At 44.3% G+C, this 133,027-nt stretch overlaps 2 protein-coding genes across 6 annotated transcripts; one reads left to right on the forward strand and one right to left on the reverse strand.

Annotated features, from left to right (window-relative positions):
• The first annotated feature begins 5,104 nt into the window (after window positions 1-5,104).
• LOC129137581 (envoplakin-like) lies at window positions 5,105-21,513 on the forward strand. The gene is given in 17 exon segments (XM_054670304.1): window positions 5,105-5,416; window positions 8,364-8,463; window positions 8,836-8,990; window positions 9,078-9,153; window positions 9,155-9,205; window positions 9,959-10,084; window positions 10,272-10,310; window positions 10,471-10,636; window positions 10,718-10,820; window positions 10,941-11,039; window positions 11,440-11,441; window positions 12,563-12,687; window positions 13,152-13,298; window positions 13,613-13,767; window positions 13,955-14,052; window positions 14,302-14,474; window positions 19,578-21,513. Coding segments are annotated over 17 exon segments (2,301 nt in total). The 5' UTR covers window positions 5,105-5,237; the 3' UTR covers window positions 20,085-21,513.
• LOC129137583 (ribosomal protein S6 kinase beta-1-like) lies at window positions 11,778-114,763 on the reverse strand. 5 transcript variants are annotated; one of them, XM_063798875.1, is made up of 17 exons: window positions 114,532-114,763; window positions 79,816-79,889; window positions 79,643-79,742; window positions 71,462-71,543; window positions 69,266-69,448; window positions 66,102-66,204; window positions 33,066-33,213; window positions 29,108-29,165; window positions 27,557-27,657; window positions 25,015-25,104; window positions 23,980-24,086; window positions 23,020-23,082; window positions 22,758-22,834; window positions 21,507-21,703; window positions 18,431-18,538; window positions 14,728-14,795; window positions 11,778-13,976 (listed from the first exon to the last, which is right to left on the reverse strand). In XM_063798875.1, the coding sequence occupies exons 6-10, from the start codon at window positions 66,102-66,104 to the stop codon at window positions 25,022-25,024; spliced, it is 393 nt and encodes a 130-aa protein (XP_063654945.1). In that variant the 5' UTR covers window positions 66,105-66,204; window positions 69,266-69,448; window positions 71,462-71,543; window positions 79,643-79,742; window positions 79,816-79,889; window positions 114,532-114,763; the 3' UTR covers window positions 11,778-13,976; window positions 14,728-14,795; window positions 18,431-18,538; window positions 21,507-21,703; window positions 22,758-22,834; window positions 23,020-23,082; window positions 23,980-24,086; window positions 25,015-25,021. The 5 variants fall into 5 exon arrangements, with proteins under 5 accessions (XP_063654945.1, XP_063654942.1, XP_063654943.1 ...); XM_063798872.1 differs by having other exon boundaries at window positions 24,982-25,104; XM_063798873.1 differs by lacking the exon at window positions 79,816-79,889 and having other exon boundaries at window positions 24,982-25,104; window positions 114,532-114,722.
• Between the last annotated feature and the right edge of the window lie 18,264 nt (window positions 114,764-133,027).

Below are 133,027 nucleotides of genomic sequence, written 5' to 3' on the forward strand. Positions count from 1 at the left end.
TACCATCAGCCTCAGCAGGGAGAAGAATGCCTCCCCACAGGAGCCCCGGAGCTGGAGGAGAGAGTGGGCACCAGAGGGCTTAACTGCTGGCACACTTGCCAAGCGGCCACCCTGTGGCTGGGCTGCACATGTGTCCAGCTGCGTCTGGCAGTCTCGGAGCCGAAAGTCTCACTGTGTTTGGTCTGATCAGGCCTCTTGCTTAGGTCCTAGGCCAGGTGAGCTGCCAGCTGCCCACATCAGCGTGGAGCTCCAGGCACAAGGAGTGAGTAAGCTGCCACGCAAAGTCATGGCTGGCAGAGGGTTGAGCAGCCCCAGGGATCATTTCATCTCTAACCTCTCAATCCACCAAGGCACAAGCCAGGGCCAGGCGAGGGAAAGGACTCACCAGGCCCTTCAAAGTGGGCAGAGGCTATCTTTGTATGTATGCCTTTTAAAAACATTTTTTTTTTTTTTGAGCCAGAGTCTCGCTCTGTCACCCAGGCTGGAGCCCAGTGATGAGATCTTGGTTCACTGCAACTTCCACCTCCCGGGTTGAAGCGATTCTCCTGCCTCAGCCTCCTGAGTAGCTGGGATTACAGGTGCGTGCCACCAAGCCCAGCTAATTTTTGTATTTTCAGTAGAGACGAGGTTTCACCATGTTGGTCAGGCTGGTCTTGAACTCTTGACCTCATGATCCACCCACCTTGGCCTCCCAAAGTGCTGGGATTATAAGCATGAGCCACCATGCCTGGTCAAAAAAAAATTTTTTTTTTTTGAGATGGAGTCTCTTCTGTCATCCAGGCTGGAGTGCAGTGACTCAATCTCGGCTCACTGCAACCTCCCTCTACCTCCTGGGTTCAAGCGATCCTCCTGCCTCAGCCTCCCGAGTAGCTGGGACTACAGGCACCCACCACAACGCCTGGCTAATTTTGTTGTTTTTGTATTTTTAGTAGAGACGGGGTTTTGCTTTTTTTTTTTTTTTTTTTTTTTGAGACGAAGTCTCACTCTGTCACCCACATCACCCAGGCTGGAGCGTAGTGGCAGAATTTTGACTCACTGCAACCTCCACCTACTGGGTTCAAGTGATTCTACTGCCTCAGCCTCCCAGGTAGCTGGGATTACAGGCACCCACCACAACGCCTGGCTAATTTTTGTATTTTTAGTAGAAATGGGGTTTCACCATGTTGGCCAGGCTGGTCTCAAACTCCTGACTTCAAGTGATCCGCCCTCCTTGGCCTCCCAAAGTGCTGGGATTACAAGCGTGAGCCACTGTGCCTGGCCAAAAATATATATATATTTTTTTTTAAATTTTTTTGAGATGGAGTTTCGCTCTTGTTGCCCAGGCTGGAGTGCAATGGCGTGATCTCGGCTCACCACAACCTCCACCTCCTGAGTTCAAGTGATTTTCCTGCCTCAGCCTCCCAAGTAGCTGGGATTATAGGCATGCGCCACCACGCCCATGCCTGGTTTTGTTATTTTGTATTTTTAGTAGAGACGGGGTTTCTCCATGTTGGTCAGGCTGGTCTCAAACTCCTGACCTCAGGTGATCTGCCCGCCTTGGCCTCCCAAAGTGCTGGGATTACAGGCGTGAGCCAGCCTATCTGGCCAAAAAAAAATTTTTTTAACTGCAAGCAAAAAGACATGGCAGAAGCCAGGGCTTAGGAGGGTTGAAGGTCGGGGCATCCTATCTAACTTCCAGGCCAGAGCTGTCTGAAGGAATCCTGATAAGCCCCAAATGCAAGCCTCATTTGTCACTTTAGATTTATTGGTAGCCACATTTTAAAGAGTAAAAAGCAACAGGTCAAAATTTAAAATATGCCTGTAGTCCCGGATCATGAGGTCAGGAGTTCAAGACCAGCCTGACCAACATGGTGAAACCTCGTCTCCACTAAAAACACAAAAATTAGCCGGGCGTGGTGGCGCCAGACTGTAGTCCCAGCTACTCGGGAGGCTGAGGTAGGAGAATCACTTGAACCCGGGAGGTGGAGGTTGCAGTGAGCCGAGATTGTGCCACTGCACTCCAGCCTGGGCAACAGAGCAAGACTCTGTCTCAAAAAAAAAAATAAATAAAACTAAAAATACATTTCATTTAATTCAACATATCCAAAATATTTCAATATGTAATCAATAGAAAAAATTAATGAGATGCTTTACATTTTTTTTTTTTTTTTTTTTGAGACCGAGTTTCGCTCTGTCTCCTAGACTGGAGTGCAGTGACACAATCTCAGCTCACTGCAACCTCCGCCTCCCAGATTCAAGTGATTCTTCTGCCTCAGCCTCCCGAGTAGCTGGGACTACAGGCATGTGCCACCATGCCCAGCTAATTTTTTTATTTTTAGTAGAGACGAGGTTTCACCATGTTGGTCAGGCTGGTCTTGAACTCCTGACCTCATGATCCGCCCACCTCAGCCTCCCAAAGTGCTGGGATTACAGGCATGAGCCACCGCAGCCAGCCATTTTACATTCTTTTTCCATAGTACGTCTTTGAAATCTGGTGCGAATTTTGCACGTATAACACATCTCACTTCAGTCCGGGCACCTTCAAATGCACTACAGCCACACACAGCAGGACTTGTGGTTGCAGAAACAGACGCTGAGGGTCTTGATCCAGGCAGTCAGCCCCATCTTGACCTTTTAGATAAAGGGCTCCTTTCTCTCCAAAGTGTGAGGCCAGAGGTGAAGCGCAAAGACAGCCATGCCCCACTCTGTGTCCCTGTCCTTTCCTGTTTTCTTCTGGGGCCAGGGTTGCTGCCATCGGACAGGAGCATCCCACGTGACAGACTGCCTCGGGGCTCAGGGTGTTCCTGCCTGCTGCCTGGCAGCCCTTGTCGGAGGAGCTGGGCCTGATTTGATCTGGCATGAGAAGATCACGCCAGGAAGTCAGCTCTTGTTTTTCTTGCAGTAAATAGTTAGCCCTTAATCTCCCAGGCGTGTGGGGGCCCCCTGCAGTGCTCATTTCCTTCCTGGAGGGCTTCTGCAGAGAGGTCGAAGCTCCAGTGTTCCAGACCTCAGACTCACTGCCCTCCGCCCAGGGCACCTCCCCCTGCACAGCTCAGGGGCCTCGCCTGGCTGCTCTCTGGAGTCTGGACACCTCTCCCCAGGGCCCCACTTCCAATGACTGCCACCTCCAGGGAGGGGCCAAGCTCAAAGGTGAAGCAGCCGGGCTCAGTGGCTGACGCCTGTAATCCCAGCACATTGGGGGGTTGAGGTGGGCGAATCACCTGAGGTCAGGAGTTTGAGACCAGCCTGGCCAACATGGTGAAACCCCATCTATACTAAAAATACAAAAATTAACTGGGTGTGGTGGCGTGCACCTGTAGTCCCAGCTACTCAGGAGGCTGAGACAGGAGAATCGCTTGAACCTGGGAGGCAGGGGTTGCAGTGAGCTGAGATGGTGCCACTGCACTCCAGCCTGGGAGACAGAGTGAGACTCCATCTCAAAAAAAAAAGAAAAGAAAAGAAAAGGTGAGTCAGGGAGGCCAGGGGTGAGGCTGGCGTTGGCTCCCGTAGTCATTCACACAAACAGCTCCTTTCTGAAGACAGTTGATTGCAGGCGTACAATGAGTGGTTAGAAAACAATGTCACCAGGAATAAAGTGGGAGCAGGCTGGGGCAGAGGCTGAGTGGCCAGTCATCTCTGGTGGCATCTCACTCAAGACATGGGCCGGGAGCTGAGGACACTGGAGACCACTTTGTTTCCTCATTGCTGTCAGGGGCCACTGCTGCCCTCCCCACCCACACTGCCCCTGTCAGCTCCTCCACCTCTAGGAATGGGGGTTTCCTGCATCCCCTCTCCAAGGCCAAGCTCAGGGGCTTCCCATGAGATTCAGCCAAAAAGGGCACAGGCCTTTTCTATCCCATGGGGGCCTGAGGCCAGTATCAGGCATCGGTCCCTGGTCTCCCCCGTCTGCTGGGACCTTTCTCTCCTGCCAGGCTGTGTTTTGTCCTCAGTGAGGCCTGCCAGGATGACCAGGTGATGTCACCCAGTCTGCCTGTTCCATCCCCTGGCTCCCCCTCAAGCCCTCCTTCCACTAAAACCACGGGGATTTCAGGAATGACCTGGAAAGCGACGCCACCTCTGCAGGAGGGGCCTGTTACGCTGGGCCAGTGAAATGAGCGCCTGGAAAGGGGGGTGCCATCGCCCCTTTCTTGAAGACACTCAGGGCCACCACAGAAGGAAAAGGCAGCAGCCCTGGTCCCCAGTGTGAGGAAAAGACCAATAAGCTGGCATCACTGTCTGCCGCTCAATCTGACTTCATAAAAGCCACCAGGGGCCATTTCTGGGTGGGGGAAGAGGCAGGTAGGAAAAGCCAAGTGCATCGGGCTCCCGGGCCTCAGCCAGAGCCTAGGCTTAGTGGCACCTGAAGCCAGCCCTGGTGCTGCTGCACTGTGCACACTTTATAAAATGGGGCCGGGTGCGGTGGCTCATGCCTGTGATCCCAGCATTTTGGGAGGCCAAGGCGGGTGGATCACTTGAGGTCAGGAGTTCGAGACCAGCCTGGCCAACAAGATGAAACCCCTTCTCTGCTAAAAATACAAAAATTTTCTGGGTGTGGTGACGGGCACCTGTAATCCCAGCTACTCGGAAGGCTGAGGCAGGAGAATCGCTTGAACCCGGCAGGCAGAGGTTGCAGTGAGCTGAGATCATGCCATTGTACTCCAGTGACTGAGCGAGACTTTGTCTCTTAAAGAAAAAAAAAATGGACCTTGTGCCAGTTGTCTGGAGTGAACGTCCCCTGGCTGCCCCATCATGTCAGTGGAGAACAGAGAGCCAGGCCCTGGGCTGGCAGGACACCCCCTCCTCTCCTGGGGGATTGAGAGCTGTGGGTGGGGGTCTGCCCGGCAGCAGGGCCTCTGAGCTGGCTGGAGGTGTTTATTAATCCTGAGCTCCAGGGCTGGGGCCTCTCCGCTGAGCCTGCGCCTGCATGTGCACGTCTGTCTCCAGCCCTGTCTGTCCTGGCCCAGCTCCTTGCCTATCTGGGTGTGATCACCGCCGCACTCCCCTGGGCATGTGGATGTAACAAGTTCAAACCTTCTGTGGGAGTCGGGCAGGCTCGGCCCCACCCTCAAGTCTGTGCCCTTTCCTCCCAGATTGGTTACGCAAGAGCAGGCATGAGTGTGGTCGTTGTGGGTGCATGCGCGGCAGGCCTGGGGCCTGGCCGCCTGCTGCCTCACCTGCAAGGAGGGGCCTCCCAGAAACTCCCTTCCCCAGTGCCCAGCCGCCCCACCTTGCCAGACTTAGGTGACCAGCCAGCAAGGATGCCCGCTGCCTCCCACCTGCCCTCCTGCCCTCCATCGCCAGCCAAGCCCAACCTGAGCCAGCACCTGCCTTTAACGACCAAGTTCAAGGGGCTGAGCAAAGGCTCCCAGGGGAAGGGGTCCCCCAAGGGTTCCCCAGCCAAGGGGTCCCCCAAAGGCTCCCCCAGCAAGCACAGCCGGTGAGTGGGACTGGGGGATGGGGAGCTGGGGAGCTGGGGTGGGGGTGGTGCCAAGCCCAGGTCCTTGAGCCACCTGGTGGTGGCCCAGAGCCCAGGACCAGCCCCGTGCTGGCATTTGGTGTCCTGAGGCTAAAGGGCCCAGGGGTGGACTCTCTCCTTGCCTTGGGAGCCGCAGGCCCAGGCCGAACTTCAGCCCTGGCAGGAGGCAGGGGATGGCCTGGGGCTCCCTACATCCTCTAAGGGGGCCTGCGGGCCACGGATTGAGGCCGCTCAGCGGGAGAAGTGCTGGACAGGAGCCTGCACCGATGCCCTCCTCTGCCAGAGGCTGGGACACAGGAGAGCCTGGCTGTATGACGGCAGCTCTGCCCCAAGGCTCTCCTTGGCTGGAATGACCCCTGGAGCCTGGGTGCAGGGCATGAGGACTGAGCGGGCGGGGTGGGATCCCTGGGGTAGGGACGCAGGGGCTGTGCTGCCTCCTGCCTAAGCCAGAGCCCTCCCCAGAGTTCTCACCCAGGGCCTTGTGGTATTGAAGAGTTAGGGGTTCATGGCTGGGCGCGGTAGCTCATGCCTATAATCCCTGAACTTCAGGAGGCCAGTGTGGGAGGATTCCTTGGGCCCAGGAGTTTGAGACCAGCCTGGGCAACATAGGGAGATCTCGTTTCTATAAAAAAATAAAAGTAAAAACTAGCCAGGCATGGTGGCTCGTGCCTATTGCTTGAGCCCAGGAGTTTGAGGCTGCAGTGAGCCATGATCACACCACTGCGCTCCCGCCTGGGTGACAGACTGAGACTCTGTCTTTAAAAAAAAAAAAAATCCTGGTGCAATACCTCATGCCTGCAATCCTACCAGTTTGGGAGGCCAAGGCGGGTGGATGACTTGAGCCCACGAGTTGGAGACCAGGCTGGGCAACATGATGAAATCCCGTCTCTACAAAAAATATACAAAAATTATCTGGATGTAGTGGCGCATGCCTGTAGTCAGAGCTACTTGGGAGGCTGAGGTGAGAGGATCACTTGAGCCCGGGAAGTCGAGGCTGCAATGAGCCGTGATCACTCCACTGCACTCTAGCCTGGGTGACAGAGCAAGACCCTGTCTGTTAAAACAGAACAAAATAGAGCTGGGGCTTCCTTTTCCAGTGGGTGTGGTGCAGGGGGCACTGGGCCTCCCTTGGACCACCCGGTTCTCTGGGGCCCAGCCCCAGCTCTCTGTGGATGGATTGGGTGGCGCTCTTCCCACTCACTGGCTTCAGCTCGTCTGCAGAGGAGGCGGCAGCCCGCCTGGGTCCAGGGTGTCGAGATAAGCTCAGGGATGAAAAGCTGGTGTGGGAGTGGGGGTGCCCATTACCCCGATAGGGATCAAGGCACCAACAGACACCGAGGCCGGGCGTCTGGGCGGATGGGAAAGACAGTGGTTAAGACTCTCAGCTAACACTCTCGCTGAGTGACCTGTCCTCCCTGGGGCACCTGAGCCCCACCCAGGATGGAGTGTGCAGCTCCTGGTGGGAGCAGCCATCCCAGGAGGCGGGACCTGAGCAGGAGCGCCCGGGGCCCAGCACCTACAGCTCCCACTGTCCAGGCAGGCTCCCCAGCAGTGCGCTCCTGGCCTGGGGCAGCTCGGTCCTCAGGGCCCTGTTGGCTCCGGATCACCTCACATGTGATCCACTCGTTTGACATGAACTTACTGAGCACTTACTGCATGCCAGGACTGTTCTAGGCACTGCAGATGTCGATGTAGACAGAACCAACAGGCCCCTGCCTTCAAGGCACTAGCCCTCTAGTGGGATAAAAACTAACACGTGCTGGGTGCTGACCCTGCACCAGGCCTGCACTGGATGTTTCAGATGGATAAATTCAGTTAATGCTCACAATAGCCCTAAGGCATAGATATTTTTATTAAAATCCCGCTTTACGAGTGAGGCACCTCAGGCACAGAGAGGTTGAGTAACTTGCCCAAGGTCACACAGCATTAATGATGGAGAAAGATGAAACCAGGCTGTCTTGGCCACAGAGTTCTTCCAGACTGCTGTGCCTTCACCAGCACTGTCCCTTTGCCTGAGGTGTGTGGGGGGGGGCATCCTTTGACCCAGTTCAAGGCTTCCCCTGCCCCAGGATAATGATCCCCTATAAGGCACTGTGCTCATGAGGCTTGGACCAATCTGCCCTCTTTTAGGTCTGCTTGACCTTGTGACCTCCACAGAGTGACTGCATGCACACAGCAGGTGCTCTATGGAGGCTGCAGGGCGAATGCACAGAAAAAGCCCTGGGGTGGAAGCAAGGTTTCCCCTCCGTCCCTGACCATGTGACTCAGAGCAAGTCAGGGCCCAATCTGGGCTTTGAACCCTCAACTCTGGAGAATGTTAGGGTGCCCAGCAGTCTCTTGTGCCTGCCTCCCCTCCCCGGCTCTGACAGTGTGAGGCTCCTCTAGACGGCTACTGAAGCCAGCACTCTGGCAAAGCTCCCCGGGGTGGAGGAGGTATAGGGGAACACAGGGCTGGAGTGGGAGGAGGTGGGGGTGGGGGGCATGCTGCTGCCTCCCTGCCCCAGCCAGCCCAACTGCCCCTCCCAGGGCCCAGCCAGGCTGGCTCAGGTACTAGTGGCTGAGCCGGTGATTCACCGGCTCGTGGAGGGGAAGTGGCAGGCAGCTGGGTGGGGTCGGGAACTCACTGCCAGCACAGCTGGCTGAGGCTGGGACACCAAGGCCGCCTGCCCCCTCAGCACCACACAGACCTGAGACCCTCACCTTTTGACCCCTCATGTGGCGGGGCAGTGCTAACACCCCCAACCAGGACTAGCTCACAGAGCCTCCTTCAGAGAGAGACCCCGAAGTCAGGGCAGTGAGCTAGGCTCTGGGGGCAGTATGGGGTGGAGGGAGGGCAGGGGATGCCACCTGGATGGGGCACAGAGGGGCCTCTTCCACCGAGCTGCCCACTGTCCCCTCCACCCACCAGGGCTGCCACCCAGGAGCTGGCCCTGCTCATCTCCCGCATGCAAGCCAACCCCGACCAGGTGGAGCGGGACATCCTGGAGACGCAGAAGAGGCTGCAGCAGGTGAGGCCCCGGGCATGGCAGCAGTTGGCAGGGCGTGGGCAGGCTGGGTGACATGGGAGGCTCATCATCAGGCCTGGCACTCCCTGAGTGCCCCCTGGTGATGGTGAAGATGGGACAGATGACATTTGTCCTGCACCGCCTGTCCCCTAACACACGGTGGGAGAGAGGGCTCAGCTTCCTTCTTTGCTGGGCTCCCCTGTGTCCTTGTCACCTGCCCCACGGACGCCCTGGGCCTGACCCTGTGCCTGGCGTGGGCCTCGAGGTTGGCCAGCATAGCTGGGGTCCCAAAGGTGGGGCTCAGGCGCACAGTGATGGGCAGCTGGGGTGTGGGGGCTCTGGGCCCTGGCGAGTCTGCCCATCCCCTGCCCACAGGACCGGCTGAACAGTGAGCAGAGCCAGGCCCTGCAGCACCAGCAGGAGACGGGCGGCAGCCTGAAGGAGGCCGAGGTGCTGCTCAAGGACCTCTTCCTGGACGAGGACGAGGCCCGGCGGCTCAAGCACCCGCAGGCTGAGGAGACTGAGAAGGAGTGAGTGGGGCTGCGGCAGGGCTGGGGGTCCCTGGGGAAGACCCAGGCCCAGCCCTGACCTGCCGGCCTGGGTCGGCTTCTTGACAGCATCGAGCAGCTGCACGAGCAGGTGACCCAGGAGTGTGCCGAGTACCGTGCCCTGTACGAGAAGATGGTGCTGCCGCCCAGACGTGGGATCCAGGGTCAACTGGGCACACGTGCTGGAGCAGAAACAGGTCAGGAGCTCAAAGTCACACCCCAGTGTGATCAGAGAGCGATACGGAACTGCATTTAACCCAGGGCCTGACTGTAGGCTTCAACAGTCAGGGTGTAGGGGTGGCTCAGGGGTCTGGGCAGGGAGACAGCAGAGGAGACAGTGCAGTCAGGGAAGACTTCCTGCAGGAGGAGGCACATGAAGAGACCTCAGAGGGGTGAGAGGGCTCGGTTGGATCAGAGTGAAGTAGTGAGGAGAGGACAATTCCAGAAAGAAGGAGCAAAGGCACCTGCCAGGAGGAAGCCTACGGTTCGATGGGACTTGGGGATTTCTGGGCAGGTGGGCAGAGCCAGGTCATGGGGCATTCTGATCCCTGGGTGAGGAGTTGTGCTTTGATGCCACACAGAAGGGGTGTCATCATGACAATAGAGGGACAGTGGGGAAGGGCCCGGGTGGAGCAGGGCGTTCTGAGGGCCCTAGAGCTTGGCTGGAGGTGTCCAGACAGGAAGCACTGAGGCTGGGTCACAGACAAGGCAGGATGGAGCTGGAGACTTCTCAGAGGCTGAGCCCAGCGTCTGGGAACCAGTGGGACTCAGGGGCCACTGCAGAATGGCCTCGCCCCTGGGTGAGCTGCAGGGCGTGCACCCGGGCTGCTCCCAGGCTCGTCCACGCTCTGCCCAAATGACCAAGTCCACTTCTCTGGGTGGGAGACGTGTGGGGTTCTCTGGCTCCCCACCGCGGTCCTGCGGTGACTGAGCCGCCGGCTCTCCTGCAGAAGCAGGTCTGCGCAGGCCAGTACGGGCCGGGCATGGCGGAGCTGGAGGAACAGATCGCGGAGCTCAACATCCTGCAGAACGAGATCGACGACCAAGGAGAGCAGCTGGGGAGCCTCGTGGGGCCGGTGGGTGAGCCGGGAGGATGTCACATCCGGGGCCAGCCCCAGCCCCTGTTTTTCCAGTCAGAGCCGGAGCTAGATCGGCTGGGCCCTGGGGATAGGGGTGGGTGGGGTATGGCTGGTCCAGATCTTAGGGGGCCGTCTCCCCGCGCCCCACCTCTCACGGGTTTGTTTCTCCCCTTGGTCGAAGCAGGATGCAACCACCATCCGGAGCCAATACCGAGACCTACTGGTGAGCAGGAGGGAGGGTCGGGCAGGGTGGCTGCGGGTGGGCCTGGGTGGCCGCCTGGACCCTGCCCGGGGCCAGTGTTCCTGAGCGCGGCCCAATGGCGCCTTTTGCCCCCCACTGTCTCTCTCCCCACCCTGCTGCTGGCGGCGGGTCCTGAGCACAGAAGGCGGCGTCGTGGCGCGGGCAGAGCCTGGTCAGCCTGTACACGCACCTGCAGGGCTGCACGCGGCAGCTGAGCGCCCTGGCGGAGCAGCAGTGCCGCATCCTGCAGCAGGACTGGAGCGACCTCATGGCCGACCCTGCGGGCGTGCGGCGGGAGTACGAGGTCGGCTGGCAGAGGTTGGGGCCAGGTGGGGGCGACCAGGGCCATCCTGGTCCTCACCGCCGCTTCTCACCCGACTCGCCCCCAGACTTCAAGCAGCACGAGCTGCTGAGCCAGGAGCAGAGCGTAAACCAGCTGGAGGACGACGGCGAGCACATGGTGGAGCTGCGGCACCCCGCGATGGGGCCCATCCAGGAGCGCTGGGGGCAGGGCGAGAGTGAGAAGGGACATGGTGGGCGGGGAAGGCGGGGAGGTGGGGTGGACGTGGGTTGGGGGGCGGGGCATGGTCCGAGGGCTGCGTGTTGCGGTACCCAGGCCCACCAGGAGGCCCTGAAGATGGAGTGGCAGAACTTCCTGAACCTGTGTATCTGCCAGGAGACCCAGCTGCAGCACGTGGAGGACTACAGCCGGTGAGCCCTCGGGCAGGCGGCAGGGGCGGCAGGGGCGGGAGGTCCCACAGCACTCCTGCCCACAGGAGAGGCACTGCACCTCTCAACTAGACAGAGCTGGCAGGGCGCAGTGGCTCACACCTGTAATCCCAGCACTTTGGGAGGCCGAGGCTGGCGGATCACTTGAGGTCAGGAGTTCGAGATCAGCCTGGCCAACATGGTGAAACCCTGTCTCTACTAAAAATACCAAAATTAGCCAGACGTGGTGGCGCACGCCTGTAATCCCAGCTGCTCAGGAGGCTGAGGCAGGAGAATCGCTTGAACCCAGGATGTGGAGGTTGCAGTGGGCCGAGATTGGTCCACTGCATTCTAGCCTGGGTGACAAAGAGAGACTCCACCTCAAAAATAAAATAAAATAGAGCTGTGTGGTTGCCACTCGGTCCCAGAGGGAAGGAAAGGCATGGGCACACATTCTCAACAGGGTGAAGCGGTTCCCAGGGGGGTGAAAATTGGTTCTTAATGGCAGAAAAATAACTCTTCTTATGCATGAAGTACAGATCCACATACAGCACCTAAGCTGTATACAGCATATCTGTGGTATAAAACTTTCGTGGGGGCCAGGTGTGGTGGCTCACACCTGTCATTCCAGCACTTTGGGAGGCTGAGCCAGGAGAATTGCTTGACCCCAGTAGTTCCAGACCAGCCTGGGCAACATAGTGAGACCCTGTCTCTATACAAACAGATAAATCTCTATCAAAATAAATAAGTAAATAAAATTTTATGGGGATGAGGTGGGGGGAAAATAAAGAAAAGATTTCTTAAAAGGCTCTTTAGGAGAATAATAATGAAAAAAAACGGTTGAGAAACCCTGATATAATATACAACTGGGATTTGGGGGCAGATAATGTTTCACACATTTTCCTATAGAACCACAAACTATGATCACACACTGACAAAAATTCCGTAAAAACACTTGGAATGCTTCTTTAAAGCATAGCTTCTTCTCCGGGGCTGGGACAAGTGCAGCTCCAATACCCTCTGTCCCAGCAAGAAAGACTTCAGGTGCTGGAGGGAGGCAGGTGACGGTGCCCTTCATTTGTGCAGGAAGGATGAAGACCAAGTGTTTTATGACCCACTTAAAAAAATTAAGTTCAGTGCACAAATAAGACCCCATTTGCAAGAGCACACCGGTGATAAAAGGTCCTGCCGCCTGGGTAGGGAAAAGAAAGACCGACCAGAGTAGGGGAGAGTGACAGTTTAGGTTTAGCTGGTTTAAGTTTAGCTGGCTTAGGTTTATCTTGTTTAGGTTTATCTGGTTTGTGTTTAGCTGGTTTAGGTTTAGCTGGTTTAGGTTTTTCTGGTTTAGGTTTAGCTGTTGTGTGTTTAGCTGGTTTAGGTTTACCTGGTTTAGGTTTTTCTGGTTTAGGTTTAGCTGCTGTGTGTTTAGGTGGTTTAGGTTTAGCTGGCTTAAGTTCAGCTGGTTTGTAGAGTTAGTGGGCAGCAGGTTGCCCCAGGCTCTGCCCTTGACCACCCAGTGAACTTAGTTCCAGAAGAGGCCGACTCAGTCAGCCAGACCCTGGAGAAGCTCAACTCCAACTTGGATGCCAAGTCCAGCCCTGCACCTAGGGGCCCCCCTGGCACCCCCACAGAGCTGCTGCAACAGCTGGAGGTGAGAGAGCCCCACCAGGCCATCTGCACCCCACCTCTGGGAATTAGTCCTGTCCATCTTTCTGGGCCTCAGCCCTTCTGCCTCGGTACCTAGTCCTGTCCCAAGCCCTGGCCTGGGTGCTGGCGGGGGGTCTGCTTTAGCAGGAGGCTGGCCAGGTACCAGCAAGCTCCTCCCACCTCTGGACATCAGTTTTCTCATTTGCAGTGGGACAAGGGCAGCCTGGGAGAGCTCTGAGGCCCGTCTAGCTTCTGCTCGGAGGCCTGGGTGATGCTGTGCCATCCCCCTCCCTGCAACTAGCAGATCCCAGGATCCTAGGCCCCCAGAGAGGGGCTCCTTTTACTTTGCTGATTTAGAGACCCCTGCCTTCTTGAAGGCCAGCCTCTAGTCCTTTTGAAGGATGGGTATGGTGTGGCCAGCCTCCAGTGCAGCCTGGCCTGAGTCCCCTCTGCCTGGGCCCCTGGCAGGCAGAGGAGAAACAGCTGGCCATCACTGAGAGGGCCACTGGGGACCTGCAGCGGCGAAGCCGGGATGTGGTCCCCCTGCCACAGCGAAAAAACCTGCCTTAGCAGCCCCTGCACGTGGACAGCATCTGTGACTGGGACCCAGGAGAAGTGCGAACTCCCCCACCTCACCCCTGCCACCATCCAGCCCCACCTAGCCCATCCCCTGCCCCTGCCCAAGCCCATCCCTGCTCCATCCCCAGCTGTCTCCTGCGCCCACTTTTGCCCTACTCCTTCCCTTGACGCAGACCCTCCTCTCTCCAAGTCCTGTCCTGCCTCTTTTCTACCCCAGCACCTCCCACTCTACTCTTGTCCCTGTTCCAGCTGCTGTCCCCATCTGTCTCTGTCCCCAGCCCCTACTCTGCCCTGGCCTTGGACCCCTGCCCCCTGAGCCCACAGCAGCCGCTCCCTTTCTGTGCTCGCAGGTGCAGCTGCTGCGGGGTGAGCGGTATAAGCTGATAGATAACACTGACCCGCACACCTGGGTCGTGCAGGGCCCTGGTGGGGAGAACAAGTGTGCTTCTGCCGCCTGCTTCTACATCCCAGCACCATACCCTGATGCCGTGGCCAGTGCCTCCCGGTAGGTCTGTGTTGGGATACTCAGGGGCAGGCTGTGGGCAGAGCAGACCGGCCCTGTGCTGTCCAAGCCCATGGCCCGGCAGACCCCTGCTGAAAGGCCGGCCTTCACCTGAAGCTGCGTCTACTGCGGCTGGGGAGGGTGAGAGGCAGAGTAAGGACCTCTTTCTCTGATCACCTCTTCGTTCTAGGCTGGCCTCGGAGCTGCAGGCCCTGAAGCAGAAATGGGCCACAGTCCAGAGCCGCCTGAAGGCCAGCACTGTGGAGTCTGTTCAGCCCAGCCAGCAGGGTACCCAGGGTGGCCCGGGGAGGGGTGGCTGTGGGGCTGGAAGGAGTAGATTCTGACTTCCGACTGGTCTGTGATGGGCAGGGGTTGCCTTGGGTTAGGGACCATCACTCTGGGGATTTCATCTCTGGGGTGGCCCTGCCCATCCCCTCCACCCTACCCCGACAGGACCCTCTGTGGGCACCTGGTGGGGGTACCCATCTGCCAGTCTGGAGATGGGCCCTGGGCCCTCACCAGCACCTCTGCCCCCAGCTGCATCTGGCTTGGCCCTGGCCAACCCACAGGCCCAGAAGCTCCTGACACAGATGACCCGGCTGGATGGAGACCTGGGACAGATAGAGAGGCAGGTGCTGGCCTGGGCACGGGCCCAGCTGAGCCGCACCACGCCCCTGGAGGACCTGGAGGGCCACATCCACAGCCACGAGGTGGGTGAGCGGCGGAAAGAGGCGGCTGCGATGAGAAGCGGCCCGGCCCTGGTGCTCACACTTGAGGGAGGTGAGGCAAGCGCAGGAGCAGTGGCTGGGACGGAGGCGGAGAAGGGTGTGGACAGACCCGGGCTCAGACAAGCTGGTTCCCCTCCTGGCTCCTCTACTGACCAGCTCTGTGATCTTAGACTACATAACTTTCTGGGCCTTGGTTTCCTCATCCCTGAAGCAGATGTAATAATGCCCAGCTCACCTGATCATTCAGGAAGGTTCCAGTAGGGCCCAATGTCAACAACTCCAGGAGGTATTCTGGCGAAGCTCCTGAAATAGCAAGGAAGCCTGGAGAATCTTAGGAAGAAATGTCCCCTGGCTGCAAGGGGGGGCCTTCCTGGGGAGGTTGCAGCATTGTGTAAACTCCTTACCCAAGAACAGCAAGCTCTCTGCCACATGGACTCAACACTCCCAAAAGTGCTCAAAGTGAAACCCACACCGGGCCACAGTCTGGGTTATCCTTCCAAACTAGTTTCTTTTATTTTCTTGAGACAAAGTCTCTCTGCATCACCCAGGCTGGAGTGCAGTGGCGCTATCTCGGCTCACTGCAACTTCTGCCTCCCAGGTTCAAGTAATTCTCCTGCCTCAATCTCCGGAGTAGCTGGGATTACAGGTGCACACCACCATGCCCAACTAATTTTTGTATTTTTAGTAGAGACGGGGTTTCACCATGTTGGCCAGCCTGATGTCGAACTCCTGACCTCAAGTAATCCACCCATCTTGGCCTCCCTGAGTGCTGGGATTACAGGCGTGAGCCACTGCGCCTGGTCTGTTTCTTGAGATGGGGTCTCACTTTGTCACCCAGGCTGGAGTGCAGTGGTGTGCAGTGGTATAATCTCAGCTCACTGCAACCTCCACCTCCCAGGCTTGAGTGATCCTCCCACCTCGGCCTCCCAAGTAGTTGGGACCACAGGTGTAACACTGAGCCCAGCTAATTTTTTTGGTAGAGATGGGGTTTTGCCATGTTGCCCAGCTCATGTGACAGTGAGCTGTAGACGAATGTTTGGAGTCATTGGATGATTACTAGAAAATGAGCCATGAAATGGGATGAGAACATGAGACAGTGTAGAAACTGGGAACATAAATGGCTGCAGGTCTGAGAACGTAACATGACATTACTGGGTAGAGGCAGAACATTCTAGGAGAACACTGAGAATGGGAGTTCAGGGTGTGGGAAATCCAGGGGAGTTCACTCAGGGCTCCAGTAATTGGTTTTGTGTCCTGAAGGGGCAGTCACCCAGCTGAATCAGAGTCAGGCTGACACTGACCCAGATCCCTGTGACCAGGACTCTCAGCAATGACACAGAGGTGACCTGGGGGAGCAGTGGTCTTAGGATGGGAGGAGGAAGAGCCCCCATGTGGGACACGTGGACACAGGAAGAGGTGCAGGTGCTGGCCTGTGAACCTGGTCTTCACCTGAGGGAGGGGCAAGTGGAGGGCAGGTACCCAGATGATGGTGGACAGTGGCCACTCTTGTAACTCCTTGAACTTCTTTTCCTTTCTTTCCCCTCTGGGATGAGAAGGCCATGACAAGGGTATTTTTTCCCTTGTTTCCCAAGACTGCCTGAATTTCAGATTGATGTTTTGTACATGGGAGTGGCTGTGCCTTGACCTGGTTGCTGTTGAAGGAATATTGGAAAGGTTGTGAAGCCAGAACTGTAACTTTCTGTGATAGAAACAGCCTGGCCTGTGTCCCTACCCACGTCCCAGCATCCACAGGACAACACTCATCATGAGCTAAGGGGGCAGGTGTGGGCCACAGTGATACACATACTGGGCCACTTAGGCAAACCTGTTGTTTTCCTCTCCTGTCAGGACCACAAAACACCCAGCCACGTGGTTAGCATATGACTAATGCCAGCTGCAGCTCCAGGGACAGGCCATACATTATCCAACCGATCTGAGTGTCCACTCCCAGTCACTATGATGGTGTCAGGGGAGACGATGTGAGTGATCTGGACAAGTTGTCCTGAAGGCCAGGATTCCTGATCAGTAGGTCAGGGACTCCAGGTCTTAATCATTCTGGAGGGTGTGTATCCAAATGTGATTCCCAGGACGGCAGAGGTATTTTGTTCCCATGGGAATTCAGCCAGGGGACAGGAAAGGACATGGAGAAGGGACATCTCAGATTAAGTCTCAGAGGGAGATTCTGCTTTTGCCTTCTAAAAGGAAAAGTTCCTGTGACACCTTTGAATGATGCTAGGAGGCAGTTTTGGTACAGCAGTTTTCACTCTTATCACCCAGGCTGGAGTGCAGTGGCACGATCTTGGCTCCTGCAACCTCTGCCTCCTGGGTTCAAGTCATTCTCCTGCCTCAGCCTCCCAAGTAGTTGGTACCACAGGTACATGCCACCACACCCGCCTGATTTTTGTATTTTTAGTAGAGAGGGGGTTTCACCATGTTGGCCAGGCTGGTCTCGAACTCCTGACCTCAGGGTTATAGCTGTGAGCCACCATGCCCCATGAGCTTATTATTAGAGCTTATTTCCCATCCCATAAGATACAACACTACTTGTGTTACATAGTGAGCAGTGTGGGGAAGAAAAGCTTGAGAATTAAGTTAGTGACAAATCCAGTGTACTCAAAAAGAGGGAAAAAAACACTCTGAAACAATTGCTTTCCCCATATTCTATTCTCCCTAGAGGTAGTCCAAAAAGGAATGACAAAAGAAAAAAAAGGATACAAAATGAGATACATGTTCATGTGACATATAAGTACAGTAATAAAATAAGCATATATGATATTTAAGCAAAATAATATGCATTGATGGTCATCTGATATAAATCCATCATTTCTGTTGGCCAACATCTAAAACCTTTACTTTTCTGAAGAGACAAGCTATAAATCTATACAGATATTTCTACAATGAGAATTCACTATTACATATGATCCAACATATTTTGATGTCAAATATTCACAATTAATGTTAAAAAATCCCCTACTTAGCCAGGCGCGGTGGCTCATGCCTGTAATCCCAGCACTTTGGGAGGCCAAGGCGGGTGGATCACGAGGTCAAGAAATCGAGACCATCCTGGCCAACATGGTGAAACCCTGTCTCTACTAAAAATACAAAAATTAACTGGGAGTGGTGGTGCGTGCCTGTAGTAGGCTGAGGCAGGACAATCACTTGAACCCAGGAGGCAGAGTTTGCAGTGAGCTGAGATCGCACCACTGCACTCCAGCCTGACGACAGAGCGAGACTCTGACTCAAAAAAAAAAAAACCCTACTTATGTTAAGAGTACCAAAAATAGGGCCAGGAATGATGGCTCAGGCCTATAATTTTGGCATTTTGGGAAGCCAAGGTGGGAAGACAGCTTGAGTCCAGGAGTAAAACAGACTCTGTCTCTACAAAAAAATTAAAAATTAGCTGGATGTGGCACACACCTGTAGTCCAGGTACTCATGAGGCTGAAATGGGTGGATCACTTGAGCCTGGGAGGTCAAAGCTGCAGTGAACTGTGATCGCACCACTGCACCCTACACCCAGCCTGGGCAAGGTGAGACCCTGTCTCAGAAAAAAAAAAAAAAAGGTACCAAAAATCTATAGCTGTTTCAGGAATAAAATACATGTAGTTAGTGAGGTTTTTCTCCCCCACTGCTATGACTTAATTTTTGGTTGAGATGCTAAGCCAAACATCATTTTAACTCTGTGGCCCAACCGAAAAAGGGAATCATACTCTCCAAAGAATTGTACATTCCCACTCTAATTGCTAAAATAAAATGTTGGATTATGAAAATCAATTTTGTACATATCAGTAAGTTATAAGAGCATGGCTTATTAAAAAAAAAAAAAGCGGGCGAGGTTACCTACATGAACTGCAAAGCAAGCAAACTGAATTTTCTTCTCGAAGAGCCCATCCTCATACTTAAAATTTCCCACAACTATATGGAAATTCTTTCACTTACCAGAAAGAGCTGATGGGCACTTTCACTGAGAGTTGAGTCATCTGGGCTGTCGACAGGTGTCTGACGTGTAAACTTGGAATCAAACTGACTTACATCCTCTTCAGATTGCTTTATACAAACAAAATAATTTAGAAAATAATGAATAGTCCATATTACATCAATCAAATGCACTGTAAGCTCTGGGAGCTCTTTTCGCAGGGGTTAACTATAATAAAGTATTAGAATAGTCTTAGCAGGCACAGAATGAAGAAAAAAATGCAGGTGGAAAGTACTGAGTCAAATTACATCTTCAAATCTTAAACATGCATTAAAATAGATTTTAGTATACTGTTATTCCTATTAAAAATGTGAATATATCAACTGGGCATGGTGGCTCATGCCTGTAATCCCAGCACTTTGGGAGGCTGACGCGGGCAGATCATGAGGTCAGGAGTTCGAGACCAGCCTGGTCAATATAGTGAAACCCCGTCTCTACTAAAAATACAAAATATTAGCCGGGAGTGGTGGTGGGCGCCTGTAATCCTAACTACTTGAGAGGCTAAAGCAGGAGAATTGCTTGAACCCGGGAGGAAGAGGTTGCCGCAAACACAGATTGTGCCACTGCACACCAGCCCAGGTGACAGCGCAAGAGTCTGTCTGAATAAAAAAAAACAAAAAAACAAAACAAAACAAAAAAAGTGAATATATTGAGCTCAAAACGAGTTGGAAAAAATGTGAATATCAATTTCCTCTCTCACAAAGCTTCAGTGTGCTTAGTCCACTGGCTAAATCCCTGTTTAGAGATCATTAGTTCAGTTGGCTACTGCAGGTTTGTAATAAACCTGAAAAACTACTGAAGCAGAGTTAAAACATGAATAATACTGGTAAGATGCTCCAGTTAAAGTTTCTTCCCACAGCTTATTTCATTCCTTTAGAAATCTAAAGGAGCAAAAATAATTTTCTATTCTGCATGGGTTATAAGTTATATTCCCTTGTGAAAGTATAGTTATCACTTCAGTTCTAACCATGAGATTGATTTATGTAATTCCTTGTCTCTTTCCCAAAATATCTGGTTAGACTCTTGGGCCAAATCTAGGAAGTAAATAATAATTTAGAATATCTGACTTAATACTAAAAGATGACCACATTGACTTGATAATTCTCTTAGAGCCCAGACTGTGAACTTGCACTCCCTGGAGGAATGGCTGATTCCAAGTGTGGGGAAAATGTAAAAGATAAGCAGAGAACAGCAGTTTCCTTATTTTGCTCTCTCGTCCAACACCAGACAACGTGCTCGTCAAAAGGACTCAGAACCCAATATGAAGACGCACCCAGCATTCAACGAAGGGAAAAAATGAGCATCAATAAAAATAACGGCCAGGTGCGGTGGCTCACGCCTATAATCCCAACACTTTGGGAGGCAGAGGCAGGTGGATTGCTTTTGAGCTCAGGATTTGAAGACCAGCCTGGTGAACATGGCAAAACCCTGTCTCTACCAGAAACACAAAAATTAGCTGGGCGTGGTGGTGTACCTGTGGTCCCAGCTACTCAAGAGGGTGAGGTGGGAGGATTGCTGGAGGCCGGGAAGTCAAGGCTGCAGTGGGCAGAGATTATACCACTGCACTACAGCTTGGGTGACAGAGTAAGACCCTGCCTCAAAACAATAAATGAATAAATAAAAATAAAAATAACTGCAATCAAATGAAACACAAATATGTTAAAACGTGTAAGTTCATAATATACTAAAAAAGAAAAAACACACACACAAAGTTCATTGGTCAATTTTGGAAGATGCTAGGGAACTAATTCATTATTTTGAAAACTAGGAAAGAATCAAACATACATCCTGCCTTTCCTGTATGAACTATACCTTGTGTAACTAACTGTTCAAAGAGTTTCTCTTTATGAAAGAATTCCAGCTAACAAAGAAAGAAGAAATAACAGAATAAAACCATTTCACAAACACCTGATGAAATTATAAAAGTAGGCCAGAGTTTCTCAACCTCAGGGCTACTGACATTTTAGGCCTATTAATACTTTGCTGTAGGGGGCTGTGCTGTGCTGACTCTTACCCCTGAAGGTACCTATAGCATTCCCTCCCCCAAGTTGTGACAATCAGTGTGTCTCCAGACATTGCCAAATTACCCTGGTAGTGAAATGCTGACACAGGCAATGATCAGTGACCACTAACATCACTAAACACACACACACACACAACTACACATTATGCCTCCTGATCAAAGCATATGCAATACCGAGAGTTTAATCTGAATCAAATCAACCACCTAAATTTAACTACCAGTTTTTGGAAATTCAGGGAACAGATGAACATGGGCAATGACACCTATGGGGATAATATCAGCAAAATCAAAATTTGAGAATTCTACAGGACAAATGACCCAGTTTCTTCAATAAATCATTAGGGGAATCTATAAATGAAAAGAGACTTAAGAGACATAGTAATCAAACTATATACAGACCTTGATTAGATCCTTACAAACAGGAGAAAAAAAAAAAGAATGGAACAACAACAACAAAAAAACTAGGGGGGGCAACACAGGGAGACCTCATCTCTAGAAAAATTCAAAAAATTAGCTGGGTGTGGTGATGCACCCCTGTGGTCCCAGCTATATGGGAGGATCCCTTGAGCCTGGGAGGTTGAGGCTGCCATGAGCCACTATCATGCCACTGCACTCCAGCCTGGGCAACACAGAAAGACCCTATCTCAAAAAAAAAAAACTGGGGAAACTCAACTTCTTAGGTGTGATGGTGGGATGGCAGTTATGTTTAAACAAGATGACCTAATCATTTTTAAGCTGTGCAGTAGGTGTATGACAGTCATCCTCCTTACAATTGTTTGTTGTTTTTTAAAGTGGGTCACATTATGCTCCATGACCAAAAAATAATCACTATCATCCTCCTCCTCCTCCTCCACCTACATCCCAAGGAATGGAAAAAGAAACTGTTTTCTCAGATTCTGAAGTGGGAGAAAGACAATAACTAACACACTAACTCATTTACTTATAAACATATTGTTATGGATTGAATCGTGTGCCTTACCCACCCCCCAAAAAATTTCATATGTTGAAACTCTAACCTCTAGTTCCTCAGAATGTGACCTTATTTGGAAAGGGTTATTGCAGATGTAATGAGCGAAGATGAGGTCCTACTGGAGTAGAGAGGAGCCCTAATCCAATATGCCTGGTATCCTTAGAAAAAGGGGAAATTTGGCCACAGATACGCACACAGGTAGAACACCATGTGAACGTGAAGGCAGAGATCCGGGTGATGCACCTACAAGCCAAAGAATGACAACGATTACCAGCAAACCACCAGAAGCCAGGGGAGAGGCATGGAACATACAGTTTCTCACGGTTGTCAAAGAAACCAACTTTTAACAACGTGATCTAGAACTTCTAGTCTCCAAATCTATGAGATAATAAATTTCTGTTGTCTAAGCCACCCGGTTTGTGGTACTTCGTTGCAGCAAGCCTAGCAAACTAATGCACGTATATTCTATATTTTGAAGAAAAAATTCCCAAAGAATCATATTTAAAATGGTTAAATTAAGCAAAATAAAACAAACCAAAAAAAGAAAGGTCCCAACTACCCGAAATATTTAATTGTCTTAGGTAACTGACTTAAAAATAGCTAATACAGTCAATTGCCACTGGCTTTAGTTCTTTAAAAGATAGTACAAAAATAAAAGATGCTTGGCTGGGTGCAGAAGCTCACACCTGTAATCCCAGCACTTTGAGAGGCTGAGGTGGGTGGATCACTTGAGCCCAGGAGTTCGAGACCAGCCTGGGCGACATGGTGAAACCGTTTCTACAAAAAAATACAAAAAAATTAGCCAGGCATGGTGACATGTGTCTGTAGTCGCAGCTGTTCAGGAAGCTGAGGTGGGAGAATCACCTGAGCCTGGGGAGGTCAAGGCTGCATTGAACTGTGATCGTGCTACTGCACTCCATCCTGGGTGACAGAGTGAGAGCCCGTCTCAAAATAAAATAAATAAATAATAAAAACAAAGATGCTGAAGAGAGGATAAACCAGAGATCTTTGAACTGCTAATAAAAATAACGTTTCTGTCTGCTCTGAGATTTTTCTTACTCTAAAAAAATCTCAAGCGATCTTCCTGCCTCAGCCTCGCAAGTAGCTGGGACTTACAGGCACATGCCACCATACCCAGCTGACTTTTAAATGTTTTGTAGAGATGGAGTCTTGTTATGTTGCCCATGCTGGTCTTGAACTCCTGGCTTCAAACAATCCTCCCACCTCAGCCCTTTAAAGTTTTGGGATTACAGGCTTGAGCCACTGCACCCAATTATAAGCTTTCATGTATACTTACAACAGAGGTTTAAATGGGGGCTCCACCTTTCAAGCCAGAAGTTCTTCCCAGTTAATGTGTCTAAAGAATGGATGAGCCTAGGGGAAAAAAAGCAGAAAGAAAAGTTGAGGGGAATAGACTTTGCTGGATTGATAAATTAATCACCTTTTTGAAGTTACAAGTCACAAAATAAGCTAACTTATAAGCAACTACATATAACCCTCAGAAATACATAAAACTAGCATTATCTCCCCCACAAAACACCAAAGATGCCAATACCTACTTGAACATCTCCAGCATCCCCAGGACCAGCTCCCAGATGAGAAGCAGCATTTCTTTTCAGTAGCTTTAAAGAGGATAAAAAAGCCTGGATAAAGAACCTTAGTCAAACTGATTTTTTTCCTTTTTAGACTCTGCTTGTCTACTTTGCCTTTAGAAAATATAGTTTATTGGCCGGGCATGGTGGCTCATGCCTGTAATCCCAGCACTTCGGGAGGCTGAGGCAGGTGGTTCACCTGAGGTTGGGAATTTGAGACCAGCCTGGCCAACATGGTGAAACCCCTTCTCTACTAAAAATACAAAAAGTAGCCTGGCGTGGTGGCGCACGCCTGTAATCCCAGCTACTAGGGAGACTGAGGCAGGAGAATCACTTGAACCTGGGAGGCAGAGGTTGCAGCGAGCCAAGATCATGCCATTGCACTCCAGCCTGGAGGACAAAGCAAGACTCCGTCTCAGAAAAAAGAGAAAAGAAAAAAAGATATAGTTTACTAATTACTACTGAATAATTGTTTAAGGGTCTGTAATCCCAGCACTTTGAGAGGCCAAGGCAGGTGGATCACCTGAGGTCAGGTGTTCCAGACCAGCCTGACCAACATGGTGAAACCCTGTCTCTATTAAAAATACAAAAAATAGCGGGGCATGGTGGCGGGCGCCTGTAATCCCAGTTATTCGAGAGGCTGAAGCAGGAGAATCGCTTGAACCTGGGGGACTGAGGCTGCAGTGAGCCAAGATCGCACCACTGCACTCCAGCCTGGGCGACAGTGCGAGACTCTGTCTCAAAAAAAAAAAGAATTAAAAAAAAAAGAATATGAAAAGAAAGTCGTTAAACAAATCTGTACTTCGCCTTCAAAAATTGAAGACTTTTTTTGTTCACTATATATTATTCAAAATATACATTAAATTCTATCTAGTTAAATCCTAGTCATTGAATTTTATACTGTCAGTGACCATTTAAGAACCTTACCTTTTTAAGCAGATCTCTGGCTTCTTGTGTGAGGTAGGGAGGCAAATTAGTTTACATTTGAGGATGTTGTCAATTGTTTTCTTTCTATTCTCCCCAGTAAATGGAGGCTAAGAGTAGAAGACAAGTGAAAAATATTAGCAGGGAGTGAAAAGTATTAGTATATAAGAAACAAATTTTAAATAACCATATCCATTTCCTGAATTAGTTATGCATGGAGATCAGAAATGTATGCTGTGAAATGGGCTAACTGCTAAAGACCTTTATTTTGTTTTAGAGACAGGGTCTCTTGTCAAGGCTAGATTCTATTAATAATCCTTAGCCCAAATGATCCTCCCACCTCAGCCTCCTGAGTAGCTTGGGCTACAGGCATGCACCACTGTGCCTGGCAGACGTGCAGTTTTTAAGCAACAGGACAGAGGAAGTAGCAGTGTCCTGGAAGGAAGCCTGTGTTTCCACCATTAACTTGCTGTGTGATAATAAGTGAGCTATGTGATTTTATGCTTCAATTTCTCCATTTATAAAAATAAGAGCATTATCTGTTCAACATCTATTTCACAGGCCTGCCATGACACAGATCATTTCAACGAAAATGTTTCTCAAAGTATGGGATCCCATATAATCATACAGCATTATTAGTGTTAAACTGCTAATAACAAATCTTTGGGCTTTGAAAACTCCATTGGTAACATTTTCAGAAAGCACAGGACAGGTCTCTTGCTACAGTGACTCAGCATAGACCATAATACATGCAGCTTTTAACTGTGCACCTACTGCTCCAGTTGGCATGTCATACATTAATGCTCCCAAACTCCACCAATCCACAGCACAATTGTGGCCACTTCTCATCAAGGTTTCAGGGGCCGTACAATGAGGAAAATAATATGCTTAAAAATGCCCCCATTGGCATATCATGTGAATTAGAATTTTAAAAACAATATACAGAGTCAATGAGGGTACAGAAAACAGATACTATTCCTTAAAACAGGTAAAATTAGCTATTACCTCCAAACCAATTATGTTTAACATGCAGCTCACATGTATTCTATTGCTCCACAAAATGTGTGTGTGACTGTTCCGTCATGAATGATTCTTTGCATAGTCCAAAGTCTGTTAGTTTCACATGACCTGCAATGAAAGATTACAGCATGATTATTCTCAGAATTCTAAGTATGTGCAGTGTTTGAACATGTCATATAACACCTTAATCTATCCTTCCATTTAACTTTTCTTGCCTCAAACTTTTCTTGCAGATGTCAAGAACAAGGTACCATCCATAAAATGGGATGCTAACTGTTTAAGGCTAGGGCAAAGTCACATTTGCCAAAGATACAATCTATCTGGTAAAGAGAAAATAAAGATAGAGAAAAAAGTGAAATAACCTGTTTAAGGCTCTAGCTTTAAGTATACACAGAATCCTCTACCATCCTGAAAAAGAAAAATCCTGGAAAAACTGTTTTATGAAGTCTAGTTTAAGTACACGGACCCTAATAAACATATTCTGTACCTTTTAAACAAAGGTGTGAGATAGTACTTCAAACATATAGCTTTTATCACACTGAACTGTGAAGAGTTCTTAAAATGGTCTCAGAAAGTCACTATAACAAGGTAGCTCATTCTGCCCAATGCTACCAATTAGGGGAAAGAAAGAAAATTGCTAGATAGTATGAATCAATCATCGCTGATCCAGAAAGTAAAAAACTTACCACCTTATACAAAGATCATTTCAGTTCAAGTTTAGCTTTCTTTACTGGACTGTCGTAACAAGTGGTTCAACAACCTCAGGGGCTCTAGTATTTGAGGTTCATTTCACAGAAAAGGCACAATGACCTATTGATTCAAATGTAAACATATACTACACTCTGATACAGAAGTATGGCCTTTATTTTCACAGAACCATCTGATACACTCAACCTTATAAATGAAAGGAGAAGTCAACTATTCTATCACTCCCCTATTCTATCCTGTGACTTAGAATTCAGATCAGAACCAGGTTTTGGGGAGTGAGGAGGTGTTGATGAGAGGAAGGAAGAGACGCTGATTCCCATGATCTATTCAGTTAAGTATATCATTTCTCCTTAAAAAAAAAAAACAGGTGGGTGGAGGAGTATAATCTGGAATGTTTATATGAGCCTCAGTTGTTCATACATCATTCTCTAAGAGTTTGAAACAATTAACTACCTCATGGATTATTCTGTAGACATCTAAGGATTAGCAGCTGCTACCACCTTCTAGATACCCTGGGTCATCTGGTTGCTCCTTTGGGGTATGAGTGAATTGCCAAGTCTACCCACAGCCCAGATTAGCATAAATTGAGCTGTCTGTAGCAGCATGCAGTTGTAGTCAAGGCTCATGGTGTTATATCTATAGTTGTATAGATTATCGGTCTCTCTGATGTTTATGTTTGTTGTTGCAAACAAACAGCAAGAATAAACTGATTCTGGCAGTGGGGGAGGTGGGTTATGCCTGTAATCCCAGCAATTTGGGAAGCCGAGGCAGGCAGATCAATTGAGCTCAGGAGTTTGAGACCACCCTGGGCAACATGATGAAACCCCATTTCTACAAAAAATACCAAAAATTAGCCAGGCGTGGTGGTGTGCCACAGTGGCCCCAGCTACTTGAGGGGCTGGGGTGGGAGGATCACTTGAGCCTGGGAGGCGGAGGTTGCAGTGAGCTGTAATCATGCCACTGTATCCCAGCCTGGGTGACAGAGTGAGATCCCCATCTCAAAAAAAAAAAAAAAAAAGAGTAACCTGATGCCTATTAAACATCATATTCCCAAAGTTTTATCAAATACTTTGGTTCAATTTCAATCCTTTTTCCAGCATTAATAAAACCTACTGTAAGAAGCATAGCTTCTAATATTTACATATTTTCTTTTTCTTTTCTCTTTTTTTTGAGATGGAGTCTCGCTCTGTTGCCCAGGCTGGAGTGCAATGTCACGATATTGACTCACTGCAACTTTCGCCTACTGGGTTCAGGCGATTCTCCCACCTCAGCCTCCTGAGTAGCTGGGATTACAGGCATCCACCATCATGCCCGGCAATTTTTTTTTTTTTTTTTTTGTAGAGATGGGGTTTCACCATGTTGGCCAGGTGTCTTGAACTCCTGACCTCAGGTGATCTGCCCGCCTCAGCCTCCCAAAGTGCTGGGATTACAGGTGTGAGCCACGGCACCCAGCCAATAATTACATATTTTCATTACTAAAACTCAACTTATATAATTAAGATTCACTTTTCAATTTAAGTAACAAGCCAAAATTAATGTTTAGACTGGCTTTTATAGTCTAAAACATTATACAACATTTTATGTAAGGATTCCAAAAACATGAAAAACTATAGAGTAAGGATTAAACTAAAAAAGGCAATTGAGCAACTATTATCCTCAACTTCTTTTACTCTCACCAAGTGTAATTACCTAAAGACTTAAAACATCAGCAAGTACTATGATGCCATAAATTCTGAGGGAGGAAATATACAAAATAGAGAGATGACTATGGGGCTTTGAAAATGGCCATGACCTGTGTGGGAGGATTTTAAGATGATTATTTACTATAGAATTGTTTACGGTATGTCTCCACCTTGGTGATTAAGCATGATATTCTCCAGCTTCAAGTCTCTGTAGATGATCCCCTTTTGATGTAAATGCCCCAAAGCCATGGAGATTTCTGCCAAGTAAAAGCTGGAAACAAAAGTGATTTAATAAAATTAAAAAGAGTGTAATCTATCCAAAACAGTTTATGTATGGAACAAAATTCCTTGAAAGAAACAGATATGCACCAAAGACCAAATTAGTGGGGTACAGGGATGTATGGGAAGAAGAGATGGCACAGGATGCTGCCAAAAGGCATGGGGACATTTATGTTTCACTCATTTTAGTGAAACTATAAAGTGCTTTATTTTGCCATTAGAACATACTGCTAAAATTGCAAAGATGTCCAGAATATGCTAAACTGCCATTGGTCATGTTTTGTTCTGTCTGTAGGAATTAAGCTAATAGTCATTCATTTGAAAACAAATTTCTCCCATCCACACTCAACTTTAAAATCCCATAGGAAATAGGAACGTTGTTATTCTACAGATCAAATCTTGATTTCAAAAGGTATCTTATAACCTGACCCTTAGAAGCCCACTCATCCCTTACTTAATACAGCTACATATTTATAGACAGCTAAGGCCCACAGTATCTGCCCTCCCTCCAGCCAGCCAGCCCACAACTATAAACTGTGTGACACCCAAATTTATCTACCTCAAAAGAATAAAGGGCTCAATCAACCCTGTCTGGATGTGAAAAGCACAAGGCACCACAATACTGGCTGCTTAACAATGTTGCAATCCTGCAGATTATTCCAGGATGGAGAGGATGTGTCCTAGAGGAAGGACTGAGGCAGTTTCACAGCCAGCACGACCACAAACACAGCCTCCAACATCGCTCAGTGAGCCTCCTCCACAAAAGGGCACTTCATCCCTAAGGCTCTTAAATGCAGCTTCCGTGTTAGAAAAGGCCTGAAATTAAACAATGGAATGCAGTTTTGGTAATTAAGGTAGAAAAAACATTTAAGTGTTGTTTTCTATTAAATTAATGTGTAGGATAAACTGATTTATTGTGATCCAATATTGTTGCTTCACAAAATGATGTGCATATTTTTAATTTGAAGCAGATGACATGTTTAGAAATAGGAGGGTAAATCCCATCCTGACTATATAATCAGACCACAGATGATATGCCAGGCTTATCAGCTCCCTAAGACTGCACCTTGAGAAATAGAAAGCCTAAAAAAAAAAAGGAGATGATTTCTGATAATTTCCATTGTTCCACACATAAAGGTTCACTGGAAAACCACACTCACCCACAGTCAAGGCAGGCAGCTCACCAATTCAAGGAAAGAAAGCAGCAATGAGAATGGTTCTGTTAGGAACAACTGGTGTGAAGAGCGCTCCACTCAAGCCTAACGGCAAAGAAGTGATGTGACCTCCATAGCCGCCCAGTCCCAAAACTGCTTCTCGCCCGTGAAATCCTGAGTGAGTGACTGGCTCCAGATCAATTTACTGAATCATGTGGCTGCCCATAGTGGGAATGGGGCTTTGCTTGTAATTACCTGAATCTTTGCAACCACAAAAAGTTCACTTACCACACAGTGTCTTCCATAAATATTCCCTCTCTTTCTAACTGCATAAATAGTTCTCCTCCTGTAAAGAAAAAGAAAAAACATTAGAAATAAAACAATATGGCCAGGCGCGGTGGCTCACGCCTGTAATCCCAACACTTTGGGAGGCCGAGGCGGGCGGATCACCAGGTCAGGAGATCAAGACCATCCTGGCTAACACGGTGAAACTCCCGTCTCTACTAAAAAAAAAAAAAGATTAGCCGGGCGTGGTGGCGGGCGCCTGTAGTCCCAGCTACTCGGGAGGCTGAGGCAGGAGAATGGCGTGAACCCGGGAGGCAGAGCTTGCAGTGAGCCGAGATGGCGCCACTGCACTCCAGCCTGGGCGACAGAGCGAGACTCCGTCTCAAAAAAAAAGGAAAAAAAAAAAAAAGAAATAAAACAGTATTTATTCCCAACCCACTTCTAATGAGAGAGTTTGTGCTTTCCTTCTAACCATAATTAAAAGACATCAGCCCCTTAAACATGAAAAACAGATCCTAAAAATTATAGGTTTTAAAACTAAGTCCTCAGGATTCTATTTTTAGTAGCATTCTTATTCTTCTGTGACACACATATGTTTAAAAACTAGAACTGCCTTGGAATTCCAGGTTTTATATCTAGAAACTTTGAAATATTTGTAGATTCCAGACCTGAGGTTAAAAAAAAATCTTGATTAAAAACTCTTTAACATTTTACCCATAAGTAGAAAAATGATAGTCTACAATTAAATCACCCTCACTAATTTTAGTGAATGCTCATATTTCGTATTTTCAGAACCCTTAAATAAACAGTATGAACCTGGCAGTGGCCTAGTAAAAAACATGGCACAATTTGAGTATCAAAATAAATAATGATAATAAAGGGTTATATCACATCGAATGGTATTAGAATCCCTAAGCCCACAATGACATAAATAAATGAATACATAAATTTTTTAAATGGGGAAGAAGAGAAAGTTCTTTATTACGGTAGAATGCCAAGTAATAAATGAAGAAGGCATGACGGAATAAGAAAAATTACTTGGCAAACATCACAATTAATTGTTGCAGGCAAGAATCAATGGATGTCAAAACTGAATGTGGGCTGGGCGCAGTGGCTCACGCCTGTAATCCCAGCACTTTGGGAAGGCAAGGCAGACAGATCACCTGAGGTCAGGGGTTCAAGACCAGCCCGGCCAACATAGCAAAACCCCATCTCTACTAAAACTAAAAAAATCAGCTGGGTGTGGTGGTGCCTGCCTGTAATCCCAGCTACCCGGGAGGCTGAGGCAGGAGAATCACTTGAACCTGGGAGGTGGAGGTTGCAGTGAGCTGAGATCCTGCCACTGCACTCCAGCCTGGGCGACAGAGTGAGACTCCGTCTCAAAAAACAACAACAGCAACAAGAACAAAACTGAACATGAAAGTTTGATGGAAGATATTTAAATAATCTCAAAGTATCTCCTCAAAAGATACTTATTAAATACAAAGGCAAAAATGTCACCAGGGAAAAAACCGGCAGACACCACCTTATACATGTGACTGAAGTTAACATCACAAGTAATGGGACAAAGATATAAATAATCATGTACCTCTTGATCTGATGCATTAAGGAGTACACAATGTCAGTTCAATGGTCCTGCCAACATTGCATAACCTGAATCTAATACTAAGAAAACATCAGCTAAACCCAAAGCATTTCTACCAACTAACTGGCCTGTACTAATCAAAAATGTCAACATCATGAAAGTCAAAGAAAGACTGAGGAAATGTTCCAGATTAAAGGAAACTAAGGAGAGTTATAATTGCATCAAAGTTAATTTCCTATTTCTGATCATTTTAGTATAGTTATGTAAGATACTGTCCTTGATTTTAGAAAATATACACTGAATAGGCTGGGCGCAGTGGCTCACACCTGTAATCCCAGCACTTTGGGAGGCTGAGGCGGGTGGATCACCTAAGGTCAGGAGTTCGAGACCAGCCTGGGCAACATGGTGAAACCCCATCTCTACTAAAAATGCAAAAATTAGCCGGGCGTGGTGGTGGGTGCCTGTAATCCCAACTCGGCAGGCAGAGGTTGTAGTGAGCCTGAGATTGCGCCACTGCACTCCAGTCTGGGCGACAGAGTGATACTCCATCTCAAAAAAAAAAAAAAAAAGAAAAGAAAAGAAAAGAAAGAAAACATACACTGAAATTTTAGGGGTAAAGGGAAATCATGTCTGTAACACTCTCAAACAGTTCAAAAAATTATGCATGCATGCATGTATATATGTATACACATATATACATATACATAGAAGGATAAAACAAAATAAATGTGGTGAAATGCTAACATTTGGGGAACCCAGGTATCCAGGTGAGAGATATATAGGAATTCTTTTTGTGTGTGTGTGTGACTGAGTCTCGCTCTGTTGTCCAGGTTGGAGTGTAGTGGTGCGATCTCAGCTCACCACAACCTCCACCTCCCAGGTTCAAGCGATTCTCCTGCCTCAGCCTCCCAAAGAGCTGGGATTACAGGAGCACACCGCCATGCCCAGCTAACTTTTCTACTTTTAGTAGAGACAGAGTTTCACTATGTTGACCAGAGTGGTCTCAAACTCCTGACCTCATGATCCACCCACCTTGGCCTCCCAAAGTGCTGGGATTACAGGCATGAGCCACTGAGCCTAGCATAGGAATTCGTTATACTACTCTTAAAACTTTTTAAATATGAAATTATGTCAAAATAAAGTTTTTCTGGGTGGGCACGGTGGCTCGCACCTGTAATCCCAGCACTTTGGAAGGCCAAGGCGGGCAGATCACCTGAGGTCAGGAGTTCAAGACCAGCCTGGCCAAAACATGGTGAAAGCCCAGCTCTACTAAAAATACAAAAAAATAGCCTGGTGTGGTGGTGCATGCCTGTAATCCCAGCTAAATGGGAGGCTGAGGCAGGAGAATCACTTGAACCTGGGAGGCAGAGGTTGTGGTGAGCCGAGATCACGCCTCTGCACTCCAGCCTGGGCGAGAAGAGTGAAACTCCATCTTCAAAAAAAAAAAAAAAGGTTTTCCAATGGCAATAGTCACAAAAAAGTTGCTACATTCTGCACCTTTCTGTTCCATGTTACATGTTACTGCAAAATCTTTCTCAGAGAACTGAACTGTGTTTGCTAGAAATAGATACCTGTGGCCGGGTGCAGTGGCTCACACCTGTAATCCCAGCACTTTGGTAGGCCAAGTCAGGTGGATCACTTGAAGTCAGGAGTTCGAGACCAGCCTGACCAACATGGTGAAACCCCATCTTTACTAAAAATACAAAAATTAGCCGGGCATGGTGGCACATGCCTGTAATCCCAGCTACTCGGGAGGCTGAGGCAGGAAAATCGCTTGAACTACAGGAAGCAGAGGTTGCAGTGACCCAAGATCACACCATTGCACTCCAGCCTATGCGACAAGAGCGAAACTCCATCTCAAAAGAAAAAAGAAATAGATACCAGTGATCTAGAAATGATATGGAAGCAACAAGTTCCTATGAGGTGGTAGGCCCTAGCAAATGTGGATGATTTCCATTATAAGCTACACACCCCATCACTAAGGCTACAATAAACTAAAAACTCTTGTTTAAAGACCCAATTCCAAAAATAGTCAGTATGTTAAATAATCCTCCCAATTATTTAAATTACAGTATCTTACCCCAGTACAATTTGATGGCTCTACATCACTTAGGTATTTGTTTTTCTGTTAAGTGACTGATTATAAAGCAATTAACATAAAATTTTACAGATGGGGGAAAAAAATCTTCAGTTTCCTCCATATTTGTCTGCCAAAAGAAACATTTGGTCATATCTGAATTTTGCACTTCAGCGTACTCATCAATTTTAAGCACTATTTGATGATAATGGGAAAAAGTATTTTTCCATTGAAAAATAACATTTTGACCCAGTTTCTGGAGCAAATGCAAATAATTACACCAAACTCTGTGTACTGACCACTGAGATACTCAAGGATGAGGTAGAGTTTTCCACCAGTCTGAAAGGCATAAATTAAATCCACGATGAAGGGATGCTTTACTTCTTCCAGAATATTCCATTCTGCTTTTGTATGAGCTATATCTTTAGCATTTCTTACTATCATTGCCTAAAGGGAAAAGAGATGATCTGTAAGAACAAAATAGTGAACATTTTTATTCTATAGTAACTGGAAAATCTATTTTGTGTTTTTCTTGCCAATATTGAACTATTAACCATAGTTCCCACTAGACACTGAGATGGGGTAATGGAAAACGTTCACTTTATATATGCCTCTGTGCAGTTTGGATTTTTTGCAGTGAACATGTAAATGAATACCTAAAGAGACTTTTTAAAAAAGATATCGGTAATCAGATCACATTTATTCACATATTCACAAACTATTGAGTGTCTACCATGCTCCAGGCTGTGCCAAGAAAGCAGAATTGAAGGAATGCCCTGTCCATAGGAGTCCAAAAGTCCACAGGAGCCCAAAGTCTCAGGGAAAAAAAGACAAGTCAATGTAGGTAAGTGCAGGATGGTAAGGGTAAACAGGGGAACTACATCTGACCTAGCAAAAAGTCTTGCTTGAAGGTTATTAAAATGAAATGTGGCCTGGATGCGGTGGCTCATGTCTGTAATCCCCGCACTTAGGTGGGCAGAGGCAGGAGGATCGCTTGAGCCCAGGAGTTTGAGATCTGCCTGGTAACAAGCGTGACCCCATTCTCCACAAAAATGGTTAAAAAAGAAAGAAAGAAAGAAATGTAGAAGGTAAAAAAAAAAAAAAAAGGCATTCCAGTGCAAAGGAGGCTTGATAGGACAGGATATGTCTGGGGAATCTACAAGTAGTTCAGTATGGTTAGAAGTGGTTAGAGATTAGGCTACAGAAGTAGGTAGAGGCCAGGAAATGGAAGGTCTGGACAAAGGAAGGTCTGGGTGAAATGAACAAACCTTTGGCTTTATGAAAGACACGTCTAGTAGCAGTAGGGAGTATTAGGAGACAAATGAGACTAGTTAGGAGGCTAGTATAATAAACCAACTAAGAAGATCTGTTAAGAAAATGAAGGTAGAAAAAAATGAAAGGCTAAGAATACATAATTTGCATTTGCTGACAAACTAGACATGAGAGGAAATGAAGATATCTTTATTTCTGCATAAGTAATAGGATAGATAATGGTGCCATTCAATACTGGCAAATGAAAGTGAAAAAGTTTTGGGAAAACGATGCCCTGTTTTAGACATGCCAGGTATCAGTTCCAGGAAGTTAACCCAATGGTACATCTCCATAAGTAATATGGAAAGCAAATACACAGGTTACTGGTTGCAACATTATCTGTGAAACTGACACACTGGAAACAGCCTAAATGCTCAGACATAGGATATTGGCCAAAAACCTATGGAATCTACACAACATGTAACAAAGCTATAAAAATAAGAAACATCTCTATAAAAACAAGATACAAAAGAGTATTTAAAAGTACAGCAGCATGGATACTATGCTATCTTTTATACAAGAAAGGGGAAATGAGTATATTATATATTTTATATATATATAATATATTATATATAATATATAAAATATATATATAATATATAAAAAAAATAATATAATATATTATATATATAATATGTATCTGCTTATACCTGCAAAAATGAAGACAACTAAGACAAACTAAAAGCTAATGATAATGGAAGGGAAGGACAAGAACTCAGACTTTTGAGTATACTCTCTGAGTAAAAACTCAATGGGTTTATCATCCATTTTTTCTTTCCTAAATCAAATATTACTGCAATTATAAAATGTAGATTTTTCTTTTTGAACCATATTAATGTTTAATATATTCTAAAAATAAAATAAAATCAACAACGATGAGGGGTGGGAAGTAGAACTGAATACAATAAGAATACATAAATTTAATTGACTATTACACCAATAATTTTACCACAGAAAGAGAAAGAGAAAAAAGATATAAAAGGAAAAGATTTTTCTTTTTTAAGACAGAGTCTGACTCTATCACCCAGGCTGGAGTACAGTGGTGTGGTCTTGGCTCACTGCAACCTCCACCTCCCAGGTTCATTCTCCTGCCTCAGCCTCCGAAGCAGCTGGGACTACAGGTGCCCGCCACCACGCCCAGCTAATTTTTATATTTTTAGTAGAGACGGGGTTTCACCATGTTGGCCAGGTTGGTTTCGAACTCCTGACCTCGTGATCCCCCTGCCTTGGCCTCCCAAAGTGCTGGGATTACAGGCGTGAGCCACTGCTCCTGGCGAGAAAAAGATACTTAAGTAATTTTAAACTGTACAACGTTAGTAGCCTATATGTAAGCACACAAAAAAATTGCAAAGAAATGTTAAATCAAACTTAGTAGGTTTGTAGCTGGAAATACTATTGGTATTATAATTTTCATTATGCATATATTGTACAACTGAACAAATGAATGCATTTATTTATGTTGTTACCAGAGTTCTCACTGTAGAAAAAATGGAGATCCAAATATGACCTGAAAGAAGAATGTGGCCGGGCGCGGTGGCTCACGCCTGTAATCTCAGCACTTTGGGAGGCCGAGGCGGGTAGATCACAAGGTCAGGAGTTCAAGACCAGCCTGGCCAAGATGATGAAACTCCGTGTCTACTAAAAATACAAAAATTAGCCAGGCGTGGGGGCAGGCACCTGTAATCCCAACTACTCAGGAGGCGGAGGCAGAGACTTGCTTGAACCCAGGAGGTGGAGGCTGCAGTGATCCGAGATCACACCACTGCACTCCAGCCTGGGGTACAGATCGAGACTCCGCCTCAAAAATAAAAAAATAAAAATAAAGAAGTAGAACGCTATGGAATTCGACTAGAATTAGGGCTAACAATATGAAGCACTTTGGGAAGCCAAGGCAGATGGGTCACCATGTTGGCCAGGAGTTTGAGACCAGCCTACCCAACATGGTGAAACCTCATCTCTACTAAAAATACAAAAATTAGCCAGGTGTGGTGGCGTGCACCTGTACTCCCAGTTACTTCAGAGGCTGAGGCACGAGAATCATGGAACCTGGGAAGCAGAGGTTGCAGTGAGCTGAGGCAGCCTGGGGTCCAAGGCTGTGGTGAGCCACGATCACGCCACTGCACTCAAGCCTGGGCAACAGAGGAAGACCCTGACTCCAAAAAAAAAAAAAAAAAGGGGGTGGGGGCCAGGTGCAGTGGCTCACACCTGTAATCCCAGCACTTTGGGATGCTGAGGCAGACAGATCATGAGCTCAGGAGTTCAAGACCAGCCTGGCCAACACAGTGAAACCCCATCTCTACTAAAAATACAAAAATCAGCCAGGTGTGGTGGCATGCGCCTGTAATCCCAGCTACTCAGGAAGTTGAGGCAGGAGAATTGCTTGAACCTGGGATGTGGAGGTTGCAGTGAGCTAAGACTACATCATTGCACTCCAGCCTGGGCAACAGAGTGAACCTCTATCTCAAAAAAAAAAAAAAATTTAAAAAGGGAGTATAGGGCCAGGCGCGATGGCTCATGCCTGTAATCCCAGCACTTTGGGAGGCCGAGGTGGCTGGATCACGGGGTCAAGAGATCGAGACCTTCCTGGCCAACATGGTGAGACCCCATCTCTACTAAAAATACAAAAAATTAGTTGGGCGCGGTGGCGCATGCCTGTAGTCCCAGCTACTCTGGAGGCTGAGACAGGAGGATTGCTTGAACCCGGGAGGCAGAAGTTGCAGTGAGCTGAGATCACACCACTGCACTCCAGCCTGGTGACAAAGCGAGACTTCAACTCAAAAAAAAAAAAAAAAAAAAAGGAGCATAAAAAAATCTTTAGAGAAGAATGACAATATAGAAAAAATAGAAAAGTCTCCATTTTATAATCATAGTAATATTTGATTTGGCAAGAAGCAATCCAGATAAAACCATTAAGTAAAGATTATTATGGGACAGAATATTCACACAGTTTCTATCATTCCATAGATCACTTGTTAATTACAAAAGGAAAAGGAGGTTGGGAATGGAGGCTCATGTCTGTAATCCCAACGCTTTAGGAGGCCGAGGAGGGCGGATCACCTTAGGTCAGGAGTTTGAGACCAGCCTGGTCAACATGGCAAAACCCCGTCTCTACTACAATTACAAAAATTAGGCAGGCATCTGTAATCCCAGCTACTTGTGGGCCTGAGGCAGGAGAATTGCTTGAACCCAGCAGATGGAGGTTGCAGTGAGCCAAGATCGCCAGTGCACTTCAGCCCGGGTGACAGAGTGAGACTCCTCCTAAAAAAAAAAAAAAGCCCTTAGGAGATATATAGAAGAAATTAGGGGTGAAGTGCTATGAAATCTGCAGTTAACTCTCAAATTGTACAGCAAGAAAATTTATTAAAGTTAAAAAAGTGAATATTCATAGATATACATATATGTGGGTGCAGGTAGAAAGGGAGGGACACACAGACAAAGAAAATATGGCAAAATGGTATCAACTGGTGATCACCGACCTATCCTTGGAACTCTTTGAAAAGTTTTTAAAAATTGCAAAAGTATATTATTTTTGAACTGCTCAGGAGGTTTAAATTTTTGAATTTTTAAAATAAGCAATCAATTGTGAGGAAGTCTGAGAAGCCACAGACTAAGAGATAAGATGAAAAACAAGGAAAGTAGAATCACAGTAATGAAAGGAATAGAGTTTCAGAATGCTGTGGTCAGTAGCTTCAATGCAAAAGAAAGTTAAATTAAGGATGAACTCAGTAAAGACAACTGGATTCAGCAACTGGGAAGTCAGTGATGACCTAGGGTACAGGAGCTTCATTGAAATAGTACAGTTGGGCCACGGCACGTGGCCCACACCTATAATCCAGCAGTTTGGGAAGCCGAGGTAGGTGGATCTCTTGAGGCCAGGAACTCAAGACCAGCCTAGCCAACGTGGTGAAACCCCATCTCTACTAAAAATACAAAAATTAACCAGATATAGTGGCACGCCCCTGTAATCCCAGCTACTCAGGGAGCTGAGGCATGAGAACTGCTTGAACCTGGAAGGCAGAGGCTGCAGTGAGCCGAGACAGGGCCACTGCACTCCAGCCTGGGTGACAGGGCAAGACTGTCTAAAAACCAAAAAATAGCCCAGGCGTGGTGGCTCATGCCTGTAATCTCAGCACTTTGGGAGGCCGAGGCAGTTGGATCACAACGTCAGGAGATCGAGACCATCCTGGCTAACACGGTGAAACCCCGTCTCTACTAAAAATACAAAAAATTAGCTGGGCATGGTGGCGGGCGCCTGTGGTCCCAGCTCCTCGGGAGGCTGAGGCAGGAGAATGGCATGAACCCGGGAGGTGGAGATTGCAGGGAGCTGAGATCACGCCACTGCACTCCAGCCTGGGCAACAAAGCAAAACCCCCTCTCAAAATAAAAAAAAAAAGGAAGTAAACTGGGTATCTGCCTTTAGAGGTGTTGTACGTTTTCAGCATTATAAATGAATAGAGATGAGTGGCAATAGTTACTTTGGTCCATAGATTTTTGGTATCTTAACTTTTTGGATCTCTTCCACTAAAGGGACTGCCTGTTGAACGTTGTTAGGAATGTAAGTACTGAAGGCAAACTGCCTGGGTTTGAATTTTGTTCTGTCCCTTGCACCCTGCCTGGCTTCAAATCCTAGCTCTGCTTATTAAGTTCTTTTAAGGGGATGATCTTTGAGCAAATGTCTTAGCTTCTGCTTTCCCAAGTAAATGGACACAATAGTTGCTACTTTGTGAAAGATTCATGTAATTGACCAAGTAGCATCAGTGTTCAGTTTCAGTCATTGGTGATTCTGCAGTTGGACTGTGATGGGGTGTTGGGGTGGGGGTGGTGTGTGTGTGTAGCACTTAATTGCACGCAGGAAGGAAAAGATACTTTTGATGACCCAGAGGCAGCTTTTCTCTGCTTTTGTGTCAAAAGGGAGGAAGGGAGTTTGGAGAGGGAAATGAATTCTGTTCAGTACTAAGCTCTCTTCCTCAAAATCAGAGGTACATAGAATGTGTAATAACTTACAGAATTTCTAGACTTCAACAATCTGAATGTTTTAAAATTCATTTTTATTTTTTCAGGTTGAGACTGAGCTAAAGTTAATCTGTGGTGACATTCTGAATGTACTGGACAAACACCTTATTCCAGCAGCTAACACTGGCAAGTCCAAGGTTTTCTATTATGAAATGTAGGTTCTATACTAAAAATTAACAAGTGTACTTCAATAATTTTAAACACGCTCAGGAATAATTGGCTTTGTTTCTTTTTTCTTAGATCTATTTCCTATTATTTTCCTTATTAAATATAACCAAAAATCCCACAGAAATTAACTGAGGAGCCTCTAAATATCAACAAAATTATCACTTGATAGACTAGAATTAAACAAGCAAGTGGTTCCAAGAAATGGCACAAGTGTATTAATCATAAAATAAAATTTCTACATGAAACTTTCAGCCAGCACTGTGAAATGTGTGGCCGTTTAGGGGAGGGGAATGAGATAGGTCCCATGAAAGCAAAAGAATATAAATAAGTAAAGCAAAAGCTAATGCATTTTTATAATAGCCTGACCATCTTTTTATTCCAACATTAACTATCCTTCCAACATTAAACAATTATTTTTTTTAAAAAGTTGGAAACCTACATAGAAGGAAGTCATGATTCTAAAAAGGCCAACTTTTAATTTTGCATTTTCCTTTCTAGTATAGAACCTACATTTCATAATAGAAAACCTTGGACTTGCCAGTGTCAGCTGCTGAATGAGGTGCTTGTCCAGTGCATCCAGCAGGTCGCCACAGATTAACTGTAGCTCAGTCTCAACCTGAAAAAATAAAAATACATTTTAAAAAATCAGATTGTTTCAGTCTAGAAATTCTGTAAATTATTACACATTCTATCTACCTCTGATTTTGAGGAAGAGAGCTTAGTATTACAGAGAATTGGTTTCCCTCTCCAAACTCCCTTCTTCCCTTTTGACACAAAAGGAAGAGAAAAGCTGCCTCTCCGTTATAAAAAGTATTTTTTCCTTTCTGCGTGCAATTAAGTGCTACACACACACCACCCCCCACCCCAGCACCACCTCACAATCCAACTGCAGAATCACCAATGACTGAAACTGAACACTGATGCTACTTGGTAAACACTGGTCAATTACATGAATCTTTCACAAGGTGGCAACTATTGTGTCCATTTACTTGGGAAAACAGAAGCTAAGACATTTGCTCAAAGATCATCCCTTAAAAGAACTTTAATAAGCAGAGCTAGGATTTGAAGCCAGGCAGGGTGCAAGGGACAGAACAAAATTCAAACCCAGGCAGTTTGCCTTCAGTACTTACATTCCTAACAACGTTCAACAGGCAGTCCCTTTAGTGGAAGAGATCCAAAACTAGTTAAGATACCAAAAACCTATGGACCAAAAAAACTATTGCCACTCCTCTCTATTCATTTGTAATGCTGAAAATGTACAGCACCTCTAAACGCACATACCCAGCTTGCTTCCTTTTTTTTTTTCTTTTTTTTTTCTTTTTTTTGAGACTGAGTCTCACTTTTTCCCGCAGGCTGGAGTGCAGTAGTGCGATCTCGGCTCGCTGTAACCTCCGCCTCCCGGATTCAAGCTATTCTGGTGTCTCAGCCTTCCGAGTAGCTGGTATTACAGGCACTTGCCATCACGCCTGGCTAATTTTTGTATTTTTCTTTTTTCTTTTTTTTTTTTTTTTTTTTGAGACGAGTCTAGCTCCTCGCCCAGGCTAGAGTGCAGTGGCACGGTCTCCGCTCACTGCAAGCTCCCCCTCCCGGGTTCACGCCATTCTCCTGCCTCAGCCTCCCGAGTAGCTGGGACTACAGGCGCCTGCAACCATCCCTGGCTAATTTTTTGTATTTTTAGTAGAGACAGAGTTTCACCGTGTTAGCCAGGATGGTCTCGATCTCCTGACCTCGTGATCCGCCCACCTCGGCCTCCCAAAGTGCTGGGGATTACACCCGTGAGCCACCGCGCCCGGCCCCTGATTTTTGTGTTTTTCTTAGTAGAGACAGAGTTTCACCGTGTTGGCCAGGCTGGTTTCAAACTCCTGAACTCAGGTGATCCGGCTGCCTCAGCCTCCCAAAGTGCTGGGATTGCAGGCATAAGCCACCACACCCGACCTTATCACAGTTTTTTGTTTTTGTTTTTTTGTTTTGTTTCTTTTTTTTTAAGAGACGGAGTCTCACTCTGTCTCCCAGGCTGAAGTGCGGTGGTGCGATCCTGGCTTACTGCAACCTCCGCCTCCCGAATTCAAGCAATTCTTTTGCCTCAGCCTCCTGAGTAGCTGGACTACATGTGCATGCCGCCACGCCCAGTTGATGTTTTTTGTATTTTAGTAGAGACGGGGTTTCACTGTGTTGCCCAGGCTGGTCTTGAACTCCTTAGCTCAGGCAATGCGCCCGCCTCAGTCTCCCAAAGTGCTAGGATTATAGGCATGAGCCACTGCGCTTGGCCTAACAACGTTTTAGAAGCGAAAAGTTATGTACATATAAATATTCCTTACATTTGTATCTACATTATTAAAAACCACAAACCAGCTGAGTATAAATGGGGGAACAGTTTAACACACATCAGTAAGACTGAAACTTGTTTATGCTGAGAGAAAATATACGCCGGGCGCGGTGGCTCACGCCTGTAATCCCAGCACTTTGGGAGGCCGAGGCGGGTGGATCACGAGGTCAGGAGATCGAGACCATCCTGGCTAACACGGTGAAACCCCGTCTCTACTAAAGATACAAAAAATTAGCCACGCGCGGTGGCAGGCGCCTGTGGTCCCAGCTACTCGGGAGACTGAGGCAGGAGAACGGCGTGGACCCGGGAGACGGAGCTTGCAGTGAGCAGAGACCACACCACTGCACTCCAGCCTGGGCGACAGACCGAGACCCTATCTCAAAAAAATAAAAAGAGAATGCACATTTCTAGCCCTACTCCCAAGCACACAAATCTTGGAAGATTCTTCTCTTACCAAAGCCTGGGCACCACTATGCTAAATGTTTCTTCCGTACCCCAGTGATTTTTCTGTTTGCTTTAGGGCTCAAAAGAGAGTCATTGCAGTGGTGGGGTCAGCTTTTAACCTCTCTCTTTTCCTGGAAACCAGTTGATGCCTGTAAGAGGGGTTTCCTGAGCTCTCTGAATAACTTCAATTTGTTCTTTTTGGGCCAAGCACTGTGCTGCCTGGTCCTGCTGATGAGAGTTCGGCTAGAGGGAGGGGTGGGAAGGGGCCTGGGCTGGGGGACCAGCTAGGGGGCAGCCTGCAGCCCTGAACCCTAATCCTCGTCACTGTCCCTTCTCTGCCTCATAAAGGTGTTCTTGCTCTTTCTCATTTCTAGCCAAGCCTCCTCCCTCCACACACGTGTTCTCATCCAGATCAGTTTCGATTCCTGCTGGTGGAAAGCAGCCTCAGGCAGGGCCACTGCACAGGAAGAGCCGGCCTGGGTGCAGGCGGGGCTCCGGGAGTCACCCCAAGACGCCTGGCTGCCCTTCATTGTCCTCCGCATGACGCCGGTGCCAGAGCCCACGTGAGCCTTTGCCAAGGAGAGATTCAGAGACGTGAGCAGAAGAGCCTGAAGAGGGACTTCTTCAATAAGGCAGCAGGAGGGTTTGGCTGATGGAAGATGTTTCCCGGAGGCCTGTTCACGCTCCACCCTGAAAGCCCCAGGGCCCTGAGAGTCAGCCAGGCCGCCAAGGCTGTCCCCTCCAGGCTGCAGGATGATGCAGGAACTTGTTCTCCTCAGCACTGTGTAGATTTCAGCTTATGAGTTCTGTCCATGTTTTGTGAGATTTATAGCTAAGTATTTAATTTTTTGAGTGATTATAAACAACATAGCAGTTTTAATTTTAGTGTCTACTTGTTTTTTATTACTATATAGAAATACAATCGGTTTTCATATATTTATGTTGCATGCTGTGCACTTCTAAACTCACTAGTTTCGGAAGCTGTTTTTTGTTTTTAGATTCCTTAAAATTTTATATAGGGGCAATCATGTCATTTAAAATAGGAACAGTTTGATAATAATCAACCTGCATGCCTTTTATTGTAAGAAAATCCCTAAATGCTGGGATTACAGGTGGTGAGCCACTGTGCCCAACCAGAAACTTTTTTTGGTGATTTCAGATGAACTTGACTTTTACTGTAATTATACCTGAAGTGTTTGTAAACAATTGTTTAGAACTTCTATTTGTCATGGACTTATGAGTTTATTCTTTTGATCACATAGTAAGACTTTTTTTGTTTTTAAAGTTATAAATCTCTGTATGTACTTTGCTTTTCTTAATTAAACATAATCCAAAGTAAGCTGTGACTTTATTTATTTATTTATTTATTTATTTATTTATTTGAGACAGGGTCTCACTTTGTCACCCAGGCTGTGGCTCGATCTTGGCTTACTGCAGCCTCAACCTCCCAGGCTCAAGCAATCTTCCCACCCACCTATGCCTCCCGAGTAGCTGGGACTATAGGCATGCACTACCAGGCCTAGCTAATTTTTCTATTTTTTGTAGAGGCACGGTTTCTCCATGTTGCCCAGGCTGGTCTCAAACTCCTGGACTCAATCAGTCCTCCTGCATCGGCCTCTCACAGTGTTGGGATTACAGGTGTGACTTTGCCACCATCCCCGGTTTCTTTTTTTCAACAGGCAGAGTTTAACTGTCGTGGAAGCTTCCTGCCTCAGCCTCCCAAAGTGCTTGGAATACAGGTGGAAGCCACTGCACCCATCCAGCTATGTTTCTTTGGTAGTGTACAACATTGTACACTACCAATGTATCTGATTTTCAATTTTGCTTGAGATGTGATGCAAGTGGTGTCAGCCTGCTGATAAGATAACACTGTCAGGATGAATCTTCCACAGAAATAATTGCTTTTTTCCCCAGTATTTAATACTGAAAGATATTAATGGTAATCTATTGGTGGCTTAATATAAATTAAGCATGTTTTCTAGTTGTGCATGAATGCTGGCTGGCAACTTAGTACGTTTTGACAGTTGTTTAAATACGTAATGTTAAGCTTAGGTTTTAAAAAAGTAAAACTTAAAAAGGAAAATAAAAAGAATCTCAGGATCCCCAAACTCCTTATGCCAAAGAGAAAGTTAAGCCTGGAGCTTGTGCCACACAACACTGCCATGCTTTTGCCAAGTGCAAAGCTGCTACTTCACAACCTTGTGTGAAAGCATGAAGCATTAGCCAGACCTCCACAGGATGCAAAAGGCCTCAGGCAGCTCCAGATGTTTGCCCCACAAATCAGTCACGCTTAAATATTTTGCTGCCTCAGAAACTTTCAAGATGTATATCCGCCCATAAAATGAGGGCATGTTGATTGTAACTTTAGGTCTGCAATCTAAATCTAGCTCCTAAAACCAATGCTGTTCCTTTCTACACAGATAATGTTGATTCCAAGCTTATCTTTCCAGGTGCAGAACAAAGCGAAGATGAGATTAATCATTCTTCCACCTACCCGGAGACACCTGCACAATTAATTCTTCCTTTACTCCCTTTTTTTCCTTCAGAAGTTCACCTCATCTTATGTAAAATGCAGATCTACTGGGCACTAACTAAAGTCTCACAAGAATATAACTATTCCCTGTCTCACTACCTACCTGCCCCTCATCCTACATGCCTTCCCCACCCCCCCTTTTTTTTTTGAGATAGAGTTTCGCTCTTGTTGGCCAGGCTGGAGTGCCATGCCGTGATCTTGCCTTACTGCAACTTCCGCCTCCTGGGTTCAAGCGATTCTCCTGCCTCAGCCTCCCAAGTAGCTGGGATTATAGGTATGCACCACGACGCCCGTCTAATTTTGTATTTTTAGTGGAGACGGGGTTTCTTCATGTTGGTCAGGCTGGTCTCCAACTCCAGACCTCAGGTGATCTGCCTGCCTCGGCCTCCCAAAATGCTGGGATTACAGGCTTGAGCCACCGTGCCTGGCCATGCCTTCCCCTTTTTAAGGATATGTATAAATACTAAATCTCTTTAAAACTTCTTCAGAGAATCCATGCCACAGACTCTTTCTGTGCCTTGTGTATTTCCTGGGCACTTCCTCAAGCTTGGACTCAATAAACTTTGGCTGATGGAGACTTAACTCAGCCTGTCATTTTTTTTGTTTAACAAACCGATAAACTGCTGTTTATTATTTACTTTTAAAAAATAAAATAAATATGAATTGTTTGGCACATTCAAAAAAATTTAAGGACTGCTTTTGAAAGACACTGTTGAAAAAATGAAAAGATAGTCACAGGCTAAGAGAAAATATTTGAAAATCAGATTTCTGATAAAGTGCTTGCATCTGTCAAGTCTTGTTAAATACCAACAACAACAACAAAAAAGTACTCTCATCCAAAATATGTAAATTACTCTCAAAACTACATAATGAGAAAACCATCTAAGTTTATAAATGGGCAACACGTTGAAACAGACAATGCAAAAAAAGAAGAGACACAGGCATAAATAACCAGCTGAATAAATGTTCAACATCATCACTCTTTAAGGAAATGCAAATTAAAACCATTAATGAGACACCACTACACAACTATTAGAATGTCTAAAATGAAAACATTTCACTCAGGCTTGAGAGGCTGATAATGAAGTTCTGCCTAAGTCCTGTCACCCAGAGTTATCCGATATACCTTAGGAATGCACCCTGAGGCTGGGTAATTTACAAAGAAAAGAGATTTACTTTGGTTCACAGTTCTAGAGGCTGGGAAGTCCAAGATTGGGCAGCTCATCTGGTCAGCTTCTGGTGAGGGCCTTTGACCTGTGTCCTAACATGGCAGAGAAGCAGAAGGGCAAGCAAGCGTGTGCCAGAGAGAGAGAACAAAATAGGCTGACCTGCTTTATAACAACCTACTCTCAGGAGAGCTAATCCATTCTCTTGATAACTCACCCAGAGGAAGTCATTCATCCATCCTGATAACCCAGTCACCTCTTAAAGACCCTGCCTCCAAACACCATCATGTTGGCAAGTAAATTTCAACATGAGTTTTGGTTGGCACAAACCACATTCAAATCATAGCACCTGTCAAGCAGAGAGACCAGCCTGTCCTAAACACCCTGAAGGAAGTGCCTCGGGTAAGGCCCTGTGGGGGGACAGGGAACAGAATAAACCTGGCAGTGGTAGATTCTCAGTCTGGTTCATAGAGACCATCATACTTACATTTAAAAAAAAATTTTTTTTTTTTGAGATGAAGTCTCACTCATGTTGCCCAGGCTGGAGTGCAATGGCACGATCTCGGCTCACTGCAACCTTTGCCTCCTGGGTTCAAACGATTCTCTTGCCTCAGTCTCCCAAATAGCTGGGATTACAGGCACCTACTACCACGCCCGGCTAATTTTTGTTCTTTTAGTAGAGACTGGGTTTCACCATGTTGGCCAGGCAGGTCTCGAACTCCTGACCTCAGGTGATCCTCCCACCTTGGCCTCCCAAAGTGCTAGAACTACAGGCATGAGCCACTGTGCCCGGCCACATTTTTAAAAATTTTAATTGCAGGCAGGTGCAGTGGTTCATGCCTGTAAATCCCAGCATTTTGGGATGCCAAGGTGGGCAGATTCACTTGAGCTCAGGAGTTTGAGATGAACCTGGGCAAGAGGGCGAAACCCTGTCTCTACCAAAAGTACAAAAAATTAGCCGAACATGGTGGCATGAGCCTGTGGTCACAGCTACTCAGGAAGCTGAGGTGGAAGGATGGTTTGAGTCCAAGGGTGGTGAGAAGGGGTGGGGGTGGCACGGAGGTTGCAGTGAGATGAGATCACACCACTACACTCCGGCCTGGGTGACAGAGTTAGACCCCATTAAAAAAAAAAATTTAATTGTGGTAAAACACATAATATAAAATGTACCATATTAACCAGTTTTAGGTATACAGTTCAGAGGTATTAAGAACATTCATGCTGTTATACAATTATCACTACCATCCATCCGCAAAACTCTTTTCATCTTGTAAAACCAGAACTCTATACCTATTAAATGACAAGTCTTCATTCCCCCTCCTACCAGCCCCTAACCACCGTTCTACTTTCTTTTGTTGATTCTGGCCACTCTAGGTATCTCAGACAAGTGAAATCATACAGTGCTTTTTCTTTCTTTCTTTTTTTTTTTTTTGAGACAGAGTCTCACTTTGTTGCCCAGGCTGGAGTGCAGTGGTGCGATCTCAGCTCACTGCAACCTCTGCCTCCCAGATTCAAGCGATTCTCCTGCCTCAGCCTCCCGAGTAGCTGGGACTACAGGCACTCATCACCACGCCCGGCTACTTTTTGTATTTTTAACAGAGACGGAGTTTCACCATGTTGGCCAGGCTGGTCTTGAACTCCTGACCTCAGGTGATTTTCCCACCTTTGCCTCCCAAAATGCTGGGATTACAGGTGTGAGCCACCGCACCCAGCCTACAGTGCTTGTTCTTTTATGACTTTTATTTCACTTAATGTTCTTAAGGACCATCCATGTTGTGGCATGTGCCAGAATTTCCTTCCTTTTTAGGGCTGAATGTATGTCTGGCCCACATTTTGTTGACCACTCATCCATTGATGGACACGTGTTGCTTTCACCTCTTGGCTTTTGTGAATGATGCTGCTACAAACATGGGTGTTCACATGTCTCTTTGAGTTCCTGCTTTTGGTTATTTGGGGGATATACCCAGAAGTGGAATTGCTGGATGTACTTGCTGGATGTAATTCTATGATGAGGTTTTTGAGGAACAGCCATGCTGTTTTCACAGGGTTCCAGTTTACTCACATTCTAGCCAACAGTTGTTATTTTCTGAATTTTTTTTTTTTAATCATAGGCATCCTAATGAGCGTGAGGTGGCAGACTCCCTCAGTCAATAGGGCAGAGAACAGAGAGCCTCCGAGAAGGGTCTGTGACTTTGAACACTAGAGCTCTGAGCAGGAACATTCCCGAGGGCTGCTTCTAGTCTCCTGAAGACCAGAGCTAACCACTGGGAATGGATTGTGGTGACTGAAGGGTGCCGAAGTAAGAACTCTCAGTGGCCTGGCACTGTGCCTCGAAGTGCTTCCCTACTGTACTGTGTTGATTAGTCTAAAAACATGTCAGCCTTTGGGTATGACCTTACTGGGGCACCTCCAGACAGGGTGTGGAGCAGAGGGCCCTCCTTTATGGGCTGGACTCACTAGTGAAGCTGCTTAACTGTGACTCACCTCCAAGGCTCAAGGTGATGCTAAGGTGCTAAACTGCTGGAACTCTAAGCTGTGCCTGTGTCTCCTTGGGCTCTGGGAGATATTTTCTTTTAGCAGTATTTTACGGAGATATCGTCTAGGTAGAGTAAAATGTACAGATCCTGGTTTTCTGTTTGAGTTTTGTTTTGTTTTGTTTTGAGACAGGGTCTTGCTCTGTCACTCAACCTGCAGTGCAGTGGTGTGATCATAGCTCACTGTGGCCTCAGCCTCCCAGGCTCAAGCAATCCTCCTGCCTCAGCCTCCCTGTAGCTGGGACTACAGGCATGCACCACCATGCCTCACTAATTTTTTTGATTTTTAGTACACAGAAGGTCTTGCTATGTTGCCCAGGCTGGTCTCAAACTCCTGGACTCAAGCAATCCTCCTGCCTCAGTCTCCCAAAGTGCTGAATTAGAGGTGTCAGCTGCTGCACCCAGCCTCAGCCTGTTGTTAATGGATGTAAACACCTGTGGGACCACCACCCAGAACCAGATCCAGAACATTTCCAGCCTCTCGAAGACTCCTTCGTGCCCCTCCCAGTCAGTGACTCCCCAGGGTAACGCCACTCTGGCCTGTTGTTCAACTTGACTCGAATGGAATTCTCACAGCATGTGTCTGTTTGGATCTGGCTTCTTCCGCTCCGTTGCAAGGCTCATTGACGTTTCCTGTGGCCTAGCTCCTTTTTATTGCTGAGGGCCACCCTGTAGTGTGAAAACAATTCATTTCTCCCTTCTTCTGTTGGTGACCAGTTGCATTGTTACCAGCTTGGGGCTACGATGAGTAAAGCTTTTAAAAACAGACAAATATGTTTTCCTTTCTCTTGGGTAATTTTTTAGAAGTAGAAAAGCCAGAACATAAAAGTAGATATTTGACTGTATTACAACTCACCAAGCAGTTTTTCTTTCTTTTTTTTTTTTTTTAATTTTTTGAGACAGAGTCTTGCTCTATTACCTAGGCTGGAGCTCAGTGGCGTGATGAGGGTTCACTGCAGCCTCGGCCTCCTGGGCTCAAGTGAGCCTCCCACCTCAGCCTCCCACATAGCTGGGACCACAGGTGTGCACCATCACACCTGGCTAATTTGCCTTTTAAATTATATGTAGAGACAGGGTCTTCCTATCTTGGCCAGGCTGGTCTCAACCTCCTGGACTCAAGTGATCCTCCCGCTTCAGCCTCCCAAAGGGTTGGGATTACAGGCATGAGCCACCACGCCCTGCCCATTTTTCTAAGTTGGATTATTTTACACTCAAGTCTGCTATGAATGATAGTTCCAGTTGTTCCATATCCCAATCAATTGGTGATTGCCTACAAATGACGTGACGTGATGAAAATATTCCTGGTGTTCGAGAGGATTGCAAAGAATTTCCCTTCCTTTCTCTCCTTTCTGCTCCCCCTGTACTGTCTACTCCTTAACTTGGTCAGATTCTACTTGATCCAGAACATAATGGGATGGAGAGTGCAGATGACACACACGGCCTCAGTCTATGGGAGCATCTCAAAGGAATTCATCTGCAAATTCTAGTGCATCTAGGCAGAGCACAGGAAGGAAGAGAGGTGCAGACTCACGTATGGCCCTGGGGCACCTGCCATCCCCTCGAGCCTGTATGGTCCTTACCCGCCCATCCCCAGCTTGAGTTCTGGGCCTTCTCGCCAGCACATCGTTGGGACCTGGTCAACTTCAGGTAAGTTTATTTCATGGCTCCCTCTCCCTTCTGCAGCCTATCCTGTTATTCTCTGTTTCAGCCAATTATTTCCCCTAACTAGGTGCTGAAGCCAATTAAAGGCAGTTCATGCCATATGTTCCTTCTCACTCCCATGTCGCTTGAAATGTTCTATTATGTCCAAGACTTCTCTCCCCATCCTAAAGCTCAGAAAATAAGGATGGAGAAGAGAAAAAAAAGAGATTCACTGAGAAGGAGGATCAGAAGCTCCTGGGCACCCCATACTCTAGAATAAAAATCTTCATTATAGTGTTTTTCATGCAAAATATTCCCTTCTACATAATTATGTTTTTACATGAAGAATAGAAATTTAAAGAGGAGAAATACTTTTTGAAGAGTCTGAGAATCTTCATATAGCTCAGGCTGCTGCGAATTAGCTGTGTGACCTGGGGCATCTCCCTTAGACTCTGAGCCTCAGCTTCTCTATATGTAAAATGGGTTGAAGCCGCCCTTCCCCACAAGCACCCTGTGCACAGGCAATGCCCAGCCCCATTATTTTCTGGAACCCGTGGCCAAGCATGCTTAGGACACCCAGCCACATACTTCTGGGCAGTGTCATCTGGCAACTCACTGTCATGTCAGTGTGGTCAAGCATTGTAGACCTCTATAAACCAAATATGCTTCAGGCTCGGGTTGAGCACAGGAGAGGGAGGAGGGAAAGGTCACTGGGGCTGGGAGTGCCTACTTCCCTCTATGAGTGTCACCCCAGTTCACCCAGCACCGTACCTTTCTCTCTCTGGACCCACTTCCTCTTGCTGCCGGCTCCTCCCCATTGAATAACAGCCAAGTTGCTTTGGTTTCTATTTCTTTGTTAAGTCATTCCTTCTGCAAAGGACTGCCTGGCAGGTGTGAAAGGCAGCGGTGGCCACAGAGGCGGTGGAGAGATGGCCTTCAGCGGTTCCCAGGCTCCCTATCTGAGCCCAGTGAGTTCCAGGGCCGTGGGCACAGTGCTGCCTCAGCCAGGGGGACACAGTTATGGGGCTCTGAGGGTGGCAGGAGATAGGGGTGGGAGCATCCCAAAGAGAACACAAGCAGGGAAGAAATGTCAGTAGGGGTCATCCTGGCACACCTGTGCCATGCTGAGCTCACTCATGCCTGGAGGGATGCTCCTCCCATGCGTCATGGGTTTGACAGTGTTGACTGAGCTGTCCTGTCCTGTCCTGTGCGCTCAGGGGAAGAGGTGTAGAGTGGGATGGTTTGTGTAAAGAGGAAGCAAGCATGCTTCTGGGACAGTAAGGATGCTACCTGGCATGGTAGTTAAGGGTGCGTACTGTGGAGTTGGCCTCCCTGGGTCCAGCTATTTACTGGCTGGTGGTCTCTGGGCCTCAGTTTCCATACGCTGGTGTGGATCCCTGAGCGGGCCGCATCTGTCCTTCTCTGTTCACCCTGCTTTCTCGCCACCCTCACCCTTGTAGGCTGCTGTCCGACCCCAACTCCTCCAACTCACAGTGCTCCAGATCTGCTCTGGGTCTTTGGAGTCCCTCTTGCTCCCAGGCACAGCCCTGACTTTTGAGTGCTCTCCTGGCGACAGTGGCCAGTGGTCTTGGCCCTTGCCCAATGCTCTTCCTCCATTCTACCCTAGAAAGCAGCCCTGGCAAGAGCACCTGGGCCCAGGCCCTGCCTCCAACTCTGATTTCTAACCTCAAAACATAGATGGAAACAGTAATATTAGTATTGTAAAATGTATACTTCAAGATTAAAAGGACTAACTAAAATTAAAGGTAAAAGCCACCACCAAGAAGATAGGGCTAGAAACCTTTATGTATGGTTCGACATAATCTCTTAGAAATCAAAGCTTTTTACACAAACCACAGTTAAGAGACTTCAACACATCTGACTCAGAATTCAGCAGATCAAGTGGCCACAAGGCATGAGAGACACTCGATCTACCACTGAGGCACAGGGGTCGATGACGGGCCTCAGACCACTCACACCTTGAGCCCTGAGAACAGGAGGAGGCCTAGCCTTACTTCTGTACAACTAACAGGTCCTTTCAGAAGACTTTCACCAAAACAAGGGTATCAGTCCCAGGGAAAACTTCAGTCTTCACTGTTAGAGAACACAAAAATTGTCTGGAACTTTTAAATGAGAAGTTTCCCAACTTCCAACCAATTTTTTTTTTTTAAAGCTTCAAGTTTTCGTTTGTCAGATTGGAGAGTCAGAGTCTTATACCCAGAGTATAAAACATCTTTGGCTGGGTGTGGTGGATCACGCCTGTAATCCCAGCACCTTGGGAGGCCGAGGCAGGCAGATCACAAGGTCAGGAGATCAAGACCATCCTGGCTAACATGCTGAAACCCTGTCTCTACTAAAAATACAAAAAATTAGCCGGGCATGGTGGCGGGCGCCTGTAGTCCCTGCTACTCGGGAGGCTGAGGCAGGAGAATGGTGTGAACCCAGGAGGCGGAGCTTGCAGTGAGGGGAGATCGTGCCACTGGGCTCCAGCCTGGGCGACAGAGCGAGACTCCGTCTCAAAAAAAAAAAAAAAAAAAAAAAAAAAAAAAAAAAAAAAAAAAACTTTGGCTGAGAATTAATTCTGTCACCAACACTACTAGAGAAGGCAGTAAAATAAATATCTATTACTTTTTCTTTTTTTTTTTTTTTTAAAAAGTCAGGGACTCACTCTGTTGCCCACACTGGAGTGCAGTGGCATGATCACAGCTCACTGCAACCTTGAACTCCTGGGCTCAAGCAATCCTCCCACCGCAGCCTCACAAGTACCTGAGACTACAGGCATGTGCCACTATGCCAAGCTATTTTTCTAAAACGTTTTTGTAAGAGGAGGTCTTGCTATGTTGACCTGATTGGTCTCAAACTCCTGGCCTCAAGCGATTCTCCCACCTTGGCCTCCTAAAGCCCTGAGATTATAGGTGTGAGCTACTGCACTTGGCCCTTATTGCATTTTTGACTACATAAAAAGATGATACAGGGTTTTAGAGCTCACTAACATCATAACTAAAAAAATCAGGCCTTATTAACACAAAACTTTATTTATACTTAAAGCAAGCAACCACAAGCCAAATGTCTCATCAATAAGAGTATAAAAAATAATATGCTTCATATTAAATATTAACCATAATCAAGTAGAGAGTTCCCACAACAGTAATACACCATAACCAAACTGGAATTTTGCCCCCAGATATGTAAGAATTTTTTCCTACTAGAAAATCTATTTATGTTATTAATTACATTAATAAGTTTAAAAAGAAACCATATGAATAGCTCATTAACTGCCAAAAAGGAATTTGCTATAATTCTTATCTATTTCTGGATTTAAAAAAACTCAGTAAATTCAAAACAGATGTAAGCTTCCCTTAATTGATAAACTATTCATCAGAAAACAATACAAAAATCTTAAAGTGAGATATTGTTATTAATGGAAAATAAAACAAGAATGTCCAGCATTAATAAGTATTAGTTGTTTCAGACTGTCATGAATGCAATAAACCCAAAAAAGTACAAGAGGTATAAATATTGGAAAGAAGAAATATAATTATTTGTAGTAATTTATCTGGAACACCAACAAGTATAATGAAATAATGAAAAATGCCAGGGCATAAAAATCATGACGACAATGCACATCACAGCACTGGCTGACACTCACAGGGCCCTGGCTGGGACCCAGGATGTTGTGCCGCACTCAGATCATGCTCTCATTTCTCTGCCCAGCAGCAACCTGTGGCAGAGGACCAGACCCACAGAGCCACAGAAGGGAACAACAAGTCCAGACACCACTCAGTTCCCATTCATACCTAGGCCTATCAGGTAGTTCAAGAGAGATGATGAAATAAGTGATGCTGAAATAAATGGCCATCCAGAACAAAGGAGTATGTGTATTTATATAATGTGTGTGTGTGTGTGTATGTGTGTGTGTGTGTGTGTGTATATATATACACACACACACACACACACATATAAAGGATATCTGGAACCTCTGTGACAGATATGGTTAATATCCTTCAGGAGAAACGAATAAAGCGCTCTGAGGCCTCCAGGCAGATAGCAATGAAACGCATGCACTCACAGTCTCATTCCATTGTGAAGCCCCACCAAACCACAGAAAGGCATTTCTTTTTTTCCCCCAAAAGCATTAACTGACAAGGAAAAAGAAAACAGCAAAGAAAATAAACTTGGCAGCTGAAAAGTTGATGGACAAGAAATAACTAACATAACAGACCTAAGCAAACTAAATCCTAAGCCAGCAGTGGGGAAGGGCAAAGACCTGATTATGGTACAAAATCCCCCAAAGGCTCAGGAAATTTGTGGCAAGAGGTGCTTCAGGTCGGGGGATGAAGGTGGCTAAAAACAGGAGGACTGGGTTAGAGATGTGTTCACAGAGCAGCCAAAGCTCCAGACACTCTCTCTTCCCTGCACACCAGAGTATAAAATGAAGCCTCTGGACCGGGTGGATATTGAGCAGTTGAGGCACAAGTGATACACTGAAAACAAGGGAATTAAACGAATTTACAAGGTGAGGGCTGAGATAGTCATTCTCCACCCCCAGGCCTCTTCTCTGACTGATCCCACAATCCTGGCTGCCAAGTCTAAGCCCTCAAGCAGGAGACTGGAAGGCCCTTCTCTGGGGAATGGATGAGCCCAAGAGGAAGGACCTAAAGACACTGACATCAGGAGTTTGTCATGGACATGCCACGGGAACAGCTCTCTACTATGAAGACCATAGTTGCAGGCTGCATACACAGGCCCAGGCAGGGGTCAGCTTTGCAGAGCCTCCACCTAAACATGAGCAGTCAAACCTCAAGCATAAAGATAGAGAATAAAGATACCAGTGGAACAAAGGGACTGTAGGAAACAACCCAGGTAGGGAGATTTGGTGATAGAATCAACCTACAATCTTCAGCGAAATTCATATGTGACATTACATCTAGGAAACAAGAACAGGATGCTAAAAAAAATTTAGGGAACAAAAAAATCCTAGAAGTTAAATATATGATAGCAAACATATATGATGGAATTTTATTCAGCCTTAAAAAGAAATGAAATTCTGACATGCTATAATGTGGATGAACATTGAGGTCATTATGCTAAGTGAAATAAGCCAGACAAAAAGGACAAATACTATATGATTTCACTTATATGAGGTACCTAGAGTAGTCAAATTCATAGTGATACAAAGTAGAATGGTGGCTGGGGGACAAGGGGAATGGCAGGTCAGTATTTAATGGGTAAGAGTTTCAGTTTTGCAAAATGAAAAAGTTCTGGAGATTGGTTACACAACAATGTGAATATACTCAACAATACTGAACTGTACACTTAAAAATGGTTCAGATGGTAAATTTTATGTTATACATATTTTGCCACAATTAAAGTAAGAAAATTGAAGTGATGCAAAAACAAAAAAAAGATAGCAGAAATGAAGCATTTAATAGAATTTGGAAGATTAAACTTAGGGAAGCCTCAAGTTTAATCCCAGAAAACAAAACTATAAGGCAAAGAGATAGAAAACAGGAGAAAAAAATATGATAATTAGGGGACCAGGGTAAAGGGAGTTCCAGAAAAAAACAGAGTAGAAGAAATTACCAATGAAATAATTCCAGAAAATAAAGACATGAATTACTGTATTGAAAGGGTGCAGTGAGTGACTAACATGACAAAAAAAAAAAAAAAAAAAGAAAGAAAGAAAGAAAAAAAAGACCTTAAGCTATACAGCAAGGCAAACCACACTGAAAGTTTAGAATCCTGGCAAACAGCCTGAACCTCCTATGAGCTTTTGGAGAGAAAAAAGTCACAAAGGACTGGAATTATTTTCTTCTTGCTGCAACACTGGCAAATAGAAGACAATGGAACAATTCCCACAAAATTATAAAGGGAAATAGTTGCTGACCTAAAATGTTATACCCAAGGAAACCATCAAGCATTAGGGTAAAACAAAGATGCAAGGCCATAAAATTTTACTTTCTATGAACCCATTCTCAGGGAGATACTGGAGGAAAAAAAAAGAAAAAGAAAAAGAATAGGATGTAGGACACAGAAGATCAAAAAAGAGAGAGGCAAAGAACTAACAGGTAATCTGTGCACCAGGCACAGAGGGCAGCCATGATGGAGGAGGTCAGAGGCTCCAGAGAGATCTCAAGATGACACTGCTGTGATCCCTGACCCCTGTGATGTGTGGGGATATCTCACAAAGAGTTGGGGTTGGAATTAGTGACATTTACATAGAAAACTAAGTAAACAGGCTGGGTGTGGTGGCTCACGCCTGTAATTCCAGCACTTTGGGAGGCCAAGGCGGGTGGATTACCTGACGTCAGAAGTTCGAGACCATCCTGGCCAACATGGTGAAACTCCGTCTACTAAAAATACAAAAATTAGCTGGGTGTGGTGGCATGTGCCTGTAATCCCAGCTACTTGGGAGGCTGAGGCAGGAGAATCACTTGAACCCAGGAGTAGGAGGATGCAGTGAACCGAGATCGTGCCATAGCACTCCAGCCTGGCTACAGAGTGAGACTCCGTCTCAAAAAAAAGCAAAAGAAAACTAAGTAAACACACAAAAATAATTTTAGGTGGAGGGTGAATAAAAGGTTGTGTAAAAGAAAAAGCAGCAGCAGTGTATACTACTACATGGCTAATCTATGAATGACACTCACAGTATCTTAATGTGAACTCCAGGTACACAAAACCACAATGAGAGAATGCAAAGACAGGAAGCACGGAGGCTGGGGGCTGAAAAGAAATCCTCATCTTTCACAGTAGGAGATCAAAATATAACATCTAAAATGAAAAACTAGAAACAGCAGTGATAAGCATGCTATTTAGCAATGTAGAGGTAAATGCCAAAAAATCAGCAAAGTGACTTGAAAACGCTTGACTCTGGGGAGCAGGAAGCAGAGCTCTCAGGCCAGGCTGACTGCTTTGCTCATCAGGATCTCTGCAGACTTGATTATGGGAACACAGAGCTTTCTTAGAAATAAAAAACAACACAAAACAAAAAACTGTTGCAAATTTTGAGGAAAAAAGAAGAACATGCAAACAGAAAAGCAAGCAAAGCAACTGTACTAGTAATTCACAGAAGAAAGATGTAAATGACTAACAAACTGATAAAAAGTGCTTCACTTTCATCTACAATGAAGAATTAAAAGGAATGCCATTTTCTCCTCTTAGGCTGAACAAGATCAAACATGTATCCAGTATTGGGAATGTGTATAATCTTGCACATTGTGTAGAGAAGTGTAAACTAAATAGCCTTACAGGAGAGCAATTTGAGAATATATATTAAAACGGAAAGTATAACACAACCTTTTGCAAAGCAAATTTACTTCTAGGAACTTATTTCACAAAAATTTAGCAGTATTTCACAACTATTTAGCACAAGCATAAAAAGGCACGATAAGTGATACTCATCATTATGGCCATTTTTTATCCCCAGAGATGGTGTCTCTCTTTGTTGCTCAGACTGGAGTAGGGTAGCACGATCATAGTTCACTGCAGCCTTGAACTCTTGGGCTCAAGTCATTCTCCATCTTTAGCCTCTTAAGTAGCTGGTACTACAGGTTCATGCCACCACACCTGGTTATTATTTATTTATTTTTTTGGTAGACACAGGGTTTCATGATGTTGCCTAGGCTGGTTTCAAACTCCTGGCCTTAAGTAATCCTCCCACCTTGGCCTCCTAATGTGCTGAGATTACAGGAGTGAGCCACTGTGCCCAGCCACGACACTTTTAAAAAATAGGGTAAAATACATCTATTTTAATTTTATTTTATTAAAAAAAATTAATCCCCCTCCCTACCTTTCCCTTATGAGTCTCTAAAGTCTACCATACCACTCTGTATGCCTTTGCATACCCATAGCTTAGCTCCCACTCATGAGTGAGAACGTACGATTTTCGATTTTCCACTCCTGTGTTATTTCATTTAGAATAATGGCCTCCAGCTCCATCCAAGTTGTTGCACAAGACATTATTTCATTCCTTTTTATGGTTAAGTAGTATTCCATGGTGTGTGTGTGTGTGTGTATGTGTGTGTGTATATATATATACATAGTCACATTTTCTTTATCCACTCATTAGTCAATGGGCACTTAGGTTGGTTACACATCTTTGCAACTGTGAATGTGCTGCTATAAACATGCATGTGTGTCTTTTCCATATAATAACTTCTTTTCCTTTGGGTAGACACCCAGTAGTGGGATTGTTGAATTAAATGGTAGATCTATTTCTAGTTCTTTAAGGAATATCCATACTATTTTCCAAAGAGGTTGTATTAATTTACATTACCACCAGTAGTGTATAAGCGTTCCCTTTTCCCTACATCCACGCCAACATTTATTGTTTCTTGACTTTTTAATAATGGCCATTCCTGCAGGAGTAAGGTGGTCTCTCATTGTGGTTTTATTTTGCATTTCCCTAATGATTAGTGATGTTGAGTATTTTTTTCACGTTTCTTGGCCATTTGTATATCTTCTTTTGAGAAATGTCTATTCATGTCCTTTGCCCACTTTCTGATAGGATTACTTGTTTTTTACTTGCTGATTTGTTTGAGTTCCTTGTAGATTCTGGATACTAGTCCTTTGTTGGACTGTAGTTTGCAAATATTTTCTCCCATTCTGTGGGTTGTCTGTTTACTCTGATTATTATTTCTTTTGCTGTAAAGAGCTTTTTAGTTTAATTAGGTCCCATTTACTTATTTTTGTTTTTGTTGCATTTGCTTTTGGGGTCTTAGTCATGGATTCTTCACCTAGGCTGAAGTCCAGAAGAGTTTTCCAAATTGTCTTCTAAAATTTTTATGGTTTCAAGTCTTATATTTAAGTGTTTGATACATCTTGAGTTGATTTTTTGTATAAGGTGATAGATACACAAGTCAATAAATGTGACATCACATAAACAGAATTAAAAACAAAAACCATATGATCATCTCAATAGATGTGGAAATAGCATTCGACAAAGTTCAGCATCTCTTTATGATAAAAGCTCTTAACAACTAGGCATAAAAGAACTTGCCTCAAAATAATATATATGTGGATATATGACAAACCCACAACCAGCGTAATACTAAATGGGGAAAAGTTGAACACATTCCCCATGAGAACAGGAACAAGACAAGGATGCCCACTTTCACCAATCCTATTCAACATAGTTCTCGAACTCCTAGCCAGAGCAATTAGGCAAGAGAAATAAATAAAGGGTATCCGGATTGGTAAAGAGGAAGTCATACTCTCTCTATTTGCAGATGATATGATCATATACCTAGAAAATCCTAAAGACTCTTCCATGAGACTCTTAGATTTCATAAACAAATACAGTCGAGTCTCAGGTTACAAAATCAATGTACACAAAGAAGTACCACTGCTATACACCAACAACGACGAAGCTGAGAATCAATCAAGAACTCAATCCCTTTTACAGCAGCTGCAAAACAAAAACAAAAACAAAAACCTAGGAATATACTTAACCAAGGAGGTGAAAGATCTGTACAAGAAGAACCACAAAACACTGCTGAAATTATAGATGACACAAACAAATGGAAACACATCCCATGCTCATAGAATCAACATTGTGAAAATGATCATACTGACCAAAGCAATCTACAATCTGCTGAATGAAATTCCCATCCAAATACCATCATTTTTCACAGAATTAGAAAAAACAATCCCAAAATTCATATGGAACCAAAAAAGAGCCTGAATAGCCAAAGCGATCCTAACCAAAGAGAACAAATCTGGAGGCATCATATTACTGGACTTCAAATTATACTAGTTACCAAAACGGCATGGTACTGGTATAAAAGACCAATGGAACCAAATTTGTATATTTAAACCAGTTTAAAGTGTATAGTTCAGTGGTCTTTAGTACATTCCCAATGTTGTGCGACCATCACTAGTCCAGAACATTTTCATCACACAATAGAAAACTGTACCCACTAAGCAGCCACCCCACTCTCTATTCCCCTCTCCCCTCAGCCCCTGGCAAACACTCATCTGCTTTCTGTTTCTGTGGATTTGCCTATTCTGGATTTTTCTTATAAATGGACTCGAACAAGATGTAGCCTTTGCACCCAGCTCTTTCACCTGGCATCACGTCTTCAGCGAACATTCATACTGCAGCCTGTGTCAGTGCCTTACTCCTTTTTAAGGCTCAATAAGAAGCCCATGTTCAATGATCAGAGGGAGGACCTACAGGACGCAGCATGAAGTCATGGCCACAGCTATGCACAAATTTATTACAGTGAAAGGACACAAAGCCATATCCGGAAAGGGAAAAGGCGCAGGGCGTTAAGTCCAGAGGCATGGGCTTCCAAGAGTCCTCTCCAGCAGTCACGGGCACGTTTAATTCCCCCAAGGAATTAATTAATTAATTGAGGGAAGCTCATTAGGGACTCTGCATCTAGCGTTTTTATCAGGGGCTGGTCACATGGGCCCCTTCTGCCCAGCATATACCACATTCCAGACTCCTCACAGATAAGCCGCTGTTCAGCACAAACCACGTGTTTGCACAAACAGTTTCAGAACCGTTAGCCCCTCTCATCAGTTCTGGGAATGGTGTGAACCCTCCTGTAATCCTAGTTCTCAGACTCCAGCCAAGGGCCAGCCTTGCAAGCAGCCTTGCTAAGGAGAGCCGTCCCAGGCCTCCTGGGTTAACTATTTTCTGCACAGAGGCAAAAACATGCCTGCCAACAGCATCTGGGCTTTGTATTTTAAGGTGATCTTACTCAGTTTTATTTCCAAAATTCCCAAGGAAGAGGCTGATGGGCCCAGCTTAGACTTGTTGGGGCTACTTCTCTGGTGTTTGTGTACATTAAAGTGGGAGAACGCGTCCCTCCCCATCTGCTGTGCGAACAATCTGACAGGTCTCTACACTGTTTGATATTTTTGTTCAGAAAGCCATTTTTATTCCTCAAAGTTTCATACCTCTGGGAGTGCACACACCAGTAAGAGTGGGAGCAGGTGCCCCAAAGCACACTGGCTCATGACAGAAAACCAACCAGAAACATGGCCATCAGGAGAGGACTGTGTCTCCCACAACACGGGAAAGCCCTTCGTCTTTATTTTCAAACAAACTCCACTGTTAGGTTGTAGCACAATGCCTGTGCCACTTCAGAAGCCACTGTGTCAGAAACGGCACAGAAGCAGGGAGAGCAGGTAGAAAAGGCCTCAATAGAGTGGAAGCCCACAGTGCCACGCATCTGCTATTGGGGCTCTATCTTCACAACGAAGTCAGGGAAAGGACCATTCTGATGGCAATAAATAAGTCAAAGGATTTATGTTTTTTGAATTGTGCATGTAGCCCTCAAGAGACCTCTCTCAAAAAAGACAAGAAACAGAGCCCCAGGTGGGCTGATATTTCAGGGGTTGCTTGCTATTGGCTAAGCAGATTTTAGTGCTTGTCTGTGAGAACTCAGACACAGAAAAACAATTTGCCTGCAACGTGGGTGTTCTTTCCAGATTTAAAACAAGATTCAGTTTGGATAACACTCTGTCATCCAGGATGGAGTGCAGTAGCGCGATCTTGGCTCACTTTGCAACCTCTGCCTCCTGAGCTCAAGCTATCCTCCTGCCTCAGCCTTCCAAGTAGCTGGGACTACAGGTATGCGCCACCACAATCAGCTAACTTTTTTGGTATGCCCAGCCTGGTCTCGAGCTCCTGGGCTCAAGGGATCTGTCTGCCTTGGCCTCCCAAAGTGCTGGGATTACTGGTGTGAGCCACCCTGCCAGGCCCCAAATAGGATTTGAACTACAGGAGATACTTGCATGTATCTTCATCTAAGGAACATGTGTATTAGGTTGGTGCAAAAGTAATTGCAGTTAATGGGAAAAAACGCAATTACTTTACACCAACCTAATATATATCTTCATCTAAGTAAATTTTTTCTATAAAGGGTCAAATTGTAAATAATTTCAGTTTGGTAGGTCATCTAACTGAAAAATTTCTGTTGCAACTACTCAGCTCTGCAGTTGCAGCAAAAAACAGTTCCAGAGAATATGTAAATGAATGTGTGGAGCTGTGTGCTTACGCAACTTATTTACAAAAACATGTGGTGGGCTGGATTTGCCATTCATCTGACTCAGGAGTTAAATCTAGTTTAACAGTATCACTCACATCATTACTATTTCAAATTGCAAAAGCTTTCATGATATAAAATGATCACTTTTATTATCTTTATAAAATAAGAAGGGACCATGTCAAAATGAGAAAATTCTGAGTTATAACACAGTATATGCAATTCAGGCTAAGGGCATTTTTAGGTAAGCCACTTGGAAAAATGCCATTTTTCTGAAAAATGTTTTTATCACTCTTTTATGTGTGTATTTTAATTCAAAAAGTAACAGTTTAGGAAGAAATAACTGACTTGTGAATTGTCACAGGGCTGTGAAGTGGGATAGCAGCACTGTGGATTGTGCCCAGCTCAAGAGGCCCCTCAGGTCCATTCCTGACGCTGTCATCCCAGGAGAGCACCCTCCTCATGGGTTTTATTTCTCCCTTTTAAATCTTTTCTCCGAAAGCATCTGGTTTAATTATTAACCACAATACTTCTTCATGGCCTTTCCTTCAGATTTTCCACCTCCAAATTGTAGGTCATAATATAACCTTTGATACAAAGAATATGCTTGGATTATGAATGATAATAACAAAATAAATACTTGTGAATCCTGCCTCCCAAGTAAAAACTAGATTACTAATAACTTGCATCTATCTCTTCTACTTTATTGTTTTGCTTCAATTATTATTATTATTATTATTATTATTATTATTATGTGAGATGGAGTCTCGTTCTGTCACCCAGGCTACAGTGCAGTGGCGTGATTCTGGCTCACTGCCACCACTGCCTCCTGAGTTTGAGCAATTCTAGTGCCTCAGCCTCCCGAGTAGCTGGGATTACAGTTGTGCGTCACCACGCCTGGCTAATTTTTATATTTTTAGTAGAGACGGGTTTTCACCATGTTGGCCAGGCTGGTCTCGAACTCCTGACCTGAGGGGATCCACCCACCTCGGGCTCCCAAAGTGCTGGGACTGCAGGCATGAGCCACTGTGCCTGGCCTTCAATTATTTTTTAATATACAAAGTAATACATGTAAATTTTTTAAAATATAGTTTGATAATATTTATAATTTAAATGGCAGCTCCTACTCCACCCGATGTACTCCCTCCCAACATCTTCCTCATCCCTCTATTTAAGCCCTTCAAACTATATTTATTATTTTTAAATAAATAACTTATTGGTACATAAATCACACACCACAAAACATACCCTTTAAAAATGTGCTATTTGGTGGGGTTTTTTTGTATTTTTTTTTTGAGATGGAGTCTCACTCTGTTGCCCAGGCTGGAGTGCAGTGGCATGATCTCAGCTCACTGCAACCTCCACCTCCTGGGTTCATGCCATTCTCCTGCCTCAGCCTCCCGAGCAGCTGGGACTACAGGTGCCCGCCACTACGCCCAGCTAATTTCTTTTTTTTTTTTGTATTTTTAGTAGAGACGGGGTTTCACCGTGTTAGCCAGGATGGTCTCGCTCTCCTGACCTTGTTATCCGCCCGCCTTGGCCTCCCAAAGTGCTGGGATTACAGGCGTGAGCCACCACACCAGGCCATGAATAAACAATTTCTCATACAGAATACAAAAAGCACTAACCATTAGAGGAAAGACTGATAAATTAGACTTAATTAAAATTAAGAACTTTGTTCATCAAAAGAAGAAAATTTAAGGCACACTGGAAGAAGGTATTTGCCATATATGTATTTGACAAAGGACTTACATGGAGACTATATAAAGAATTCTTAAAAGCAATAAGGAAGAGAATGACATCTGATTCTTAAAATGGACAAAAGTTCATATGCTGTTTACAGAGCCAATACCCCCGCTCCCCACCACCAAACAAACAAAGTGGGCAAAAAACCTAAGCAGGTGCATCCCAAAAGGGACTATCCACATGGCCAATTTGCATATGAAAAGGTGCTCAATCTCCACTGCCAAAAGAAAAATGCAAATCAAAACCACAATGAGACACTACTACACATTACCCACATGACCTCCAGTAAAAAGACTGATGCTACCAAGTGTTGATGAAAATGCACAGAAATTGACCTCTCATAAATTGCTGAAAAGACATAAATTATACAAATACTTCAGGCATCTGTTTGGTACTATCCTAGAATGTATGCATACCCTAAGGCCCAGGAATTCCATTCTGAAGGATGTAACCAACAGGAACAAGCACATATGTGTTTCAAGAGACATCGACAAGAACATAACAGCGCTATTCACCTTAGCCCCAAACTGGACTTGACTCAACGATCTATCAATAATAGAATGGGTAACTAAATAATGCTATAATCCTACAATGGGTTACTAAATGGTGAAGAAAATGAACAAATTACAGTATAGGTGACAACATGAATAAATCTCACTGATTCAATACTGTGTAAAAAAAGCTCCCCTCCCTCTGTCTCTGTACAGGGGAGCCTCCATTTTCTGCCTTCTCCCATCCTTCTTGCCCATTAAACTTTCCGCTCCCTAAAACCAAAAAAATTAAAAAGACAGATGCAAAATTACATAGTTTTTAAAATTCCATCTATAATAAAATTCAAATGCAAGCAATACTAACATAATATTCAGGGCTGCATACCTTTGTGAAAATCCATAAGGAGAATAATTGAGGACAATGGTTATCTTAGGGAGTAGTGAGAGGTTACGATGGGAAAGTTGTAGGAAAGGTCTGTGGGAGCTGGCGATGCTCTTCTTCTGGATGCGAGTGGTGACTGTGTGACTTTTCACTTCCTCATAGTTCAAGAGACTACCATTTGAGGCCAGGAGTGGTGGCTCATGCCTGTAATCCCAGGACTTTGGGAGGCTGAGGTAGGCGGATTACCTGAGGACAGGAGTTTGAGACCAGCCTGGCCAACACGGTGAAACCCCATCTCTAGTAACAATACAAAAATTAACCAGGTGTGGTGGCTCACGACTGTAATCCCAGCTACTCCGGAGGTTGAGGCAGGAGAATTGCTTGAACCCGGGAGGCAGAGGTTGCAGTGAGCCGAGATCACGCCACTGCATTCCAGCCTGGGCAACAGAATAAGACTCCGTCTCTTAAACAACAACAACAAAAAAAAAACTATAGTTTATATTTTGTGCATTTTTATCTTTGTGTATAGTGTTTCACACGCACAAAAAACTTAAACTTATACCAGGTATTAATTCCTTTTCTGAACAGAAAACAGATACTGTCCTAGTAAACAAAAACTCTTTAAACTAAATGCAAACAACTCTGAAAGCAACAGAAAGAAAATATTTGGAGAAGTTTTGGAGGCTCATTTATGGAGGGCCTTTATATGAATTAGGCAAAGCACTCTTCTTTGGGAGTGTAACTTAGCACAAGCTGTCTCCCTGGGTGGAGGCCCCGCTACAGCATTCTTTCATGCATTCCCACTGATCACAAACCCACACCACTGCCTCACTGACGCCATCCCCACTAACAGTCACGCAAAGAAAACAGCCACTCTATATTGTTCTTCGGTGCTCTCATAATGTTTAACCTTGCCTTTTACTTAAAGGATTACAGGAACTGGCCTTAGGAGATCCAAAATATCCAACCAAGATTGCAAGTATCCCACCTCAGGAAGGAATGCTAAACAACTGATTCATACAGCCTTGCTGCCACTAACCAGAGCACCAGATGGCCCATTACTCAAGACAACCATTGCCAGCAGATAAGCCGACCCATGTCCCCTCCCCCTCACGTTCTCTACCCTGCCCAGCCCGCATTCCCTACCTTGACATCAATTTCCGCACATTGCCTAATAAAAGAAATCCCTATCAGCTCATTTCAGGGAGTCAGCCAGAGAATCCTCCCTCTCCTGTGCTTCCTCCCTTGTGCCTGGGCATATGCTCCAATAAAGCCTTGCTAGGAAAACTCTTTTGGCCTGGTGAGAATTTCTATTGCATCAAGAGCCTAAGAACCCATGATCGGTAACACTTTGAGCAAAGGAAAAGGTCCCCCTTCCCTAGGGAGATGCAGGTCTGCATGCACCCATATGTTTGGTGGGTGGAGTGCAAACTGGCTTCCCGTTGCATATGCCTGTCTAGGGGAACAGAAAGATGATAATTACATGCATATTGGTCCACCAAGCACAGGCACACATAGAACATGTACTGGCACAGGCCCACTACTGCCCAGGGCTGGTGGAAGCTGGCTGACATTGTCCCTTACCATGTAACCTTCTGTCTTCTTCTGGTACCATTTCAGTACAGCATTGCACTTGAAACCGCCATATTCCCGGGCCAAGGCCACCAGAGGGTTTCTTCTTTCCACACTGGTTAGAGAGAAGAGCACATGGTAAGGAGAAGATGCTAATGTTTAGAATCCTCAAATTCACAAGAAATAAATACCTACTTTAGAAAAGCAAATGTCTGGTTTATTCAGCCAGAATCTGAAGAAACAACCACATTAGTTACATTAATAATGTATTTGATGTCTCACAGTGTGAAATAAACATGAAATTGTGCCTCCTGACTGTCATGAGTCTGGGGACAGTTTTGCTACATTTTGTTTTAAAGTCCATCTGTTGCTCATCCATCTAGTCTTTTATTTGTGTAAATATAATTCAGGCTAGAACTTTAACTCAATCTCATTTGAATTAAGGATATCTATACAAAAGCATTCTACAGGTTTCAAGACTACATCAGTATCTAAATAACATTTAAAAGGTAGAGACGGGCACAGCACAGTGGCTCACGCCTGTAATCCCAGCACTTTGGAAAGCTGAGGCAGGAGGATTACCTGAGCCCAGGAGCTTGAAACCAGCCTGGGAAACATAGTGAGACTTCAACTCTGAAATAAATAAATAAATAAATAAATAAATAAATAAATAAATAAGCTGGGCATGGTAGCGCACACCTGTAGTCCCAGCTATTCAGGAGGCTGAGGTGGGAGGACTGCTTGAGGCCAGGAGTTCAAGGATGTAGTGAATTATGATTATACCACTGCACTCCATCCTGGGCAACAGAGCGAGACCCCCATCTCTAAAAAATAAAAAAAAATTTTTCAAGGTATATTGGAAGGGCATATTAAAAATACCAGATATCCTGCCATTGCTTTATCTCAATGAGATAAATGTAAAATTGAAATAAATTGATTTTACTAATTTAACTTTTCACTATGAAAGATAAAATATCAGTAGCATATTAATATACCCATAGCCTTCCTGTATGCATTTCTGGTATAATGAAAAGGAGAATTTTAGAATAGCACTAATTCTGGTTTTTAAAACCTCTTTTGATTATTTAAATCTCGCGCACATAAACAGGACAATATGTAATATCTGGGGCTTTAAATTAAACCTCTAAAATATATGACTTCATCTATTTGGGTGCAAATATAGGCCAAATCCAAAGGTATAACAATAAGTCCTAGCTTATTCATTCAGACTTTCATAAATCCTTTGATAGTACCCTTATTAGTAATGATAATATGTATTAAAAAGCTACTACTAGCTACTTAGGAGGCTGACACAGGAGAACTGCTTGAACCTGAGGCAGAGGTTGCAGTGAGACTCTGTCTCCCAAAAAAAAAAAAAAAAAAGCTATTACTCCAAAAGTAGCCAATTTTGTATACTGATAAGTAAACAATACATTCATATTGTATATGAATGAGCATACTCATTCGTAAGTTTTACTGAGTGAAATGTTATGTGTGTTGCACAATGCAAGGGGCTGGGAGAGATACCAAAGGTAAGCTGAACATTTACTGTCCACTAAATTACAGCATAAATGGAGATTAAGGCATATATTGTGCAGAAGTTATCCACACCACAAAGCAGTACAGAAATTAAACACCTGAAATAGCGTAAGACACCAAAGTCAGAGAAGGGAGATGTTGGCCAGGCATGGAGGCTCACACCTGCAATCCCAGCGTTTTGGGAGGCTGAAGTGGGCAGATCAGGAGTTTGAGACCAGCCTAGCCAAAATGGTGAAATCCTGTCTCTACTAAAAAAAATACAAAAATTAGCTGGGTGTCATGGTGCATGCCTTTATAATCCCAGCTACTCAGGAGGCTGAGGCATGAGAATCACTTGGACCCAGGAGGCAGAGGCTGCAGTGAGCCCAGATGATGCCACTGTACTCCAGCCTTGGTGACAGAGTGAGGATCTGTCTCAAAAAAAAAAAAAAAAACAAAGAAAAGAAAAAGAAAAAGAAAAGGGAGAAGGGAGCTGTCAATGCTGCCAGGTGTTAGCTATAACTTCATGAAAGTTTTGACCTTTAAATAAAGAGAACAGTATTTAGAGTGTGAAAGGACAAAAGGAGGACAATTCAAGTTAGAACCTTATACACAAAGACTTACACTCAAATATGCTTGTGCAATATTGCTAAGGCACGGACTAAAACAGGTTCAGGTGGAGGGAGAGGCTGGGCCACTCTGGCAGGTGGGCAGGGGTGGTGCTAAGTAGTGGAGCATCTAGTAGATCAGGATGAGGAGTGCAGAGGACAGAGTCATGGGAAATTTCTGCAAGGTCTGCAGCAGGATGTGCTCAGTGCTTAGAAGATTAACCAACATGAAGAAGCAGGAAGACATGAGAGAGGAAAGAAACAGTTGACCAAGTTTGCTGTAACCTGGGTGACCAGGGGCACTGAAAAGGGAGGAGGTGACAGAGCTGTGGCAGCAAAGACCAGCTCTTAGTGACCACCCTGTTGGCCTTGCAGTCCTGCCCTCTGCCAAGCCCTCCTTCACATCCCTGCGAAAGTCCTCCTTAAACACTGATTTCAAAATGCCTCTCTAATCCTTACATGCCACTGTTTTCTCATGACTCCTCCTTAAAATATGGGTCCAATCTCACTGTACCATAACTCAAAAACAGGAAGAAAATCCCACAAACTTGGTGGCTCCTCAGTGCTTTATCAAAATAAAGCACAAACCTCTTCCTTAGCAATGAAGATTTGCAATATGGCTCCAACCTGCCTTCCAGCTGGAATGTCCTAGTCACCTATCCATCCACCCAACAAATACTAACAGAGAGCCTACCATGCATATATATGGCAGAGTCCCTGGCCTTAGGAAGCCCAGTCTAGTCCAGACACACATTACCACCCACATTCCCTGAACTTCTACTTCTCTCTACACTTCTTATGCCAACTAACAACTCTCAAGTACTTTGCCTATTTAGTATGGTTTTTTTACAGCTCTTAATTTCATCTTGCACACTACTTACTGTCCAGCATCCTCCTTTTAAACTCACTGAAGACGGGCACTGCATCTTAATTATTTTCATGCAGCAAATATTTGTCGAAGTCAATTGTCCAGGAGGACAAAACAGAAGGAACAATCAAAGCTGATCAGCCCTATGTTTTTCTGATTTCTTACTGTTTGAGACATGATACCTGAAACTGCTTCGTGGTTCCCTCTTTCTTGGGGCCACTTCCACTTTCCCTCTGGTGGAGGTGCTCAAGCAGTCTCATGTCCCCAAAGTCCAGAGAGTGGGGGTCTGCTGAGTGACTCCAGCAAGGAACTCTTGCAGAGGTGGGGGTCTGGCTTCAGTTCCTAGGTCCTTCCCTTTCGAAGATCTGTGGGAACGACCACATAATCACCTATTCCTGAAGAAGAGGCTCTTGATTGCCATCAAACATCATTCTCCAGTACAACACAGTTCTCATTTTATCCTCAAGTATAAACATATATATGCTTCTGATGTAATGAAAATGCAATAGGGACGTGGATTCTCCAGGCAGGACCACCACTTCCTTTATAGGATCTATATGCAAATCAACCCTTGTTCAAAAATTATTGTGAATTTCAAGACGATGTCATCAGAGCATTAAACCCAGCATGCACCTTTCTAAGGGCCTTATGAAATTGCCCTTACCTGGGGAAAGACATTACCTGCCCCCAGGTAATGTTTTAACTGACAGACATCAGAGAGAGAGAGAGAGACAGAGTGGCAGGAAAATGCCTCATGTGATGACCAGGTCACAGGCAGCGGCAGGCAGGAAGGAAACTGGGAACCAAGAAGAACTTTTTTACATGAGAAAGGCCATTCCAGCCACAGGGCCCGGTTCAATAAAAAAGCAGAAATCATTCTGTAGCAGATAAGAGCTGCAGACAAAACCCCTCAGACACTGAATTAAAGAAGGAAGGGGTTTATTCGTCTGGGAGCATCAGCAAGACTCCTGTCTCAAGAGCCGAGCTCCCCGAGTAAGCAATTCATGTCCCTTTTAAGGGCTCACAACTCTAAGGGGGTCCACGTGAGAGGGTCGTGATCGATTGAGCAAGCAGGGGGTACCTGACTGGGGGTTGCATACACCAGTAATTAGAACGGAACAGAACAGGAGAGGGATCTTCACAGTGCTTTTCTTATGCAAATAACCGATTAGGTCAGAGGTCGATCTTTTAACTACCAGGCCCAGAGTGTGGTGCCGGGCTGTCTGTGGATTTCATTTCTGCCTTTTAGTTTTTACTTCTTTCTTTGGAGGCAGAAATTGGGCATAAGACAATATGAGGGGTGGTCTCCTCCCTTAATTCTTTCAAGGCTCTTTCTGCTGTCATATTAGTCACAATCAAAACAGATAATGAAATAGACCGAATCCTCCAGATGGTATTTCTTTTTCTTTTTTAGATATGGAGTTTCGCTATGTTGCCTAGGCTGGATTTGGACTTAACCTCCTGGGCTCAAGTGATCCTCCCACCTCAGCCTTCTGAGTAGCTAGGACTATAGGAGCATGCCATGATACCTGGTCAGATGATATTTCGTAAAGGACCATAAAAATACAGAACAGGATAAACCTTTCAAGATTGTCTAGTTTATAGTTATAGGGGAAACTGGAGCTGAGAGAACTAAGTGCCTTGTTTAGAGCTACATAGCAAGCCAGAGACCAGGCCCACAGTTGCTGCCCACGACCCACAAACAGTCACGGAAGAAAACAATCCTTCTACAGCTTACAGCCACCAATTATGGGTACTAAAGTTGGGAGTGGGGCTAATTAGCTCTAAATTGCAGAGAAAAACAGTATTTACATCACTAAAGAGAACAACAAAAACAGCCCATTAATCCCTGTTTCTGCAGCTTCTGATGATCTCAATGTTGACAAGCAACTTCTGGGGATTGCTGGAAGCAAGCAATTGTCACTGTGATCCTTTATTACAGTAAATAGAATCATCCAAGCAGACAGGTGCCTGGAGGGGGCTAAGTGGGGAGTACTGTCAATGAGGTATTTACTTCAGGGCAATAGTTGTTGTGGTCTCAACTTTAGTATGCATCTTGGCAATTAAAACATTGGTTTTTTTGGCCAAGCATGGTAGTTCACATCTCAGTGCTTTGGGAGGCTTAGGTGAGAGGACTGCTTGAGGCCAGGAGTTCAAGACCAGCCTGGGCAACAAAGCAAGACTCTATGTCTTTAAAAAAATCAGCAACAAAGTTTCTGTCTCCCTAGCACAAGCACACTGAGAAGTGCAGCTGGCAGGAGATAAGACACTTATTCCTTGTGTCAGCTGCACTGCTGGATCTAACGTCCATGATACATCCATTATTCTGGGGTTGAAACTGCAGCAAGTCAAAAGTCTTTTATGTTTATATAATTTACCTGTAAGGGGAAGATCAGGAAGGTCCAAGCATTGAGTCATCCCTTTGCTGGCCGACCGCACACTGCTCTAAGCCAGATGCCTCTGTAAAAACCAGGGGGGCAACAGAATGGTGAGCTTGTAACATCAAGAACAGCACCAACACAGGTGCGTGTGTGTGTATGCGCACGTGTGTGTGCGTCCAACAGTTCTTAAACACAGTGGAATAACTGGGGGAGTTTTTAATTAACTCATTTATTCAAATAGGTAATATATGCAATAGACACAATCCTCAAAAGAAACAAAAAGGGCAAATAGTGAAGAGAAAGTCTCCCTTTCACTCCTGCACCCCAGTTCTCCTTCCCAAGAGTACTCATTACTAATCAGCTTTGTGAATATCTTTCCTGGAATGTTCTCTGTATATTCAAGGACGTGTGTAAAAGCATTCTATTTTGAATGGCCAACAAGTATATGAAAAGATGCTCAACATCACTAATCATCAGGGAAATGCAAATCAAAACCACAGTGACATGCCACCTCACACCTGTTAGGAAGGCCATCATCAAAACCCAGAAAAAAACAAGTGCTGGTGAGGAGGCAGAGAAACCCTTGTGCACTGTTCATGAGAGCGTACAATGGTGTAGCCATTATGGAAAACAGTATGGAGGTTCCTCAAAAACATAACAATAGAACTACCAAATGATCCAGCAATGCCACTTCTAGGTATTTATCCCAAAGAATTGAAAACAGAATCTCAAAGAGATATTTGCACTCTCATGATCATTGCAGTGTTATTCACAAAAGCTGAGGTGGATGCAACCCAAGTGTCCACCACCAGATGAATGGATGAAGAAAAGATGGTACATAATATACAATGGAATATTATTACCCATAAAATGGAAATATTATTCACCCATAAAAAGGAAATCCTGTCTCATGCTACAACATAAATGAGCCTTGAAGACATTATGTTAAGTCAAAGAAGCCGGTCACAGAAGGACAAATGTTGCATGATTCCATGTATGTGAGTGTATTAGTCCACTTCACACTGCTATAAAAACAAGTCAGTTACCTCCAAGATACAATGGGAGTACAGGCATTGAATAAATGCTCCTGTTCCAAATGGGAGAAATTGACCAAAATAAAGAAGCCACAGGCCCCATGCAAGTCCAAAACCCAGTGGGGCAGTCATCAAATCTTACAGCTCTGAAACGATCTCCTTGACTCCATGTCTCACATCAGGTCACACTGATCCAAGGGGTAGGCTCCTATGGTCTTGGGCAGCTCCATCCCTGTGGCTTTGCAGGGTACAACACCCCTTCTAGCTGCTTTCACGGGCTGGTGTTGAGTGCCTGTGGTTTTTCTGGGTGCACGGTACACACTGTCAGTGGATCTACCATTCTGGGGTCTGGAGGACGGTGTCCCTCTTCTCACAGCTCCACTAGGCAGTGCCCCAGGGGGGTTCTGTGTGGGGGGCACCAACCTCACATTTCTCTTTTGCCCTGCCCTAGCAGGGGATCTCCATGAGGGTTCCATCCCTGCAGCAGACTTCTGCCTGGTCATCCAGGCATTTCCATACATCCTCTGAAATCTAGACAGAGGTTCCTAAACCTCAGTTCTTGACCTCTGTGTACCCACAGGCCCAACACCACAAGGAAGCCACCAAGACTTGGGGCTTGCACCCTCTGAAGCAATGGCCCAAGCTGTACATTGGCCCCTTCTAGCCACCACTGGAGCTAGAGCAGCTGGGACACAGGGCACCAAGTCCCAAGGCTGCACAGAGCAGGGCGGCCCTGGGCCCAGGCCACAAAACCATTTTTAACTCCTAGGTCACTGGGCCTGTGATGGGACAGGCTGCCACCAAGATCTCTGACATGTCCTGGGGACATTTTTTCCCACTGTTTTGGTGATTAACATTCGGCTCCTTGTTATGTAAATTTCTGCAGCTGGTCTGAGTATCTCTCCAGAAAGTTGGTTTTTCATTTCTATTCTACTGTCAGGCTGCAAATATTCCTAACTTTTATGCTCTGCTTCCCTTTGAAACATAAGTTCCAATTTCAGATCATTTCTCCCAAGTTCAAAGTTCCACAGATCTCTAAGGCAGGGGCAAAATGCCATCAGTCTCTTTGCTAAAAGACAGCAAGAGTGACCTTTGCTCCAGATCCCAGTAAGTTCCTCATCCCCATCTGAGACCACCTCACCCTGGACTTCATTTTCCACATCGTATCAGCATTTTGGTCAAAACCATTCAACAAATCTCTAGCAAGTTCCAAACTTTCCCACATCTTCCTATCTTGTTCTGAGCCCTCCAAACTGTTCTAACCTCTGCCTGTTACCCAGTTCCAAAGTCACTTCCACATTTTCAGGCTATCTTTATAGCAGTACCTGACTCTACTGCTACAAATTTACACTATTAGTCAGTTTTCAAGCAGCTATAAAGACCTTCCCTGAGACTGGGAATTTATAAAGAGGTTTAATTGACTCACAGTTTCACATGGCTGAGGAGGCTTTAGGAGACTTACAATCATGGTAGAAAGGGAAATAGGCACCTTCTTCACAAGGTGGCAGGAGGAAGGTGGGGGAAGGCGGGGACAGAGAAAGACAGAGTGCATGTGGAGGAGGAACTGTCAAACACTTATAAAACCAGGAACTGTCAAACACTTATAAAACCATCAGATCTCGTGAGCACTCACTATCCCAAGAACAGCATGGGGGAAATGGACCCCATCACATCCCACCAAGTCCCTCCCTAGACACATGGGGATTATGGAGATTACAATTCGAGATGAGATTTGGGTGGGGACACAGAGCGAAACCGTATCAGTGAAGAATCTAAAGTAGTCAAACTCACAGAAGCAGAGAGTAGAGTGATGGCTGCCAGAGGTTGTGGGGAGGGCAAGTGGGGAGTTGTTCAGTGGGTACAGTTTCAGTCAAGCAAGATAAAAAAGTTCTAGAGGACAAAAAGATGGCAGCAATAGACATTGGAGAGTGGTAGAATGGGGAGGGGGGCAAAGGTTGAAAAACTACCTATTGGATACTATGCTCACCACCTGGATGATGGGATCAATTGTACCCCAAACCTCAGCATCCCACAATATACCCATGTAACAAACCTGCACATGTACCCTGAATCTGAAATAAAGTTGAAATTTTAGAAAAAGTTTCTGGAGATCTGCTGTACAACATTGTGCTTATAGTTAACCGTACTTAAAAATTTGTTAAGAGGGTAGTTTTCATGGTGTATTTGTTTTACCACCATTAAAAAAAAGCATTTCAGAATGCAGGTGAGAGTGATATTATTCAAGGAAAACCCTTGAAGAAAAACCCTCTGTTATTCTAAAAACACAAATGTTATCACAGGATTCCATTGCTTTGCATACCGTTTTGCTTCTTTCACTTACTGGTCATTCTCTATCTACCTTTTTGGTGGCTTCTCATGGAAAGTGTTACACAAGAGGCCAAGCACAGGGCTCTGGGGCCACATAGCCACCAACCAGCTGCACAACTCTGGGTTACTTCATCCTCTGTGCTTCATTTTCTTTATCTATAAAATGGCACTGATATAAATAGTACCTACCCCAGAGGATTGTTGGGGGGGATTAAATGAGTTCAATCTGGTCGGGTGTGGTGGCTCATGCCTGTAATCCCAGCACTTTGGGAGGCCGAGGCGGATGGATCACTTGAGGTCAGGAGTTCAAGAGCAGCCTGGCCAACATGGTAAAATCCCATCTCTACTAAAAAAATATAGAATTAGCTGGGTCTGGTGGTGCAGACCTGTAATCCCAGCTACTTGGGAGGCTGAGGCAGGAGAATTGCCTGAACCCAGGAGGTGGAGGTTGCAGTGGGCCAAGATGGTGCCATTGCACTCCAGCCAGGGCAACGAGCAAAACTCCGTCTCAAAAAAAAAAAAAAAAAAAAAAAGAGTTAAATCCAGTTAGAACAATCAAAACATGGCCTGGTACATAGTAGACATTCAGTAGATTTTAGCTGTTTTCATTACCATAATTTATTTGATTGATTCTCTGTTAATACTGGCATTGATATTGATATAAGCATTAGGAAATGAATATCCTGGTACATCTGTCTGTGCACATGAGTGACGAGGGCCATTGTGAGGTTTTCCAAAGCATTCTTTCCCTTAGAGGTCCCACTCCACATCGCATTAAACACAATTCCATGTATCCATGTCTCACATAAATATAATGGTATACAGTTTTCAAAAGTACTTTTATATCTTGCTTTTGAAATGAGCTGAACAAAAGTGACAATATGGGGCATTCCTATCTCATTCATAATCTTGTGGGAAAGCATCCAATATTTCACCATTAAGTATGACGTATGATGTAGATACATAATAGAGACCCTTCATCAGATTAAGGAATTGCCCTTCTATTCCTAGTTTTCTAAGACTTTTCATTAAGAAAGGTATTAATCTTTACTGAACATATTTTCCTATCATCTACTAAGATGACTATACTTTTTATACCTTTGTTAATGTGGTAAATTAACTCTGGTTGGTTTCAGTAGTTAAAACCACCTTGCATTCCTCGAATAAACCCAATTTAACATGATCTTTTAAATGTATCTCTGAGGCCAGGCACAGTGGCTCACACCTGTAATCCCAGCACTTTGGGAGGTCAAGGTGGGCAGATCACCTGAGGTCAGGAGTTCGAGACCAGCCTGACCCACATGGAGAAACCCCCGCCTCCACTAAAAATACAAAATTAGCCAGGCGTGGTGGCGCATGGCTGTAATCCCAGCTACTCGGGAGGCTGAGGCAGGACAATCACTTGAACTTGGGAGGCGGAGGTTGCGGTGAGCCAGGATCGTGCCATTGCACTCCAGCCTGGGCAACAAGAGTGAAACTCCGTCTCAAAAATAAATAAGTAAATAAATAAATAAATGTATCTCTGAATTAGGTTTTCCAAGATTTTGTTCTGGATTTTTGCATGGAGGTTCATGAGAGACACTGACCTTTTAATTTTCCTGTCTTTTAATGTCCTTGCAAGAATTAGGTATCGAAGATACACTGGCCTCTTAAATGATCTAAGAAAGTTTACCTTTTTTTCTAGTCTTTTTCTAGTCTCTGTATGAATATATATAAGATTGGTGTTATTTCTTCCTTAAATGTTTGGGAGATTTCATGATGAAACCATCTGGGCCTCCTGGCATTTCCTTTGAGAAAATTATTTAAATTACAGACTATCAGGATTTCCTACTACTATTTATGTCAGTTTAGTAAGTGATGTTTTTCTAAGATTTTGACCATCTCATCAACATTTTCTAATTTACAGAGTAGTACTATACAGAGCACTAATCTGTAATCTCCTCATCACTGTTTTCATAATTATGGGATCTTTAGTGATACACCCCTTTAAAAATTAATGATATAGCTAATTTATGCCTTTTCTTTATATCAGCCTTGTCAGAGGTTCATCAATTTTAATAATCTTTTAAAAGAACAAACTTCATGTAGAACTTTTTAAGATAATCTTTTCATCACAAGTACACTGGTAAAAAAGAAATCTGTTTTTGTTGTACTGAAAGCATCTTCCTTTTGTGTTCACTTTTGAAGGGTATTTTCACCAAGTACGGTATTCTAGGAAAGCAGGCATTCCTTCTGCATTTTGCAGACGCCACTGCATTGTCTTCTGGCTTCCATCATTTTTGTTGAGAAGGCAGATGTCAGTTTTAGCTCTTGCTCCTTTGATATTAAGGTTTCTTTTTTCCCTTTGAGTGCTTTTACGATGCTTTCTCTTTCATTACTAGCAGTTTTAGCCTAATGTGTCTAGGTGGTTTTCTTTGCGCTTACTTTGCTTTCGGTTCATGTTGTTCTTGAATCTAGGGCTTAACATCTGTTTAGTTTTCAAAATTCTTGGCCATTATCTCTTCCAATACTGCTTCTGCCCTATCTGTCTTGTTTTTCTTGTTTTCCCTTTTGGGGACTCCAATTACACATTAGATCTTTTCACCCCATCCCATATAGCTCTTCACCCCATCCCATATAGCTCTTATGTCCTTTTCTCTATTTCCTATTCTTTGTTTTCTCTGCGCTTCAGTTCAGATATTTCTATCAACTTGTCTTTAGTTCCTTAAGCCTCTCTGAAAATGTTTAATCTACAGGTAAACTTTGTTGAGTCTTAAATTTAGGCATTTTATTTTTAAGTTACAACATTTCTAATGGATTCTTTTTTATAGATTGTGGTTTTCTGCTGAAATTATCCACCTTGTTACTTATTTTCTTTACTGGATTAATCTCAGTTGTTTTAAAGTCCGTGTCTAATATCTGGATCTCCTGTGTCTGTTTCTGTTGCCTAGTTTTCTCTTGTTTTTTTCATCATTTGGTATTATCTATTTGTATACTTAGTATTTTTAAAATTGACTATGACACCATATATTTTTTTAATGTGGCTATAAGTTGAGGTTCTGGATGATGTAATCTTCCTTCAAAAAGTATTTATTTCTGAGTCCAGAAGTCAGTTAAGATAGGGAAAGATCACTTAAATTCAAACCCATGTTTCTATGGGTTTTAAGACTGAACAAATAAAAGACTTCTTTAAGATGTTAAGGAAGAATATTTTCATAATCTAATAGCTAGAAAGGTCTTTTTAAGGCAGGAAACAAAACACTTAAAATCATAAAGGAAAGCACTGAATACAAGATGCAACATTTTTCTTCAGTAAAATATAACTCCAAAGAAAGTTCAAAGATGAAGAAAATAATAGCATTACATATAAAAAAGTTAAAAAGCACAATATATCAAGATTTCTTACAAATAGGAAAAAGACTAATACCTCAAAATAAATACAGGCAAAGTATGTAAGTTTTCATTCACACATATAAAAGATAGATAAACGGTCTGTAAACATATGAAGTGCTCAACCTTACTGAAGGACAAAGTAAATCAAGTTATTATTGTTCATTTACTTAATCTTTAAAATTTATAGAGTGTGAAAATTCTGGGAAAACGGTACCTTGCATGCTATGAGTGGGAGGGTAAACTGAGGGCAACGTGTCTATCAAGTTTTTCAACGTGCCAAGACAGGTCAAATACACTTCCTTTTCTAGGACTCCATTTTCCTTTTCTAGGAATCAATGTGTGGAAGATCTCAGGACAGGCTCACTTGATTCCATCCTCGTCTCTTTGAAGGGTGACTTATTGACTTATATGAGACTGGAAAGCTAAGGGGTGTATTTGCCAAAGTCCTTAAAGCTTGGCTCATTAAGTGGCCTAGTTTCTGTCAAACAGGCCCCTTCTCAGAGGATGTGGAAGGTACAGGGAGTAGAAGGCTGCCCTTCTGCAGCTTCTCCTGGCAAACATGGCTGGGAAGGCATTTGCTGTTCTGTGGCAGGGAAGTGGAGATTCTTAGGTCTGTTCCATCATCTTCTGGGCAGTATGAGGCAGGCACAGAGCATGGTGTGCTGGCATGGACTGCACCTGTGGCTGTGTGGTCCCAAGGCTGATCCTAGATCTTGGCAGCAGTGGTGGACCTGGGCATGTACCTACAGAAAGACTTCCTGATTCTGGCAGGAACAGAAGCTCCTTTACTGGACCAGCATTGAGATGCTCTGGGAACCCTTCCTGGAAGCTCAGTGGACAGAGCCTACTGCCTTCTCCAGCCCTTCCAGTACCAAATGCCCTGGATTAAATCCCTTTCTGCTTAACTACAGTGATCTCTCATATTTGCAAATGAATCTTGATCCACCCTTATGCAGAAATAGCCCCTTTAGTGGTCAAAAAATTGCATAAGGATCTTCACTTTATTGTTTACCCCAAGTAACCTAAAATCTATCAGTAGAAGTATGGCTATATAAATTGATGTGTATTATATAACCTTTACAAAAAGGAATCATTTCTCCAAATGTTGCAATGTAAAGATGTCTCAGACATATTCCTTTATTCATTCAACAAATATTTGTTGAGCTTCTATCATGATGTGACCATGTTTCACTCCCTGTTACCGACAAAAGATGTGTTAGCAAGCAAAATAAACAAAAATCTTGGTCCTCACGGAGCTCACATTCCAATGATAAAGTGAAATGAGTAAGTGTTGGACTAATGTGTAGTATAACCCAATTTACACAACACACACCCTCTCTCTACACACACAGACACAGACACACACACACATATGTATAAAGAAAAACATCTAGAGGGATATACAACAAACCATAAGCAGTGGTTATTCCTGGGGCTCATCTACCTGGCAGGAGAGACAGCAGCTGCTGGGGAGGTCCTCATTGGTATTTCGCTTAGGGGGCTTCTAAGGGCCTTATGGACAGAAGTATTCTGTCCAGTTCCATCTGCCAAGAAAAGAGATGGGAACATTTACATGTTGTTCCAGTTCAAAATAGCAAATAATACTTTTTGATTTACCTCTTTGGTGACTTGAGAAGTATTCCATGGTGTTTAGTGTGATATTTATTATTCTTTTCTCCTCTGGACTAGAGCTGAATTGGAGAAATGAGAGGGGAGGAGGAGTTAGCTGAGTGGAGGCCAGTCCTAGATGTAGGACAACCGAGTAAAACGAGTATGTTTAAATAATGAGGTGCCTAGGGGAGGAAGGAACAGGAAAGTTCTTGCACAAACTGTGACTGTTAATTCATTTCCCATTTTCACTGACTCACTCACTGGGCTTTCATGTCTTTCAATACGTGTAGTTTAATCTTCATTTAATTTAATTGCAAACTATTTTAGCAGAGATAATAACCGGGTACATTCTAGGATTAATTTTTACTACAGCCTTTTTTTTTTTTTTTTTTTTTTTCTGAGACAGAGTGTTGCTCTGTTGCCCAGGCTGGAGTGAAGTGGGGCGATCTCGGCTCACTGCAAGTTCCACCTCCCGGTTCATGCCATCCTCCTGCCTCAGCCTCCTGAGCAGCTGGGACTACAGGCACCCACCGCCATGCCCAGCTAATTTTTTGTATTTTTAGCAGAGACGGGGTTTCACCATGTTAGCCAGGATGGTCTCAATCTCCTGACCTCGTGATCTGCCCGCCTCGGCCTCCCAAAGTGCTGGGATTACAGGCGTGAGCCACCGCGCCCAGCCTACTAGAGTCTTTCAATACAATGGCATGTTCATTGCAGTCCAGGAAGAAAGATACTGTTACAGTGGACAGACGCATATTGTTTCTTCTATTTGCTATCTTTATGTGTACAGTATATGTATGAAGTATAGCTATGCATCTTTCTCATACATGAAGATAAACATGACTAAAGGGGTATTGTGAGTCTATCAGAAAATTCCAGGAATCCTGGGAGCACACCAAGATCAGAAGTGACAGATCAACACAGGTGCTCACATACAAGACCAGGTAGAAAAATGTCTAGCAGGCTGCAAGATGGGGATGGCCAAGGGTGCCTACAAAAGGGTCAGGTGCACAGTTGTGACGCCTGGTTTCCTTGGAGATGAAGCCTCTGGCTGACCGTGCTATTTCTCATGAAATAAGAAAATGGCAAATAGTAGTGACCTGAATTTAATGGCTATGAGAGGCAGAAAAGAAATGAGGCAAGGTAGGAACTGGAGAGGAGGAAGAGGTAGAGAGGAAGAGGCTGCTTTTGTGTTACTCATGAGTCAGGCTCTCCATCAGTGCCTCCCCGGAGCCTGGGCCAGGCTCCTGCCTGCAGCAGCTCCATGTGGTAGTACCTGGAAAGTGCCCTTGTGGTTGTAACAATGTGGGGCCAGGGTACAGTCAAGAAACGTTTGATATGCCGGGCCAAAGTCTGAATGTGGAACTTTGCTTATAGAAAAAAATGATTAAATACCAGGGCATCCCAAGTCAAATGACTTGATGAGTGACTTATGGTGGTCATGGGCTCTGAGGGCGTTGGAGATGTTCTGTTAACACACACACCAGGCCACTGGCCAGCAGCATCGACCTTGGGGGACTCTGGCTCTTCATCCACAGGTCTGCATGGCAAAGGTCAAATCAGACTGAAAAGGTGGAGGACGTCCCCATGGGAGAAAAAGACACAGAGGAAAACAGAGCTGATGTGGAGAAAATAAACAAAGCCGGAAGGGAAATTCTAAATTTAACATCCTATTTTCTCTACCAGCTTTGCATCAGGAAATAATGTAGGCATTGCTCTTGATTTTTTAAAAAGCTGTTTCTTGACAAACGGTCAAAAATGATATTTTTATATGTAGAATGACTTGACATTAGCTCTAATTAAGAAGTCTGTATGCTGCAAATTGTGAAAAAATGCAAATGTTACTGATCATAAACATTTTGCTTATTGTCAATGGTGAATGCAGTGGATTGGCTTGTTGGCAAATGCTCCAAACCCCACGTGGCACACAGAGGCTGGAAAGATGAAATCTCAGAGCTCTCCTGCAGCTGGGATTTTGGGCGTGATTTAAGTTCCATCATCAGAAAGACTTGAGCGAGACCCGGAGTGGCACCTGAGTCAGGGGGAGAGAGGCAGGGCACAGGGCGTTCACTATGTGCACAGAGACTGTAGCAGAGACAAGATGCTTCTGGTGCTGGTAACTGTGGTGGCAGCTTTCCAACTGGGTGGGCAGCTTTCTGAAGTTAAGGCTCCTGTCCTGGTGGAGGGAGCAGGTTCCCTGGTGGTCCAATTCTGTGTGGAGACTTTGGGAGCTGCTCCTGGAAGCTCAGCCCTCCCAACAATTCTGCAAGCCATTTAACGCTTTTCCGTCTAAGCCAACGAGAGTGCAATCCATTATACACAACAGAATCCTGACTCAGACATTCTGTCTTCTAAGCCTAAGAGTCGTAACACAACTCTAAAATAACACTGCAATTCTGCATGAGCTGAAGCTCCTGCTCTCACCCAAATTCCCTGGTGTGTTCTTTGTGAGGTTTCTAAGTGTAAGCACAGACTCATAGAAAGTCTTTTATGATAGATCATTGACCCAATCCTCAATCCTCTCATGTATGGCTCCCTTATCTAGGGGACTTTTGCATGTCATGCGATCTCCCTGTGAATGAGCCAAGACAAGGACTCCCAGCCTTCTGACTGCTAAATCATTGCTCTCTTCATTACATCATATTGTCACAGCTGTTTTGCAAGATGACTAATTTATGAGAATAGTTCAAACAACGTATCTGGAAGTAGATTTTTAAAAAGGTCAGTGGAAGTTTAAAATATTTATTTACTGATTGTTTTGAAGTTAATCTAGCTACTCATAAGCTTCTGTGGTTGAATTTATGGTGTACTTAATTCTCTAAGCTTTCCTCTGTTGCTCTGTAAACATGAATAGAATACATTTCACAGAAACAGAACTTAAAACAGTTAACCCACACTGTCTTACACTCTTGACTTCACAGCCCCTGCTTCTGAGTGGAAAAAAAAATCAGTAAACTGAAAACTTCATTGGAAGAAACCATTAGGAACTTAACAAATTGTAAGGGGTTGGGTTTTTAAATAATTTTTAAAGGTTTACTGACAGGAACTGGTTTTCACATTTTCCCCTTTATGTTACACAGAATAAAATCAGGTTGGCAAATATGCAGAAACAGAATGAAATCAGGTTAGGTCTGAGGAGAAAAAAATCTCTGTCTGTGCCAGCCATTCTCAGGAAGGTCATCAAGACACAAAATGGGCCACCTTCTTATCAGTCCATTTAAATGACTTGGTCCCAAAGGCCTCCAAGGACAATCATTTTAAATAACTCATGTTCATTTTCTTCTTTGATAATTTAATGAGAACAAAATAGAGAAGCCTACATTCTGCTGAGGTATTCCTTTCAGTTATCTAAGTTTCTCTGCAATTCAAAATATTGAATGATAAATAGACTCATTCAGAGTGTATAAGAAAAAAGCAAGGCCACAAGAATTAATTTCCAGTACCCCTGTCTTTGGGCATCCTAAAATGTTATTTCAAATGCTCAGTCTGCTTGGCTAGAACAATACGAGTCAGTATGAGAAAGCCCTGCATCATTTAAGCAGATTAGAGAAATACTCACTAAATACTCACCATGTTATATAATTTTGTGTGTGTGTGTGTGTGTGTGTGTGTGTGTGTGTGTGTATGTGTAGGTGTAGGTGTAGGTGTATGTGTGTAGGAGGCATTCACAAAACAAAGCCTGAACTGAATAACCAAAGAAAATCGTTATTAAGAATGCTATTGGTGGCTGGGCATGGTGGCTCATGTCTGTAATCCCAGCACTTTGGGAGGCCGAGGCGGGTGGATCACTTGAGGTTAGGAGTTCGAGACTAGCCTGACCAACAGAATAAAACCCCGTCTCTACTAAAAATACAAAAATTAGCCTGGTGTGAGTGGTGGCACACATCTGTAATCCCAGCTACCTGGAAAGCTGAAGCAGGAGAATCACGTGAACCCGGAAGGCAGAGGTTGCAGTGAGTGGAGATTACTCCCACTCCAGCCTGGGTGACTGAGCAAGACTCTGTCTCAAAATAAAAAATAAAAATAAAAATAAAAAAAGAATACTATTAGTGTCCAGGCCTGGTGGCTCACACCTGTAATCCCAGCACTTTGGGAGGCCGAGGTGGATCACTCAGGCTGGAGTGTAGTGGCAACACCTCGGCTCACTGCAGCCTCAATCTCCCAGGCTCAAGTGATTCTCCCACTTCAGCCTCCAGAGTAGCTGGGACTAGAGATGTACACCACCACACTTGGCTAATTTTCTTTTTTTTTTTAAGAGATGAGTTTTCACCACGTTGCCCAGGATGTTCTTGAACTCCTGGACTCAAGCGATACGTCTGCCTCAGCTTCCCAAAGTGCTGGGATTACATGCATGAGCCACTGAGTTTGGCTCTTTCTTTAGTTACATCACTGATGAAATAGTTGCTTTGTGTTTAGGGGCTACATTTAACACAACAAAATGAAGCATGTGTTCTGTTTGTCCCCAGCATATAAAACTATGTTAATAACAGAAAATTTCACTGAAACAAATATACATACATAATATGGTTTGGTTCTGTGTCCCCACCCAAATCTCATGTTGAATTGTAATTCCCATTGTTGGAGGTGGGGCCCAGTGAGAGGTGATTGGCTCATGGGGGCAGTTTCTAACGGTTTAGAACCGTCCTCCTAGTGCTGTCTTGCGATAAGAGTTCTCAAGGGATCTGGTTGTTTGAAAGTATGTAGCACCTCCTGCTTCATTCACTCTCTCTCCTGCCAGCCATGTGAATATGTACCTGCATCCCCTTCACCTTCCACCATGATTGTAAGTTTCCTGATGCCTCCCCAGCCATGCTTCCTGTGTGACCTGTAGAACTGTGAGTCAATTAAACCTTTTTTTTTTTTTTTGAGATGGAGTCTTGGCTCTGTTGCCCAGGCTGGGGTGCAATGGAGTGATCTCGGCTCACTGTAAGCTCTGCCTCCCAGGTTCATGCCATTCTCCTGCCTCAGCCTCCTGAGTAGCTGGGACTACAAGCACCCACCACCATGCCCGGCCAATATTTTTGTATTTTTAGCAGAGACGGAGTTTCACCGTGTTAGCCAGGATGATCTCGATCTCTTGACCTTGTGATCTGCCTGCCTCAGCCTCCCAAAGTGCTGGAATTACAAGTGTGAGTCACTGTGCCTGGCAATTAAACCTTTTTTCTTTATAAAATACCCAGTCTCAGGTAATTCAATTTTTTTTTTTTTTTTTTTTTTTTTTTTTGAGACTAAGTCTTGCTCTGTCTCCCAGGCTGGAATACAGTGGGGCAATCTCAGCTCACTGCAACCTCTGCCTCCCAGATTCCAGCGATTCTCCTGCCTCAGCCTCCCAAGTAGCTGGGATTACAGGTGCATGCCATCATGCCTGGCTAATTTTTGTATGTTTAGTAGAGATGGGGTTTTGTCATGTTTGCCAGGCTGGTCTTGAATTCCTGACATCAAGTGATTCTCCTGCCTTGGCCTCCCAAAGTGCTGGAATTACAGGCATGAGCCACTGTGCCCAGCCTCAAAGTAGTTCTTTATAGCAAAGTGAGAACAAACTAATACAGTATAACTCCACTGTATATGACAGGCACAGTACCATGTGTCTTAAAAATGTTATCTAATTTAATTTTCCACAAAACCTCCACACATTATCTCTTATTTTAGAGGAAAATTTGATGATGGTCACATGGTTCATGAATGGTAAATCTGGGATGCAAATCCAGCTCTGGCCAGGCCTTTCTCAAATTTTCTGTTGTGCACAAGTGTTCTATGAGAGGTATACAAGGTTCCAAAAATAATGCTGATGGTATTTCTTCTTAAAATATAATAATATTTAAGAAAAAACATTCCCAATATTTCTTTCAACATTCCTATTTTTGTACAATAATCTGTTCTTACAAGGTGGCAACCCATACCTGTGAATAACATTTGGAGGCCAGACTTTCTGATGGTGTGTCACACACAGCAGGTGACACGCACGCACCCTATAAGCAGGCAGCGTCTCCACAGAGCACAACAAGGTGCACGGCCCTCCTCACCGAATGTTGGTCTGCCTTCTACGTCTTACCTTGTCATTTAAGACCACATACATATATGTCTGTAATTATTTCCCTTTAAAACTTTTATTTAACCTCTCTAATTTGTTGCTTTCTTTGTTATATTAGAGAACAGAGTCTTCAACTGTCAGTGATTGTCTATAGCTTTTACTTCCTCAAGACACCACTTTATGTTGTTTATTCTGATCCAGGCACAGGTGAGCTCCTATACAAGATTTTTTTTTTTAATGTTTAGTAGAAACAGGGTTTTGCCATGTTGGCCAGGCTGGTCTTGAACTCATCACATTAAGTGATTCATCCACCTTGGCCTCCCAAAATGCTGGGATTACAGGCGTGAGCCACCATGCCCAGCCCATGATGATTTTTTAAGTATTCAAGGGTAACTCCATTTGGGAAGCGTTGCATGGCACCACTGCTACCTTCACAACTGGCAGATTAATATTTGTGAAGAGGGCAGGTTGTGCCAACCACATGCTCATGCCTGCTGGGATCTTTCCTGAACACCTGGATGAAGCCCAGCCCCAGGCCTTTCGATTGATCTCCCATGAGTCCCCTCTACCTGTCTAGTTTTTGGACTATACACCCAGCCACCTGAAGTTTTTTTTCTTTTATGTCCTGCCTCTGTGCCTTTGCTCATTCTATGCCCTTGCCTGGAGCGTAATTTTCTCTAAATACTTATTATTGTTTTACACAAAACGAATCTAAGAGAAGTTTGTCCCTCTATTGTGAGACAGAAATTATGAAGTACTCTCTCTCCAGATGTCAAAACAGTATCTTCTGAATTTCACTTTCAAATTTCAATATAAGCATATTCAACAATAAAATCAAACAGGATAAGATGGCAATTTGAACATAAGCATCTTCATCTACAAATCTGAACAAAAAGAATCAAAGAAACAGTAAAAATCTTGTAGTCAGGTATCATCTACAAGCCTACATTTTGAAGAATTTCTGCTAATAGAGAGTATGTGGTGGGGGGGAAATTAAAATAAAATACCAAGAGCTTTCCCCCAAATCCCTTCCAAAGAAAATGGAGATAAGGGAAACCCTCCACTAATGTCCCCCACCCTAGAAGGCCAGGGCTGGTGAGGAGCACAAGAAGCCCAGAGAGATGCAGGGCGTTCTGGCAAAGGATCAGGAACAAGAGGAATTTACATCTGAGGAGGCCAAGGTTGGTTTACCCCAGACACAAAGGACAGTAGTGACAAGGGACAGGGCAGGAAAAGCCATGGTGTGCATCTAAAATGGACGAGGGGCATGCAAATGTAGACCCAGAGAGTTGGCTCTGTATTCCAGGCTCACCAAGCAGAGAACAAACTGGGCACAGGTGAATTTCCCCGTTAGGCACTCACCCTTTTCTACTCTACCTGAGCGTCTGTACCTTTCAATATGTAATATATATGCACCTTCAAGAACCTTCCAACACGTTTCAGTCATAAGAAGATCCTAAGCACTGTCAGGTAAAGGCAGTGGAACTGAGCAGGATCCAGACACTGACCTGGGCCAAACGTCAGGCCCTGCCACACCTGGATCTGCTTCAGCAAGAGAAGGTGATGAACAAAATAATGCCCTGCTTGATGCAAATATTTCTTTTTTAAATTTTTATTATTATTTTGTGTGTGTGTGTGTGTGTGATACAGTCTAACTCTGTCGCCCAGGCTGGAGTGCAGTGGCACAATCTCAGCTCACTGCAACCTCCACCTGGGTTCAAGAGATTCTCCAGCCTCAGCCTCCCAAGTAGCTGGGATTACAGGCACGTGCCACTACGCCCAGGTATTTTTTGTATTTTTTTAAGTAGAGACGGGGTTTCACCATTTTGGCCAGGCTGGTCTTGAACTCCTGACCTCAGGTGATTCACCCACCTAGGCCTCCCAGAGTGCTGGGATTACAGGCATGAGCCATGATGCCCAGCCGATGCCAATATTTCATAATACAAAGTGAAGGGGAAACTGCACTCAAGAGAGGACCAACGTTTGTAAATTCATGACCAGAAACAATTTGACACTGATAGTATCTACCTTAAAATTCAATAAAATAAGAAGACATAAATTAAAGATGACAATTTAAAATGAAAGGTGAGTTAAAAATAATATAAGCAATCTAATAACTCATTAATATTTTAAAGCAGATCTAACTCAAAAGAAAAAGAAATGGGGGCATACTTAGGGCAGTTCTCTCCGAATGCAGACGAAATGAATCATGTAAAGGTGAGATTTCAATTCAGTGGACAAAGGATGGTTCTGGTAATAGTGCTGGCATGACCAGCTATCTAACCGGGAGAGAAAGATGCACAGCTCACATCAGATTAAATAAAGAAAGGTGGATCAAACGCCTGCGTGTGTGTGTTGTGTGTGTGTGTGTGTGTGTGTGTATGTATCTGTGTGTGTCTGTGTGTGCACGTGCATAAAACAGAGAATGAAACTTAATAGTTTATTTGTAACAAATAAGATTGGAGAGGGAAAACCTTCAAACAAACAAAAAGAAATAACAAAACACTAACAGTTAACATTATATAAAAATATAAACTTTTCTATGATACAGATGTTAAAGCCAAAGGCCTGTAGTGCACTGGGGATAAAAACACATCTTTGGGCAAGCACAGTGATTCACAATTATAATTCCAGTGATTTGGGAGACTAAGGTGGGAGGATCACTCAAGCCCCGGAGCTGAAGACCAGCCTCGGCAATAAAGTGACACCCCATCTGGACAAAAATTCGAATTAGGAAGGCATGGTGGTGTTCGCCTGTAGTCCCCGCTATTTGGGAGGCTTGAGTAGGAGGATCATTTGCGCCTGGGAGGTCAAGGCTTCAGTGAGCTGTGATCGTGCCAGTGCACTCCAGCCTGGGTGACAAAGCAAGACCCTGTCTCAAAACAACAACAACAAAAAACAACCCCCCCAAAACAAAACGAAACAAAAAAACCCCGACATCCCTAATAAAATACTGACTTACAAACTGATGAGAAAGAAACAATCAGCTCAGTGAAAAAATAGGCAAAAGTGCTAAACTAGCAACTCTAGAAGAGAAAGTGCAATTGGTTAGTACACATAAAAATACGCTCAGAGAAATACAAATTAAAATCTAATAAGATAGTATTTTTCACTTATCCTATTGGCAAAAATAAGATCAACACTTTCTGTGGCTGCTCAGACTATGCAGAGATGGGCACGTTCATCAAGAGTGAAATGTCGGCCAGGTGCGGTGGCTCACGCCTGTAATCCCAGCACTTTGGGAGGACAAGGCAGGCCGATCACGAGGTCAGGAGATCGAGACCATCCTGGCTAATACGGTGAAACCCCGTCTCTACTAAAAAATACAAAAAATTAGCCGGGCGTGGTGGCGGGCGCCTGTAGTTCCAGCTACTCGGGAGGCTGAGGCAGGAGAATGGTGTGGACCCAGGAGGTGGAGCTTGCAGTGAGCCAAGATCGTGCCACTGCACTCCAGCCTGGGTGACAGAGCGAGACTCCGTCTCAAAAAAACAAACAAAAAAAAGAAAGTGAAATGTCACAGCAGTCAAGTGAGTAACCTGGAGACATCTATTAAGATAAAAATGTGTATATTCTCTAGAGCGGCAGTCATAGTTTTAGAAATTCATCCTATAAAAATAAAATCACAACTATATAGGACTATATGAATAAGGACTCGTATTATAGCATTATTCATAACAAAGAAAACTATAACCTTGCTGGCATTAGTAAGACAATATTTGAATATTCCAGGGCACGTCCCTCCTGTGGAAGGCCATGCAGCTCTTAAAATGAGTTCTCTTTGTATGTATTGACCTGGAAGGATGCCCATGTTACATGAAATAAAAAGTGAAGGTGCAGCATACTGTGTAGAACATAGTCCTGTTTATATTTAAACACATATAAATGAAGCCTATATATTTTATGATTAATAAAAAATATACACACTGTTACCAGTGATTACCTTGCAGGGTGAGTACTGAAGGAGGAGAAAGATTAGTATTTTTCTTGACACATCTCCATTTTGCTACCAGTATACCTAAATATTACTTCATAATTAGGAGAAAATCCAATACATTAATTCACCAATCTATTCATTTTTAAATTTCAACAAGACACATCTAGACTAAAAAGTCCATACTATATTTTCTGAGATTCTACAGTTTTGCTTAAAAATTAATTTATGCAAAACTAGTGTTTTTGCTCCACGTCCTCTTGTTCTAATAATAAAATCATTCATATCCCAGCTCAACCTTCTATTTACAACTTATATTTAAAGTCCAGCTTGTTTCTCCTTCAAATTCTATTATTTGAGGAGGCTTTGAAGTTCTGAAACTATATTCATGAAAAAATGTAGAACAAAATGACATAAAGGCCCTGCAGAAACATAGCTGGTGATTAAAACTCAAGCAGCAGGCCGGGCGCGGTGGCTCACGCCTGTAATCCCAGCACTCTGGGAGGCTGAGGTAGACAGATCACAAGGTCAGGAGATCCAGACCATCCTGACCAACACGGTGAAACTCCGTCTCTACTAAAAATATAAAAAATTAGCTGGGTGTGGTGGCGGGCACCTGTAGTCCCAGCTACTCAGGAGGCTGAGGCAAGAGAATGGCGTGAACCCGGGAGATGGAGGTTAGTGAGCTGAGACTGCGCCACTGCACTCCAGCCTGGGCAACAGAGCGAGACTCCGTCTCAAAAAAAAAAAAAAAAAAAAAAAAAAAACCTTAAGCAGCAGACGAGCTTCTGTATAACAACATTATTTAGCATTTTACAAATGCTTACAGATAAAAATACTCAGCAGTACCTGGAGTAAGGATAGGACAAAATGTGGGCTGCAAATACAGTGGTGCCTTTTAAGTTGAGGTTGCAGTTTTCTTACTCTTTATATTTAAAAACATCCAGCAAATGAGTTTTAAATCATCCCAACAACTCTGAATACGAGATAAAGAGCTCCCAGAATCTGCAGTCCTACTCGCAAGTATTTATTTTTACACAGAAGATATCAATGTCTCTTCTTTCTCACACCAAGCTAATGTTTCTAGTGATTCTGTGCTGTCTGGTTTGACACCCCAAAACATCTTCCTGAGTTTAAAGAGCATTCCTGTTCCTAATTTTCCTTTTATTAGACAGTAACTCTTGCCTTGTCTCATCCTTTGGATAAAACAGATACTAGCTTTCCTTTGGATAGCTAATAGCTCCATGCTGAGAACTGCAGGAGGTTTCTGCCTGATGGAGGTTGCTGAAATGGATTTGGATCTTCACAAACACAGGTATTTCTGGACGTTTAAAATCACATTTCTGGAAGTTTAAAATCCACATAAAATTGTGGATCGCTCTGAGTTGAACACTAAGTTTCCAGGCTGAGTTTCATCCATGAGGCTTTTGGTGTAGTTGTCATTCAACCGTTTTCCATTAGATTTCTATTGCCACTGTCACCATGCTTACCTATCTGGCTTAACAGCATCCTTTATGATCAACTGCTGAGACCAGCTTGGTCGGGAGACCCTAACCCAGTGGCCCTAGAGGAATTAAAGACACACACACAGCAACATAGAGGTGTGGAGTGGGAAATCAGGGGTCTCAAGCCTTCAGAGCTGAGAGCCTCAAACAGAGATTTACCCACATATTTACTGAAAGCAAGCCAGCGATAAGCATTGTTTCTATAGATTATAGATTAACTAAGACTATTCCTTACAGGAAACAAAGGGATGTGCCGAAATAAAGGGATGGGCTCTGGCTAGTTATCAGCAGCAGGAGCATGCTCTCCTTAAACAGATCGCTCATGCTATTGTTTGTGGTTTAAGAACGCCTTTAAGCGGTTTTCTGCCCTGGGTGGGCCAGGTGTTCCTTGTCCTCATTCCGTTAACCCACAACCTTCAGCGTGGGCGTCATGGCCGTCACAAACATGTCACAGTGCTGCAGAGATTTTGTTTATGGCCAGTTTGGGGGCCAGTTTATGGCCAGATTTTGGGGGCCTATTCCCAACAATGAACGAAACATCTACTTGTGTTTAGCCCAGCAAGATTCTGGAAATCAAACCAAAGCTTAGTGGTACTTAGTTTCAGATGAGGTAATGAAGTCAGACCCTGTGTGAAGAGGCACAATCAAGACCCCACAGAAGGAAGCCAAACTTTCTGACTTCTGCGGAATAAGCATTACTCAGATCTGCTCTGCCACTGTGCCCTCTCAACATTCCAGCTGCAAATAACTCTTCTTCATGAGACCTGTACTTTCTTTTTTCAGTACAACTTCATTTTATTCTCCAAATAAAAGACTGCTGAAGCTTCTGAGAAAAAGAAAAAAGAGTGAAGGATCATCTTTGATCATGCAGTGAGCTGATTCCAAAATGTGGACAAAAAGCAGACTCAAAGGCAATGATTCCGAGAAACAGTGAATGTCACAAGGAGACACCTGGGCTCTTTATAAAGAGGTAATTTCTCTTCTACACATTCCCCCTTTCATACAGAGATGGCTGCGGCTCCCAATCATGGGAAGAGCTGGGCTGACTTTCTTCCACCAAATGCTCTGCTAGCTGACAGAGCCCACGGAGAGGTGAAAATAGAAATGGGGAGGGAGAGGCTGTAAAGGAGTTACCCTAAGGCAACACGGTCTTAGTTCACAAACGCAAGAATTTCCAGCTTACACTGTCCTACAGGGACAAGCTAATGTCCAGGATAGGCCAATGGGTTTTAATTCCTACTGCTCCAATTTTTTGGAAGCCAAAGGTTTTCGGACATAAAAAAATGTCAGACTACAAATGCCTGTACTAGGCTCCTCCACCAGAACTTCTCCAACAAAGAACTGTGCGGTGAAGCAGAGATGCCCGTGATGAACACCACAGGCCCTTCCAGAATTTACAGAGAGGCTTGTGCTTCCCTTTACTGTCAAGGCCAAAAAACTTTTTTTCTTTCATAATTTCAACCTAAAAATCCTAAAGGCCTAAGAGAAGCTTATGTCCACACCGTTCAAATCTGTAAAGATGCGGATTAGGGAATAGGGAGGCAGACACAGCTATTTAGAATTATAGACTGTGTATCTATGTCATAAATGTAAACTATAAAAAAAAAGTACTATGTGAGTCAACAGATAAGGCTGGCTACAGTAAGAGGATATGAGAGGACCAGGTTCTACATTAAGGGCCAAATTAAATGCCAGAAGCCCCTGTTCATCATGGGTGCTAAGGTGAAGTCTGTTCAGAAACTGTTTAGGAATCCTTAGCGGAATGGGCCCCCTCTACCTGGGACAGGGGCTCGGTACCAGAGCATCTGCAGCAAGAGAGCTTGAAAAGGGACCTTAGGGACCCAAGAATCTATACCTCCAACTTCTGCCCTTCCCCTCTCCGCAGCAGCTGGAGAACATGTGCTGAGCGGCTGTGACCCATTAGAGCCATCAGAGCAACACAGAGGGCAGTGCGGGCACATGCAGTGACGCTCGGGCTGACACTGATGTGTACACACGGAGTTAAGCCAATTCCAGCGGAGTCTGCACATGCTGTGCTGCCACACTGCTCACCTCCGAGAGGGGACAACCCAAGAACTGGTGGTGCAGGCAAAACACATTCGAATCACAGACATTCTATTTAGATACCAATAGCATTAATTAGGCACAGATGTTAAGTGTGTTTAATGATCTCTTTTAAAGATGTTTTCCATGGATGTTTACTGGTGTTATATAAACACTGTAAGAATTAGGTAAGTCACCCTGAAATAACAGCATTTACTGTTTCAGAACAAGAGAAATAAACAAACACAGTAAATGCAGAGGTCTTTCCCCGCTACTGTTACAGAAGCCTTGTGTCATGCACTGCTCATCAACAATGGGGAAACCACTGTGTCAAAGAGGTTCAAAGGATTGCATCAGAAAGATGCTAAGGCTGGCACAGGAATTTCTGACTCTCCCACCAGGGGAAGGTCAGCTGAACAACCAGTCCAGAGAATAGCAGAGCTTAAACGGACCTTGAAAACTACTCACTTTTCCCACCTCTTTTAACAGAGGCAGGAGACGGGGCTGGGAATGAGATGTTGCTAGTTGGCTGCAAAGATGAGGCTGAGAATGAGATACTGCTGGTTGGCTGCAAAGACGAGGCTACCACCTTCCTTCCCCATATACCTTAACATCAGTTATTCTAACTCTGAAATAAAAATATTTTTGAAAGTGTAACAGGGCTGAAGATCATTGATGAGTTAGATAATATCCCACTGTGTAGTCACTGAGTTCCGGCAATAAATGCTGATTTGCATTCCTGCCTGGGTGCTTCATCTCATGCCTAACAGCATGGCTGCAACCATCCCCGCGAGTGCCCATGAGGGCAAACAGTTTAAGAACCAGGTAATCCCGTGTCAGGATCCAGGTGCTTTTTGGGTGTTCTCACCTTCTCTCAGTTGTACTTGAAGATCTCATCAGAGAATGTTCTGCAAGTTCTTTTGCTGTGGCTGAACCAAGGATGACTTTTGAGTTCTCATTAGATGACTGCCAAAGTCAAATTGAGTTTCAATCAAGAACTCATTCAGCCAAGATGGAAACACTGGCTGGCTTCGGGAGCTTGGAGGGTGTGAGTTGGTTTTAGTTCTTGCTCATGGGGTAGGTTCCAGAAGTGACCGAGCCATGAGCGAGTAATTGCCCAGTAGTCAACTCTTCAGAGGTGACAGCTTGCCAGAGAAGTGCAAAATCAGACAAGAAACCATCACTGGCACTTGTCTGACTTCCTGCCAAACACAATGGCAGGCAAAATCATCATGATGCCTGATTTCAGTACCATGACATGTTCTCATTGGTGTCAGTTCCAAAATTTGAAATGTTTTGGGGTAAGGGATTAAACTGCTATATTGAGAAAGTAATGTTGCAAAACACTGGAAAATCAAAAAAGAAAATTCTGTGTTTAAAAAAACAGTGACGTTAAGATTGAAGATGCAGGATGCAGCACAGGGAGTCCTAAACTGCCAGGATGCATGCGGAGATTTCCTAGAATACCAGGGTTCACACTGCATGGTATGGCCCGTGTCTCACAGTATACATAAGAAATGCAGCAGCTCATACAAGAACCTGGTTATTCAGGGCTACCATGGAAACTTAGGACTTACCTTTTACCATTTATCATTAAAATAGCGTCCATGAGAAGCAACACAAGTTCTGACTGGGATCTTCTTCCAATGACAGACAATAGGGAAGCAAGACAGAGGCAAACAAACAACAGCAGACACAGAGGCCACCCTGAATGGCCTCACTGCTGTTTCAACAGGGAACACTGCAAAATCTAGTTTTCCTAAAATCCACATCCTTCAGTGGCCAGAGGGTAGAGGTCCGGCTATAAAGTAATGATCTTGTCTGGTGCAACTGTAGTCCCAAATACTCTTAAATGTCACTATTAGCAGAGCTCTCTGGGCTGATAGGCTATGTGTTTCTTCCCGTCCAGAGCAGAGGGGAATGTCATACATCAGCCAAATGCATGTTTTCCACTCTTTTTAAAATAAAGTGAGTTATGTCAAGGCCTTTTGAAGTAGCCCATGGGTGTTGTCAAATAAGTAGGCACATCCCTGGGCCGGGAGGAATGTGTCCTTATTTGGTGGCTCCTCCCCTCAGGAGTGATTCCAGCTTCTCCCACTGCATGGGAGTGACCTGTGCAAGGTGGTGGGCTCGTATTTATCAGTGTGCACTCCCTGCACTAATAAATACTAAGATTCAAGAAGCATCCTAGACAGGACTTCTATTCTTTAAGCCTAGCAGGATACTTGGCTAGAACTTGCCCTTCATATGTAAGTGAGAAGCTTAGCAGCCCCTTATGCTGCTGAGCATGGCAGAAACTGGGCACTGGATGGAATGTTCCTAGTGATGCGGTAGCACTGGTAATGCAGACTGATCCCAGAAAAGAAACAGCAGAGCCTTGCACAGAGAGACATGAAGCGTCTCATCCCTACCAGGGAGCCCCATGCACAGTAATTAAGTGAAAAGCAAGCATGGCCTGGGTGCCCACTAGACTCACGGAGGGGCAGCTCTGCTGGAAACCACCCTGCCGCAGCCCTGCACATCCCCCAGCTCCTTCTGCAGCCAGGCATTCTCCTCCTCCTTCTCCTCCTCCAGCAGTTCAGCAGTTTCCTCTTCACAGTGCCCAGCTCCTGCTGGGCTTCTCACTTGACATTGTTGGCCACTGCCACCGCAGTCTGCAGATCCGGCTGGAACCACCTCCATTCCATGGTCTTCTTCTGAAAATGCCAGAGCCCAACCCTGTGTCAGATGCCTGCCAGGGCTGGTGCCTGGGCAGAGACTCCAGAGCCCCTGTATCAGTCACCAAGAAAGAACAGCCAGCAGTGCTTAGTGAGGCCCTGCTTTCACGGTGTCTTGCTGCTAGGAAAAGGCACTGGTGGAAATTACACCTTCAGGTTATGAGAGCTCTCCATCCTGACAACAAATGACTGCTTGATTTTACTTCCTGCTGGCAAGAACTTACAGTTTCAGGGCCCATGTCATGAAAATGTTCCAAGATAAAGCAGGATAGAGAGAGTGATCCAGACCTTGGAGGGGTAATTTATAGGAAGATGGTGGTGAAGGCTCCTGCCACATCTCCCCTGTATCTGCTCAGTCAGAGTCTTTAGCTGCCTCCCCAGATCTGACTTCTGTTTCTCCAGCTTGATCACATTACCTAGAAATAGACAATTCAGACAGGCCTTGGAAGAGTTGTGAGACTCTTGAGAGAAGGTAAGTCAGGTAGCAAAGGGGCAGCTCCACATGCCACAGCAGGTGTTCAAATCTACTCTAAATGCATTCTACTCTAAATGCAACTTTTAGCAATTTCAATTTACCCTGCAAAGAGGGGCTGGAAGCAGCAAGTTCCTCCAAAATAGGGAACACGATGATCTGAAAAATACATGGTGCATATTGAGGTTACAGTCTCAGCAGACAGGATGCACAACCAAATAGCACTATGGGAAGAGGCCTCCTTGGCCACACACACTTGCACACCGAGCCCGGCCTCCCTCGCACTCACACGCAATCATCCTGAGTGTCCTTTATTGCTGTGAGATAGAGGCTTTCACATAACAGAGCACATGACTGCTTATTCCTCCTGTGGTTTGTAAAGCACTTTCCAGAGTCGTGGGTCTCAATGGCAGTTAAGCCTCTGAATCATTGGTGAAGCTTTTCAAAAGCACCGATGTTCTAGTCCACACTCCAGACACCAGGAGGCAGAATCTCCAAGGGCAGACAGAACCCGAGGATGTGTGCATTTGACATCTTCCCAGGTGGCTTGCCTGCCTCTCCCTACTTAAGGACACCTGCAGCCCCTCGTTCTCTTCACCTCCAATTCTCTCCATATGGCTATCAGAGTCATTCGAGTTTAAATCTGATGGTGTCAGTCACCAAGCTGAAATTCCTCAATAGGTCCTCATGCTCTAACCTAGAGCAGTTTTCTATGAAGGCTGTGAATCAGTATCACCAGAGAAGGCTAAAAAGATGCTTGTGGGCAGGTCCTACCCCAGCAGTTCTAGTTCTAGTGGGCCTGGGAGTCTGCGTCTGGGATTATTCTGCTGAGTAGAAAACACCCCCTAATTTCCTTTCATTTTTCAGTCCATTTCTCTCCCATCAGGATCTCATGGGAAAGAGTGATCGGTCTAGGGCTGGATCCGTGTGTCTCGGGGTCTCTGAGCAAAAAGATATCTGAATAATACTTCAAAATCCTTTTAAAAAGTTTAACAGCTTTTCAAAAGATGGCTTGGGTTATTGTCAGTCCTGGATATATGATGATATAACCACAGGGGTGGGCCTAAATTTTGCTGTGGACATTAATTATACACTGGTTTTCTTGGTGTGTCTGTGCTGACTTTTAAGGATTTAGGGACAATACAACCCCATTCTCAACAGCAAAATATCACAAAAACAAAAACAAAACAGAACAGAACTTGTCTTCTTTGACTTTTCTTCACAATCATGGTGCTGGGTTTGGAAGGATACACTGATGATAATGGTGTCCAGGTTTTCAGCTGTATCCTGAGAACAGCCTGGATGGCACCGACACTGAATGCTGAGGTTCCACAGTTCTACTGCGTGTCATGTTCAAGAAGAAATGAGGCAGGTGCTGTCAACTCTCACTCTAACCAACTAATCAATATCTGGAATACACAGTCAGTTCTCAGGTTCGTGCACAGAGTTGCATCTGGCAATATCTCCCTAAAACAAGCAAGTCTCATCAGCAGTGGAAACTCATTCTTCCCATTTCCTTCTTCCTAACACTGAGCAAGTATTTTTAAATTTTTCCTCAGTCTCCTGATCTGCACAACCTGCCTTGCCTGCAACGTTAACCATTCTCACACCTTACAGCCTTTTGAAACCTAGGAGCCGACCAGCACTAGCCAAGAAGGATTTAATATTTTCCTGACCTGAGATGATGTGCACGTACGTGTCTTTGGTTTTCAGTCTCACAATAATGTTGCCCACTGCTTTTTAAAATTGGCTGTCTTCTCATGAATCCATAAATTTGGCTGCTTTTCCATCTTTTCCACAGCTGCATCACACTCTACAGATGTCCCTTTAGCATGTCAGGGCAGCTTTACATACATATTGTCGAACTTCCTCTCCCTTTCTCTGATGTACTGTGTTGTCGATTCAGTAACTCAGGCTTAACAGCACAGGAGCTCATGCCTTCAAGAAACTTCCCTAACATACGTGTCTTCTCTGCAGGTCTCTCTCAGCCTCCCTGCGCTTAGGGACAGTGGACAGCACTGCAGCACTGCACTTGGGGCCATTTTAAACAGCGAAGTCACCAAAACCAAGCAAAAAAATGCTAAAAGCACAGTACTAAACAGACCATGGAAAAGACATATGTACAGTATGAGAAGGTAAAGTGTCTGTCTGACCTCAGTGGGGAGCATAAGCACTGGATGACTCAACGTTTTCACTTCTCTGTGCATGTCCAAAAATGACAAAAATGACTCAGTGGAAGTACTCTGTGTGTTGATTTGGGGGTTAAAATACATTTGAGCAGCTGGGCGCAGTGGCTCATGCCTGTAATCTCAGCACTTTGGGAGGCCATGGCGGGTGGATCACCTGAGGTTGGGAGTTCAAGACCAGCCTGACCAACATGGAGAAACTCCGTCTCTACTAAAAAAATACAAAAATAGCCGGGCATGGTGGCGCATGCCTGTAATCCCAGCTACTCGGGAGGCTGAGGCAGGATAACCTCCGGTGAGCCAAGATTGCACCATTGCACTCCAGCCTGGGCAACAAGAGCAAAACTCCATCAAAAAAAAAAAGAAATTTTTAGCAAGCAGGTGAATTCACAAATGTGCAATCTGTGAATCTGTGAATAAGGCGGATCAACTGCACGGTGTGGGGAACTCCTCAGGCAACTGACCAGGCTATTCTTAGTAATGATTGGTGTGACCTAAATGCTTTGCCCATTAAACCTTTTTTTTTTTTTTTTTTTTTTTTGAGGCAGAGTTTCACTCTGTTGCCCAGGCTAGAGTGCAATGGTGTGATCTCAGCTCACTGCAACCTTCACCTCCTGGGTTCATGCGATTCTCCTGCCTCAGCCTCCTAAGTAGCTGGGATTACAGGCACCCGTCACCTCACCCGGCTAATTTTTGTATTTTTAATAGAGACAGGGTTTCATCATGTTGGCCAAGTTGGTCTCGAACTCTTGACCTCAGGTGATCCACCCACCTCGATCTCCCAAAGTACTAAGATTACAGGCGTGAGCCACCACACCTGGCCATGTCCATTAAGTCTTTTGTCACAAAAGCGAAGCACATTAGATGTGATAATTTGATAAGGGTCATCTGGACAAAGCAGGCAACGTTTAATCCCTTTTAAAAATTTCTTTTCCCAAGTCAAAGTAAACAATGAGCTCATAAGCCACATAATGATGCCTCTTCAGCAACTAAGTGGCCAACATCTGTAAGTTACTTGCTATCCTACCATCAATGGCACACATGCAGGAATTGTTTTCTCCCTTAGACCAAGAGCACACATTTTTCATCCACTCTGACACCTATCATCCAACTCTATCAGCTCCAAGAGACAACACAGTGTCAATGCTTGGCGACAACACAGTGTCAATGCTTGGCAAGGTATTTCTTCTGAATAACCCATTCCTACCCCACAGAATGTCCTTAGGAAAAGTCCCTGTGAACTCTCACACAGTCACAGCTGAAGTGTCCCAACTTGTGGCCTCTAAGCCGATCAGGCTGCTTAGAGACAGTGGCAGCAGCATGGCTCACACACAGCACATCTAGCACAGACAAGAAACATTTGTGGCTGGGTACAGTGATTCACATCTGTAATCCCAGTGCTCTGGGAGACTGATTTGGGACAATCGCTTGAGCCCACAAGTTTGAGGCTGTGGTGAGTATGGTCATACCACTGCACTCCAGTCTGGGCAACAGACTGAGACCCTCTCTCTAAAACAACAACAAAAACAACAACAAACAACAAAGCATTTGCTATTTTTCACAGTCACTTATGTTGCTTACTCTTTTCTTCTGTTATCCAGTTTTCAACTTAGTTTAAGAGATTAATGATTGTTTCTTAGGTGACATTCTTCCCGGGAGATTATAGCACACTCAAATGAAAGACTCTTCATAAACCCCAGCCAACACACGGTCAAAAACCTTCCCACAGTCACCCACTGCTGCTGGGTTCTTTAGTGTCCTACTCACTTCCAATCCACATTTCACCTGGGCTTGACCCCACTTATTTTTTAGCTCACTGATAAGTTGAGTACTGTGTAACTTGATAACCCAGTGCTGTTCCACCTGATCTTCCAGTGCAAACATGGTTTCTTTCATGTCTTTGATCTCTGCATCACTCTCTGATGATGCTTCTTGCAGCTTTAGGCTGGTTCTGTTTAGCTGTTCTGCTTGGTGATTACACATCTCCTTCAGGTATGAATAATCTTTTTCCACTTAAAATAAAAGGAAAGTTCCCTGGTCGGTTTAACAACAAAGTTCCCGCAGCGATCAGTCCACTACAAGCCAAAGCCCCATCATGACACAATATACCCATGTAACAAACCTGTACACGAACCCCCTCAATCTAAAATAATACATCACAAAAAACCCCTGGCAAGTCAGCAGCAGGCTCATGGACACAGTGGCAAAGACGCCTTTGGCATGTGCTGTTTCTTGCATTATTAGCCTCAGAAACAGCCGAGGCCACGAACAGTCAGAGAAACATGATGTATGCTTCCAAATGGCTGGATTCTGTACCCCTTCCTACAAGCGAAAGGGAAATCTGCACGCACTTAAATATTCCTCTTTCCTGCAGCTGAGGGAGCAGTGCTTCCCTGGGAGGCACTGGCCCTGTACCAAGAGGGCTGCCTGGTGTGGCCGCCCCACCGCACATCAGCTATGGGGTGGCGCCCTCTGCTGCTGAGCTGTGAACAACGCCCCTGAAGCAAGGCTGATCTTCAATCTCCTTAGCCATAAGATACTTAGCAGTAAGTTACAATGTTTCTTTAGAGAAATACACTATGAACCTGATAGAGAACCACAGTGGAAGGCACAGAGCACTGAAACACACACATACCAGAAGCAGAAAAGTGGCACAGTACAGTCCTTCCACCTGTTCAATTTTTGATTGTTAATATTCTAAATATACAGGAAACTACCAAGAATAATGATAAACAGGTACCCAGACTTAACAATAGTTAAATTTTGCCACACTTGCAAAATCTTTTTATTCTAGGAAGAATTTTTTAAAGCTTCAATGTACCCTCCCACCTCAGAGAGTAATAAGCATTATCCTAAAATTGCTATGTGGTCATCCCTTGAATGGTTTTTCACTTTTACTATATATGTATGTATCCATGATAATGCCTAGTATTGTTCTGGGTGTTTTGAGTGTTTTACACAATGTTATATATACTATATTGTGCTTTTAGAGTGTTGGGTTTGTAACATGGTAATATGCTCTATCCCTCACCATCTATGCTTATTATGCCCTTGCACCTTGCTTTTAGCTGTGTTTTCAAAATGTATCCATACTGGTACACATCCTGCTAGGTGGCTACTTTAGTTGCTGCACAGTATTCCACTGTCTTCAGAAGAAACTATCAACAGAGTAAACAGACAACCTATAGAATGGGAGAAAATATACATTGTTAAGGTATATATTAACAAAGGGAAGCCAGGCAGGTGGCTCAGGACTGTAAACCCAGCCCTTTGGGAGGCCGAGGCGAGTGGATCACCTGAGGTCAGGAGTTCGACACCAGCCTGGTCAACATGGTGAAAACTACGTCTCTACTAAAAAATACAAAAAATTGGCCAGGCACGGTGTCTCACGCCTGTAATCCCAGCACTTTAGGAGGCCGAGGCAGGTGGATCACTTGGTCAGGAGATCGAGACCATTCTGGCCAACAGGGTGAAACCCTGTCTCTATCAAAAATACAAAAATTAGCTGGGCATGGTGGCATGTGCCTATAATCCCAGCTACTTGGGAGGCTGAGGCAGGAGAATCACTTGAACCAGGGAGTCAGAAGTTGCAGTGAGCCGAGACTGCGCCACTGTACTCCAGCCTGGTGACAGAGTGAGACTCTGTCTTAAAAAACAAAAAACAAAAAATTAGCCAGGTGTGGTACCAGGCGCCTGTAACCCCAGCTACTTGGGAGGCTGAGGCAGGAGTATCGCTTGCACCCTGGAGGTGGAGGCTGCAGTGAGCCATTGCACTCCAGCCTGGGCAACAAGAGTGAAACTCCATCTAAAATAAATAAATAAAAATAAAAAGGAACACAGCAAGAAGATATAACAATTATAAATTTATATAAACCTAATGGCAGGATCCCAAAGTATATTTTTAAAAATTGACAGAATGAAAGGGAGAAATACTCTTACACTAATACGAGGATATTTCAATACTTCACTTTCAATAATAGAACAACCAGACAGATCAATAAGAAAATACAGGACTTGAACAACACTACAAACCAATTGGACACAACAGACATATACACAACACTCCACCCCACAACAGGAGAATATACATTCCTCTCAAGTGCACACAGTACGTTCTCCAGGATAGACCACATGTTAGGCCACAAAACAAACCTTAACACATTCTTAAAAATTTAAAATAATTCAAAGTATCTTTTCTGATCACAATGTTATAAGACTACAAATCAATAACAGAAGGAGAACTGGAAAATTCACACATGTGGAAATTAAACACACTCTTCTTCAACTGGTCAAAGAAGAGATGACAAGGGAAATTTGAAAATATCTTGAGACAAAGGAAAATGAAAAGGCAACATGCCAAAAGTTATGGGATACAATAAAACAATGTGAAGAGGGAAGTTTATGTAAACGCATACACTGAAAAAGAAGAAACATAACCAGATCATAACCTAATTATACACCTTGAGGAAATAGAAAAAGAAGAGCAAACCAAACCCAAAGCTAGCAGATGGAAATAATGATTACAGCAGAGATAAACAACATACAGATGGAAAAACAATAGAGAAAATCAACAAAACCAAAAGCTAGCTCTTTAAAAGATCAACAAAATTAGCAACACATTAGCTAGACTAATAAAAAGAAGACTCAAATTATCAAAATCAGAAATGAAATTTGTTAAGAAAAAGAGAAAACTCAAATTATCAAAATCAGAAAGGAAATTTACTAAGAAAAAGAGAGAAGACTCAAATTATTAAAATCAGAAGTGAAACTGGAAATAGTATTACTTATTTTATGAAAATAAAAAAGCTTATAAGAGAATACTATGAACAGCAGTATACCAATAAATTTTATAACCTGGATAAAATGGGCATATTCCTAGAAACACACAATCTACCAAAACTGACACATTAAGAAACAGAAAATCTGAATAGACCTACAACTGGTGAGGAAGTGAGGAGACTGAATCAGTAATAAGAAACCTACTGGCCAGGTGTGGTGGCTCACACCTTTAATCCTAGCACTTTGGGAGGCCGAGGCGGGCAGATCACTTGAGGTCGGGAGTTCAAGACCAGCCTGACCAACATGGAGAAACCCTGTCTCTACTAAAAATACAAAAATTAGCCAGGTGTGGTGGCACATGCCTGTAATCCCAGCTACTCAAGAGGTTGAGGCATGAGAATCGCTTGAACCCGGGAGGCAGAGGTTGCAGTGAGCCGAGACTGTACCATTGGACTCCACCCTGGGCAACAAGAGCAAAACTTTGTCAAAAAAAAAAAAAAAAAAAAAATGACAAGCACAAGACCAGATTGCTTTACTAGTGAACCCCACCAAAACATTTAAAGAATCAACTCTAATTCTTCTCAAACTCTTCCCAAAAATCAAAGAGGAGGGAACACTTCCTAACTCATTCTATAAAGTCAGCATTACACTGATACCAAAGCCCAATGAAGCCATCACAAAAAAGAAAATTACAGACCAATATGCCTTAAGTATTTAGATGCAAAAATTCTCAATAAAATATTAGCAAAGTGAACCCAACAGCATATCAAAGAAATTATTCACCATAACCAAGTGGAATTTATTCCTGGAGGGCAAAGATGGTTCAACATAAAAAAAACAATCAGTAAAATGCACCACATTAAAAAAATTAAAAGGCCAGGCATGGTGGCTCATGCCTGTAATCCCAGCACTTTGGGAGGCTGAGGCAGGTGGATCATGAGGTCAGGAGATCAAGACCATCCTGGCTAACATGGTGAAACCCCATCTCCACTAAAAATACAAAAAATTAGCCGGGTGTGGTGGCGGGTGCCTGTAGTCCCAGCTACCTGGGAGGCTGAGGCAGGAGAATCGCTCAAACCCAGGAGGCAGAGGTTGCAGTGAGCCGAGATTGCACCACTGCACTCCAGCCTGGGTGACAGAGTGAGACTCCATCTCAAAAAAAAAAGGAAAAAAAATTACAGAAAAAACTATGTTCATCTCAGTTGATGAAGAAAAAACAATTTTAAAAATCCAATACTTTTTCATGATAAAAACACAAGAAACTAGGGTAGAAAGTAACTTCCCTATCATGATAAAGGCCATATTTGAGAATCCCACAGCTAACAACATTCTCAGTGGTGAAAGAGTGAAAGCTTTCCCCTAAGATCAGGAACAAGATCAGGATGCACACATGTCACTTCTCTTCAACATAGCCAGAGCACTTATGCAAGAAAAGGAAATAAAGATATAAACACTGGAAAGGAGAGCATAAGAATATCTCTGTTCACAGACAACATAATCTTCTATGTAAAAAACACTAACAATTCCACTCAATGGGGAAAAGGACAGTCTCTTCAACAAATTACGCTGGAAAAACTGGCTATCCATATGCGTGAGAATGAAGCTGAATCCTTATCTGACACCATATACAAAAATTAACTCAAAATGGGCTACAGGCTAAAACTATAAATGTTTTAAAAGAAAACACAGGAGAAAAATCTCCATCAACTGAATTTGGAAATGATACTTTGGATATGGCAACAAAGGCACAGACAATGAAAGAAAAAAATTAGATAAATTGAACTTCATGAAAATTATAACTTGTTTTAATTTTAATAGGACCAAAGGATACTACTGAGAGAGTAAAAAGACAAGTCACAGAATAGAAGCAAATATTTGCAAATCACATATTTGCTAAGGGGTTGATATCCAGAATACATAAAGAACTCCTAAAACTCAACAGTAAGTAGTGTGCAAAATGAAATTAAGGGCTGTAAAAAACAATACTGAATAGGCAAAGTACTTGAGAGTTGTTAGTTGGCTCAAGAAATCTAGAGAGAAGTGGAAGTTCAAAGAACGTGGGTGGTGTCGTGTGTCTGGACTAGACCGTGGGCTTCCTGAGGCCAGGGACTCTGCCATATATACGCATGGTAGGCTCTCTGGCAGTATTTGTTGGGTGGATGCATAGGTGACTAGGACATTCCAACTGGAACGCAGGTTGGACCCATACTGCAAACAGTCTTCATTGCTAAGTAAGAGTATCCAGAATATATTAGTATCCAGAATATATTAATATAAAGAATGCTTATAACAGAATAATGAAAAGACAAATTTCAAGAGACATTTTACCATAAAAGACATATGACTGGACAACAAGCACATGAAAAGATGCTCAACATCATTTGTCACTAGGGAAATGCAAACCCAAACCACACTGAGATACCACCTCATACCCCTGGGAAGGCTAGAGTGAGAAAGATGGTCAACAACAAGTGTCAGTGAAGATGTGGAGAAATCGGAACCCTCGTGCACGAAGTAAGTTATAAAATAGTGCAGCTGCTCTGGAAAGCAGTTTGGCAGGTCCTTAAAATGCTAAATGTAGAATTATCATATGACCCAGTAATTCCACTTCTAGGTATCCATCTACTCAAGAGAAATGAAACATGTTCACCCAAAACTTGAACCCAAAAGTTCATGGAGGCATTATTATTCATGGAGGCATTATTAACAATCACAGTGACCAAAAAAGTAGAAACAACCCAAATGTCCATCCACCGACGACTGGAAAAGCCATATGACATATCCATAAAGTGGAATGTTACTTAGCCACAAAACTGAAGCAAGTACTGATACCTGCTACAACATGATGGCCCTTGAAAACATTATGCCAAGTGGAAGAAGCTAGTCACAATACATCACATATTGTATGATTCCATTTATGGAAAATGTCCAAAACAGGCAAATCTATAGAGACAGATAATAAATTAGTGGTAGCCTAGGGTAGGGGAGGAATGAAGATTGACAAGGTTTCTTTTTGGGGTGATCAAAATTAGTTCTAAATTAGTTCTAAAAATATGTTCTAAAATTAGTTAGGGTGATTGTTGCATAACTGTGTAAATACACTAAAAAACAGACTTGTACACTTTACACAGGTGAACTTTATGGCATGGAAATTACATCTTAAGAAAACTGCTTATTCGAGGGGAGGCGAGAAGGGAGCAGTTGGTGGACAAAGAGGGAAAAAAGACTTTATTAATAATCTTTCAATACATTCTGAGTTTCAAACCATCTGACTATACTATCTATTCAAAAGCAAATCTAAAATCAAAGGATCAAACAAAATTAAAAACAGACTCCTAATTCTCCCCCAGTTTGGGCTGGGGAGTGGAGAAGGTGGGAGCTACCACCCACCCTGCCATAGTGTGAAGCAGTGGCTGAGTAAAGTCCGGCAGTGGATCCTATGTGACAAGGGCAGCCTTGGGGAGGCTCCAGGGCCCATTCATGGCCTGGAAGCCACCAAAGCCACCGGACCTGAGGGGGAGATAATGCCCGACTGACCTGATGGCAGATGCCCAACTGATCAGAGAAGCTGTCCATGCCCTTCCTCCTCTACTGCTATCTCGACCTACATAAAATCCCAGAACCCCCATCAAGCCCAAAGAGGAGCATGAAAACCCTAAGACTGACACCAGCCAGGCGGAGTAGAAGCTTGAGGGAGAAGCTCCATTAACAGAAAGGGAAGAAAGGGAATTCCTCTCTGACACTAGCTCTGTGGGCTGGGCTCACACCCTGGACTACCGCAGACTGGGATGTAGCACGGAGACTCTTTCCTGCACCCTGAGACCAGAGAGCAGCCAAGGAGGGTGATTCTCAGAGCTCTCTACTTGTGCCTCCTCACACACTTGGCCGGTTAACAGGTGTTGCACCAAGAAAGAGCTCTGTGGTCAATTAGCTTGAAAAATGTTGGGTTAAAGGAAGTCAAAAAATTTTTTTAACTGCAGGACTTCTCAGAGCCTTTTCTTGTGACTCTTCAAGAGGGAGTCTGGCAGGTTCAAAGCACTTTTGTGTTTTTGAGGGATATCTAATAGGAAAGACAGTCTTCTTCATTTTACAGCTGAGGGGAAGTGGCTCAGCCAAGGTCCCAGAGGGGGTCAATGAACAATTGGCCACAGCTGATTTGGCAGCACCAGACAGCTTCTGCCACTGCCAGGTCACAGTTCTGGCTGGGTTCCGACTCGTGGTGCCAGAGCACTGGGCAATTTCATCCTGTGTCGAGGCAGCCTCTGGTCACTGCCTTATCCAGCTCGCTCAGAAACTGTATGTATTTGAGCCCCTGGTCGGGTACATGTCTGGGATATGGGTGGTGAGCATAAAAGATGATCAGAGAAAAGATTTGCTCCCCGCCTGGGGTGTGGGGACAGAGCAGCAGGGAAAGGCTGTGAATCTAGGCTGTCTCCGGGGTCCATCTGGCGGTGGGTTCCATCTGCACAGCGAGGCACCTGCAGTTTTCCCCTCAATCTGTTGAATGTAAATCAGCTGCAACCCCTCCCAGCCCCGTGCCTGCACCTCGGGTCTCAGGAGCCCACGTGGGTGGCTGGGGTCTAGCCTCCTAGCATCCCATGAGGCACTGCCCACCAGTGCGCACAGAGCAGTGGAAGGCCTGCCTGGCCCTGGGATAAGGTACCAACTATGGGATGGCCCGAGTCTTCTAGATCTGGCCTTGGCCAAACCCTTGGTCCTGATCTCCTGCCCCCCTCCGCCACACACCCAAGGCCAGCTCTCCAGCCTCCCAGCATCACTCAGGCCTTTCCTTTTTCCTGGACATACTTATTCATTGCCTGGTCAGCTCCTCCTGCTCCTCCTTCAAGGTTCCACTGAGGTGTCACCTCCTCCAGGAAGCCATCCCTGACTTCCCCAGCCCAAGTCAGGTGGTGTTCATTCTCTGTGTCTCGTTTGTCCTGTCCAACATCTAGCAGAGCACTTGAGAGGCTGAACCCCAGGGCCAGACAGCCTGGGTTTGAATCTTGACCCTGCTGCACACCAGCGGAAGGCCTTGGTAGCAATTTATGAAACTCCTCTGTGCCTCTGTGTTCTCTGTGTAAAAGTGGATGAGAACATTGCCCATCTCACAGGTGGTTATGAGCATGAAGTGAGGGAGCACAGTTACATTCTTAGAGCAGATTCTTGGCACACAGCAAGTCCTCAATACAGGCCGTGGAGGATGAACATTACGGCCCATATTGCACTGCATGGCAACTGCACTCCTCTGTCTGCCCCATCCTCTGAAACCTCCCAGGGGATGGGAAGCCCAGCAACTGTCAAAGGTGGAGTGAGAGGAACGTAAAAACCAAAGAAAGCCCATGGGCCCTTAGGAAGAAACTGAAGGACAAGGAGGACGCGGGCAGGTGGAGAGGAAGGAGGGAGGCTCCGGGAAGCAGCTGGAGCAGGGTGATAGTGCACAGAGCAGGAGAGGAGATGCAAATGGTCAGGAAACACAGGAAAATGTCCAGTCTACCAAAAATCAGAAAAACAACTGAACAATGAAAAATTCCCAGCTCATAATTATAGAATAGTCCATACAAAGAAAAACATTAAAATGCAAATAAAGATAATATTTTAAAATTTTTTTGTGTAGCTGGCATTACATTGAGGACACAATTGGACCAGGACACATTATGGGACACAAATAAACAAAATTATGTCACCTCTTTCATAAACAGTATGTATCTCCTTTTTAATAAACAGAGCTGGGGCCGGGCGTGGTGGCTCATGCCTGTAATTCCAGCACTTTGGGAGGCCGAGGTGGGCGGATCACGAGGTCAGGAGATCGAGACCATCCTGGTTAACACGTGAAAACCTGTTTCTACTAAAAATACAAAAAAAAAACTTAGCCAGGCATGGTGGCGGGCGCCTGTAGTCCCAGCTACTTGGGAGGCTGAGGCAGGAGAATGGCGTGAACCCAGGAGGTGGAGCTTGCAGTGGGCCCAGATCGCACCACTGCACTCCAGCCTGGGCGACAGAGCGAGACTCTGTCTCAAAAATAAATAAATAAAACAGAGCTACAAATATTCTAAGCAAAATATTATATGAATGAAGTCACCTATGAAAATACAGTAGATCAATACTAAATGGAATATACACCAAAATGCAAGGTCCTTAACATTCAAAATGAATTGTGTAAGTCATCCCATTAGCAGAAAAATACAGGAGAAAATAGTAAGATCATTTAGCTGAAAAGTTTTTTAAAGCATTTAATAAAATTTAAAACTGAACCACAAACACACAAAAAAACTTGAGTAAAATATAAAAAGAGGACTGGCCAGGCGCGATGGCTCACACCTGTAATCCCAGCACTTTGGGAGGCCGAGGCAGGCAGTTCACCTGAGGTCGGGAGTTCGAGACCAGCCTGACCAACATGGAGAAACCCCATCTCTACTAAAAATACAAAATTAGCCGAGCGTGGTGGCACATGCCTGTAATCCCAGCTACTCGGGGGGCTGAGGCAAGAGAATCGCTTGAACCCGGGAGGCGGAGGTTGCGGTGAGCCAAGGTCGTGCCATTGCACTCCAGCCTGGATAACAAGAGTGAAACTCTGTCTCAAAAAAATTAAAAATAATAAAAAAAAGAAGGCAACTTCCAGCCAGGCATGGTGGCTCACACTTGTAATCCAGTACTTTGGGAGGCAGAGGCGGGGGGATCACCTGAGGTCAGGAATTCAAGACCTGCCTGGCCAACGTGGTGAAACCCCGTCTCTACTAAAAATACAGAAATTAGCCAGGCATGGTGGTAGGTGCCTGTAATCCCAGTTACTCAGGAAGCTGAGGCAGGAGAATCACTTGAACCTGGGAGGTGGAGGTTGCAGTGAGCTGAGATCGAGCCATTGCACTCCAGCCTGGGTGACAAGAGTGAGACTCCATCTCAAAAAAAAAAAAAAAAAAAAGCAACTTCCTTAATTTGATGAAATCTGATATCTGATGAAGTCTAATACTAGCCAATAACAAAAACATAATTAATAGAGAATTATGGGAAGCTTTTTCCCCCAGTGCAGGACCAGACGAGGATGCCTGCTATCACTCTTTACTCAGCATTGTAGTGGAGAAACAATACAGTAAGAAATAAAAAGGCATTAGGATTAATTTTTAAACCAAAAAAATTGTCATTATGTGTATATGACACTACTACATGCCTAGACAATCCCTGAAAACCCCAAAACTGTTACAATTAATAACTTACTGGATACATTATTGTTATCAACCAGATTACTATATACTAGTATGAAACCAGTAGAAAATAATGATCAAACTAGAGAACAAGTATCTATGACAAAAATGAGCCAATAAAGGATCAATTTGCAGATTTAAGATAAATCCTTCAAATCAATATTAAAAAAGGACCCTACAAAAACACACACAAAATGAGCAAAGCATATGAAGAAAAGTAAGGCACAGAAGCCAATAAACATTTGCTAAACTCTACCTCACATGAAACCCACCACTGCAAGTTCCAGGTGAGAGGATCCCTGCAGAAACACTGCAGGGCAGGATCCCAGGAGGCAGGACCACCGGGGAAGTGACGGAGCCCCTGTAGTTGGGAGGGTCTCAGGCCCAAGCGGGCCAGGTGGCTCCAAACCTCCTGCTCCAGCTTCCCCTTACTCCCCACACCAGGCACAGACCCACGTGAGTGCCCCGATGCAGGGAGGATTCTGACTGGCCATGTCTTCTCTGCCACTGTGCAGCCTGCTGAATGGCAGCCTCCTTGCCCATTACATCATTCCAGGCTTCCCTTTCATGGGTCACCTTCTCCCTCCCAACACAATGCCAGAATCCACCCCAGGAGGATAGGGACCGGGAACCAAACTGTGGCACCATGAGTGGAGACCCTGGAGGCAGACATGGGTGTAGGCACAGAGTGGAAACATGCTAGGCCTGGCCAACGGGTGACAAGCACAGAGGATGGGGACATTCAAGGGCAGACACGGGTTGTAGTCACAGGAGAGAAGACCTGGGCTACAGTCACAGGGGATCCAGACAAAAAGGGAGCTCGCTGGCTACAGCTGCATGGCAGAGAGGCACACCAGGGACAGACATGGGTACAGGTGCAGGACAGAGGAGTAGGTGAAGGTTGGCGTGGGCAGAGGGCACAGAGATAAAGACACTTGAAGGGAGATGTGGCTGTAGGCTGAAGGGTGGAGTCACAAGAGTCCTAATGTGGGCTGCATGGACAAGGGCTGGAGACACAGGAAGACAGGCATGGGAAGCAGGCACACTCAATGGCAGGCCTCTGCTGCAGTAACAACAGACGGAGATACCCAACGAAAGAGACTGGCTGCAGGTACAAACACTGGGGATAGGAGTTTGGGGCATAGTCTCCTGGGAGAAATGATCCAGAAAAAGGAAAGAAATGGGCTGAAGGCACAGGGGAAGGAGACACACGAGTGCAGACATGGCCCAAAAAGCATGGATGAAAACACTGACTGTGGACATGGATTAGGGGGACAGAGAATGTAGCATACATAAGCTGGCATGGGCAGAAGCTCAGGGGACAGACAGACAAAAACATCGGAATGGGCTGCAAACACAGGGATCGAGGCACTGGAGGACTGCTACTGCCTGAAGGCTAAGGAGACGACAACATTCAAGGCAAGCAATGTGCTGCAAGCACACAGGATAGAGACTCACAGGGCTGGCAGGGGCTGCAGGAGCAAGAAATGGAGAGGCATAAAGTGCAGGCAGAGGACAGACCAGGTGACAATACACAAGGGCAGACATGGGCTTCAGTCATTACGGGATGGTGATACTGGTGAGAAGATACAGGCTTCAGGCACGAGGATGGAGACACACAAGGCCTGGTATGGCTGTAGGCGATACAGGGTGGAGACACTGGGAGGTCAATGCGGCGGCGGACACAGGGTTTGGAAACATCTGACGGAAAATGTGGGCTGTCAGATAAATCCCTGCTTAGAGAGAAATTTACAGCCTTAAGGGAATGTGTTAGAATAGAAAAAGACATTGACAATCAATCACTTAAATCTCCTTCTGAAGAATTAAAAACAGTCAAAATGAAAGAATGTAGAATTAAAGTAATGAAGAGCAGACATCAATGAAATAGGGAAAAAAATGCAACAGAAACAAATCAAGGATAAAAGTTGGCTTATAAGGCCGGGCGCGGTGGCTCACACCTGTAATCCCAGCACTTTGGGAGGCTGAGGCGGGCAGATCATGAGGTCAGGAGATAGAGACCATCCTGGCTAACACGGTGAAACCCCGTGTCTACTAAAAATACAAAAAATTAGCCGGGTGTGGTGGCGGACACCTGCAGTCCCAGCTACTCAGGAGGCTGAGGCAGGAGAATGGTGTGAACCCAGGAGGTGGAGCTTGCAGTGAGCCGAGACCCCACCACTGCACTCCAGCCTGGGCAACAGAGCAAGACTCCTTCTCAAAAAAAAAAAAAAAAGTTGGTTTATAAATATTAATATACTTAATAAACCACTAGTGAAACTAATTAAGGCAAAGAGAAAAGACACAAAAGATCACTATCAGGAACCAAAAGAGAAGCCTGCTCTATAGAGCAGTGTATTATTAAGACACTAGGAGGGTTCTGTGAAATACTTAGGACTAGAAGTTTGACAACAGAGATTCAAATAACATTACATTGAAAAATAAACTTCCTAGGCCGAACACGGTGACTCACGACTGTAATCCCAGCACTATGGGAGGTTGAGGTGGGTGGATCACCTGAGGCCAGGAGTTTGAGACCAGCCTGACCAACATGCCGAAACCCCATCTCTACTAAAAAATACAGGCGGGCACGGTGGCTCACACCTGTAATCCCAGCACTTTGGGAGGCTGAGGCAGGTGGGTCACGAGGTCAGGAGTTCGAGATCAGCCTGGCCAACATAGTGAAACCCCATGTGTACTAGAAACACAAAAATTAGCGGTGCGTGATGGCACGCACCTGTAATCCCAGCTACTCAGGAGGCTGAGGCTGGAGAAATCCGGGAGGCGGAAGCTGCAGTGAGCCGAGATCGTGCCACTGTACACCCTAGCCTGGGAGACAGAGCGAGATTCTGTCCCCCCAAAAATAAAAATAAAAATAAAAATAAACTTAGTAAAATGGGCACAGAAATAACATAAAACAAGAAAACTCCTACATATACCAAAGGATTTGAATTATTAGAAGTCAAACCAGCCAACAAAAATACTGTTCCACATGGAAAATTCCATACCTAGACTAAAGAAATATTCCAAATATTTAAGGAAGAAAACACCTAAATTTCTCAGACTCTTCTAAAGAGAAGAAATACAGGAAATATTTTTCAGTTTGTTTTTTGAAGCCAGCATTACGTTGGCACCACAATCTGAACAGGACATTAGAAAAAAAAAATATAGGCCCTCTCTCTCATTAACAGAAATACAAATATTCAAAAAAAAAAAACATATGAATTAAACCACATATGAAAATGTAACACATGGATACCAAGTGGGATATACTAAAAAAGTCAGGATTGGTTAACATCCAAAAATAGCTCATGTAAAATATCCTATTTGCAGAAAAATAGGAGAAAAACATATAATTTACAGTATATGTAAATATACTGTACAGCAAGAAAGAAATGTTAAATAAAATTAAGGTACAATGACCAGACTAAGAAACAACTATCTGCACTAGAAATGACCCCGTAAAGGATTAATTTATAGAATACCTTTTTAAATTCTTCAAATCAACGTAAGAACACAAATGACCCAACAGAAAAGCCAGCACTGAAAATGAAGACACAGACGCAAAGGCCAATAAATATTCACAAAACTTCGCTTCACTAACTTATTTCCAGTTCCAGATGACAGAAGGCCCTCAGGGACCCAGAAGGCAGGACCACAGAGAGGTGACAGCGCCAGCAGCAGGAGGGCGGGCCTCTGCCTTGGCCCAAGCGGGGCCACAGCTCCTGGCGGGCTGCGGGGGCCGGGAAGCCCGAGCAGCCTGGCGCTCCTGGCCCCTGCACACGCTTCCCTCCCTCCACCCCGTTCCTCTCTCTCTCTCTGTGCCTTGGGCCCCGTGGGATGCGCTCACATCCAGACTCACCAGGCCCGAGACATTGGGAGAATGGAGAAGCGCTTGCGAGCCGAAAGTCCTCCAGGAACACGTGAAGGACGCTTCCTCTGCACCTGGGACACCCTTCCCTGATGCTGGCCTCAAGGCAGGCGCGCCACACACGCTTCCGGTCCATGATGACCACAGCGCAGAGAAGCACGCGAGCCCAACCTCCACGAAAAGAAAATGGCGGAATGGGCCTTCGCCTCCCTTTCATCATGGCTGTATGCAACCGCTGTACTTGTAAGCTTGGTTCTGATTGGGTGAGAAGGAACTTTTTTTGACAACTTTTATTGGATAATAGTCTCCATCTCTGACTGGATAATCTTCACTAATCGGAGTTGGAGACTTATCCAATCTGTGTTGTAGTACAGAGTCTGCTCTCATCCTATCAGAAAGAGGCTTCCAGGATATGTCGTTTGAATACAGACATTATAAAAGGGAGGCAAAGATCTGCACCTGCCGTGGAGGTTGGGCTCATGTGCTCCTCTGCACTGGAGTTAGCCAAGGAGCGTGTGCAGAACACTTGCCTCGTAGGCCAGCCGTACAGAAGGATGTCCCAGGTGCAGGCGAAGTTTTGTTCACGTGTTCCTGGAGGATTTTTCCCGTGGCAAGCGCTTCTCCATCCTCCAGCATCTCAGGCCTGGTGAGTCTGGATGTGACCGCTTCCTACGGGGGCCCCAGGCACAGAAAGATGCAAAGGAGAGTGGATGGAAGTGGAACGTGGGCAGGGCCCAGAGAGCATCAGGTTGCCTGTTTCACCAGGCACCCCTGCTCCGGTGCAAGGCAGAAGCCGGCCAGACCCCCACCCAGCGCCCCTCCTGGGCTCTGGCCCTGGCACCTAGACCCATCCCACCATTCTCCGCAGCTCCACTGCCCGCAGGCAGGAGCTGCCGGCGTGGAACCTGCGGGCTGCAGTGAGCAGTGGAGGCAGTAGCCGCTGCTCCCTGGATTCCCGGGATGTTTTTCTATGGCTTTTTTATTTTTCTATTTTATTTTAGATTCAGAAGGTACACGTGCTTGTTTGTTATATGTATATCACATGCACAATGGGGGGGGGGTGTGCTTCTAGCATACCCATCACCCAAATATTGGAGGTTGTACCCAGTAGGTACGTTTTCAACTCTTCCCCCCAACTTTTTGAGTCCCCACAGTGTATTCTCTCCATCTTCATGAGAACATGCAGTATTTGGCTGTTTCTGCATTCACGTAGGATAATGACCTTCAGCTGCATCTGTATTGCTGCAAAGGACATGATTTTGTTCTTTTTTATGACTGCCTAGTACTTTGTGGTGTATATGCACCACATTTTCTTTATTTAATGAACCGTTGGTGGATACTTACCTTGGTTCCCTGACCTTGCTGTTGTAAGTTATGCTGCGATAAACATGGGAGTGCAGTGCCTTTTTATATAATGATTTCTTTCCCTTTGGGTAGATACCCAGTAGTGGGATTGCTGGGTCGAAAGGTAGTTGTACTTTTAGTTCTTTGAGATACCTCCCTACTTTTTCCATAGAAGTTGAACTAATTGACATACCCACCAACAATGTATGAGCATTCCCGTGTCTGGAAGAGTTTTCCTAGGTTTTCTCCTAGGATCTTTATAGTTTTAGGTCTTACATTTAGGCCTTTAATCTATCTTGAGTTAATTTTTGTACAGGTGAGTGAGAGGGGTCCAGTTTCATTCTTAAGCATATGGTCAGCCACTATTCCCAGAACCACTTAGTGAATAGGGTGTCCTTTCCACGTTAAGTGTTTTGAAGAGCCATTGGCTGAATTTTTCCTAGCATTATTTCTTGAGCAAAATCCTTCAGTAGAATGTTGATGAAAGTGGTCAAAGTGATTATTTATGTATTGTTTCCAATCTTATGGAGTAAACATTCTTTACCCACTAACTTACTTGAGGATGTTTATCGTAGGTTTTCTTAGATGCACTTGACCAGATTGTGGAAGTACTCTTCAATTTCTAGTTTGGTTAGGGTTTTAATCATATGATGGATTTAGCCAAATGCTTTTTTTCCTGTGTCAATCAGATTATCACATCCAAGTCTGGTGGTCAAACCTGTAGACGTGTATAGTCTTATTACACACTGGATAATGGGTCATTCTTATCTCTGCTTTGCCCATGCAGTGCACCAGCCTTCCTGTGCCCATTGATGGACTGAGAGGAAGATGAGCCCTTAGGATGCCTGTCATGCTCACTGTTAAGGTAGGACTCATCCTTCTCCCTTGAGCACCAGTGTTTCTCCTGCCCATTTCTCAGTGACCGTTTCCTATCATTGGCCTGGACATTCTGGCACTTCAGTTCCCCAACTGAGGGTCTCACCCCACCAAGTTCTTTGCACGGAAGTAGGTCATGCCTACTGGGAACTTTTACAGCTCCCCAGACTCCTCCAGGTGGTCAGTACCTCATAATATCACCCAAGCAAGGCACAGAGGGGGTCTGCCCAGTTAATAGAGCTTGTGTTCTGAAACCCACCATCTCACCTTTTAACTCACCAATGGCCCTTTCTCAAGGCCAGGGAAAGGAATGAAGGCTCATTGCTAAAAACCGCAACCTCAACAAGGCTGTACTTCCTTTTAGAGTCCCCTTACCCAGCATTGTCATTGTCTTGGAAGAAGTTCAGAATGCTTCTCCCTCTTGGTTTTGTTACTGACCTGGCAAACATGTTCTATTGTGTCTATTTGTGAAGAAGATCAGGTGCAGTTCACCTTCAGATTTGAAGGCTGACAGTACACCGTTAGGAGGCATCTGATTGACTACCTCAACAATCCTCTGCTGGCTCAAGGTTGCAATGACTAGATCTAGCTACCCTCTGACTGCCACCTGATGTCCACTTGTGGCACTATGTGGATAATGTCCTGCCTGATAACAAAGAGGGAGAGGTTCAATGGGCCCTCATATTGACAACTAACCACACAACTCAATGGGAATGAGCCATCATCCCACATGATACAACAGCCTGCCATTTCCATCAAATTGTGGGGCTATATTTACTTATTTTTTTGGATGTAAAACGTTAGTTTTACAGGAAGAATGGAATTTAAAATGGCATTCTTTAAATGTGGAGTATCCAAGTTCAACAGTCTGTACTCATTGATTTCTTCCAAAAACAGAAAAATTTAAGGGGCAGACCTGAACAAGTCACTAATTACTTGAAGCTATATGGTTTGCAAATGTTTTGCTCTTATTTCAGTACAGTTTCATATAATGAGATGGGATTTTTCCAAAACTGATACACTATAAATCTCAGTGGACATGCTAGTATCCTTTCAATAAATTTGCATTTCAATAATATGGACAATATCCATGTATTATATACAGAAGGCTAAGAAACAGAAGAAATTGCCAGACTATATTATTCAAAATATCAAGAAACTGATGTCTGACTAATGTATTCAATCCTTGTTCTGGAGATCAACATTGTGAATGCATGAATTTCTAAGGGAAAATTTTAAAATTATAATTTACTCATATTATAAATTTTGATGTTGAGAAAATTAGTTTTTGGAATACATCTTTGATTTTTGTCACATAATAGAAGAAAAATTTCCAGTGTACTAAACAGCATATGACATTATTTATGGCAAAACAAAATGATTCTAATTGATGTTTCCTTTAAAAAATCTAAAGAGTACTCATCCCTTGACCTTTCTGAATTCCCAAATATACTCCCTTAAATTAATAAAATTGAAAATGTAATTGTATCAGGAAAGAACTATTGTATTCTTATATTCTTTTCAACACTGTTAAGCTATTGTTACTTTTTAAAATTTTTAGTAGGTTTTTGGGCAACAGGTGGTGTTTGGTTACATGAATAAGTTCTTTAGTGGTGATTTCTGAGATTTTGGTGCACCCATCACCCGAAGAGTCTATACTGTATTCAATGTGTGGTAGTCTTTTATCCCTCACCCTGCTCCCACACTTTCCCCGCCGAGTCCAAATTGTGAGGCTATATTTAGAGTAAGGAAGGCAGACAAAATCTACAACCAGTCGGCTTCAGGCTCTTCACCCTCCTCAGGCCACATTGAGTTTAACCCTTAGGCCACCCTTATCACTGTTTCTGCAGCCTGTGCCTCCTAGAGACACTTGGCATCTCAGTTGTGCTTCGCAGCCATTAGAGATGGATAGGACCCAAAATGGTTGATTGGGCCACCTCCAAGATCAAGTTTTTGTGCCTATGACATCACCTCCAGCACACACAGTGTGTTTAGACCTTACTGCTTAGTTCTGAGTCCTCTCGGTCCTGTCCCATTCTAGCCTGCCATTGCTCACAATGCAGCAACTCCAAGCCTACTACCACCCAGACCTTTCAACTCCTTTTACATCCCCATGGAACCATTTTTCCAAGCCTCAGTGTGCCGTGGCTTTTGCTGTCCCAGGTTTCCCAAAGTTCCTCACATAATTGTGTCTTCTCCAGGCCTATTCACCAATTACTCGGCTCTCAGGTCATGGACAGTTTTTATCACAGGGTCATTTCAGACACCACCCAGTAGCCAGCCTTTTAGCTCACCAGTCATGCCTTTGCTGACATCCTGCCACCTTACAGTCAGACCCTGGTTATGACTCATTTGCTGCTCTTCCCTCACCATTTGGTGAGTCTGCCTCAAATCTGCAGCTGCACCTCACTCGCAGTATCTCCTCTAATAGTTCAGCCACCAATGGACCTACTATGCCCTCTCTGCTGATGGTGCAGTTCAGTTCCCAGCAACCGTTTCAAGGATGCCACTGATTTCTGTCTTACCATCACAATATGCCCCCCTATGAGAGACCCTCACACTATTTTTAATTTTATTTTATCTTGTGTTGTCTTCTTTGACCCATATTTTACTTACAAGCATATACTTTAAATCTCCAAGTATCTTGGGATTTTCCAGATCTTTCTGTTACTGATTTCTAGTTTGATTCCATTGGGTATGAAAACATAGAACATATGTTTTGTGATTTCTATTTTTTTTGCATTGTTCAATGTATATGTTATGGCCTAGAATGTGGTGTATCCTGGTAGACGTTCCCTTATTCTGTTGCTGGGTGGAAGTATTCTATAGATATCTATTATATTCAGTTGATTAATTATGCTGGGGGAGTTCAACTAGGGCAGTCCTGATTTTTCTGTCTGCCATGTCTGTCTATTACTGATAGAAGGTATTAAAATCTTCAACTAAAATACTGGGTGTATCTAGTTCTCTTTGCAGTTCTGTCAGTTTTTGCCTTGTGTTTTGATGCTCTGTCATTGGGCATATACATTGAGGCATATACATGTACATTGATATCACTGATTGAAAAATTGACCCTTTTAAAATTAACAAATGTTCCTGTTTGTCCCTGATGAATTTCCTTGTTCTAAAGTCCCCTCTGTCTCAAAACAAGCTTTTTTAAAATTAGTCTTAGTATAGTATATGTTTCCGTATACCTTTACTTTTAAACTATATGTGTATTTATATTTAAAGAGTGTTTCTTGAAGATGACATATAGTTGCATTTTGTTTTTTGATTCACTCTACATCTGTCTTTTAATAGATGAATTTAGACCATTGATTAGTTATTGGCATAACTGGATTAATATCAACCATATTTGTTTTCTATTCATTGCACCTGTTCTTTGTTTCTATTTTTCCTTCTATTATTTATCTGCCTTTTACAAAATGAGTTTATGGAAGAATGATTGACTTATAAAAAGCAGTAAATATTTAATATGTAAGTTGGATAGTTTTGGAGATAAGTATGTATCTGTAAAACCATAAACACAGTCTATTCTGTAAACATATCCAATAACTCCAAAATTTTCCCTAGTGCTCTTATTTATATTTTATGTGATAAAAACACAACACAAAATACACCTCTAGGCAAGTTTTGTTTTGTCTTGTTTTGTTTTGTGTTTTGTGTTTTTTTTTTTTTTTTTTAGACAGAGTCTTGCTCTGTTGCGAGGCTAGAGTGCAGTGGTGCGCACTCAGCTCACTGCAACCTCCGCCTCCTGGGTTCAAGTGATTTCCCTGCCTCTGCCTCCTGAGTAGCTGGGACTACAGGCATGTGCCACCACACCCAGCTAATTTTTTGTATCTTTAGTAGAGACGGAGTTTCACCATGTCGGCTAGGATGGTCTCAATCTCTTGACCTCATGTTCTGCCTGCCTCAGCCTCCCAAAGTGCTGGGATTACAGGCATGAGCCACCACACCCAGCCCCAAGTTTTTTAAGTATAAAGTACTGTAAAATTTACTGTAGGACCTATGTTGTATAATAGATCTCTGGGACTTATTCTTCTTGCACGGATAAAATTTTGCACCATTTTTTCATTTTCTTTTTACAGCTTTATTGAGATATAGTTGACAAACCTTATGTGTATTTAAAGTATACAACTTCATTTCTGCTTTATTTATTTTTACTCTAATCTTTTTATTTATTTCCTTCTACTAAGTCTAAGGTGAGTGTTGTTGACAACATATCGTTGGATCTTGGTTTTCTATCCTTTTGGACAATCTGTATCTTTGGATTGATGCATTTGATCTATTTGCATGTAAAGTAATTATACTTAAGACTTACTATTGCCACTTGGTTAATGATGTTCTGTTCAGCAATTTTTTTTTGTTCCTCACTTTCTGCTTTCTATCTTCCTTTGTGATTTGATTTTTTGTTTTTAGTGATTATATAGATCAATTTCTCTTTCTTTTATGTATCTAGTGAAAGTTTTTCTTTTTCTCTCTCTCTCTTTTTTTTTTTCTTTGAGACAGAGTCTCGCTCTGTCACCCAGGCTGGAGTGCAGTGGTACGATCTCGGCTCACTGCAACATCTGCCTCCTGGGTTCAAGCAATTCTCTGCCTCAGCCTCCTGAGTAGCTGGGAATTCAGGTGCCCGCCACCACGCCCAGTTAATTTTTGTATTTTTAGTAGAGACAGGGTTTCACCATCTTGGCCAGGCTGGTCTTGAACTCCTGACCTCGTGGTCCACCTGCCTCAGCCTCCCAATGTGCTGGGATTACAGGCATGAGCCACTGTGCCCAGCCAAAAGTTTTTCTTTATGGTTACCATGAGGCTTGCATAAAAGTTCTTATACTTCATAGTCATCAGTTTTCAGTGGACAACCACTTAACTTTAATCACATACAAACACTCTATACTTGGTCAGATGTGGTGGCTCATGCCTATAATCCCAGCACTTTGGGAGGCTGAGGCGGGTGGATCACCTGAGGTCAGGAGTTTGAGACCAGCCTGACCAACATAGTGAAACCACGTCTCTACTAAAAATGCAAAAATTATCTGGGTGTGGTGGCACACGCCTGTAACCCCAGCTACTTGGGAGGCTGAGGCAGGAGAATTGCTTAAACCTGGGAGGTGGAGGTTGCGGTGAGCTGAGATCATGCCACTCCACTCCAGCCTGGGCGACAGAGTGAGACTCCAACTCAAAACAAACAAACAAACCAACAAACAACAAATACTCTGTACTTTTATTTCCTCCACACGTTATGTTAATTAGATCAGAATTTCATTTTTTATATATTGTATATCCATTAACAAATTTTTGTGGCCTCAGATATTCTCAATGCTTTTTGCCTTCTAATGTTTACATTCTGCTTAAAATTATTTACATACCACTATCACATAGCATTCCATTATCCTGTTTGTGTCTACATACTTACCTTTAACAGTGAGATATATATTTTTATATCTTTTTGTTTTTTATTAGCATCCTATCTTTTCAACTTAAAGAAATCCCTTTGGCATTTTTTGTAAGGCAAGTCTAGTGTTGATGAACCCCTTCACCTTCTAGGTCTGTTGTAAGACTATATACATCATCCTGAATATTGACATGAAACTGTAAATTCCCAGGAATTGGTGGATGTTTTTCAAAGCCCTAATCTCATAACATTTAATTCCCTAGTCTTTCCACTTAGGCTTTTCAGCATGTATATTGTTTCCCCCAACAGATACACTCTTTGCCTCAGGTTGTGCAGGTAGTTCATTTGCTTCTAAATGTTTTTAACAAATATTAGGCTGTTGATATATTTCTTCCTTTTTTACTATAGACATTGACTGATACCTGTTTTCCTCTAAGCACTCTTTCACAGAATCCCCTACTTTTTGGTACGTTGCATCTTCACGTTAAGTAATCTCAACATATTTTGAATTTTCTTTGTGCTTTTTTTTGACCCATTGATAACTTAGGACTATGTCGTTTAATTTCCACATATTTGTGAATTTCACCAAATTCACTTACTTAACTGGTAATTTTCTTCTGTTGTAGCTGGAGAACAGATTTTCTTTTTTTTTGAATTTTTTATTTCAATAGTTTTGGGGGAACAGGTGGTTTTTTGTTACATTGATAAATTCTTTAGTGGTTATTACTAAGATTTTAGTGCACCCGTCACCCAAACAGTATACATTGTACCCAATGTGTAGACTTTTATCTGGCAATTCAGAGATTTCTTCTTGGTTTGGATCCATTGCTGGGAAGCTGTTGTGATCTTTCAAGTCCTGCTGTTCAGATTCTTTTGTCCCACAGGGTGATCGTTTCAGATGGTGCTCTCCCCCTTCCCCTAAGGATGGGGCTTCCTGAGAGCTGAACTGCAGTGATTATTATTGCTCTTCTGGGTCTAGCCACCCAACGGGGCTGTCGGGCTCTGGGCAGGTGCTGGGGGATGTCTGCAAAGAGTCCTGTGATGTGATCCATCTCCTGGTGTCCCAGCCAGGGGTACCAGCACCTGCTCTGGTGGAGGTGGCATGGAAGTGAAGTAGACTCTATGAAGAGTCTCTGGTTGTAGATATGTTTAGTGTGCTGGCTTTCCTGAATGCTTGTTATGCTAGCAGTGATGTTGTCAGGTGGACACGCTCCAGACCTCTGGTTAGCCAAGTTGTTGCAGGCAGTGGAATTAGGTGTTGTCTTCTGCTTCCTGGGATCAGAGTTGTTCTGTCATGAGTTGCTGTAATGACCTGAGTTGGTTGGCCTCCAGCCAGGAGGTGGTGCTCTCAAGAGAGCACCGGCTGTGGTAGTAGTAGGGGGCTCTAAGCTTGCCCTCAGATGGCCAGGGTAAGTATTTTGGTTTCTTAGGTGATGGGCAAGGCCATAAAGCTCCCAAGAGTTTCTCGTTTTTCTTGTTTTGTTTTGTTTTTCAGACAGAGTCTTACTCTGTCGCCAAGCTAGAGTACACTGGCACAATCTCAGCTCACTGCCTCAGCCTCCCGAGTAGCTGGGACTCCAATTCCTGGGCTTAAGCAATCCTCCTGCCTTGGCCTCCCAAAGTGCTGGGATTATAGGCATGAGCCACCGGGCTCTCAGCCAGCACTTTTCATGAGGACAGGATCTGCTGCAGAATCAAGTCCTGTTGCTGCCTGGAAGTGGACTCAAGGGAAGAAAGAAAATGTTTGTACTTGATAGATTAATAAAATCCCAACCACCTTATTTCAGATCAGAGAAAGCAGAGCCTAGAAAAAATAAATGTCTGGGCTGGGTGCGGTGGCTCACACCTGTAATCCCAGCACTTTGGGAGGCCGAGGTGGGTGGATCACCTGAGGTTAGGAGTTCGAGACCAGGGTGACCAACATGGAGAAACCTTGTCTCTACTAAGAGTACAAAATTAGCCAGGCATGGTGGTGCATGCCTGTAATCCCAGCTACTTGGGAGGCTGAAGCAGGAGAATCACTTGAACCCGGGAGGCGGAGGTTGCGGTGAGCAGAGATTGTGCCATTGCCATTGCACTCCAGCTTGGGCAACAAGAGTGAAACTCCATCTCAAAAAAAAAAAAGAAAGAAAGAAAGAAAGGAAAGAAAGAAAAGAAAGAAAGAAAGAATACATGTATGAGACTCTTAAGTTCACACATTAAATCAGAGTGAGGAGTAGAGGCCAGGTCTTCTGGATTTCTAAGCCATTTTCAAGGAGTAAGTGACTCACATTAAAAAGACATGTTTGTTCTTTTTGGCTAAAATCAACAATTATTTTCCTCTTCTCCTTGTAGTAGCTAATGGTAGAAATCTTAAATCAAGGGTTCTCAAACTTCAGTGTGAAAGAAAATCACTTGAGACATGTCAAAATGCAGGTCCCAGGCCATGGCACAGAATTATGGTTTGCACATTTGAGAAAGGGCCCAAGAGAGTTTGCTTTTTTTTTTTTTTTTTTTTTTTTTTTGAGATGAAGTTTTGCTCTTGTTGCCCGGGCTGGAGTGCAATGGCGTGATCTCGGCTCACTGCAACCTCTGCCTCCCAGGTCCAAGCAATTCTCCTGCCTCAGCCTCCCGAGTAGTTGGGATTACAGGCATGTGCCACCACACCCAGCCAATTTTGTATTTTTAGTAGAGACAGGGTTTCTCCATGTTCAGGCTGGTCTCGAACTCCTGACCTCAGGTGATCCACCCACCTCGGCCTCCCAAAGTGCTGGGATTACAGATGTGAGAGTTTGCATTTTTAATAAGCATCCTTGATTCTGATACAACTGGCACAGATCTACACTTGGAAACACATTGCCTTAGTCCTAGCATCAAAACTGGCACACTTAAAGTGAGGTTTAACAGATTATTTCACTTCTTATATAAACAACTTCTCCAGTGACAACTGTTACTACTTGCCTTGAAATGATATATCAATAACGATATCATTAAGTATAAGAAATAATAAAAATTTTGTAGAGTAGTAAGATATTTGTGATCTACTTCAGGAAATTGTTAGAAGGATTTCTTAGCTCTCTTGTTGCATAAAAACATCCATACTACAGCAGTTATAAGGGAGTAAACTGAGCAATTTCCAATTTAGTTTTTTTTTTCTTTTTTTCTTTTCTTTTTTTTTTTTTTTTTTTGAGACAAGGTCTTACTCTGGCACCCAGTCTAGAGTGCAGTGGTGCGATTATGGCTCATTGCAGCCTTGACCTTCTGCACTCAAGTGATCCACCCGAGTAGCTGGGACTACAGGAGTGTGCCACCATGCCCAGCTAATTTTTTGTATTTTTTGTAGAGATGGGGTTTCATCATGTTGCCCAGGCTGGTCTTGAACTTCTGGATGCAAGTGATCCGCTCGCCTTGGCCTCCCAAAGTGCTGGGATTACAGGCATAAGCCCCCCATGCCCAGCCTCTAGTTTTCTCAGAAGAAGCCTGAAATATTATCAGTAAGATAGAGTGAAATTTAAGAAGTGAAAAATGAGTGGACAAAAATACAGGGTTAATAAGAAATGCTGAATACATAAGAATATGCAAGTTGGGAGAGCAAATTGAAAACGATAGTTCCAGAATGGACCCTAATGGTTTTAGCCCACTCAAGTGTTTTGTAATGATCTGTATAGATCCTTAATTATAAAGAGAGTACAGAGCACAGGATAAACACTGAATGGTATTATAGTTGTGAAAATAATTGACATTACTTAAACCTCACATTATTACTTTATTTCAGAACAGCAAACTGAAAAAATATGGGATTTGATATACTTTTTAATTCAGTTTTTAAATTTATCTGTGAAATACATGATGGTTTCATTTTGTATTGCTATTATAAAACTCCTCTCTCTATATATATATATATGTGTGTGTGTGTGTGTATATATATATATATATTTTTTTTTTTTTTTAGACAGAGTTTCACTCTTGTTGCCCAGGGTGGAGTGCAATGGCATGATCTCGGCTCACTGCAACTTCCGCCTCCCAGGTTCAAGTGATTCTCCTGCCTCAGCCTCCTGAGTAACTGGGATTACAGGCATGTGCCACCACGCACAACTAATTTTGTATTTTTTAGCAGAGACGGGGTTTCTCCATGTTGGTCAGGCTGGTCTCGAACTCCTGACCTCAGGTGATGCACTCACCTCGGCCTCCCAAAGTGTTGGGATTACAGGCATGAGCCACCATACCTGGCCAAAAACTCTTCTATATATTTTTAAAATTTTATAATTAGACATTATTTTCTGAAAATCTTGGAAACTAACCACTTCTAGGAATGAAAGCCTGGATCTACTGACAGCCAGCCCTGGACACAAAGATTCATCCACCCAGGTGCAGAGGCTCTCAGAATGCATTGGATGCTGTCTGTCCATCCTTCCCCACCCCTGGAGGTTCATCTTTGGCTGGGACAGAGTTGGAGGGCAGCAAGAATGGCTGAGACTGGCCTCAGAATGTGGCTTTGTGGTGTCTGTCCTATGGGTGGCCCTGGGCTCGGGGGACGGTTTCTGCCATCAGGATCAAGGCTCTCTCTCATGCTGCAGGGTCCAGAGGGTGGGCCTCGTCACTACCCTTTGCACCCCTCCTCCTAACACGAACGGTAACAGAACATTCCCAGAAACCCAGAACCTCCCTCATGCATCATTCTAGTCACTGTCTCCTTCTACACTGAGGATAATCATTGCCCTGTCTAATACCATGTATCAGCTTTGCCTGTTTTTGAATTTTCTATAAATTTCACCCATGTAGAACATCCTCTTTTGGGTCTGGCCTCCGTATTCCAATACAATGTTTGTGAGATCCGGTCACATTATTGGGAGTTAGAGTTTATTTGTGCTCGTTGCGTAGTAGTAGTTTGTTATAGGAACGCCACAATACTGTGTTTATTCCACTTTAGGTGAACATTTGGGTTGTTTTGAGTTTTTGGCTCATAATATTGGTGTGAAAATACTTGTACACGTCTCTTGGTGAACATATGTACACATTTCTCCTGGGCCTGGGGGTGGACAAAGCTTTGTTTTTAACCATTAACTTGACATCAGTGTTAGTAAATTTCTAATGATTTAATCCAAATAACTTTCAAAGACCTTTCCAAGCCTAAAGACAACAAAGCCTGTGCTTTAATAATTATATTTCCTGGAAATATTTCTGGAACATTTTCTAGAAATGGAGGCAATCATGACTTTGATTTCAGATGTCAGAATGCCCTTGGGCCTAAAGATGGGTTCATGTTGCAGGGCCTCCTCTCCAGGTGGTTTCTTTTTCACTCTGCCCAAGGCGCTTCTGTTTTCTCCCTGGGAAATGGATGGAGTTCAGAATGATTTCTGTAGGCATAGTTAGGAGACTGTGCATACCTGGAAATAATGGTCAGGAGATACCCTTTGTGTTGATAAGGGGGCAATTTTTCATACGTCTTTCACTGAAATAAAGAGAGGGCCAAATTAATTCCATATCCAAGTTAAATTTATGATTTTTAGACAGGTGCGGTGGCTCACACCTGTAATCCCAGCACTTTGGGAGGCCGAGGCAGGTGGATCACCTGAGGTCAGGAGTTCAAGACCAGCCTGGCCAACCTGGTAAAACCCTGTTTCTACTAAAAATACAAAAATTAGCTGGGTGTGGTGGTGGGTGCCTGTAATCCCCACTACTCGGAAGGCTGAGGCAGAAGAATCACTTCAATCCAGAAGGCGGAGGTTGCAGTGAGCCGAGATCACGCCACTGCATTCCAGCCTGGGCAACAAGAGCAAAACTCCGCCTCAAAAAAAAAAGAAAAAAAAAGTAAAATAAATTTATGATTTTCAAAGAGGAAGCCTTGATAATTAACCAAATCTAACCATTAATTTAAGTTATTTGGTACGTTGTGTCATTTTAGATGGAGGAAGCTAAACAAGAATTATATAGTTTCCTTTTCAACATGGAAAAGCTATGTGTAAATCTGTAGAAAATGCCCCTGTGAGGACTTAACACATTTTCTTTGATTGGATTATGCGTCTTGTTTAATCTTTACTGAATGTTCTGTTTAAAATCATCTTTTACCAAGCTTACTTTTGTTGATAGATCTTTGAAAATTAATTTGTATTGAGACCAATATTTATGGTCTCTTACATATCATAGACAATAAATGCACATCTTTAGGACAAAAGTAGTGCCTAGGCTGGGGCTTTAAAGTCCTACAGACCTGGCTGTGAAAATAAAAACCAGTTATAAACTGTAGATTTGAGTAATTTCCCTTCTGTAAACTCTAGTTTCCTCATCTATAAAACAGTCATTATTATTGTGGGGATTAAATGAGATGTAACCATTTCAAAGCTGTGCTCAATGCTTGGCATAAAGCAAGCACACAGCAATTTCTGTTCTTCCTACCATTATGTTATTGTGGTTATCACCTTCAACTGTTCCCTTCAACTGTGCTCTTGAAAAGTGGGCATCTTTTCGATCAAGCAGTTCTTCTATTTACCTAAAGGTAAAATCGTTTTGGCCATGTCAACAAAATGTCATAATATAAATATAAACATTATGTACAGAAGCTAATGTTCTGTAAATAATCTTGCCTCATTTTCTACAAATCTGTTGGTCTCTGAAAAAAGGAAATTAAAAACAATTCATAGAGAGAAAAATCAGAGCAAACATGAGATTGTGCTTTGACACCCTTCTCTCCATATATGCATGTGCAAGGACCTGAAGCAAGTCGTCACTGAGAGATGAAATGCCTTAAATACATGTTTTCTATGATATCACCAGGCTGTGCTCTGAGGCTCTTTTCTTCATTCTTCCTGTCGTTCTAAGGTCCTACATGCCGATGTCCATCTTTTCTCACAAGTCAATACCAGAGAGGATTAACCTGGATTCGTCTTTATTTTGGTGGCAATAAGTTTCTTTTTTTAGCCCTTATTCCAACCTTCTGGCCTCTTTCCTGTGTCTCTATTCTTACTTTCAAAAGTTATCAGGCACATTAAATTAGAGAAGGGAATACAACAAGAAGCATAAACATTAAAAACAAAGTAAAATTATCTTTACTTGTTTCTTGGAAACATAAGCCAGTACCTTGAAAAACAACATTAAGAAAATTCAGTAAAGGTCTTCCCTGTGAAAGTAACTTCAGAAAACAATTGTTCATATGTATGCATAATTAATTCAAAATAAAGGAAAAATTGACCCCTGAATCTGAAACAAAAAAATTAAAAATGTCCTAAGCTTTCCATGAAGAAATATTCAAAACACCACTGAAGGGCATGATAGAAGACTTAAATACATTGCATCCTTGGGTATCAAGACTCACTATTACAAAGATGTTACTTTCCCCTAAATTATCCCTCAAGTAAAATGAAATTATTCAATTTGTATCTCAAAATATTTACATGCAAGAGGCCAGGCACAGTGGCTCACACCTGTAATCCCAGCACTTTGGGAGGCTGAGGCATGCGGATCACCTGAGGTTGGGAGTTTGAGACCAGCCTGACCAACATGAAGAAACCCTGTCTCTACTAAAAATACAAAAATTAGCTGCGCATGGTGGCACATGCCTGTAATCCCAGCTACTTTGGAGGCTGAGGCAGAAGGATCACTTGAACCCGGGAGGCAGAGGTTGCGGTGAGCTGAGATCAAGCCATTGCACTCCAGCCTGGGCAATAATAGCGAAACTCTGTCTCAAAAAAAAAAAAAAAAATATATATATATATATATATATATGCACATATATATGTGTGTGTGTGTGTGTATATATATGTATATCTATTTACATGCAAGAATAGCCAAGGCAATTCGTAAATGGAGTAGTAATAAGAATTTTTCACTCCCTTAGTTAAGAAAATACGTTATATGTTTCTAAGTCAACGCCTAATAATTTATGTGACCATGAGTAAGTTACTTCACATCCTGAGCCTCCTTTTCTTGGATTACAAAATGAGGAGTGGAGGAGTGATCCAGGGTCACCTGTAGGTTCAACCATATGAAGTCACCCGTACTCAACCGACTAGATTTACACCACAGAAATTTCATGTAGTTCAACTTAGTAGGTGATCACTAATTCCAAAATGAATGTCAATGTAGCTTAACATTCATTATCAGTAGCTATATTCACTTTTTAAAATGTTATAAATTTTCCTCATGCTAATATTGCATGAGAATACAAATTTAGCAAAAGAGTCATGCTATAATATCTTGAAGGAAGGAAATCCAGGAGGCTTGCATAGTGGCCAACTTAGCTAAGTTTAAATATTACAGAAGAGCTAAATTTTGAAAAAGATTCAAGAGTCAGGGAACTTGCCCAGGAGTAGCTTTGAGCATAAAAAAAGAAAAATAGGCAATAAAAATACCAAACAAAGCCTCACCCACCCCAGCCACAGATGCAGAGTCAGCCACCTGAGTAGCTGGGATTACAGGTACCCGTCACCATGCCCAGCTAATTTTAGTATTTTTAGTAGAGATGGGGTTTTGCCATGTTGGCCAGGCTGGTCTCAAACTCCTGACCTCAGGCAATCCACCCGCCTTGGCCTCCTGAAGTGCTGGGATTATAGGCGTGAGCCACTGTGCCCAGCCAGAGTCCCCTACCACTTAAAGGTGTCCACCCTCTGTTCACACAGCAGATGAATGGTGGTCCAAGGTTGGAACCTACTCCATCTGGCCACAGTCTACATTATCACCTGCCTGCTGCCTTGCCCTCCTGCTTTCTTCCATTTGCTAGCTCCTGAAATGGGACCCTGTCCTAACCTGACACCCAGGCATTCAGGGGACCCTGTCCAAACCTGACACCCAAGCATTCAAGTCACTGTGAACTAGACAGCAGAGGTGAGGCCATATTTCCAAAGAGCCACTGGTAAGTTACATGCATAGGTTAAGAGGAGTGTCCTGTGATTGTCACTGACCTTTGTCCACCAGCACATAAGTTCAGAGCTCCAGCCATGTTCACTGGGCCTCCATGCAAAGAGCCTGGACTCGAGGAGCAAGGGTGGGGCAGAGGAGATGCCCTGTCCAGCAAGACTTCCCTGGAGCTCTGCTAGAAATGTCATCCTTCAGGTTCTGCCGGCCAAAGGCCAAGGATCAAACCAAGGCCCAGTCTGCAGCTCCAGCTTCAGTTCTAGCTCAGGCTTCCAAAGGTGTCCAGGCCCCCACGAAGCCTTCAGAGTAGAGGTCTCTGTCAATCTGAGAACAGAAGGACTGGTGTGACCCCTGGGCTGCTATATGTGTGGGGCTGGTGTCCTCCTGTGCTATTTGTACAAATAAACCTGAGGCAGGATTTAAAAAAAAAGAAAAACCATCCTACAGAACCTTTGACCGCTGGAATCCCTGGGCAATGCCCAAGCAGCTATCACAAAGGCATTTGGAATGAGAGAGAAGAAATCAGCCTTCTTTCCTAAATGTTGCCTACAGCGTGCCATGCTGATCTACATCTCACCAAAGAATTCCTTTCCAGTAAGATTTTTCTTTAAAGCTTTGAGTCAGAGGATAATCTTCAAGGACTTGTCTAGCAACAATAACAACCACTGTGCACCCTAAAGCTGTAGAGAAACTCCATGTGTGTGTATTCCAAGGTTTAACTTTAGGAAGTAGCTGAGCTGGCATAGACCTGATTCCTTCAGTGTTGAGGCACCTGTGGCATCTTTAGCAGGTTGGTTGTTCAAGATAGCCTGGAGATTACTGTGAGCTTCTTTGAGTAATTGGTAAGTATACTTATTTTAAGGGTTGAAATGTGGCTCATTGATCATTTTGCTTATTATTACAGATATAAGAATGGAAAAATACTGCAACAGTAATTTTGCACTGAGTTTGGGATTTTTTTTTTTTTTGGCAACTACCCTTAAACTTTCTTACAATAAATATGAGCCTTTTCCTCTATCTGAATTTTCCCTCAACAGGAATCTTAGTAATAAAGCTTTGGCTGGCGAATATCACAATATCTCCCTGGGAATCTCTTCCCACTGCTGAAGCAATTTAAAAAATGATATTGAGATTGGAGTACCAAAATGAAGATAAGCTGTGCGGTTTCTTTCTTTTTTTTTTTTTTTTTTTAAAGGACATATATTTAATGAGACAGTGACAGCAGCATTGTTACAACTGGGCATCCCTCAGGCCAGCTTGGTCCCATGCTGTGGGACCACCCATATGTGGTCTTCCATGAGGTGCTGGCGGCGCCAGGCTCTTCCTGCTGTGCTACGGACCCATAGAAAGACCCATACATGATTCTGTTTACAGATTGTGTCACCCAGAAGGGGCAGGTGGGGGAGATGCTGGGTGGCAGGTAAAAATAAAAGGGGCCCAACCCTTTGTCCAGCAAATACCAGCACAGTTTTTCTATGCACACAGTGATTTGTAACTTGAATAATGTGAAGTTGATTACGCAGATTTCGGAATGGCTAATATCCATATGACAGAAATGTGATGCATTCAAGAGACATGTGCAGACTTTGGGGTGTTGGGAAACAGCATTTGGCCTTTAACCCCCTCCTCAGCCTCAAAGAGGAAGGGGAAGCAGGACAGGAACCCACACTGTTGATCCAACCTCACATCACACTCTCTAAAGGACTCCCTGCTCACTGTTCCACCTGACGTAGGTCAGTACCCCTGCCCCCATTTTCCAGATGGGGAAACTGAGGCAGAGCTGACAGTAAGAACCTTGCCTAAAGCCACCACAGTGGGGAGAGGACACCATCCCCTTCCTGATGGTGGAGGGCAAAGAGGAGACCCTGCCGTCTCTCCCACTCCTGGAATGAGCCAGTGAGCCAGGCGGCCTTTCTGCTGACTGAGGTGTCTCCTCTTGGGTTTTCTGGTCAAAGAGGACAAATATCCAAGCAGTGGCATTCTCTGCCCTCTGCCCACCGTATGTGCCAACCATGTGCACCAACAGCCAAGCACAGTCCAGGGTGT

This window comes from Pan troglodytes, chromosome 19, assembly GCF_028858775.2.
Source record: "Pan troglodytes isolate AG18354 chromosome 19, NHGRI_mPanTro3-v2.0_pri, whole genome shotgun sequence".
In the NCBI taxonomy this organism is placed as follows: Eukaryota; Metazoa; Chordata; class Mammalia; order Primates; family Hominidae; genus Pan; species Pan troglodytes.

What these genes read in the sequence shown, in the direction of transcription:
- LOC129137583 (XM_063798875.1), bottom strand. An exon ending in CATCCTTGAGTATCTCAGTG is followed by an intron (nt 29,166 to 33,065) that starts GTCAGTACACAG and finishes TTTTCTTTACAG; the next exon opens with GAGGAGAACTATTTATGCAG. An exon ending in TATCATGCTTAATCACCAAG is followed by an intron (nt 25,105 to 27,556) that starts GTGGAGACATAC and finishes CTTTCATTGCAG; the next exon opens with GTCATGTGAAACTAACAGAC.